The sequence below is a fragment of the Zingiber officinale genome, chromosome 4A (genome assembly GCF_018446385.1).
Source record: "Zingiber officinale cultivar Zhangliang chromosome 4A, Zo_v1.1, whole genome shotgun sequence".
Lineage (NCBI taxonomy): Eukaryota > Viridiplantae > Streptophyta > Magnoliopsida > Zingiberales > Zingiberaceae > Zingiber > Zingiber officinale.
In genome coordinates this window covers 15,427,397-15,568,271 of record NC_055992.1, presented here as the reverse complement: position 1 = coordinate 15,568,271, position 140,875 = coordinate 15,427,397, and the positions used below count along the sequence as shown (strand labels likewise).

Sequence of the window (140,875 nt, the reverse complement as noted above, 5' to 3'; positions counted from 1 at the left end):
CGATTATGTTGGTTCAATCGACCTTTAGAGTTTTGATGTTTATTTGACATATGTTTAATGGAGTCTAGTCAGGTCAAGATTGACCAAATGACTAGCAGGGGTGAGAAGTCTACCGAGTGACTAGGCATAATTGGAGATTACGCAAGTGAGAAGTCTTGGAGAAATAAACTCCAAGTAAGGGGAAATCCTAAGAGAGTGAATCTTAGGTGATGAGAAGTTTTAGAGGAGTGAAATCTAAGTAAGGGAAAATCCTAGAGGAGTGAACCCTATGTAATAAGAAGACTTAGAGGAGTGAACTTTAATCAAGAGAAAATCTTAAGGGAGTGAACCTTAGGTAATGAGAAGACTTAGAGGAGTGAACTCTAAGCAAAGGAAATAGGGGAGTGAACCCTAGGTAATGAGAAGTTTTAGAGGAGTAAACTCTCAGCAAAGGAAAATCCTAGGTAATGAAAAGTCTTAGAGGAGTGCACATTAAGCAAGGAAAAAACCTAGAAAAAAGAACCCTAAATAGTCAGAAGTCTTGGAAGAGTAAACTCTAAGCAAGTGTGACCAAAAGATTTTTGGTCGATCGTATGCGATCGACCAGATCAACGAATCTTAAATGCTGCTAACACTACTTTACTTTACTATTTTATATATATTGTGCTAACTCAATGTTACAGGAAAATCGTAGTCGATCAGGTTAATCATGCACTAAGCAGGATCAGAGAAACTTCATACGAGTCTGGAGGACTAGATGTTTGATAGGTAAGTTGTGGCAAGCTTTTGGAGTGGAGTTGTGAGATCGTATCCCAGTCAGAACAAATATTAGGTGTCGATCCAATTGAAGAAACCAACAGAGGTTTCTAAGTTGAGATCAAGACAGTCCTAGCTGTCATATTCATGCATCTATTTCATCTATTGTCTAACTTTGTTTGCAAGACTTTTATTATTATATATTGTCTGTGCTAACTTTATTTTACAGATAAACAAAGTTTAGAATTGACTGAAGGTTCAGTCAACCAATAGTTGGGATCAGTCGATTGATTCAACTAGCTTGACACATATCAGATTGAAGTCTAGAAAATATGGTATAAAGTGTTTTCAGTCGACGGATACTTGGAATCAGTTGATTGATCCGACCAATGTGGCAAAGATCATATTGAAGCTCAGCGAATATGGTATACACCTTGTCCCGTCAACAAATTAGTGGGATCAGTCGATCGATCTATAAAAGGTAATAATAGTCGATCATATCGAATCATGCAGAAAAGGTATACTTAGGGTTTCATTGACGGATAAACTTTATTAGTCGGCCGAACATCAAAAATCATGGGATAGAGTAGATTAGATTGGGAAAACAAGGAATGATGCGAAGATCAGTCGATGGATAGGATGTTCAGTCAACGAATAGATTCAGTTGACGGATCGTGTTTTCCGACTGAACAATGCCTATAAAAAAACCCCTCGGGGTTCAAGCCGATCATCACTTCTCTGTTTGAAAAGAAATTCTCTTTGTGCTCTGTCTCGTCTTTGCTACTATTGCTCATGCAAGCTTCAACTACTATAACGCTCCAACAACTTACGCTTCATCTAGTTCATTTATTATCAGTATATTATTATATTTGCATTTTCTATACATCTTGTACTTGTATAAATTTGCTTTTTCTCCGATAGTTTTTGGAGAGATGAACTATATTAGATTGCACATTGGAAATGATCAAGGATCATGAGTCTTGGTGTAATAGTCGCTGGATTAGGAACCAAGTAAAATCGAACTATCTTTTACATTATTTTTGTTGCTATTACTTTGATTCAGTTTTACGAGACAAAATAGAATTTTTAAACTAACGAGATTCCCCCCCCCCCCCCCCCCCTCTCTTGACTTCTACAATCCTACAGATTGATCAATTGATTAAACTTGCCAATCGATTGGGATTCAAAATGGGATAATCTCAACAGTTGGTTTGAAGTTAGTCACCGTTCAATGGATAGTTAGACAATTAGTAATCAATTGGGTTTTTTTGTCAATCTATTAGTGGTGACCAAATAGAAGAGAAATGTCCTGATTCTAAAGTGTTTAAAAAAGGGTTAGGACACAAGAAGACACTATTATTCCATTGTTCTATTACACACCCAAGATGAAGCTCTCATCTGCAACACTCTCTCAAGCGACTCAAAGGAGAATCTTGTTTCGTATGTAATCTCTTCTACTTCTTCTTTGTGCTTTGTTTTTCTTAGAGAGAGAGTTGTAAACCCTATCCTGTTATAAGAGGTTTCTCCACCTTTGGTATTGTTCCAAGAAGGAGAGTTTATAGTAAAAGCTGTGATTGCTGGTGTGAACCCTTGGATTAGTCACCTCAAGGAGGTGGATATTAAGTAAATCAAGATGTTAGCATTGTCGTGTGCTCTTGTCATGCCTCGAGGGTATACTTGTCAGCCAAATCGGACAATATCCCCTAGTAATAATATAGGAAATAATCGATATCGAACAACTTCAAAAAGACAACTCAAACACCAATACAATATAAAATCACAACTTATAACAACTAATGTATATATGTATGCATGTACTTGTAAATATACTAATTTACACAAGATAATAGTTATACCATTTTAATAAAACTTCATCAATTCGACGAGGAAAATAAAACATAAACAGTGGCAGCAGAATAGAAGAATAAAACAACTCGAACATAAATCCAAACTCAAATGAGACCGACAACCATGACCTCTAAGCAACATGACACATCCTCTACCTGCTAACCTAGAAATAGAGTAAAAATAAGGGGTAGTGTGTACAATAACTCATTGGGTATAATTAAGAAGATAGTACATGATACTATATATAAGAGGATCAAAGAATACAGTCTCAGGTAATAACACTTACTATAAAAGTAAGAGTACCGACATACAATCATCTACTAAACAAACCATAACCAACAACGAAATCCTTCACTGACATGCTCTATCAAGTATATCCAATAAATCAAAAGTATATACAGTATATCTAAAAATCACCTGCATAAACTTAGCACATAACAAGCATATAACAAACATATAACAAATATATAACAAACATATAACAAGTCTTGACTGCACACAACAACATGCTACCACGAATGGGTCTCGTGGGCAGTCAGGGTATCCATTATCTGTGGGCAACAATACGCATTACCACCATCTGGTCCAATGGCTAGATAGGACGAGGTAGCTATCTAGCTCCTCAACTACTGACTGCGAAAGACAATACACGCTACCACCAACTATTCAATAGGTAATCAGAACACATAAATTCATTGTCACTATCTAATAGGCACCATGTAGGCGAAAATACACATTACCACTACTTAGTCTAGTGGGCAGACAGGACATGTAGCTACCCGGCTATGGGCAGCGGATGACAATACATGCTACCACTATCTGATTTAGTGGACAATCAAGAGGTAAATGCATATATACAATAATAACCAAGTCAACTGAAATAACCACATCCAAAGGTAAAGCTCTACAAGTGTATCACAAACATAACGATACAAGTATAAATAGTAATAAGTGACATGGATAGCAACGAAACTGCATGGATATCAAATAGACTAAAATGTAAGGACAAACAATAAAGTATCAACTGAAGAAGTGAATAGAGTGGAGTCAACGTAAGCAATAACTGTTGTTTAATCAATAAACGATAATAATTAATCATGCACTAAGAAAGAACTAAAGAGGTTAAAGTAGAAACTACCCACCTCATTATAGAATATCTAACCATCTTCAAGTCAACGAGCATGCCTTAAGCTCAAATCCTTAATTAACCTCTTCGGTTTGCTAGAAAAGGTACGACGACACATGGTGCTCGGCTGCCTCATGTCGGTAGCAGGGAAGAAGTCCGCGGTTGTTAGAGCTCGGATACACCTCAAGTTAGCTATGGTGGCGGTGGCTGTATCCATTGAGGGAAGATCTCTCAATGTTTTCTACTGTAAATATAGTCATCAACAACATTATGAGGGAAAAATGACTCTCGTGAGGGTGACGTCTCGATCGAAAACAAAGTAGGCAGCGCTGGCGGTCAGGTAAGGAGACGGATGCGGCGCCTGCGTCGGTCGATCGTGTGGGCGGAGGAGTGGTGCCGGTGGTCAGCGCACAGGGAACAACGCTTCCCTCGCGCGTGTGGTGGAACACCGGCATGAGTGCGTGGGTGAAGGAGCGATGCAGAGGGGAGATGACGCCAACATCAACCGGTTATATGGGCAGGGGAGCAATGCGGAGGTCGGCGCGCATGCGACGTCGTTGAGCGCACAGCGGGCAGACGCAGTTGTTGCGCGTGTGGGGAGGAATGAAGACAACGACGGTAATTGAACTTAGGGTTTAATTAAAAAAAACTCAAGTTTAACTTCTATCAACTCCTAACTTAAATAAGTTATTCCCAAATAGGCTTTTCTCTTATCCATCTATTTTCATAAAATATAAAAGAATATTAAAAATCATAAAAATTCTAGTAAATTCTATAAATTCATATAAACATATTTCCTAATTAATTATTGGTTAAAATATATTTATTTTTCTTAAAATAATTTAATTATGTTAAATTTTAATTATTTAAAATTTTTATCTATATTTTTAGTATATTACAACTCTCCTTCAAATATCCACTTAAAAATCCAAAAGAACAAAAACTATATATATACACGCACATTATTCCGTTCGAATTCGATTGGGTTGCATCCTAGGTTGCACGAGGTTTTCAAAACGGTGCTGGCGTCTCAGCTGTGCCAGGCAGCTTGCATACCAGAGGCTGGCATTGGCCAAGCTAGACACAGACAATCATATATGGGTTGGGTTGGATCAAACCAGCCATAGCCCAACACAGAACTTGGACCCGGCTGCAGATACATGGTGCCATGGCCTGCTGTTTAAATCTGGGCATATGGGAAATTTTGTTAATCCAATATTCCGTACCTTAAAGACCCAATCTGAACGGTATTCATCTATCGGATAAATTCAATTCGAAAGTACAAGTGACTCCTACTCCAATAATCATAAGTTGACGTTCAACCCGTGAATGTTGAGGTAGTCTCCTAAACATCTTGTTGTTGTACCATGCCAAGTAGGTGATTCTGTGAATTTTAAATCTTTCACAGTAGATATTGATGAATGGAAAACAGAATGTTTTACCTAGTAGTAAAAGATAATTATATTTATCTCAATATTTATATAAATTATATGAAAGAAGATAAATCAAGAATCAATATATAACCGACCCTTAATAACTAAGGGTGAAATGGATTTTTATTCCAAGGCATCAGCTGGAATATGTACAGCTGTTGCCTGTTGGTATTTTATTTCATTGTAATATGTAATTGAACGATCACAGGAAGGGTCACTGGAATCGCTAGAATACGTAATTGAATAATCACACGATGGAAGTCATAGCCGTTGGTATTTTATTTCATATTTTTAATCTGATGTTGGTGCTTTATTTTCAGTAGAGTATATGGCTGATCATTGATGATAACTGATCTGCCAATAATTTTCTACCATACAGTGCCGTGAACACCCAAACTATCGTATATGCAATCAGTTTTATGAATCCTAACAAAATCGTATCTCCGTTAAGCAATATTTTATTAGACGAATGCCGTGGACGACGTTTCATTTTTTTTTATTTAGATATCAGACCTTCGACCGATAATCAAACTCTCGTTGCAAACGCCTCTGTCTTTTACCGCTGTATGCCGGGGGCTTTCTCAACAATATTAATGATGAACGCATTATTAAAAACATTATTCGATTTCCATGGCACGGCCTCTGAATATTTATTAAGAAACAGGGCGATCTAATACCACGCTTTTGCCTTGTTAGGACTCTGTCAAGATCAAGCATTTTATTATAAGAGCAAGAATACTAAATCTGCAACAGAGTCAGATTAATCTGAAATATAACGAAGGATGGCCATCACGGCGAACTACTAAAGATGTTGGAGACATTTTTGTAATCTTTCGTGTATATTAATCACTAATTTCTTCAAGTGTTGGCATTTTAATTTCCATCAATGGCGATGGAGGTTGCGGAGCAGTTCTCCGACGATAGCTTCTCCTACAGCTGGTCGATGACCATCGATTCGTCCGCCGTCGATCCCTCTGCCTCTCATGCCTCCCTCGACCGACGGGACGGCACGGGGGCCCTCATCGACGTGGACCCCTTCGACTTCGACGTCCTTCCTCTCGCCGGTGAACCGTGCGCTGCGCCGGCTCTGGTCCACGCTGATCAGATCATTGCCGACGGCCGGCTTCTCCCGCTTGTTCACCTGCCCAAGCGTAGTACCGTGGGATCATCTCCCTCAGAAACTCCTGTGCTACTGCGGTCGCCTTCGGTAGACTCGTCCGATTCCTTGGCCTCCCGGAGCAACCGGTCGCTCTCGTGCCGAAGCTATATGGAAATAGGACGGTCGTCGAATTCTTCGACTTTGGGTAGCAATCCATCTTCTTCAAGTTCAAGCTCGAGCTCATCGACGAGTGGAAGTGGTAGGTCCTCCAGGGAGAAGAAAGCGCTCAGGTACTTGTGCTTTCTGCAGCCTTTCTATAAGACGAGGAGATCAAGTGGCAAGACATGGAGCTCGTCCTGGTTGCCTAGGAAGAGCGGAGATGCCATCTCCGGGTCACACCGGAGCAACATGACGGCGGCTGATGTGGATACCGAGACGGCGATTCACGAAGCAGTCCTCCATTGCAAGAACTCTCTTGGCAAGTTGTAGAGCAAGGAAGAACAAGAAAGTACACGCACAAAGCTTCCATTCCTATTAATTATACATGAGAAATAATCTGCTTGCTCAATAATATTTATAACTATACCTGATCTTGTTTGAAGATAGTGCGCTAGATAGATGGTTGATGTTGATTGTGAGAAAATTATGATCGGAAATAGGAAGGCACGCCGAGTGATCCTACATGTCAAAAATAAATTCAGCAATTGAGTCAGAGAGGTTGTGTCCCCGACACAGGGATTATGACACTCAAATTAAATAGGTGGCCGAGAGAAAATACAACGAACAGTAGAAATAAATAATGGAATTCGAGTGTCTTACATTGAATAGTGTTGTATGGTGTAGCGTTGCACCCCTGATTTTGTAGATGGAGACTCCCTTATATAGTGTTACTTTTCTTTTCGTAAGAATCTTAATATACTACTAAAATATAACTGACCCTTCTAACATTATGACATTTTTATGTAAAGGGACCTACCATTTCTGTGATTTACAGAGTAGAAGCTTCCTTTATAAAAATAGCACAAAGAATATTCCTTTGTTTCTCTGATAATCGTTATGCAAGATGGTAAAAGAAAACATTAATCCATTGGGTGTTGGACCCCGTGGGTATTTTGATGTGATCAACCAAGTTAGTTAGGTCCTGCTTTGTTATTTGATCCCTGTGTCTAAGTGTGCAGGAACTTAGTGTTAGTCCCTTTGGAGGCCGGCAAGAGGGGAGGGGTGAATTGCCCTACAAAAATATAACACTCTTTCTCGGATTTTTAACTAGATAACAAAACTTGTAATTAAAATAGAAGAGACTAAATAAACAGAATCTAAAACAGACGCAAAGGGTTTACTTTGTTTGCAATCAGAGGATTGCTAATTCAAGGCAAAGATGACGCACTATCTGATTCTCCTCTGGGCGGAGTAGCCTCTTACAGCGTTGACAGTACAAAAGAATAGAAAGCACAGAGAAAGATGGATTACAAGTTGGTTGAATTAACTGTGCAGATCAGTGCTATATTTATAGCACTAGTCGGGGCGCCCTGGGGGATAAAACTTTATCCCCCAACGTTCAGATCGCGTTAGAATCGATCTGGTCAAAAACTTCATCCCGGGCGCCCGGAATGGTTCCGGGCGCCCCGAGACTTAAAGTCAACAGAAGTTGACTTTTTCGTCTCCGGTTCAGCTCATCTTGGTCCGGGTCTTGTTCGCTCCGACTCTGCTAGCTTGGGTGATCTCGGCCATCCGGAATAGGGCTCACCCGAACCCAAGTTCCGGCCTTCTCCTCGAGTAGCCTTCCTTCTCGGTTTCTCATCCCTCGAACGTCGCGCACGTTCTTCTTGTCCACCAGTGTACTCTTCTGCGGTCACCTCGTCCCTCGGACGAACCGAGCCCGTCGGCTCTCTCCTCGTGTCGTCCTTCTCGCTAGCCGCGTCTTCCGCTCGACTTCCTGTGTTCCTAAGCTCCTGCACACTTAGACACAAGGGTTAGACAAAGCAGGACCTAACTTAATTTGTTTGATCACATCAAAACACCTTGGGGTTCCAACACTTAGGAGCACAGGAAGTCGAGCGGAAGACGCAGCTAGCGAGAAGGACGAAACGGGAAGGGAGCCGACGAGCTCAGTGCGTCCGAAGGACGAGAGAGCTGCGTAAGAGTACACCGGTGGGCGAGAAGAACGTGTGCAACGTTCAAGAGACATAAAGTCAGGGCGGAAGACTACTCGAGGAGAAGGCCGGGAATTGGGTTCGGGTGAGCCCTATTCCGGTTGGCCGCAATCACCCAAGCGAGCAGAACCAGAGCAAGTCAACCGGAAAGTTGACTTGACAAGTGTTCGGTCGACCGAACGTCTTTATCGGTCGACCGAATCCCAATCATCAGAGACCAGCTGTTGGTGACACATCAGCAACCAGCCATTAGTGAAGCGTATGGTCGATCGAACCTTCTAATCGATTGACCGAACCGAAGATAAACCAGAGACCTGGTCGAGCGATTTGATCAGGCCAGATCAGGTGGAGACCGTTGGCTGATCGGTCGACCGAACGCAGGCTCGATCCAGAGAGGTTGCATCTGGACGGAAGGCTGGGTAGGTTCAGCAAGTTCGGTTGACCGAACCTAAGGATCAGTCGACCGATCCCTCTCGAGTCAAATCCTGATCCCGAAGATCAGGTGATTTGATAAGTTCTGGAACCCCTATATAAAGGGGTCTCAAACAGCTATTTGATAATCAACTCAGATTTTCATTTTCAAGCAACTTGTAAGAGCTCTTAGTGTAAAAGGCTTCTCAGCCTTCAGAGAAGGAGACGTTCCTAGTGCGCTTTCCAACTTACTTGGATTAACCACCGTCTTGGTTGTAACCAAGTAAAACACTGAGTCTATTTTTCTCTGTTTTTATTTTAGCTCTATTTAATTTTATAATTGTCACCTTTATTTTAAAGTTGAAAGATTTGAGAGGGGTATTTTTTTATTTGCATACAATTCACCCCCTCTTGCCGGTCCCGCTGCACCAACAAGTGGTATCAGAACTCAAAAGTCTCAGAAGGACTAACTGTCGACTGAAGCACAAAGATCAAAACAATGGCCGACGCGAACATTCATCCCCCAAAGTTCGACGGAGATTTTGCTATGTGAAAGTGATAAATGAAGGTATTTTTTAAAACAGACTTCGATATTCTTGTTACTATGAAATATGGTTTTGCAGCCCCAAAAGATAAAAAAGAGTACCAATGGACAAAGAAGGAGCAAGCAGATTTCGTCGCAAACGGAAAGGCGGAATTTCACCTACTCAGTGTTCTGCCGCCCCAGGAGGTAAGTTGAATCGGAAGCTACGACTCCGCGAAAGATCTCTGGGAAAAATTTCTGGAGCTTCATGAAGGTACCTCAGAAGCAAAATTGGCAAGATAGGACATCCTCCGAACTCAGATGACGAATCTCCGGATGAACAACGGCGAGAAGGTAGCGCAACTCCAAGCGAGAGTCAAAGATCTAATAACTCAACTGACCAACCTCAAAGAATCGGTAACAAATCAAGATTCAATCCGGTACGCGCTCAATGTCTTCCCAAGAACTCCAGAGTGGGCGTCCTCAGTAGATGCTTACTACATCTCTAAGGATTTTGAGGTAAGTAGTTTAGAAAACTTATTCTCTACATTCGAACTTCACGAATCTCGTATTGCAGAGCCTAAACAAATAGAGAAGTCAAGCCTCAACGTTGCCCTATAAGCAGAGATGGACGATCCCGATTCTGAAGCATCGATCGACGAAACCGAAGCGGCGCTATTGGTAAGAAAACTAAATAAATTTATTAAAACTAACAAATTCAGATCGCAGTCGAAAAAACATCAACACAACAAAAGGATGATCCTATGCTACAACTGCAACGAGGAAGGGCACATCAAGGATGATTGCCCCAAGTTGAAGAAAAGGCACAAAGAGAAGCCTCAGAAACTGACGTCCTCTACACACAAGAGTCTCAAGGCTACATGGAATGATACTTCATCCTCCGAGTCAGAAGTCGAAACCTTCTCAGGAGTAGCACTGATGGCCAACCAACTCTTTGAAGCTGACTCGGACTCAGAGATGAGCATAGATCAAGGGGGAGAATCAGAAGAGGAGAGCTACAATGAAGGGGGAGCATAACCAAGTGAGGTAAGTAAGGTACGTGATCTTACCCCTACTCAGTCATTTCGATTTATTAAAGCACTTACTAAAGATCTAGCAAAATTAGAAAAAGAAAATACTAAATTGAAATTAAAATTAGAAGAATCAGGCTTCTTAGAGTTATTTAACAACCTAAAAATAGAAAATGATAGTTTGAAATTACAAATTGAAAACATGAAAACTGCTGCAAGTTTTCCAAAAACAAATTGGTTTTCAAAAATTAAAACTTAAAATTGATGGAAAGCTAAATTGGTATATAAGAAAACATCAGGGACAACTTAGAAAAATTCCCAAGACTTATGTACCGCCCAAATATCTAGCTAACCCTGTAGCAAGGAACCTATACTGGGTTCCAAAATCTTTACTAGGTTAAAATTCTCTTTAAGTTAAGGCCTTCAGAAGAAAATTAAGCATTAAAATTTCTTTATGAGGCTTTGTCTAAAGAAGTGGTTGTTGCTCCAATAACCAAGAAGGCCTAGTGCCTCGTCACGACCTGGAAGCCAAAATATTGGAATAAAAATGTTTAATTAACTTTCTGATAAAGCATTAAAATTAAGATTAAATAATACTTTAGAAAGTTACTTTTAATTAAACATGTTTTAGACCCCGTTTTTGCTGTGATCAAAGGGGGAGAGATAGACATAAGTTAAGGGGGAGTTAGAAATATTCTTAAATTCTATTTTAAATTTTTGTAAAATGATATTCTGTTCAAAAATTAGTATTAGATCTGAGTTAAATCTTATGTTACAATTTATTTTAAATTAAAAATTTATGCTTAAAAAATTAGTTTAGTAATTTCTTCAAAATTACCTGTCTGTTTAACCCTATCTTGAACTTGGGTTGATGCACATCAAAAAGGGAGAGATTGTTGGACCCCGTGGGTATTTTGATGTGATCAACCAAGTTAGTTAGGTCCTGCTATGTTATTTAATCTCTGTGTCTAAGTGTGCAGGAACTTAGGAGCGCAGGAAGTCGAGCGTGTTGGTGCAATATTCCCTAGGTCAAGATTGACCTGGTTGACTGAGCTTAAATTGGGTCAAGCTCGAGTCTTGATGTTTGGGTTTCGATGTTTGACAATACATGGAGACAAGACATGGAGATTACAGGTGTAATTGTTCATGTGGTGAGATTGTGAAGGAGAGTCAAGTAGGTCAAGGTTGACTGGATACTTGACTAGAAAGTCCTGGTGAGTGAAGCCAGGCAGAAGGAAAAATCCTAGTGAGTGAAGCTAGGTGAAAGTCCCGGTGAGTGAAGCTAGGCAGCTGGAAAATCCTGGTGAGTGAAGCCAGGTGAAAGGACCTAGTGAGTGAAGCTAGGCAGTATGGAAAGTTCTGGTGAGTGAAGCCAGGCAAATGAGAAGTCCTAGTGAGTGAAGCTAGGCAGAAGGAAAGTACTGGTGAGTGAAGTCAGGCATAGGAAATCCAGATGGATCAAGTTTGATCAAACATCTGGTGTTGATAAGTCCAAGTGGGTCAAGGATGACCGGACACTTGACACGAGGAGAAAAGTCCAAGTAGGTCAAAGGGATTGACCGGACACTTGGTGAGGGAGACCTAGCAGGTCAAGGATGACCGGATGCTAGGCGTGATGTACCAACAGGTCATGGTTTACTGGATGTTGGTTTTAGGGACTCTTGGACTTGATTGGGCAAGTCCACATGGGCTGGATCGATCAACCGATCGATTGGCTCATGCCCAATCGATCGGTTGATCGATTGGGAGAGTGGCGATCGCACAGAACAGCTCTGGATCGATCGGCCGATCGATTCAGAGCCTCCAATCGATCGGTCGATCGATTGGGAGTCGCGATTCTACGCGATAAGCCCTGGATAGATCAGCCGATCGATCCAAATATTTCCTGAGAGCACAGAGGTGCTCTGGATCGATCCAAAGCCTCCCCAATCGATTGGGAGCAATCCGATCGATTGGGATTTGACCGTTGACGCGGATAAAGCCGTTGGCGAGCGTTTTTCTGCGTAGTTCTTCCTCTCTTCTCCACAGGCGATCACGACAGCTTCTCCACATCATTTTTCCATTCTCACCGCCAGTTCTTGAAAGATCTTGGAGAGACATCCAAGTCAAGAGACGTGTCTACAACAAGAAGAAGAAGCTAGAGTTAGGGTTTCATTATACAAATCTTGTAAGCTTTCCCTTGTATTTGTTTCTCTTTGTTTCTTGTTGTATTGAGAGTATTGTAGGGCTTCTCCGCCTTCGGTAGTTACCGAAAAGGAGTGTTTACATAGTGGAGGGTGTGTGAGTGTGTGGATCCTTGGATTAGTCACCTCTTCTTGAGGTGGATATCAAGTAAATCCCTAGTGTTAGCGCCTAGCTACATATTTGGTCCCAACAAGTGATATCATAGCGAGGCCGCTCTTCACCGGAATCATCACCGGAAGGGGCAACAAGGCTAGAGGGTGTAGAAGTTAGAGCAAATTCTAACAAGTCAAAGACTTCATTCAAGATGCTCAACTTCAAATGGAATTCCAAGATGGACTTGGATTCGATACAAGGGTGCCTCCACCGTTCACCATGACAAGCTTTGATTCTTGGAAATCAAGAATTGAGAATTTTCTTATGATGGAGATAGAGCAATGGTTTTCTCTCATGGAAGGATTTAAGGCTCTAAGAAATTCAAAGGGCAAAATTCTCAAGAGGAGCAAGTGGAGCCAAGACCAAATCCAAAGATGTGAGGCAAATGACAAAGTGACCAAGCTTTTGGTCAATTTATTGCCGAGCAACATCTTGGAGAAAATTGGAGATTTTGAAGATGCCAAAGAGCTATGGAGCAAATTGGCCAAGATTTATGAGATCCTCTCCACTATACCAATCCAAGAAACATCCAAAGAGGGCGACTCAATGGAGCAAGATCAAAAGGAAGAGGATTCCGAAGGTGAGAGATGCTCATCTTCCGAAGAAGAAGTCCAAGAAGCTTCATCTTCAAAGGAATTCAATGAAAAGGGCAAGGAGAGGGCATACTCCTTGTTCCATGTACAAGATGAGGATGAAGAAGCCTCCACCTCTAGGATTGAGGGGGAGTGTAGATCATTGACACCGGAGCAAAAAGAAGCCTCCACATCCTGGTCAAGAGAAGAAGAGGATGAAAAAGCTTCCACCTCCACAAGTCAAGCTAAATCAAATGGAGGATCAAGTGTCATCCCTACACATGAAGGTATAAATGTTTCAATTAAAAATAAAAATCATATTATATGTTTTGAGTGTAGGGAACATGGGCACTACAAGAGCAAGTGCCCCAAATTGGCCAAGAAGAAGGGTCAAGTGGCACTAAAGGGCAAGGTGAAGCCCAAGGAGACCGTCCCCGGAACAAAGAAGAGCAAGGAGCACATTGTGTGCTTCTCTTGCAATCAAAAGGGACATTATCAGAGTCAATGTCCTAAGGGGAAGAAAGCGGTTAAGGCTTAAGGAGGAAGCATGAGTCAAGGGGGAGCCTTCAAGGTAAAACGAAAGGTATCATTTGTTGAGCCTACTCCTTTAAATAATGGTAAAAAGCATGTTAATTCTAATTTTTATCATTTTAATGCTATTTACCACAAAAATAGGGAGCATAATAGTATTAAAGAAAAACATATGACTCTCCATGCTAAGAGTATCACATCTAGGGCTAAGAAGGTAGATAACCAACTAGGAAGTAATCCTAAGGATTTTAGGTATTTACCTAAGAAAAAGAAAATTCAAGGTTTTAGTGAAAAAACCAAGGTTGAGGGATTATGGAGAGAAAATCAAATCTTAAGGTCAAAACTTGATAAATTAGAAAAGACCCTAAAAAGGATGAAAAATATCCAAAAAAGGGCAAAATGAGCATAACCTAGGTTTAGGACAACAAAAGTCATCCAATGGTCATAGAGGTTTGGGATATAAACCAAAGGCTAAGAAGGATGTAATTTCTTACCATAAGGTTTCATATAGCTATGGAACCGAGTCTAGGTCAAATGGTCAAGCCAAAAATACTAGGAAGGTTATTCCTAAGAGTATTTTTGCAACAAAAGTGACTAAGACTTCTAAGAAGTCCAAGAACGTCACAAAAAAGGTCACAAGGGAAGAAATCCCTAGAGTTGACCTAGAAAATGTGACCAAGGCTTCTAAGAAGCCTAACAAGGTCACTAGGAAGATATCTAGGGAAGTTATCCCTAGTGAATACCTAGAGCATCCAAGGAGTACCAATAGGTTTTGGGTTCCTAGGAGCATTTTCTCTACCCCTTAGATGGGTTAGAGAGTGTCAACTCTAATTGAAAGGGTAGTTAACCCAATCATGATAAAGTTGGCACCCTAAGAGCATTTTCAAGGTTATTGTTAACCTTTGAAAATGATAAGGATTAAAGGCTTACTCTTGGAAAGAGTAAGATGTGCCAAAAAAATTTGAGTATATGGATATAATTTTAATTGGCACAAGAAATCAAGTCTAAAGAAATGTCAAGTTGGGATGTTGGCATTTTATTGGGAAGTTAAAGGCAAGTCTAAGCCTTATTTTAATTTGTTACTCTTTAAAAGAGTAATTTGTGTCAAACTTTGAGGAATATACTTAATTTAAATTGGCACAAAATTAGGAAAATCAAAAGAAATGTCAAAATTGAATTTTGACATTTTCTTGGAAAATAGTGAGCAATCTAGGGTTAAATTTTAATTTAGCTAAGGGTTAAGGATACTTAGATAGATAATCTAGGTATTTCTTTTATACTAATTTGTCATGCTTTATTTGCCCATCATATGCCATGACATCATATTTATTTTTGCATTCATGTCTTATTATGAAAAACACAAAAAATACCATGTCATATCATACATACATCTTGTAGTTATAAGAATCTTTCTTTTGAAAATTATTTCTTTTTTATGTATGTCATAACATATCATGTATTATTTTAATTCCTTGCAATTTAAGAACAAATGACATTTATTAACAAATAACATCCTTGGTGGATGTTCATAACCTCAAAATGCCTAGGTAGATATGCATGATCCCTATATTAGGGCAAAACTAAAGTTTACATCTCACTAAGAACTATAAGGTACCTTATATGTGTTTTAGTACACATTAGAAACAAGTGAGATGTTAGGATGATGAACAAAACTCAAGATGTTGATTTAGTGCATTTTTGTGAGTTTTAAGTTCATCAAAACACATAGTTATGTATTTTCCAATCATTGGGAAAGCTAATGTACAAGTCATGTGCATTGAGCCCAAAAAACATGGTTGGAAATTGATTTTGAAAATGATTTCAAAAATGTTTTGGAAAACCTTGGTGAATACTATCTTTTGATAGTACTCATCATTGAAAAGTTAGACACAAACTAGAAGAAAACACTAAAGTTTTTACAAGTTTTCTAGTTTGTGTCAATCTTGGAAAATATGAAGTATTTTCTTATAAAACTATTTTTTCCATAATAATATATGCCCTAAGGAATGTCTACATGAATTTTCATAATTTTTCAAATTTTGTAGAATTTTTGGGGAGTTTCTGAAATTGACTAAAATTGAATTTCAGCTTTTTCACAACTTCAATCGATCAACCGATCGATTGGAGTGCCTCAATCGATCGGGCGATCGATTAAGAAGGCATTTCTCGCGAGCAGAAGCTCGCTGGATCGATCAGCCGATCGATCAACGCAGTCTGAATCGATCAATGGATCGATTCAGCAGGGTTCAATCGATTGGGACCCAACTCTAATCGATTGGAGATGCTGATTTTGGCTGGGAAAGTCTGATTTCAACATTTTGAACCCCCTTTAGTCTAGGTAACCATTCCTAACCCCTCAAAACACATTTGTATACATTTAGGGGGAGTTTTCATGATGAAAACAAGGATGGATTGGTTAAGGAAGACTAAGTAGAGGTTTAGGTTGAGGTTTGGTTTTAATATTGAATTTTTGAACCTCAAAACTTCTAAATTTGGGTTTCCTAAAGGTTTAGGGATTCCAAGTCATTGTTGGTGTAATAACAGAAGTTACGTGCATGTCTTTAGGGGGAGTTACTCTTTAAGGACGTGAAAATTTATTTTTCATACACCTTGGAAGGTGGTTAACCTTCTTTAGCGAAAATGCTCAAGGTTGGGCATTTGAATGTAATGAAGAGTGGATATCTTTATTATTCAACTGATGTTTGCTCACGGATGAGCATGTGATGACAATGAAGGGTATGGGACCTTCATTTGAATCGTGTGTGAATATACCAAGTGGTATATGCTCTAAGTATGAGCGTTTAGAATAATAAAGGGTATGGGACCTTCGTTATTGTGTTGTGAACAACGAGTGAAGTTGTCAACAACGTTGGATAACTCTTCAGGGGGAGAGTTTTCTATGTGTACCAATAGGGGGAGAATGTGTGGTTAAGTTAGGCCTTTATTACCTAAGAGGGAGTTTACCTTCTAGAAAAGGAGGAGAATGAAGGAAACCATCATTCTTACATTGGCATGAAAAGAGTTGAGGCTATGGGATTAGCCTAACTTACAAGTGGTATTGTCAAACATCAAAAAGGGGGAGATTGTTGGTGCAATATTTCCTAGGTCAAGGTTGACCTAGTTGACTGAGCTTGAATTGGGTCAATCTCGAGTCTTAATGTTTGGGTTTCGATGTTTGACAATACATGGAGACAAGACATGGAGATTGTAGGTGCAATTGTTCATGTGGTGAGATTGTGAAGGAGAGTCAAGTAGGTCAAGGTTGACTGGATACTTGACTGGAAAGTCCTGGTGAGTGAAGCCAGGCAGAAGGAAAAATCCTAGTAAGTGAAGCTAGGTGAAAGTCCCGGTGAGTGAAGCCGGGCAGCTGGAAAATCCTGGTGAGTGAAGCCAGGTGAAAAGACCTAGTGAGTGAAGCTAGGCAGTATGGAAAGTCCTGGTGAGTGAAGCCAGGCAAATGAGAAGTCCTAGTGACTGAAGCTAGGCAAAAGGAAAGTCCTAGTGAGTGAAGTCAGGCACAGGAAATCCAGATGAATCAAGTTTAATCAGACATCTGGTGTTGATAAGTCCAAGTGGGTCAAGGATGATCGGACACTTGACACGAGGAGAAAAGTCCAAGTAGGTCAAAGGAATTGACCGGACACTTGGTGAGGGAGACCTAGCAGGTCAAGGATGACCGGATGCTAGGCGTGATGTACCAACAGGTCATGGTTGACGAGATGTTGGTTTTAGGGACTCTTGGACTTGATTGGGCAAGTCCACATGGGCTGGATCGATCAACCGATCGATTGTCTCATGCCCAATCGATCGGTTGATCGATTGGGAGAGTGGTGATCGCACAAAACAGCTCTCGATCGGCCGATCAATTCAGAGCCTCCAATCGATCGGTCGATCGATTGGGAGTCGCAATTCTGCGTGATAAACCCTGGATCGATCAACCGATCGATCCAAGCATTTCCCGAGAGCACAGAGGCGCTCTGGATCGATCGACCGATCGATCCAAAGCCTCCCCAATCGATTGGGAGCAATCCGATCGATTGGGATTCGACCGTTGGCGCGAATAAAGCCGTTGGCGAGCGTTTTTCTGCGTAGTTCTTCCTCTCTTCTCCACAGGCGATCACGACAGCTTCTCCACAGCATTTTTCCACTCTCACCGTCAGTTCTTGAAGGATCTTGGAGAGACATCCAAGTCAAGAGGTGTGTCTACAACAAGAAGAAGAAGCTAGGATTAGGGTTTTATTGTACAAATCTTGTAAGTTTTTCCATGTATTTGCTTCTCTTTATTTCTTGTTGTATTGAGAGTATTGTAGGGCTTCTCCGCCTTCGGTAGTTACCGAAAAGGAGTGTTTACATAGTGGAGGGTGTGTGAGTGTGTGGATCCTTGGATTAGTCACCTCTTCTTGAGGTGGATACCAAGTAAATCCCTAGTGTTAGGGTTGTGTTTGTGTTCTTTGTATTTTCCACTGCATTTCATCACAAGAAGCAAGCAACGACGAGCACGAGATCGCGTCGAGCTATTCACCACCCCCCCTCTAGCTACATATTTGGTCCCAACAGAGCGGAAGACGCAGCTAGCGAGAAGGACGACACGGGAAGGGAGCCGACGGGCTCGGTGCGTTCGAAGGACGAGAGAGCTGCGGAAGAGTACACCGGTGGGCGAGAAGAACGTGTGCAACGTTCGAGGGACGTAAAGCCGGGGTGGAAGACTGATCGAGGAAACGGCCTGGAATTGGGTTAGGGTGAGCCCTACTCCGGTTGGCCGCAATCACCCAAGTGAGCAGAACCAGAGCAAGTCAACCGGGAAGTTGACTTGACAAGTGTTCGGTCGATCGAACGTCTTTATCGGTCGACCGAACCCCAATCATCAGAGACCAGCTGTTGGTGACACGTCAGCAACCAGCCATTGGTGAAGCGTACGGTCGACCGAACCTTCTGATCGGTCGACCGAACCGAAGATAAACCAGAGACCTGGTCGAGCGATTTGATCGGGCCAGATTATGTGGAGACCGTTGGTTGATCGGTCGACCGAACGTAGGCTCGATCCAGAGAGGTTGCATCTGGACGGAAGGCTGGGCAGGTTCAGCAGGTTCGGTCGACTGATCCCTCTCGAGTCAAATCCTGATCCCGAAGATCAGGTGATTTGATAAGTTCTGGAACCCCTATATAAAGGGGCCTCGAACAACTATTCGATAATCAACTTGGATTTTCATTTCCAAGCAACTTGTAAGAGCTCTTAGTGTAAAAGGCTTCTCCGCCTTCGAGAAGGAGACGTTCCTAGTGCGCTTTCCAACTGCCTTGGATTAGCAACCGTCTTGGTTGTAACCAAGTAAAACACCGAGCCTGTTTTTCTCTGTTTTTATTTTAGCTCTATTTAATTTTATAATTGTTGCTTTTATTTTAAAGTTGAAAGCTTTGAGGAGGGTAGTTTTTTATTTGCAGGCAATTCACCCCCTTCTTGTCAGTCCCGCTGCACCAACATTGGGTTGATGGATCATTAATATGTTTTGCTAGTAAGTCAATTGAGTCCCCTTTATAGCTAAATCAGCTCTCGTTTGTAGATGCGGTCGGGTCAGATTGAGGAATGCTGTCACTCTCAAGGACTCGGCCTCCTCTCAATCTCGTCACTTGGCCAAAGAGTTCAGTCAAGCTATAGGCGTAGCAAGTCTGATCGACCATGTCACTCGGTAGAACTTTATGACTTGACTTTAAATGGCATCAATACAACCCGCGGTTCCATCGATCCTGAGATTTGGGATCCGATCAACTAGACTAAGTGACTGTGCTATCCCCAAATATTGACCCTTCTTTGACTTTGATTATTACATTATCTGATTTTCTTAAATTCGACTCGATTCTTGATTCTCAATTCTAAGGGTCTCATCTTATTCTCCGTATCAATATAAAAAATTATGAATAATACTCATCACATTGTAATATTAATATGTAATAATTAATTTATTAAATGATTTATAAATATTAATGTAATATTAGTCTCTAAATAATGACTAACCTTTTTCACATACGAATAGTTCAAATATAAAGTTACAGTCAATATGACGTTTGAAATCATTTAACTTTGATTAATTTTTTCTGAACTATATTTTTCTCCTTGGTTAATTTTTAAAATATGGTGGGATAATATTTGCGCGATATGTCTTATCATAAATCTAATTTTTTATGTTTATATCGTATTTGGAAATTAATTTTTATTTTATTCATAAATATATGACAATTTGATAATTTTCAATTCCTTACCGATCAAATTATTGATATATATTTATCAAATCATTATTCAAACAATGCTTTACCAAGTAAATAATAAACCTCAAATACTCATTATTATAATTATAATTATTATGATTATATATCATATTTAATATTTTTATTTATTATTTGAACTACTCTTATAAATAAACCCTTTTACTTATCGTAATAAAATCATCCAATACGATTATTCTCAATTTTCTTTTTTATCTATTGGTTCCCGAAGGTGGTAAAAAAAGGAATTCTTTGCAACCACAGATGAGCCGAAGGTAGATTTAATAGGGAATCATATTGACGATTAAAAATTTATATATATATATATATATATATATATATATATATATATATATAGTGACGCACAGAGGTGACGTTACCAGCTCAATTTCTTTGCAAAAAATATTCCATTTATTTTCTCTCCCCTTTGGCCTTCTTTTCAAAACATCACCGAGTAAAATTTTCTAATTTCTAAATTTCCCTCGCCACTCATTCTCTCGCGCCTTCCTTTTCCGTCGTCCATCGGACCTCGCACTCCTGTCGGGAAAGTAAAGCAAAGGCGCTGCAAGCTACTTGGCTTGCCGCTCTCTTTCTCTCTCTCGCTCTCGTCTCTTCCTTCACCAGCAACGCCACATTTGACAGCTACTGTTATGCTAACCACCTCTCTCCATTCTCAATCGTAAGGACGACGCCTTTAATTCCTTCCATTTTATATCCAATGGTAATTTATTTCATTTTAATTTGTTATTCCCCACCGTGATCCAAATATATATTAGAAGGATTAATGTTATAACATGCAAGGGCGACGCCTGCTACAAACGCCTGTAGGTTGCACCCACTTGGAAATGTAGTTGCTACACATTGTAGTAGCTACTTCGACAGTCAACTGCTACACCTTATAGCAGCTAACTGTCCATATAGTTGCTACAATGTGTAGCAGCCACTTGGTAAGTCGTTTTTGTAGCAGCTACATTTTCTAGTAGATATTACCCTTAAAAATATTTAAGTTGATGTATATCAACTTGGTAAAAAATTATTTGAAATTATTTTTACTGATGCAACGCATTTGCTTTGCTGCTAAACATTGCAACAGCTACTTCGCAGCTAACTTGGAATAGTGGTCATAGAAGGAAGGAATGATTTATGTTACGACGTCCAAGGCCGACGCCTGCTACAAACGCCTACAGCCACTTGGACATCGAATGTTGCTACAAGTTGTAGCAGCTATTTCAATAGTTAACTGCTACACCTTGTAGCAGCTAAGTGTCCATGTAGCTAATACAACGTGTAGCAACCACTTGGTAAGTTATTTTTTTAGTAGCTATATTTTCTAGCAGATATTACCCCTAAAAATATTTTTATAGTTGTATATCAACTTGGTAAAAAATTGTTTAAAATTATTTTTACTGCTGCAGCGCCTTTGCTTTATTGATACATGTTTTAGCAGCTACTTTAACAAATAACTGCTACACCTTGTAGCAGCCAACTGTCCATGTAGCTGCTATAACTTGTAGCAGCTAACTGTCCAAGTAAGCTGCTACAACGTTGTACTAGATCTTTCTTCGTCTACGCTCAACAAAATGTTACTCTGCATTTTCAACCATTAATAGATCATATCAATCTCAGTTTTTTATTTAGATAAATTAAATGAGGTTCTACACGTTGTATTAGTTAATGTATAAATATATAGTTAGAAATTGCTATACGTTGTAGCAGCTATTACAGCATGTTGAAGCAGCTACTACAGCACGTTGAAGCAGCTAGTTGTCAAAAGCTGCTACACATTGTAGTAGTTTCTCAAGAGTAGTTGCTACACTGTATAGCAGTTGCTACAGATTAGCTACTACACATTGTAGCAGCTACTCTAGAATAGCTGCTACAACGCCTAATAGCTACTGCTGATCTCCATATTTTAGCCATGTTTTTTCTGCAGAAATGTTAAGTAGTCAGCGATCTGAAAGCTCACATTCATGTTTTAAGAAGTATGTATCAAATAAGAAGTCATTGATGGATTTTATCACGCGCTTCAATAGGGCATTGTGACAACAAAGACACACTGAGTTAGTTGTCGACCATATTAATATGATCGAGCAATCAAAGATTAAGATAAACTGACCTATGGAAACTCAAATGGTTAAGGTGTACACAAAAAGGAAATGGTTGGATTTTCAAAGTGAAGTGAGTCTGAGTCATGGTTATTATGTGCAACAAGCATCTATAGGTGTTGATTTAGTGGGTTATGATGTCATGAATTTTCAACGTGGTTCATCCACAAAACTAAGGGTCCTCACGTATGATAAACACGCAGAGTACATATTTTGTAGTTGTAGAAAATTTGAGTTCAAGAGCATTCCATGTAGGCATATATTAACTTTTTCTATATCAACCAAGTGTTTCTGCTGCTTGATAAGTATATACTCAACAGATGGACAAGAAATTCCAAGGTTGGGGCAATCTATGCTTTTGGTGAGCAAACTTTCATTGGTAGTCCAGATGCAAAATTGATGGCAAGACACTCGAGGTTGTCCTATAAAGCTTCAGTAGTGATCGATGATGTATCTTTGACTGATGAGGGGACAAACTTCTTGGATGAATAATTCGATTATATATATAGTAAAATTCAAAAGATGAATATTAGCAGAAAATGTGACAATCAAAGTCAAAGGAAGAAAGTCATTGATGGGGCCCCCTCTATTGTTGATCCTTCTTTAGGAAGGGCAAAGGGTTGTGGGAAAAGATTGAAATCTTCAAAAGAGACGTCAACCTCAAAGTCTAGGCTATGTTGTGGATGCGGTCACCGAGGTATCTCACACGACAAGCACAACTGTCCATTATTACAGTAAGGGTATGCACCCATTAATTATGCATTTGTAGTATAATTTTATTCTTGAATCAATGATTTTTATCCATTAATAGTAAAGTTGATGACGAGTCGATTGCCAGATCAACTACTACAGAGAAAGATAATACCAACGATGACGAATCATATGAAGAAGATTTGGCATCTATAGCTGGTACTTTCAAAGTTTTATTTCACTTTAATACTGGACCTAGATAAATTTCAGCGTATAATTATCTTTTTTATTGTAGGTTCTAATAACTTGCCTTTTGAGTTATGAGGCTAGGTTTTCCAAACTCTCAGTGAGCGATTATTACGTATTACAGATGGTTTTCCTTCTACTCTAAATCTTACGTTGTTAGTCCATTAATAATCTGAGATGTATTACATAAAGCCTAACTTTTATTATAACAAATTAATTTTTTTCGATTGAACTTGCTTCCATCACCCTCCCTCTTTCTGTCAATTATTAATTGATGGGTCTGAGGGTCTCCATAAATTATATAATTTTAAATTATATAAGTGACCATTGAATTATTAATAGAGACTATGGCTTGTTAGTTGCATCGACAGTAGATTTCTACACTTTGTAGCATATCACGTCTCTGAAATAGCTGCTACAATATGTAGCAGCTAATCCGCACTAACTTCTATAGAGTGTAGCAGCTAATCTTCAGAAGCTGCTACACATTGTAGCAGTTACATTTGAGAAGCTGCTACAATTTGTAGCAGCTAATCCGCACTAACTACTACAGAGTGAAGCAGCTACTCTTGAGAAACTGCTACATGTTGGAGAAGCTCACTTTATTACTGGATTTTGATAAATTTTAGCTTATAATTATCTTTGTTGTTGCAGGTTCTAACAACATGACCGTTGAATTATGAAGCTAGGGTTACAATGTGTCAGTGAGCGGTTATTAGTTAATACAAATGAATTTGACAACCTTGTTGGTTATTATAGATCAGTTTAAAAAACTTCTGTCGTACTGTCGATATTATAATAGCCAAAAAGTGACATTTTGTATGTAGAGTGGTGTATGCATATGCTCCCTTGCCTATAATGAGAGATTAACTATTATAATAGAACATTTACAAACGTTTTCATTCCTTTTCTATTCTTAAGGCTTCCTCTTTTGATCGGTAAGATTTATTCAAATCATCACCTTTTTTCTAAAATAATGAGGATTGGTAGAATTTCTCATTCTACTTTGATTTCTATGCTATTATTCTATTAATAATCTGAGATGTCTTACATAACGTCTCCCTCTATGTTGTAGCAGCTACGGATAGATAGCTACTACAACATAAAGTCATATGTTGTAGCAGTTACCAACCCGTAACTACTACAACATCAACTTAATTATAATTAAATTTTATCGACCCCCATCAATTGCTACATGGGTGTAGTAGCTACCACACTCTAACTGCTATAACGTAGACCTCATATTCCTTATTGGTGAGTTTGATAATGACACATGAGTCCACTTTAATTTATCGCATCATCATATCACAACATACCTAAGAAATAAAATTCGAATAATACATTTATTGTCAATATGGCAGAGATTACATCGTAAGTGTAATATTGTTAATCAAATATTACATTTCCCTTACATCGTAAGTGTAATATTGAACACAATGATCACAGCGTTCTGAACCCCCATGACAGCTCACAATGGTGTTTGCATTAAAGATATTCCTTTACGAATATGAAAGCTTACACTAGACCGTGGAAGGCAACATGACCGCTTTCTAATTCCCACTTTCAGAGCAAAAAATACTTGAAGATATAAACTAGATGTCATGAAAGAAATGATGAAGGTGGTGTCGGGAAAATGCCACCAATCCATTTATAAGTTACTCATTTATCTTTAGATGTCATGAAATGAGCCTGACTACCGCTTATTATTTAATCTGGGAATAGTTATATTCACGCATCTATAGCTGACCTTTTGACCAAGCAGGTTTTTGCATGAGTCATGATTTATGATAGGTATGACAATGACAGCTATGAGTGGTCATTCTATGGACGTCATGGATCAATGAACCAGATGTGGTAGGTCACCATTAATTAATTGATGTGTCTCTATAAATTTATTATTTTTAAAATATATAACTGACCATTGAATTATTAATAGAGAGTAGGGCTTGTTAGTTGCATCACTAGTAACTGCTATAGCTTGTAGCGTCTCACATCTCTGGAGTAACTGCTACATGTTGTGGTAGTACACATATCTGGAGTAGTTGCTATAATGTGTAGCAGCTAATCCGTAATAACTTCTACACGTTGTGGTAGCACACGTCTCTAGAGTAGCTGTTACAATGTGTAGTAGCTAATCCGTAGTAACTGCCACACGTTGTGGCAGCTCACGTCTCTGGAGTAGTTGCTACTGTTGGACCCCGTGGTGTTTTGATGTAATCAACCAAGTTGGTTAGGTCCTGCTTTGTGTTTGATCCCTGTGTCTGAGTGTGCAGGAGCTTAGGAGCACAGGAAGTCGAGCGGAAGATGCAGCTAGCGAGAAGGACGGCACGGGAAGGGAGCTGACGGGCCCGGTGCGTCCGAAGGACGAGAGAGCTGTGGAAGAGTACTCCGGTGGGCGTGAAGAGCGTGCGCGGCATTCGAGGGACGTTAAACCAGGACAGAAGGCTGCTCGAGAAGGAGGCCGGGAATTGGGTTCGGGTGAGCCCTATTCCGGTTGGCCGGAATCACCCAAAAGAACGGAGCATCGGAAGCCCACGCAAAGGAGCTGGAAAAAGGAGCTGTGCTGGAAAAACCAGCTCAAGGCGCCTTCAACAGTCTTGAAGGCGCCTTCAAGGCTTGTTCAAGGCACCTTCAACAGTCAAAGTTGACCGTTTGCGCAGCAGATAAAGTTTTATCCGCTGACCGAGCTGGAGGCGCCTTGAACCCAGTTGGAGGCGCCTTGGACTCTCGGGATAAAATTTCCAGGACCTATATAAAGACCCCTGGAGCTAGGAAAGAAATAACAACTCAAGCAATCAACTGTGTACTTTTTCCTAGCAATAGTTCTAAGCTTCCAAAGTGTAAAAGGCTTCTCCGCCTTCAGCAAAGGAGATTTTTCTACTGTCCTGGATTAACAACCTCCTTGGTTGTAACTAGATTAAATCCTGTCTACTACTTAATTTCTATTTTCTTGCTTGTTTTAATTTTACTATTGCTTTTCTGAGTTGAAATCTGAGGAGGGTATAGTTATTTTTTTTACAGCAATTCACCCCCCTCTTGCCGGCCTCCGCTGCACCATCAATTGGTATCAGAGTCTGATCACCTCAGAAGGACTAACCGCTAACTGAAGCACTACGATCAAGATGATGGTCGGAGCGAACATCCATCCCCCGAAGTTCGACGGAGACTTCGCCACATGGAAGCACAAAATGGAGGTATTTTTTAAAACAGACTTTGATATTTTAATTACTATGAAATATGGTTTTGCATCTCCTAAAGACAAAGAAGAAAACACGTGGAGCAAGAAGGAGCAAGCTGATTTCGTCGCCAACGGAAAAGCTGAATTCCACCTCCTCAGCGTTCTGTCACCTCGGGAGGTAAGTCGGATCGGAAGCTACGACTTAGCGAAAGATTTCTGGGAGAAATTCTTGGAGCTTAACGAAGGTACCTTTGAAGCGAAGCTAGCGCGACGCGACATCCTCCGGACACAACTAACAAATCTCCGGATGAACAACGGCGAGAAGGTAGCGCAACTCCAAGCGAGAATCAAGGAGCTGATAACGCAACTAACGAACCTTGGAGAAGAAGTAACCAACCGGGATTCCATCCGATACGCGCTCAATGCCTTCTCGAGGACTTCAGAATGGGCGTCCTTAGTAGATGCTTACTACATCTCTAAGGACTTTGAGGTAAGTAGTTTAGAAAATTTATTTTCAACTTTCGAACCTCACGAGTCTCGACTTGCAGAAAAACCAGTAGAGAAGTTGAACCTCAACGTTGCCCTACGAGCTGAAAAGGACGATCCCGACTCCGAAGCGTCAATCGACGAAAACGAAGCTGCGTTAATGGTAAGACGTTTTAATAAGTTTTTAAAATCTAATAAGTTTAGATCACAGTCAAGTAAACATCATCAAAAAGGAAGGACAGTCCGGTGCTACAATTGCAACGAAGAAGGGCACATCAAGGATGATTGCCCAAAATTGAAGAGCAAACAGAAAGATAAGGAAAGAAGCAAGAAGCCAGCTCGACCCAAGCACAAAAACCTGAAGGCGACATGAGACGACTCTTCATCCTCCGAGTCAGAAGTCGAAGAATTTTCAGGATTAGCTCTACTAGCTAACCATCAGCTAGAAGAAACGTCTAGCTCAGAGATGAGCATCGATGAAGGGGGAGGAACATCAGAAGAAGAAAGCAGCAGTGAAGGGGGAGCGTCACCAGATCAGGTAAGTAAGGTACGTAATCTAACCCCGTCCCAGTCTTTTCGATTTATTAAATCGCTTTCTAAAGACTTATTCGAATTAGAAAAAGAAAATAAAGAATTAAAAATGAAATTAGCAAAAGCATGTCCACTTAAGATGTATGATAGTATAAAATCAGAAAATGATAAATTAAAATTAGAATTTGAAAAATTGAAATCTGATGCATGCTTAAATAAATTTCCTAAATCAAAATCAAGAACTTATGGAAAATTAAATTGGTACATTAAAAAACATCAGGGTCAACTTAGAAAAGTGCCCAAAAATTATGTACCCCCTAAATATCTGATTAATCCAGTAGGAAGGAACTTCTATTGGGTTCCAAAATCTGAGCTAAATTAATTTCTTTTAAGTTAAAAGCTTTAAAGAGGGAAAATTAAACATTTTCTTTATGGAAGCTTTGTCTAAGGAAATGGTTGTTGCTCTAATAACCAAGAAGGCCTAGTGCCTCGCCACGACCTAGAAGCTAAAATATTGAAAGAAAATGTTTAATTAACTTTATGAAAAAACATTAAAAACAAGAATTAAATAATGCTTTGAAAGCTTATCAAATATTTTTTTAAAAGAAACAAAAATTTCTTTTACTTAGAATTTTTTTTAACTCTAACTTAAAATTTTTTTTTGTTTGAATTTTTTTGGAGAAATTCTAGAAACTTCATTTGACTTAGAATTCTTTTGGAACATTCAAAAATTAAGATTAACTTAGATATTTTTTTTTAAATTCTAAAAATTCATTTTTTCTTAGAAATTTTTTTTTGCTTAGTATTCTCTTATTAGTACCCTATTTTTTTGTTGTCATCAAAGGGGGAGAGAGAGGTACAAGTTTAGGGGAGTTAAGTTTAGGGGGAGTTAGGAAAATTATAATTTTACCTATTTTTTTAAAAAATGTGTTGCAATTTTATTTATTACAAAAGTTATGCTTAACTGTTTAGTTTAGTAATTTTTTTTAAATTACTTTTTATGTTAATTTTTTCCCTAACTTGAACTTGGGTTGATGCATATCAAAAAGGGGGAGATTGTTAGACCCCGTGGTGTTTTGATGTGATCAACCAAGTTGGTTAGGTCCTGCTTTGTGTTTGATCCCTGTGTCTGAGTGTGCAAGAGCTTAGGAGCACAGGAAGTCGAGCGGAAGACGCAGCTAGCGAGAAGGACGGCACGGGAAGGGAGTCGACGGGCCCGGTGCGTCCGAAGGACGAGAGAGCTACGGAAGAGTACTTCGGTGGGCGTGAAGAGCGTGCGCGGCGTTCGAGGGACGTTAAGCCGGGACGGAAGGCTGCTCGAGGAGGAGGCCGGGAATTGGGTTCGGGTGAGCCCTATTCCGGTTGGCCAAAATCACCCAAAAGAACGGAGCATCGGAAACCCACGCAAAGGAGCTGGAAAAAGGAGCTGTGCTGGAAAATCTAGCTCAAGGCTTGTTCAAGGCGCCTTCAACAGTTAAAGTTGACCGTTTGCGCAGCGGATAAAGTTTTATCCACTGACCAAGCTGGAGGCACCTTGAACCCAGTTGGAAGCGCCTTGGACTCTCGGGATAAGATTTCCAGGACCTATATAAAGGCTCCTGGAGCTAGGAAAGAAATAACAACTCAAGCAATCAACTGTGTACTTTTTCCTAGCAATAGTTCTAAGCTTCCAAAGTGTAAAAGGCTTCTCCGCCTTCAGCAAAGGAGATTTTTCTACTGAGCTTTTTCTACTGCCCTGGATTAACAACCTCCTTGGTTGTAACCAGGTTAAATCATGTCTACTACTTAATTTCTATTTCCTTGCTTGTTTTAATTTTACTATTGCTTTTTTGAGTTGAAATTCGAGGAGGGTATAGTTATTTTTTTTACAGCAATTCACCCCCCTCTTGCCGGCCTCCGCTGCACCATCAGCTACAATGTGTAACAGCTAATCCATCATAACTGCTACATAGTGTAGCAGCTACTCTTGAGAAGCTACTACACGTTGTAGCAGCTGCTACACATTGTAGCAGCTTCTGATAACTAACTGTTACAAGGTGTTGCAGTAGCTGCTACAACGTGTAGCAGCTTCTAACTATTTATACATTAACTGATACAACGTGTAGAAGCTCATTTAATTGATCTAAATAAAAAACTGAGATTGATAGAGTAACATCTTGTTGAGCGTAAAAAGAAAGACTTAGAGACTATAGTTGAGTTTGATATACATGAATAGAATAATATTAATATTCTAAACAAAGATAATAACATAAGACAAACAAGATCTTAAGCCAAAAAGTTATTACAAACTCTAATGCTATAATCATTTGATTTATAGCATTCTCTAATGCTACATTAAATTGGGATAGTTATCATCTCACTTGGACAAATTCAATTTGATTCTTTTTCTCTCGTAGAAGAGCAGCATCGCTAGGGAGATCTTAGGATAAACTTCACAAAGAATGATATTTCACTCATTCATTTGATTTATAATATCCTCTTATGCTCCATTAACTTGGGGCAGTTGTCGTCGCAGCTGCACAAGTTCAGTTTGCTTCTTTTTCTCTCGGAAAATGGCAGCTTCCAACTCCTTCCTCGCCTAATTCCGTTGTTCTGTGAGAATCTTAATATAGTCACAAACAACATGATGTTCCATGGCTAGACCGAGATACCTGTTAGGATTATTTTAGAAAATTCATAAATTCAAGGAAAGAAATATATATATATATAATAGAAGAAGAATGGATAATACAAACCGAGAAACAGACGAGTTTACTAATAGAGATGGTCTTTCAAAGGAAGAAGACGTAGAGCTTGAATCCTCTTCGATAGGGGGTTCTTTAACACCACCCAGAGTGGATTTCGTCTTCCTACTAAAGCAAGACATGTTCCTTGAACAGCTACAATAAACCCAATGTATAAGAGAACGAAGGGCTAGGTTATGTGAAAGAGAGAGTTAGGTCGATAGACGATTTATAGGAAAATGAGTTCTAACATCATTAACTCTTGATAAAGACAAGTCAAACCAGAGTGTCTTTCCAATACCATAAAAATAGGTCATCATTACAGATAGTACAACTCATCAAAACCTGTGAAAAGATAAGATAGACAGTAAAGACAAGGATAACCAACCATCGGGCCTTGATTCCTTCCATGCATATAATGTATACTCTACCATTCCAGTAGCTGATACACTGTTGTAGTAGCTATCATTCCAAGTAGCTGCTACAGAGTTATAGCAGCTATCATTCCAAGTAGCTGCTATAACGTTGTAGCAACTAACCATTGAGTTAGCTGTTGCAGAGTTGTAGTAGCTATCATTCCAAGTAGCTACTATAACATTGTGCAGCTAACCGTTAAGTTAGTTGCTACAGAGTTGTAGCAGCTATCATTCCAAGTAGCTGCTACAGCATTGTAGCAGCTAGCTATGGAATTGATTACCAATTTATCACTCGAGACATCTAATAAAGATAATCACGGATACAACCTGTAGCAGCTAGTCAACAGAAGCTGCTACAATGTGTAGCAACTTCTCAAGACTAGCTGCTACACTATGTTGCAGTTAGTGCGACTTAGCTAATACAAATTGCAATAGCTACTCCAAAGATGTAAGCTAATATAATGTGTAGCAACTACTATCGATACAGCTAACAAGCCCTAATCTATATTAATAATTCAATGATCACTTATATAAATTGAAATTAATGAATTTATGGAGACACATAAATTAATTAATGATAACTTATTAAATCTGGTCCATTACTCTCTCATCGTCCATAGAATGACCACTCATAGCTGTCATATCCCATATGACTAGTCATAAATCATGACCCGTGACTACTAGTAAAATCCTGCTTTGTCAGAAGGGCAACTGTGGACTCGTGAATACACCTATTCCCAGATTGAATTGTATAGCGCCGCTGTGTTCCTATATAACAGAGGGTGGCTCCGTTCATGACATACCAATGGAAATGAGTAGCTTATTCATGGATTGCCGACATTTTCTCGGCATCACCTTCGTCATTTCTTTCATGGCATCCATTGTAAATCTTGAAGTGTATCTTGCTCCCAAATCAGGAATGACAAAGCAGTCTTGTTGCCTTCCACGGTCTAGTGTAAGCTTTCATATTCGTAAAGAAATTTCTTTAAAGCAACCACTAGTGTCTAGCCTCGATGAGTGTATATTGATGAGGTTAGGCCGCTCATGGAGTGGTTTAAATTCACCCAATATTCTATGTTGGCGACGAAGAGCCTCAGCAATGCCCTGAGGAATGCTCCTGGATTAGGGAGAGGATGATCACCTCGACGAACTTTTCCCAGCCATGACCAAAGGATGCGAGGGATATGGAAAATAATAGAAATTGTTTGGTGTTCACAATACTCTGTATGTTGATTAAGGGTGATCACCCATGTAGAAGACTATGGAAGTAACTCAGCCAATATGAAAATGACATTGTACAACTTATGAGAACAATGTGAGCGCTCATAGGGGTTCTAAACATTGTGTTTAATATTAAACTTATGATGTAATCAAAATATAAATTTATTGACAATATTTTGTCAAGAAAGGTATAAATATATTTTATAGCTGCTACACCTTGTTTTCTTACTCCTGAGTAGCTGCTACATGATATAGCAGCTACTGCCAACTAGCTGTTGTGATTATTCTATAGGTAGATGTTAAATATCGTGCTTGAATTTGTTCTCCAATATTTTTAATCACCTAATAAAATTATTTTTATATATATTATGCCTATTTTATTTCTTAAGTATGTTTTCATATTATGATGTGATAAATTAAAGAGGACTCATGAGTCTTGATCAAACTCACGAACAAAGAACATGAGGTCCACGTTGTAGCAGCTAGTGTGTGGTAGTCATAAACACCATTGTAGCAACTAAAAAAGTATTTCTAGATAACACATTAAATGCAACGGAAGGAGTCGGTGAAATTCAATTTTAATCAAGTTGATGTTATAGCAGTTGTTGGTTCGTAACTGCTACAACACAGACTTCATGTTGTAGCAGTTACCTATCAAGATCTAGTATAACAAAGACAATTATAAGCCGAACTTTATCAAGATCTAGTATTAAAGCAAGTTGCTACAATGTGTGACAGCTGCTCATAAGTAGCTGCTACACTGTGTAACAGTTAGTGCGGATTAGCTGCTACACATTGTAGCAGCAACTCTAGAGAAGTGAGGTGCTACAATCGTACAATGTGTATATGTGCTATTGTCGATGCAGTTAACAAGCCCCAATCCCTATTAATAATTCAATGGTCACTTATATAATTTGAAATTAATAGATTTTTGGAGACCCATCAATTCATTAATGGCAGAATTAGTGATCGAGGATGAAAGCAAGATCAATGGATTAATGAATTTGTTACTACACACAGAGAGACTTTATGTAATACTTTTCAGATGATTAATGGACTAACAGCGTAAGAATTGGAGTAGAAAGAAAATTATCGCTAGCTGAGAGTTTGGTAAACCTAACTTCATTACTCAAAGGTCATGTTGTTAGAACTTGCAAAAATAAAGATAATTATAGCAGCTATATTTATCAAGATCCAGTATTAAAGTGAAATAAAACTTTAAAAGTGCCAGCTATAGATGTCAAATCTTCTAATGGATATGTGTGAATGGAGAAAAGGTGGAGAGGAAAGAGGCTCCTCGGTTTGCTCAGTGCACTCGCCCGATCGATTTCTAGGCTTCCCCCCCCCCCCCCCCCCCCTACCGGATGCTTAGCCCGCCCGGTCACTTTGGTCGTCTGGCAAAAGCTCATTCAACCTCTCTGCTCGCCATATCGGATGAAAGCTAGCTCGTCCTCTTAGTTCGCTCAGCCATTGTAGTCTGTGTGCAGCACATAGTAGAAACTAGATAGCTGCTACAACGTTGTAGCAATTAACATTCCAAGTAGCTATTACAACGTTGTAGTAGCTAACCATCGAGTTAGCTGTTACAGCATTGTAGCAGCTAATATTCCAAATAATTGCTACAACGTTGTAGCAACAAACCTCAATGTTGTAGTAGCTAACCGTTGAGTTAGCTGTTATAATGTTGTAATAACTATCGTTCCAAGTAGCTGCTACAGAGTTGTAGCAGCTATCATTTTGAGTAGCTGCTACACCGTTGTAGCAGCTATCATTCCGAGTAACTGCTATAGCGTTGTAGCAGCTATCATTCCGAGTAGCTGCTATAATGTTGTAGCAGCTAGCTGTGGAATTAATTAACAGTTTACCACCCGAGATGTCTTATAAAGATATTCATAGATAAATGGTATATAATATGAATAGAGGAAAGGAAATTACAATTTAAAATGAAACGATTTACGTAAGAGTTGCTACAACGTTGTAGCAGCTTACTTGGACAGTTAGCTGCTACAAGTTGTAGCAGCTACATGGATAGTTAGCTGCTACAAGGTGTAGCAGTTATTTGTCGAAATAACTGCTACAACATGTATCAGCAAAGCAAAGGCGCTGCAGCAGTAAAAATAATTTTAAACAATTTTTTTACCTAGTTGATATACAACTACAAAAATATTTTTAAGGGTAATATCTGCTAGAAAATGTAGCTACTAAAAAATAACTTACCAAGTGACTGCTACACGTTGTAGTAGCTACATGGGTAGTTAGCTGCTACAAGGTGTAGAAGTTAACTGTCGAAGTAGCTGCTACAACTTGTAGCAGCATTCGATGTCCAAGTGGCTACAGGTGTTTGTAGCAAGCGTCGTAGCATAAATTTTTCTTTCCTTCTACGACCACGAGTCCAAGTTAGTTGCTATAAGTTGTAGTAGCTATATGGACAGTTAGCTGCAAAGTAGTTGCTGCAACGTTTAGCAGCAAAGCAAAGGCGCTGCATCAGCAAAAATAATTTCAAATAATTTTTTACCAAGTTGATATACATCAACTTAAATATTTTTAGGCGTAATATCTTCTAGAAAATGTAGCTTCTACAAAAATGACTTACCAAGTGACTGCTACACATTGTAGCAGCTACATGGACAATTAACTGCTACAAGGTGTAGCAGTTAACTGTCGAAGTAGTTGCTATAACATGTAGCAGCTACCTTTCCAAGTAGCTACATCCTGCAGGCGTTTGTAGCAAGCGTCATCCTTGCACATTATAGCATTAATCCTTCTAATATATGTTCAGATCACAGTGGGAAATAACAAATTAAAATGAAATGAATTACCATTGGGTATGAAATGGAAGGAATTAAAGACGTTGTCCTTACAATCGAGAATGGAGAGAAGTGGTAAACACAACAGCAGTTGTCAGACGTGGCGTTGTCGGTGAAGGAAGAAACAAGAGCAAGAGAGAGAGAGCGGCAAGATAGAGAGCGGCGAGCCAAGTAGCTTGCAGCGCCTTTGCTTTACTTCCCGGCAGGAACGTGAGGTCCGACGGACGACAGAGAAGGAAGGCGAGAGAGAGAGTGCGGCGATGGAAATTTAGAAATTGGGAAATTTCGCTCGGTGATGTTTTGAAAAGAATGTCGAAGGGGAGAGAGAATAAATGAAATATTTTTTTACAAAGAAGTCGAGCTGGCAACACCGCATCTGCACGTTTCTCATGTCGCGCACAAAGCGTCGCTTAGCATATATAATGAGAAAATGAAAATGCAAACAATCGATAAGATACACTGTCGGTCGTCAGAAATCGTTTACTAGCTAAAAGATTCTATTTAATTATATGTTAAAACTCATCAAGAAATAATCTATTGTTTGAATTTTCAAGTATTACAATCACATTGTTTGAGTAAATTAGGGGTGGATTCGGAACAGATTGAAGGAAGGGTATTATAAAAATTTTCAATCCGAATCTAATTTGAATATGAATTAAATTGAATCAAAAATTTATAAATCCGAATTCGAATAATCCGACTAACCCGATCGATAAAGGTTTAAATATTTAAATTCAAGAGTTGACCCGTCAACCCACAACTCGATCGTCATGGATTTAAATATTTAAATTGAAGAGTTGACCCGTCAACCCATAACCTGCCAACCCGAAAAATATTAGATCAATCCTAAATCCGCCAACTCAAAAAATATCGAGTCAATCATAAACCCTAAAACGCTAAACCCTAAAATCCTAATTAAATCAACCCGAATCAACCTCAACTCAACCCAAACTCGTAAAATTTTTCCAAGTCAGATTTCAGGTCTAATCCGATCTGATTCGAATTCTAAAACTCTCAATCCTAATCCAATATTATTCAGATCGAGTCTGATTAAGGTCATATTTATTTTTTACATCCCTACTACAAACATGTGGCAAAAAGTAAACTCATTCACACCAAATGTTATCATCGTCGGCCCCATAATAAAAAAAGGAAGTAAATCATGATAATCAAATAATCTTTTTAGATGAGAGAGATTTTATTCTTAAAAATTTATTGACTCTGTGTAGAAGCCTAGTGCAAACACGTGGCAAAAGGAGGCCTAGTGCAAACACGCATGAGGGATGAAAGGATTTACAAAGGATAATTAGCTGAATATATATAGCCATCAGTTATTTGTGAACATTATTTTTGTCACGCCCCAGGTAGTCCCTGCCAGAAGAAATTACGGCAGCATCTCTCCTGTAAGGTTACAATCTGAAACTTCCTACAACCATCCAGATACCTCGGCCAACACGGTCGAAACAATAACAATAACAATAAAAATAAGCAAACACCCACGCAGTTTAATACTAAAACTAAACTAATGTAACGATAACGAAAATCATCTCAAAAATCCTACTCAATTACAACCATAAAGCTCAAAACTTATATCCTACTCAACTACACCCATAAAACACAAATCACAACGACGCAAATAAAATCAACTCACCTCTTCTGCCGTCCAGGCAGGCATGTAGTAGAACATATCCAAATAAATATAAAAAGAAAACCCATCGACAAATAAAAACCATACAGTAATCCATAGAACAAAACTAGTACAAGTCTAAAACGTAGTCTATATAGCATCATAAGAAAAACCAAATGACCAAATAAATATCCTCGCGATCTGCAGGGGGACTAGCGATTGGAACTCTCTGGACAGCCTCAACCTGAAAATAGTAATAACAACGAGGTGAGTCAACTCCTCAGCGGGTAACTACTGACATGCATAGTAAGAAATAACTAATAGCAATAATTATGCGAATAGTTTCCTGATATAGGAATGATAAATGCAAACTGAAATAAACAGGAGAAAAACTGTACTAACCAGGACCTGATATACAGATAACAAGGTCATCAGATCGAGAGTATCATAAATCCTGTATGCATGTCAAACATATGCATCCACCAAATATGCAATAAATAAGTGCAGCAAACACAAGCAATAAATGCATCAATGTGTATGATGCCAATGACATGTCCTGGTCACCCCTACTGTCAGTCAGCCGTCTCACACACGATGGTGAGACCGAGTGGGTAGGGATATGACAACCGTGCACTCTGCCATCGCTGCTCCTGATGAGTGACCGAGTGGACGGGATGTTGTCGGAGTACACCTATCCTCCTTACCCCAAATCATAAGTGGGGGAGCACAATGCTCTCATCTCCCTGAGTCAGTCCAGAGGAGGGATCCCTGTCATACTACAACGCTGCGTCACACTGCCCATGAGTGGACCAACGGAGCCTTTGATAGAGCAAACTGCTGCAACACACCCTGCCTGATATAAACCACTAACCTACGAGTGGTTGTGTGTGCAGATCCATATAACTGGCGATATGCTCAACAATAATAGAGCCAACAATCGCACAGCATGCAATCATGCGAGATGATGCATGACACTAAGCCTGGAAATATCCTGATCCTATCCATCTCTACCAAAATGTATACCATAGGACAAATGGATCAAATCATCGGTCTAGGTACATAGATCAGATATGGTATAAAATATATCAGTGTCCTGAACATAATAAGGCATGGTATGTCATTACCTTAAGGTCATATATAATCAAAGAAACATGAATGCAACAACAGGAAATAAATACAGCATGCTCAGGTAATAGATAATGGCATACCGATGCAACAGTGAACATAAATATTACTATTTGTTAAAAATTACTAAGCATATCAATATGACATATTAAAATAGATAAGTCAAGGTACCCGCCTCCAATAAGAGGATCCAATCTGGTCCAAATCTGACGTCCAGATACTCGTCTCGCGTCAAAGTCCTGTGTCACCAATATATATACAATTTTATTTAGCTACAACTCAAATGAATAGCTAAATAAAAATCCTCAAGAACAATTTAGGGAAAAACCCTAAACCATAATCCTTAACCTACCTAAATTAAATCCAACAGATAATTAGGGTTAGTTACCTAATCCCCAATCATCCCATTAGATTAATAATCCAACCCTAAAATAAATCCAACAGTTGACTAGGGTTATTTATCTTAATCCTAATCATCCCATTAGATTAATCTAAACAAATAAATTTAAACACAATCTACTACTAAATGATCAAATTACACCATAATCTACCACAAAGATTCATTATCCACAACATGTAACTAAATCCCTACACCTTACCTCGACTCACAGCCGATAAGGTTGCTGGTTGGAGTGCTACCAGCAAGGAAACACTACTGGAATCTACCTCTCTGCCTTGATCACTTGCTGTCCACCAACCGGATACCCTAGTACACAGAACCTCACCTCCTGGAATTCTTCCCTTCTATTCGGTTCAAGGTGGAACCAAAAAATAGAGATCACTAATCCAAAACAACACGTAGCAATCATGCCCTAATAGCTCATTGATGGAAACAACCAGGGATGCTTACCGTGTGTGAAATGGAAGCTAGAACACAAGACAGTAGATCCAAGCCGGCGATAAAGAGGAAAGGTCTAGGCTAGGGCTAGGATCCCCTTCTAGATCGAAGATCTGCTCACACGAAGCAGTGATTTGAATGCAAGGCACCGGCGACGGACCTAGGGCACGGGAAGATTGGCTAAATCCGGCAGCGGTGGCTTGGTGTCGCACGAACGAGAGGGGCGGCGCTAGTAGATGTCGGGCGGTGCTCGAGTGCCGGCGAGGAGAAGACGTCGGTGGTGCGTGGCTCGGAATGGATGAGGAGGAAGAATGGGGAGAAAGGCTCAGTGAGGAAAGGAGAGGAGACGAAGATGTAAACCCTCGGCCACGGCTTTGTACGCGAGGAGAGGAGAAACCGTCGCGTGCGGTTTGGGGAGAAACGGTAAGGATCGGCGGGAGAGGAGAAGAAGGGAATTGCCGCAGGTAGGCGTCGGGTGAGGGCTCGGGCACGCGGGGGAAGGAAAAGAAAAAAGAAAAATAAAAGGAAAATAAAAAAGAAAAAATCAAGCATTTCCTCGCTTTAATGGGGGTAGCCTAAACAGGTTTTCCCCGGGCTCAATTTTTATCACCGTAACCGAAGTTATAGGGTCTCCGAAAAATCACAAAAAAATTCTTAAAAATTCCGAAAATTTCTTTTATGAGGATTCACCCATTTTCTGTATTTTACAATTTTTCTCCAAATCAATCAATTTGGATGGATTCCTAATTTTCCTTCAGCAACTACTGACAAAATTTATAGTTTACTGTCTAAAAAATAATTGTTACCAATAATGACAACATCAATACTGACAACTCAAATCTCAAGTATAGCTAAGCTTCTCGTTCAAAAATAAATAAAATAAAAGGATTCGTTTACGAAAACCGCCACAAAAAGACGAAAAGAAAAAAAAAATATCGCAAGTTTATTTGGCAAGCTTCCGCATGTAAAGTTATGGAATGACCAAGTATTACAAGGCCAACAATATCTATGGGCTTGTCTTAATTGCCATAAGTTACGTGGGCCTTTTATAAATGCTTCGTCTCCATATAAATAAATAAATAAATATATCAAACACGAAAGGAGGTTTCTTAATTTGCAGACACAGATAACAATGACGACGCACCTGTTAAGTCTTAAACGATTCGATTCTAGTGTTTTCACGGATACCGACGACGAATAATGCTAATGTCTCTCTTAAACTATTGTTTGATTCCAAATTTTTAGGTTTTCTTTGTTTCTTTGTATGTTTCTTTGCATCCTTTTTTAACCAATGTCTTTTATACTGGAACATAAAAAAAAAAGTTCAAAGTATATGTGACTGGCAGGGTGAATTGTGCAGGCGGAGTGAACATTTAGTCTTTTCTTTGTTAATAAATATAATGTATCATCTTCAATCAATCAGGCAATCATTCACCGGCAGATCAATTACTGAAACAGCTTAGCACTATCTACCTATTTGTTCCTTGTGAATTAATTTGTTGGCGTGTGTGCCCAAGCATGCACATTGAGATTAATCATCAGAAATTCGGAGAAGAGAAGGTGTTGATAAGGATGACAATTTCCTCCCATGGATTGTTTTCGTTGAATTATATATATATTTTTTATAGAATAATAATGTAGGGATAAATTAATTTTAATATTTTATTATTTTTCCTATAATATTTAATTTGTTAATTTTTATTTTAATCTTTTTTTCTTACAAATTTGATAAATACCAATAATAATATATAGGATATTTAAGTAGGAGAAGGATGATGAAAGTTAAATACTACGTTATGTGAATGAAAAATAATAAATGAGGAGGTAGGATTGTAAATAAATTAAACTTTCATGAACAAATTTAATGTACGGCTTAGTACGAGCTTACTTATGTTCGTTTAATATACATAAGATTAATTAAACAAACAAACTTGAACAACTCGTTAAACTAAATAAACATACTTAAACACAAATGTATTCAGTTTGTTAACGTTTGTAAACAATGTTTATGAACGATGTTCATAGACAACATTCATGAACAATGTTCACGAACTATATTCATTAATAAAACTCTTATCAATATCCTAAATAAATAATAAAATAAAATAAAATAAAATAAGCAAATAAATTTAAATTATCAAGCTCAATAATCAATCAACAACTAAAAATTCAAATAATCAAATAAATTTCAATTGAGAGCTCGATAACATCTAAGCAAACCAAGCTAAAACCAAGCTTGAATTGAGAGTTCGATGTCCCCAGGGCGTAGCACAGATGGGGAGTGCATGGTTCTGTGACTGAAAGGTCCAGGGGTCGATCCTCGGGGTGTCACTGCCTGGGGTTAACGTCTCCGCCATGCACTTTCCACCTGTGTACCTGCATTTACCTCCCTCCATATCCGTGGGACCGGCTCTAGGAGGGTCGCTGATGTGACGGTTCCACATTTTTTAAATTGAGAGTTAGATAATATCTAAACGAACTGAGCTCAAATCAAGTTTCAAACAAGCTCAAACTCGTAAAAAGTAAACTAAGCAAAGCTTAAATAATTATTTTAAAAGCTTGATTCATTTTAGACTGGGCTCGATTACCTTATCAAATAAACTTAAATACCCTAAATCTCAATTTAACTCAGCTCATTTGCAGCCAGTCCTATGAGACGATAGATGGAGCATATCAAGAGATCCTATCCATTATCATTCATTAAGAGTGTTAATCAGTTGGAACACTATTAAGCTAGGAATGTGACATCTTCCATAAAATAAAATAAAATAAAATAAAATAAGAATGAAAGTGTAACGGTAAAGTGCTTCCCAATTGAATCAATTTTAAATTAATTTTCTGCCGGAAAGATAATCCTGAAACATACTTTAGAAAACAAAAAAATATATATATATATATTATGCGGGTTTGAGATCCATCTAATTTAGCATGAATTCATATCTTATATTATTATTATTATTATTATTATTATTATTATTATTATTATTTTCTTTTTTCTCGTCCTCATGTTATATGTGTGCAGTCAAAGTGCTCAGTCGATTCCTTGGCACGGCTGGAGTTCACGGGACGGGGGGACAATCCATTGCCTCGACGGCCTTTTTTATCCGAGTTGTTTTCGCCTAAAATGCTAACACGGGGTCGGTCGACAGAGACGTTCAAACAAACGAGTGCGTGGTGTGTCGCTATCCTTTAATTTATTTTACTGCCGTAGCTCTGCTACTGCCGTTCATCCTGTCCCTTTCGGACGCAATGCAGTGCCTATCACGATGCCTACTCATCCAGTGCAAACAGATTCAATTGATTAGAATCTGGGCCTCTTAGAATAGACTTTTCTCTAATTTTTAAGGTTATTATTAAGAATGTCTAAATAATATCAGTCAAATAATTATATTCTTTTCCATCTATTTTTATATTTAATATTTTAAAAATATATTTCTATATTAATGATTAACTATATTTCGAAGATGACATTTATTAATTAAATTCTTCATTTTCTAGCTGGCCATTCTAACCATTCGTTTAGATTTACCGTTATTTTTAACCCCCTAAATCGGATCACGAATGGATGGACGAAGAGGCGAGCGATAAAATCCGTCGTCTTCTTTCACGATCGATCGGCATCCTTTTTGTTTACTCGAGTAGAGGCCGAAAGGGCCTGCGGTGGAAACATTTACCGCGGTCACAGGTAGACGGCATCGACATGTGCGGTGGATGAGGAATACGAGGCGATCGAGCGCGTATACTGATCCCTGCTCAGCTGATCGGCTTCGTGACACGATGACCATCCCGTGATCCTTCCTCTGATTGCGATTCTTCTTCTTTTCGCCGCCGCCGCCTAACAATTCCGGCAACCAGAAAGAAAAGGGAAGGGAGGGGAAGAGGTTAGGTCCTATGTTCAATTTGCTCACGGGACCAGTTCTTGTTCGCCTCTCTATTTCCTCTTTGGTGGACATAAATATCCACATTGCCGCTCTCAGCATCAGTTTCCTTGCTTGGAATTCTGCGTATCGGCCAAAGTTTGGAGCTTTATCCTTCTTTGCCCTCGTACTTCACTTTCTCCTCCATAATTGGAACCAGGTCTCTTTTCATTCAAAAGGATTCTAGATTTGTTTTTTTATCTTCTTCATTTATCTTTCAACAAAAATAGTATTAATAGTCTCCCTTTCTCTCAGTATTACTGTGCGTCTACTTGAATAATTCACACTTCTTCCTTGACCTGTTTGTCCTATAAAACCACCGCAAGGTGAAGTGACTTGTTGAGCATGATATTTTATATCACTCAGCTGCACTTGCTCCGTTGGCACTTGTTGAGGAGGAGTGTTTAACAAAAAGGAAGGAGTTGTGTAAGTTAGACTTGCTACTTAGTTACCTCGGTTTCTTTCTTTTCCAGTTCAATTCAATTGTCATGTGATTCTTATCTTCATCAATTTGATCCGCTTTGTTCATCAGATTGATTCAGAAGAAAAATTATGGGCTTGCTTTCTATCTTTGGTTTCTTTCTTTTGATGTCCTCGGTCTTCACCCACGGAAAGGAATGCACCAATATTCCTACACAATTATCTTCTCACACAATTCGTGCTCAGCTTGCAACGTCTACCAATGAAACATGGAAAGCAGAGATGCTCTCTTACTATCACTTAAATCCTACTGACGAGTCAGCATGGATGGATTTGCTACCAAGAAAGCTATTGAACAAGGATACCCCCATTGAGGAGTTTAACTGGCTGATGTTGTATCGGAGCATGAAAGGCTTTGGCAGGTTTCATGTGCATCAGAAAGGAGCAAATTTCCTTAGTGAAGTATCTCTCCATGACGTCCGCCTTGACCAGAATACCATGTTTGGACGAGCACAACTGACTAATCTGGAGTACTTGTTGCTTCTTGATGTTGATCGGCTAGTTTGGAGCTTCAGGAAGCAAGCTAATATGTCAACTCCTGGCCAACCTTATGGAGGATGGGAAGCTCCAAATGTAGAGCTTAGAGGGCATTTCGTGGGTACGTGTTTGGAGTTAATAAGTTCACCATTTTTTCCATTACTACTGTTGTGAATTTTGCTGTCTTGTTTTATTTATTGGTACTATGAACTTGTTTTCTCATTAACTTATTCCTTGCTGCTTGCAAAAAAAATCCATATATTACTTCTGGATCAACATTACCATACATTCTCTTCTCTTCAGATTGGAGCATATGAAGGAAAAACAGAGATTGTTATTTATGAAAAAACTACGACTTCTTGTCTTTTTTTCCTTGGTATTTCCTTATTTGCACATAGGGTATACTCTTAAATTTCCTCATGGAAATTCAACTTGTTTCTCTTCATTTGTCATAGGAATTATCACACTTTATCCCAAGTGCAAATGATATATGAATTCATCTTCATACAAAAGTTAGGAAAACATTTTGTTTTTATTCCACTTATTCTTTTCTTCTGTTCCTTTAATATTTTCATACATGGTCCTCAAAGTATATTTTGTTAATACCTCTATATCTGCTAAGTCTTTGTTATAATTTTACAATTTATTTCTAATTGTTTTTTTCACTAGATTAAGAAGTCAAGGTGAAAGATTAGCTTGGATTTGTCCCAATATATATCTTCTTTTCCCTTTCAAATTGAAGACAATTTGATCTTCTTATCTGCTTTTTCTAGTCTATATTTTTTTCTGAACTTTTTCCATGAAGATATTTCCGTTGATCTTTTGTTACAAGAAAAAGGTGGCTATGAAGAAGGAGCAATGTCTTGGTAGATTACTGTCACTTTGTGGAAAATTTAATAGTAAAAGAAAGTGGATGAAATTTTTTCTATATATTCATGTTTGGAGATGATTACAAATATATATACATAAGTACAATAATTAAAATCTATTCTAAATATAGAAAAGAAAAATTCTATCCTAAATGACTCTCTCAATCTCTAATAAATGAAATTGTTTTTATATAAATTTAGATCACTGAAGAAATAAAAAATAATAATAATAATAATAAATTATTATAATAAAATCTTTCCTTTAATACTCGCCTAAAGTTGGAGCGTGAATATAAAAAATTCTCAGCTTGCCAACAAGTTGATGAAATGTTGCTTCATCTAACGCTTTGGTGAATATGTCTCCAATCCAATTTGCTTATGATATGTTGACTGTTTTAATTTTTCCTTTGTTAATTCTTTCTCTAACAATATAACAATCAATTTAAATGTTTTGTTCTCTTATGAAAGACACGATTGATAATCATATATGTATGGCTGCCTGATTATCACAATAAAGTCACTGGTTGAGGATGATCAACATACAAATCTCGTAACACATGTGTCTGCCCAATTATCTAACAAGTGAATGAGGCCGATCTATATTTTACTTCGGCTGATGACCTTGACATAGTAGTTTGCTTCTTGCTTTTCCAAAAATGAGAGTCTTTCCAAGAAAAACACAATAGCCAATCACATATTGTAGTGTAGTAATATCGCTGGCCCATTTTGCATCACAAAATCCTATTGACTTTAAACCATTTATTTTCAAAAGGGAAAAGTAGACCTTGTCCAGGTGAACCCTTTAAGTATCTGAGTAAGCGATGAGTAGCATCAAGATGAGGTCGTCTAGTCTCTTGCATTAATTGACTTAGAGTGTTGATTGAAAATGAGATTCTCGGCCCTGTGATGGTGAAGTAAATTAATTTTCCTACTAGACATTGATAATGTGTTGGATCTTTGAGTAAGTCACCATCAAAAGAAGTGAGTTTCAATTTCAAAGATTGTTCCATGGGAAACTTAGCCGGTTTAGCACCAAGTAATCCTATTTCTTGAAGAATATCAAAGGTATACTTGCATTGATTGATAATAATTCCAAGAAAATAGTTTATTTATCAAAGATATTTTAGCTTGAAGCAACTAGAAAGGCTGTAGTAAAGTTGTTGTTTTGTGACTAAAATCACAGATTCGAATCCTAGAAATAACCTCTAAAGCAGGGTAAAGCTGTGTACAATAGATCCTTCCTCGGGACCCCGCATGGTGGGAGCTTCGTGCACCGGACTGCCTTTTTTTTTAAGCAGCTAGCAAGAAAACTTTTCAAGTTATCGATAGGCTTTTGATAATTTCCTGTAATAATAATATCATCAACATATAATAAGATGACCATAAAAGAATCTCCACACACTTTTATAAAAATTGAATAATCTGTAGAAAACCAAACTTGTTGATGGTGGAGAGAAGTTTATGAAACCATGACTGTGAAGCTTGTTTTAATTCATATATAGACTTGTGGAGTCGATACACAAGTGACTCCCTTATCGATGAAAACCGAGTGAAGGATGCATGTAGACTTCTTTTGTAAGGTCTCCATGTAAGAATGCATTTTGAACACCCATTTGATGAAGTCCCCAACCATGAATAGAAGCAATAGCAAGAATATATAAGAGATTGACAAGTTTTGCGACTAGAGTAAATGTTTCATCATAGTTGATCCTGTCCGACAGTTAATGAGATGGATGCTGGGGATGTGGCGCTCCTGTTGACCTCCGGTGGACTTCGCTCCGACCTACAACACAAGCAGCGTCAGTGCCGAGCCAGGGAAGGGGTCCCGACGATGACCCTCCAACGCTCAAGTCAATCTCTGGCGAAGGAAGAAGAAGAAGAAGCAAGAAGAAGAGCAACGAGAATTGTAGCGCAACAGTAAATATCGCATGTAATGCCTACCTCCGCCGATGCTTGGACCCCCTTTATATAGGGCTTTGGTAGTGCACGTGCACGCTTCCCAAGGCAAGCACACATCTCAAAACTTTCCCTGAAAAGACGTGTCAGTAAAGTGTCCATGACACAGTACCTTAACGGGCCGAGCATATCTCTGAAGTGACAGTGGAAGCTTTCGTCGTACGATCCTCTGTCTGACCATGCCGCCTGTCAGCAGCACTAGCTTCTAAAAGGATATCAAAAGATAGTCTGTTGTATCTGTTGTTTGACCGAGCGGGATAGCTGCTCGATTGGAATTCTACTATCCACATGTTGTCTACTGTCGGGCCGAGCGGGATAGCCGCTCGGACGGAAGTCCACTGTCCAAGTGTTGTCTGTTGTTGGGCCAAGCAGGAAAGCCGCTCGGCCGGAAGTCCACTGTCCGCGTGCTCTGTTGCTGGGCCGAGCGGGATAGTCGCTCGGCCGGAAGTCCACTATCCGCGTGCTCGGCTGATGTCGATTCTGTTATCAGGCCGAGCAGAGGAGCCGCTCGGCCGAAGTCGAACTCTGTCGATGCCATTCCTCGCTGTCTAGCCGAGCAGGGTAGCTGCTCGGCTCGGTTTCTGCACATCGTTCTCCCTTGAGCATTAGGTGTTTGAATGCTCCCCATGTCGAGGTCGACGATGGGTCGGGGCCCTTTCCCCGGTCGGATCATGATTCACCCAACCGGCCGATTCACTATGCACGTTGATCGTCTTGACTTTGACCTCCACTGTGGCAACAGGGTAGGACCCCTCATCATGACCGCATCAGTAGTCAATATCCTTTTGTTGTGTAAAACCTTTAGCAATTAGATGAGCTTTATATTGTTCAATAGCTCCATTAGAATTATACTTGATCTTGAACCCTCATTTACATCTAATATGGAGATGGTTAGAAGAAATGGGAATAAGAGACCAAGCTTGTTTGCTTCTAATGCATCAATCTCAACCATCATAGCTTCAATCCATTTAGGGTCCTTGCAAGTCTATATGTTACTCATATGTCTTTGATTTGACCAATTTAGAAATATTATGGACAAAAGTATAATGAGCATGAGAAAGGTTAGAATATGACACATACCTTGATGTGGGATGGTGAGTGCTTGATTTACCGGAAGAGACGCATTTGTAATATGGTTAATCTAGTAATCTCTAAGGTGAGTTGGTATGCAACTTTATCGGGCAAATATTCGGAGAATGGTCTTTAACTCTATTGGAGGATCAAACTGATAGTGAAGACTAATTGATCAATTAGTTGAGTCTAGATTTGAGAATTTGCAAAGCCAGATGAAGAGTCTAATGATGTATCTATATTAATGTCAATAGGTTTTGCTAAGTTAGGATACTAATTTCATCATCATTGGATATGGTTGAGTATGGAAAAAATAGAATATAACATCTCGAGAAGTGATCATTTTTCTTTCAATCAAATCATATAGAAGATATTTCCTTTTGACCCGATGAATACCCAAAGAAGATGCAACAATGCACTCGAACATCAAATTATCCCCCAAAATTTTAAGGGAATCATTACTTAGAATCTAATGACTCATGCTACATTTAAAAGATGACAATGTTTGTGTTCAACTACCCCATTTTGTCAAGGAGTAAAAATGCAAGATCGATGAAAGATGGTGCCATTATCATTGAAAAAATTTTGCAATGAAAGAAATTCATGTCCATTATAGACCGTATGGTTTTAATTGAGCAATCATATTGTGTGTTTACCCAAACAAAGAAATTTTTAATTATGGATTGAGTTTCATATTTGTGTTGCATAAGGTGAGTCTAAGTACAACGAGAATAATCATCAACAATGGTTAAGAAATAACGAGCACCAGAATAAGAATAAACTTTATGAAGTCCACGAATATCACAATGTATTAATTCAAAAGGTTTATGAGTATAAATATTGCTAGTGGAAAAAGGTAAAAGATCAGGTCGGTGCACGAATCTAATATCTGAATGTATTAATTCAAAAGGTTTATGAGTATAAATATTGCTAGTGGAAAAAGGTAAAAGGGAAACCTAGTACATGAAGCTCCCACCAATGCAAAGTTCTAGGGAAGGGTCAAACCACATTGAGCCTATTGTACGTAGTCTTATCTTGCATTGCAAGAGGTTGTTCCCGTAAACGAGTGTCACATGACAATAATTTTACCGTTGCTAGTGGAAAAAGTAAACAAGATTATCTTAATATCACAAACATTTTTTGAATCAAAATAAATTTTTGAGGTAGTTTTTACCATTGCTAATGGAAGGATGTCCGAAACGCTAATGTCAAAGGTTGGATATACAATGAATAACATTGGACACTTGGTTTTGGATTCCTAATGAGATAGTACAAACTATTACTTTATTTATCCAATAATCAATCGTCTTCTTCATAGTTAAATCTTGCACCACACAAAAATGGTAAAATATCACATTACCACCTAAGGCTTGTGTAAGTTTGCTAATGGAAAACAAATTCAATTTAAAATTCAAAATATGGAGCATATCATCAAGAATTAATTTTAGCCTGACCTCCGTTTGGTAGTTGTACAGTAGTATGTTTTGAGACAGGTAAATTTCAATAGGTGGATTTTTTTGTGATTGGTGGCACCGCTATTTAACATCCACGTGTTATTTGTAAAAATCGAATTTATGCCTACAGAGTTAAGAGATTTTGATTACCAGTTTCCATTTGAAGAAGAGACATGATCTGATCATACTCCTTTGTTGTTAATTGTTTGGGCTCTTCTGTTTTCACATTGAAAATAATTGAAGAATTCATGAGCTTCTTACCTGTGGTTTGACATCCTTTCCATGATATCTATGTCCATGAGGAAATTCATGAATAAAGAAGCAACTATCAATATTATGTCCATCCATTTCACAATGAGTGCATTTGAAGGACTTTTTGTTGGTTGATCTATTTGAGTTACCAATTGACTTCTTTGACATTTTTAACTCAATTGAATTGATAACATGAAGTCCATGGTATCTTGATTCACATCTACCTCAATCTATCTTTCGTGTTGTAAGACGAGGGCATGAACTTTTTCAGTGTTTGGTAAGGGATTCATCATGAGTATAGAATCACGGATCATAGAAAATGAATCATTAAATCCCATGAGGAATTGCATAACTCGTCTTCTTCTGTTTCAGCAAGTCCTTTGAGATCCCCACTAGTGCAAGTGATTGGGTCATGATAAGAAGCAAGTTTCTCCAAAGCACCTTCATCATACTGTTATAGATTGACATGGATTGATATCTTTGTTGAAGTTCTGCAATTGCATGTCAGATTTCAAAAATTCAAGTGTGTTCCCTTGCAATAACCTATCATATAGATTACTCCATACTTTGGCAGTAGATTTTGTATAGATAATACTACCCGCAATGTAGAATCAGCAGAATTAAAGATCCATAAAAGTACCATATGATTGCAACGCTCCCATATTGGAAACTTATCGTTGGTGGTTGATGGTGGCTCGATTGTCTTATTAATAAAGCCAATTTTGTTCTTGCCATGGCTACATTGTCCATAATTATTTCCGTTGAGTCATTTAGATATCAGCGCCAAATCAGGATGATTAGAATGATACAAGATTAGAGGATCTGATTCATTGCTCTTTAAACTTTCTTCTCCCATTGTTGCAGTAATGTGCAATTTTCAGGATCTTTCAATGTGTTGATACCATGAAAATTTTAATGGTAAAAGAAAGTGAATGAAATTATTTTTGTATATTCATCTTTGGAGATAATTACAATTAGGATATAGAGAAGGCGAGGGAAATAAAATTTTCTCGCTAACTTTACTTGATGAACAAACAACCTATTTATAGGTTAATACATGACTTAAAACAATTTAATCACTATCCCATTAACTCCTCAATTATAACCCATCCACTAATTACTAACTCCTCATCCACTAATCGATAACTCTATAATACAAACATTAACCCAACTTCTTATCCACTAATCACTAACTCCATAATACAAACATTAACATCTACTGGCCCTAAATCATGGAACTCACTAACTCCGTGACCAAGTTAACATCCACATTTATATATTAAATTTTATCAACAAGGAGGGGTGAGAAAGGATATTACTCGATCAAGTTAAATGCTAGTTATATTTACATATACATGGAGTCAACCAAGTATCTCTTGGAATTTCCTTCTTTTATTTTAATTCTTAATATTTGGATATTTTTTTTAATGTTCTTGTGACATATCCTAACTGTAGAACATTGCAGGTCATTACATGAGTGCATCAGCTCAGATGTGGGCTAGTACCCATAATCAGACTCTTTATCAGAGAATGTCATTAGTTGTTGATGCACTTTATGATTGCCAGAAAAAGATAGGCACAGGATATCTTTCTGCTTTTCCTTCTGAATTTTTTGACCGTTTTGAAGCTATCATGAGTGTTTGGGCTCCTTATTATACCATTCATAAGGTAATCTAATGAGTCTTTCTCACATGATTAATGCAAGAAAGTTTCTTCAAGAAGAATTGCATATTGGTTTGTCTTTCTTGTGTTTTGGACTTTTAGATGATATGTTGATTTAAATGCAGATCATGGCTGGTCTTCTAGACCAATACATATTAGCTGGTAATGTCAAAGCATTGCAGATGGTCGTGAGGATGGCTGATTACTTTGGGAACCGTGTCAAGAATGTTATCGTCAAGTATAGCATAGAAAGACATTGGGTTTCACTTAATGAAGAAACTGGTGGGATGAATGACGTCCTGTATAGACTCTACAGTGTTACGGTAACCTGTCATTTTAGCTGTTTATCTAGCTTCTAAATTGTTTGCAATAATGTTGGTTTATGGATATCTAATGTCTCTGAATATTTGGTGTCACTACTAAATCAAAATTTCTTATTTGGAATGAATGTAGAAAGATCCAAAGCATTTGGTATTAGCCCATCTATTTGACAAACCATGCTTTCTCGGTCTGCTTGCAGTGCAGGTAATCATTCTGCATCAAAGTCTTTCACCTTTTTCAATTAGATTGTGCATCTGCTTTTCTGATGATTGAATGTAACCCATTTAGGATGGAAAAAATAAAGTTCTATTGGGATATTTTGCACCCACCGTGGTGTCTTGTGACAAGAGATACATAACCTTCAAAATCTGTTTTTGTGGAGTGCAATTAGTGGTTTACTTTGTTGTTGTTAAGTCCATTGTTCTCTACAGGAAGTCTTCACCAGTCATCACCCTAGTAATTTGCAATGCCGTTCCTGAAATATTGCATTATTCTGTTTGCAGGCTGACAGCATTTCTGATTTTCATTCAAATACACATATTCCAATTGTAATAGGAGCACAAATGCGATATGAGATTACAGGTGATTCGCTTTACAAGGTAAATTTAGGTTTTTCAAGTCTAAACATGCAATTAACTAGTTGCTTAGATTATTAGAATGGTTATTTTTGTAATTTCTTGTCAACATTATCAACCTACTAGTTGGATCAGCGGTGCTCACTTTTCAACGGGCCTGGTCTGAAGGGACAGTATGTAGCTTTGTATATGTTTTATTGTTTATTGCTTCTGTCCCCTTTATATTGCTAATTGATGGGTTTAGGAGTATGAAATGGCATATCAACATAACTGTTGGACATGAGTTAGAAATCAAATTGCTCAAACATTAAAAAAAATAGAGATAAAGGTCTCTAGAGATAAATCAAGAACTATTAGTTAAGGTCCTGCTTCAACACCAACAACTAAGTAGTGAACTCATCAACAAAATAAGTCATCATTAGTTAAGGTCCTGCTTCAATTCTGAATGTTAACATTTGAATTGGTAGTTGGCTTTTTCTAATACAAATAGATCCAGAATTTAGGTTTTATATTCTCTACACAAAGATACATGATCATCAAGTTCTCCTAGGTTGCAAACTGGTTGCTGCCATATAAAACTCCTTTTCTCAATTACAATAGCGACTTCCTCTTTCAGGATATCAGTGCGTTCTTTATGGATATTGTGAATTCTTCCCACAGTTATGCAACAGGAGGAACTTCGGTCAGTGAATTCTGGTATTAAATTTAGCAACAAGTTCAGTTTCTGGCATAAGTTACAAAGCTTGTTTTTGTTTAACTCTGAATGGTGAATCTCATGATATTCTATGGATATTGATTGATGGATTGCTTTCATTTAAATATCTAGGTGTAACCCAAAGCGTCTTGCAGACAGGCTAGGCACAGAAAATGAAGAATCTTGCACTACTTATAACATGCTTAAGGTGAAGCAAACCTTTCTTTTCTTGGTGTCAAAGTTGTTCAGATTTCTGATTTTATAGTTCATAGTTCAATCACAAACACTGGGAGTTCTTTCTCAAATTTGGCGCTGAGAAAAGATATAGTTCTGAAAACATACATTTGGATGATTAATGCTCATTCTTCATAATATCATTTAACAAAATATTTTAGTTTTATCTTCTTTTCTTTGACTCGAGCTGTATGGAGTAAGCCTTATTATTTCCTTTTAGGTTCTCTTTAAGAGTTTATCGGGTGCATCTCTTACAGGTATCTCGCAACTTATTTCGATGGACAAAGGAGATGGCATATGCTGATTATTATGAGAGAGCACTGACGAATGGTGTGTTAAGTATTCAAAGAGGAACAGATCCAGGGGTGATGATTTACATGCTTCCTCAAGGCCCTGGAAAATCAAAGGCAATGAGTTATCATGGTTGGGGCACAAAGTTTGATTCATTTTGGTGTTGTTATGGAACTGGTAGTGAACATTCTATCTCAATCTATGCAGCATTTTTTATTCTTTTACTTTGCAACAACTGATTATCTTATTTTCAAAAGTTTACTGCAGGCAGACTACTCTTTGATTTAAAATTGTCTTGAAGATCATAAGATGATGACTTTTGATGTTTTTCTTTATGCAGGAATTGAATCATTTTCAAAACTTGGAGATTCTATTTATTTTGAGGGTAAAGGAACTATACCAAGCCTTTATATTATACAGTACATATCTAGTTCTTTTAGTTGGAGAGCTGCTGGAATTCAACTGAGCCAGAAGACAAAACGAGTATACTCCTTTGATCCTTATCTGCAGGTCTCAATTACAACCTTGGCTAACGAGGTACTGTGAGAGCAACCTTTTATCTGTTTCATGAATGATTTTAACTATTCAAAATTTTGATAATTGCAGAGTTCTCTCACATGGCACTCCCATTCTTGGCAGTTATCCATCATCTAAATTAGTTTGTAATATACCAACTAATTTGATGTATGTTAACGTTGAAAATTACTTAAGTAAATTGATAATATCAATATTGTCTAAATAGGACCCACTACTATCAGAAAAGAATGAAAATCCTCCTCTTCATGTTTGTGCTCGGAGTGCATCATAAAGCCATCCATCAATAATTGTTTTGTGTCACATATGCAGTCAAGTCTGACTTCAACGTTGAACTTGAGGATACCATCTTGGACATCCTTATCTGGTGCAAAAGTGCTTCTAAATGATGAAAATCTAAAGCTAACTCCTGGTATGATGCATTCCATTTATTTGTCAGACTTTCGTCAATATTTCTGTTTGGTTATGAATTTGTGCCAATCACCAACCATCTCTATGGCATTAAAGCCATCAGTCATGCTTCTATATGATGCAATTCGATTTATTGGTCTGGTTAGATGGTTAATGAATATTTTTCCAAGGCATTGTTATCACTCCTCTTTGCTCGTCTCCTTGCAGTTGTCACATTCTAAACATACATCTATGCCAACTTTTTGTTCTACCTATTGTAAGGTCCTAGAAAAATTAAGTATTTTTGGTGTTGAAGCTAATATTAGTGTATTTTCTCAGAAAAATTCCTGTCTGTCACAAGGAATTGGACTTCAAATGACAATTTGACCCTTGTGTTGCCTCTCATATTAAGGACGGAATCCATCAAAGGTCGGAAGTGTGTTAGATCATTTCCTTCAATAATTTCTTCTTTAATCCTTCCTTGCAACTTAATGCTAAAACCAGAATCAAAGCAATTGAATCCTTAAGTCATTTGATTTAACACTTGGTTTATAACCCTGGCAGATGACCGGCCCGAGTATGCTTCCCTGCAGGCAATTCTTTTTGGTCCATACCTTCTTGCAGGCCTGACAACCGGTGACTGGAACATAAAGACCGGAAATTCTAGCTCCATCTCGGATTGGATAACTGCGATTCCAGCTTCGTATAATTCACAACTTGTATCCCTTGTGCAGGAGTCCAACGGCAAGGCCTTCGTCTTCTCGAACTCCAATGGTTCCTTGACAATGGAGGAGTGGCCTGCTGAAGGAACCAACTCTGCCATACATGCAACATTCAGATCTCCAAAAGGCTGCGATGTCATACCCTGCAAGAAGACTGACCAGAGCTCGGTGATGCTAGAACCATTTGATCTTCCAGGGATGGTAGTGGTACATCAAGGCCCTAACAATGACCTTGCACTTTCAACAACAACTAGCCCAGAGAGTGTATTCAATATCGTCCAAGCATTGGATGGGAAACAAGATAGAGTGTCCTTGGAGTCCAGCAATCAGCAAGGGTGCTTTTTGTCTCCCAGAATCAGTAACACGGCCGGAAGCACAGTTCGGTTGGCATGTGTGTCTGATTCAGAGCCAGACAAGTTGTTCAGGCAGGCGGCAAGCTTCACTCCGATCACAGGGTTGAGGGAATACAATCCGATTAGCTTCATGGCAAAGGGAGTTAGGAGGAACTTCGTGTTGGAGCCTTTGCTGAGCCTGAAAGATGAGACGTATAGTGTCTATTTCGACATTGTAACTTGAGATTCAACCTCTGTTTTAGCTAAATAAAGCTTAGCAGAGCCGCACCAGCTCATGCAAATCTGTGTTATTTGTGCCTTAAAAGCCACTTCCTAACAGCTTATGTTTGGGTCCTGAGGTGACTGTGGACAATTGTTTCGCCAAAAAATATAAAATAAAAAGTTTTTTTTTTTTGTTGACGACAATTTGGTCACTGATGTAGGTGCCTGTTTGTTCGGGAATAAGTTTTATCTTCGTTGTTGGCGATAGTTTATTAGCTCATGTATGATCACCTGCGATGGCTTTTGATGTGGGATGCTTAATTGGATCAATGGTAGGAAAAACAAATCTACATGGATTGGCGTTAGTACATATATGGATGTTTGTTCTAATAAATCTTCGGATTAATTTTCAATAGGTGCAAAATGACTTGTTGAATGTTTGACATCTTTCCTACAAAGGATTATTGTGCTAGAGTCAAATACTCCCATGATTTATCTTTATTTTGTCATGAGATTGGAAATATTCCGTCATGATTAGTGCAGTCAAACTGATTCTCATACGAGCTCCTGACGATACTGAACTGTTTGGGATGAGCGATATCACTTTTAATTATTACTCCAATGGTAGGAAAACCGACTAACAATTCAAGTTCACTTGGGCTCGAGCTTAATGACATTATACACATGAATATAGTCAAACTTGAAATCGAATTCATTTGCCCCTTTCACCAGAACTATAGTTTATTGAACTCAATATACCACCAAATCCAATAGAAGGCTGCTACTTTTCGCCCTGGAAAGACGAGAACGAGTTCAATGACAACAAGAGATACAAGAGACTGAACCATGATGAATGAAAGGAAGATAATATTCAAAGCCAATATCTTGAACTAGCAAAATTGTAAAGATAATTGATCATGCACACAAAATATCATTAACTAGATCAGCATAAAATTATAATCAAAACTGTAAAGTGTTCTCACAATTCCGAATTCCCAAAACAAAAGCAATCATTTGAATTCCCAACAACTCTATAAGAATCAGAAAAAAGAAAGAGGCACTCTCTGACCATGGTGGGTACGAGGGTTAGGGCAACTTGGTATGACAATCAGGTATGAAGGCATTATAGTCACAAAAAGATAGTATGCTCTTATTTTCAATTCACATGAAGATAGTACTATCCAGATAGTGCAAACTTCAACATAAATTTATTGTTCTACCAAAAAGTAGAGATTGTATAAATCCAAGCAGGATTTTACACAGCAAAATTGATTACCATTATTTGACTAATAACACATTCCTTTTTTTCGCAATTGACATCCAGAAATTTGAATAACAATCCTGAATTACAGGGCCACCTCAGTTTCTTGCTATCTTCTTCACACTTTCTAGCTACTTGTTCTGACAAATTTGTGCATTTGATACCCTTATGCTTTCACAACTAGTCTAGTCTACCAGCAATCGACAACCCTTGACAACCCTAGTGTGATCTTTGACACCAAGAAAAAAAAAGGTGATTCTAAGTGTTAAAACCTTAAATAGAGTGCAAACCTTATTCACAACTTCGATGCTTGTGACACCACAATATTTTAAAACTCCTAATATGGGACTAATGATTCTCATTCACAATGAGTCATTTCCATCCACCTCTTCTTGTTTCCATTCAAATTTCCAACATAAGGCTCATGTTGATCTTATTCTACCTCCAAATTCTAGGTAATTCAAAAGAAAGAAACCTACCTAATACTCGACTTGAACTCTGAAAATTATACGCTTTTTCCAGATTTTGATTCCGCAGATAGTTTTTCCCCAGTTCTCAAGCTCGTAATCAAGAAGCTGTTCCTTTCCGGAATCAACCACCACTTGCGATTCTGCCACCCTACTACCAACTTGTGCAAAGCTCAAACTCAAATTTGGAGCATAAGACTTTTTTTTTTGCTCGTCTTCTTACTGCTGCATTGATCTGGCGAAGTTGGATCATTCAACCTCTTCAGCTCTCCTCTTCTTTGCTGTGCAATCAATCCTATGAAATATACTTGGTTAATCTATTCGAGAGAACTAACAAGAAGAAAATTGCAACTTTGGCAATTCTAGGGTGCTCCAAAAGTATAGAAAAAGAGGAAACTGAAAATATCTATCAATATCTTATCAGCTTACAAATTCACTTACATGAAACTCATGTGAAGTGACAAAGGAAATTCTGGAATCTATGTGTAAATAAATCCAATAGACATGAGGGACTAAGATAATATGATGTACCTCATATTTACATTTAGTAATTGATGCAAAGATGTGATAATGCTCACGCCAAGTGCCCCTCATCACCAACCCCCACAATGAGATGAAGGGAGGTAAATCAGGTATTAAACGACCTCCTAAGTGGAAGGGTCATCTGCCAATAACCGCTATTGGAACCCTTGCCCATTGATGTAAGTCTACCGTTTGGGTACCAAACTAATAAATCTAACCATACCACACCCACTAGGAGTCATTATTGTACAAACAAAAACATATCCAGCCATGTTTGAGCAAAAAATAAAACTATGAGGATCAACTGGTTCACTGCACATATCGAAATTAAAGGGCAGGTCACCCAACAAACAAACGACTGTATGAACAGATTAGTTTTATTCGGGGTTGTAGTTGGCTAACACAAAAATGTTAACTAGACGAGTTTTCATTTTGTATTGTCAAAGATACGCTAAGCTATTGGCATCAACCATCTTATACAGGAGATGGGCCTCAGGCAAACCTGTCATCCTTCAAGTACTGTCCATGGGTGCCTCGTTCCCAGTTGGTGGTGGTGACACTCCGAAAGCACTGCTGTCCGTCATTCTTAGTTCCACTTTCGCTTCTGCTCCAAAAACAAAATTACTTCCTGTGGTATCCGGGTTGGCTCGTTGGAAGATGGATGCGGTTGGCTGGTTAAATATTGGAGCTGGTGTTGTATTGGATGATGGGGAGATTGCAAAGCCAAAAGATGGAATTGATTCATATGCAAGGATGGGTTGCCCAGTCACAGCTTCACTGGATCCAAAGACTTTTCGTTCGTACTCCGACAACTGCTGATAGATGGCTGCAAGACACCATCCAAGTCAAACATGCAAACATCGAATCAAATTGAAAGTAACGTCTTTCACAAGAAAAACGTAACATAAAGCACTATCTTAAGAGTGACAGAAGGAAACAAATGAAGGAAAATGAGTTCGTGTTAAATTTTAAGCTTCTATAAGTGACATTCTTATCCCTATATGATGCAAAAATAGGAAAAGACAACCTGGAGACAATTCAATCACTGGGCGTCGTTCTTTAACCCACTGAGAACTTTGTATAAGTCTCCATCCTTTAGATTTCATCAAATAAGCTATCACAATTGCTGGAGACCTACCGAAACAATTTAACCATCTTTGGTGATTACATTTAACTATATTGAAAGTTCAATATCAACTTGAAAGTGATCTGACCTATTTTTTCCCAACATACAGTGGACAAGCACACGAGCTTTCCCTTTCTCGCATTGATCTAAAAGATGAGTGTTTATTAGTAAAATAAATAATTGATGAAGAAAACAAAGGCAGCAATTTAATCCATCATGATTTATGCAAAGAATGAAAAAGGTATTATCAAAGCTAGATGGAGATGAAAAATAACTTGCTTGTGTAAACCGCTTAGCCACATTGGATAATTCAAGCTAAAAACACCTAGAAAAAAAATATTTGCATATTTTTATTCATTAAGAATTTTGTGCTTCAGAACAAGATTGCAAACAACATTACAGCAAGATGAATATTCAAGACTGTTAAAGCCAATTTGAATACTTTTTCTATGAAAATATTCCGGGACCTAAGTTGCTAACAAAAATAACAATATCCCAGATACACAGCTCTGCAAAAATGGAGTCCCTAAATCATAAACTCCTATTTATTTGAGATACAGACTTCAAAATGCATCAATTAAAGTTGACTCAATCTTGGAGTAAAATCCTCAAGAGAAGAAAGACCTACACATGAATTGACAAGTAAGCAGAAAGACTTGCTATCAAAAGTTCTTTCAGATGTTGATAATCCAACATAACCTAGCTATGTTAATCTCAGGGCTTCTTGTGTTTGAACGAACAAAAAAATTGCTATACTAGAGGAACTTGAGCAGGAATGACATTAATTCAGGAAGTATCGCCTTTTTAAGTAAATAGTGAACAGGCAAAGAGTGAACATATATTCTATGACAACAGAATACTATTAATTTAAAAGCTTTAAATAGAAAAAAAGCAGATAAAAGTTAAATACCATATTAATGACTTTATGTGAAAATAGCATATTATTCAGGAAATGGATTTCAAGGAATGATCACCTATTAATGCATGCCCACCAGAAAAGGAGAGAAGTTTGTACTATCTTACCTATAAATTGAATTGCTTCATCAAATTGTATGACTGTATCATCTTTGAGGCAGTGGTAAGTAAAGGAATTCTTGTATAAATTCTGGCAAGCAGGAACAGTCTGCAAGGTCATGTCAAAAAATCAAAGGTAAAAGTCCTTGCTGGAAAAGAAAGATAACTCACTCCATATAAAGACAAAAAAAAAGCAGAGCTGGACTAGAAAGGAAATGATCCAAACAATGAGTATTTAATTTACACTATGGTCCATGTTGATATATGATGCAGTAAAGGGGCACACCCAATAAACAACTCAGGGCATAAAGCCTTGTTGAATAGAAGGGCATCATCATTGTCATCATCCATGTTTGACCTGATTATTTGAGGTCGGAGAGCTAACTATTTAGGGTCGGCGATATGAATTTTATGTCTCCTTTTCTTTGGTCTTCTATCCCTTATACCTTATGCCTTCCACACTTCAATAAATTCAATCTATAAAAATTATTTGTCATTTTTAAACATTCTCATTCCATTTCAATATAAGTATATTCTTATTTGTATCATCTATTGGAGTTGCACCTAATTAGAATATCAGAAATTTTTTTTTACAGCTCCAGACATTCATCTTAGCATTCTGATCCTACCCACATATAACTTTTTAAACATGTTTCCTAATCGTCTAACACTTCAATCATAAAGTAGAGTAGGTATAACCACACTTCTATAAAATTTGACTTTTAGCATAAAGAGGTGATGCAAGAGGATCTAAATTATTATTATTATTTTTGGTAATTTTCACCTTTTGGTATTTAAGGTATTTTTTATATTTTTGGTAATTTCTATCTTTTGTATTTTGGGCTTTTTAATTCGTTTAGAGATTTTAGGATTGTGAGTCTGTTAGGAAAAATTTTCATGTCTTTTAGAATTTCTTTCCTTTCTTGAGTCTTAAGATCTAGAATTTATATAAACACGTGTATAGTTGTTTGAGGCATAATCCTCTATTCTGAATAAAGTTTCTATTTTTGGTAAGACCTAGAGAACAGAGGTCTTCTCTTTGTTTTCGGTGTTCTCTTTTTTACCTTCTCTTCCAATCTCCCTTCTCGTTAGCCCGTAGGATAATCACTATCCTGCCTAGCGTCTGTTAGTATCAGAGTTGGCAGGTTCCAATTAAGGAAGTAGAGCGTCAAATCCCATGGAAGGATGTCGTAGTCGTGGTCAGTAGGTTCCAATGGAGGAAGCCGAACACCGTGAAAGACGGTTGAGGATTGAGGATTGAGGATTTACAAAAACAAGTCGCAAATTTAATCCAACGTATAGCGGCGGTGACGCAAAATCATGAAGATCGTGAGGAACGTGGTCAAGAGGATTGACATGGAGACCTCGAATTTTGAGTTGATCTACTCGAATTTTATAGTATGTCACAAACAGAGAATTGTTATTGATTGGATCAACAAAGTCGAGTGGTTCTTCTACTATAAGTAAGTACTGGATCAGATGAAGGTGAGGAGCACTTGTGGCGCTCATGAGACAAACAGGGCAAAACCAAGATCAAAGATTGGGAGAAGATGAAAAAGAAGATGAAAGGCCACTTCTTCCCTTTGGTTACACTCAAACTTCGTTGTAGGAACGATTAGGTTTCGCCATGGAAGACAATAGCTTCGACGGTCGAGATGACTTGGGCAGATTCAAAGATGACTTTGAGGAGGATTTTACCTAGAAGAAATTGAAGAGGAATCTCGACCTCAAATTATAGACAAGACCGAGGCAACTAATGATCCAGTATATGACGATTATGGTGTGGCCGAAGTACTTAATGATGATTCTTTATTCGTTCCGAATTCATGTTTTGTCCAGCAAAGTAATTCTGAACCTTTTTTCAAATTATATCAAGCAACTAATTGTAGACCATTTGAGGAAGACCTAGAAGGCAAGACCGAAGAGATTAGTGAGCCGGTGTACGACGACGATGAAGTTCATGACGATGAGAGAGACGACGACAAGATCAAAATATTTGGTGACCCAGTTTATGATGATGATGAAGTGGATGAAGTTGTCAATGAAGTTGGATCTCCCCTTGGCATTTTTCCCCTCCGAAACCCCGACGAGGAAGAAGAGTTGACTTCTGCTGCTTGTGGTCATCCTTTTTGCGGCACTTGTTGGAGAGGTTACATTAGCACATCAATAAGTGATGCCCTGGATGCTTAATGTTAAGGTGTTCTGATCCATCCTGGGATGCTGCTGTTGGCCAAGACATGATTGATCTCTTGGCAACCCATGAAGATAAAGAGAAGTATTCTCGGAATCTTCTAAGATCATACATGGAAGACAATAGAAAGACAATGGTGTCCTGCTCCTGGTTGTAAATTTACAGTTGAGTTTATAATTGGAAGTGGAAGCTTTGATGTTTGCTGCAATTGCTCATATCGCTTCTGTTGGAATTGCACTGAGGAAGTTCATCGACCAGTTGATTGTGGCACAACGCAAAGTGGATATTGAAAAACAGTGCTGAATCTGAGAATAAGAACGGGATATTGGCAAATTCAAAACCCTGCCCATGTGCAAGCAACTACATAGAATTTGCAGACAATGTCTTACCTCGTATAAGAGAAAATAACTACAACTCAGTTCAGTTAATGGCTATCATGGAACACTCATACTATAGCTCTTTCGGTTATCATGTTACCGACTTTTTTTTGTTGTAAGTAGTAGATCTGGGACACCTGAGGATCTTAAGTATCTTATAGACAATGCCTATGGATTAGGAATTTGAGTTTTGATGGATGTCATTCATAGCCATGCTAACAACAATGTTGCAGATGATCTTCCTCCTGGGCTACCATATGAAACTATTCTAAACTCAAGGATGAGTTCTTTTAACCCAGGGTGGCTAATGCATGAGGATCCGTAAATTTTTATTATTATTTTTTGATAATTTTCACCTTTTTGATATTTAAGATATTTTTGGTAATTTCTATCTTTGATATTTTTGGATTTTTAATTAGTTTAGAGATTTTACGATTGTAAGTCTGTTAAGAAAAAAAAATTTATCTATTAGAATTTCTTTCCTTTCTTTACAAGATAAAAATTGAAGTCCATAACTCCATATATAAACACGTGTATGGTTGTTTGAGACATAATTCTCTATTCTAAATAAAGCTTCTATTTTTGGTAAAACCTAGAGAATCAGTGGTTTTCTTTTTGTTTTCGGCGTTTTCTCTTCTTGCCTTCTGCTCCAATCTCCCTTCTCGTTAGCTCGCAGATAATTGCTATCCTGCTCGGTGTCAAGAGGACGCGATAACACATGACTCTAGAGGGATTTCCTTTCAAGCACTAATGCTTTATTCTATTAATTATATCTTTATCCATGTCCCCTTCCTATTGAAAAATAGAACTGAAATACCTAAACCTCTTAGAAGAATTCCATATTCATCCCTTCCTAACTACGACAATTAGTTTCTTGTTACTAGAACTACATTTCATATTTCATATATACAGTTTTCAATTGAACTCGCACTAAGTACATTGTCATTAATTAACATAATATGATTTGTAAATAATTTATCTTGAACATCATTAATTAGTTCATTTAATACTAATGTAAAAAAAAACTTAGAATTGACCCGCAACTGTAGAAAAATCCTTTGTTACACTCATAGTACTTGCAACACAAGTAAGAAAATTATCATATATATCTTTTCTCAAACCAATATAATTACTAGAAATTATTTTCTCCCAAATCCACCGCAATAATTCTGTACTGCACTATCATAAATATTTTCTAAATTTATAATATATATATATATATATATATGCAAATCCTTGTTTTCTCTCTTTCCATTAGTTGCCTTATAGCATCTATTGTTGATATTATGATTATAAAATTGATGATAAAAATGATTGTCTCGTCTCAATAACTCATTGCCAAAAGTTCCATAGTCTGATTTATCAACCAATACCCTTATAGTTGGAAGCAGATGGTATATTATAGTTAGAAACAGATTGTATATTACTTTTATTCTTGTAGATAGTAAAAATTTATCTACATTCTGAGCATCTTCTTAATTCTCAAACTTTTATTCACTAAATTTATTAACCAAATTATTATTTGATCTCCTAAACAATTCCAAACTTCAATTAGTATCATTCAAACCTATAGGTTTACCGACTTTCATTTCCTTTGAAGCTTTTTTATTCTCACCTAAAGAGCATGAAATTGAGAAATATAACAAAATGATACACAATGAAGCTATGAAGATGTCTGCAAAAATTGATTGAGATCCTACTTAGGAATGATGAGGCATTCATGGGATGTGATTGCAAGACTCAAATGTAGGATTGTGTGATGCTACAAGTTAACATTTTGAACACTAGGTTGGCCTTCATAAAATTATCATACGAAGGAACAGGAACTTCTAATATTAAATATTCCAACTTTGAATTATTCTATTCTCATTAAACATATTCATGTAGTATGTATATAAATAATACAACATAATGTGAAAGTTTTGTATTATTATTTCAAAAGTAGAAACTTTCACAAGGTGGAAGACAATGAGAAGGTTGCAAAGGATTCTCAAATAATTGATACTTTTCGTCGATGACATAGTATGAGAATGATGGTCTATTTTTAGTGAGTGCCAAACTTTGAAATCAACAGATGACTACCAGTATATCTCTATTATTCAACAAAGGCCATGAAAACAGTAGACTTATGTTCCTTTAGCTAAGTCAACTCCTTAGTCAACCCATTGATGTCGACTGATACATTGGTAAGTTGAAGGTCTCATTTTGTTGAGTTGACTCAACTATCAATCACAAGTAATTACAAATCTAATTGATTATGCTATTTGTAGGTCTTTCATCTGAGCCTAATCTCACCCACAATTTTCCAATATTACATGTACTCTCGAGCTTATTGCTGCATAAATGAAATCAGCCAAGTTGGAGAATACCTTCTCCATAACCTTTGTTTGAAGTCTTATTTGTCTTGCGAAGCCTTTTGTCAACTTTGACCTACCAAAACTTCGTCTTGACAAGCATCTCGTCATTCTTAATATGCTGGGGTTTTCTCTTGCTAGACGGTTACTCACCTTTTGATTTGTCAGGACTTTGTTTTGCTAAACATCCTATCACCCTTAATGTGAGACTTCCTCTTGCTAGACATATGATCATCCTTGATTTATTGGGACTTTCTCTTTCTATGTGACCCGCTCATCGGTAGACTTGCCACAAAACTTATCAAATACAAGTTCTAACTTAACCCTTTGTCTAACATCAAAACCGATTAAACTAACACAAACCTCGCCCTTAATTGTTTAACAACACAATGCCTATGGGCAAGATCTCAAAGCCAAGAACTAGAATACACTTAGAAAATATTAATTGATTGAATTTATTATTTTCAATGGATTTCCTCTAGTCATGTCTCTATCACATAGACTCTATGATGCATTAATATAGTCTGTCACATATACAAATCCTTAATACCATATCCGTAAAAAATAATATCCTCACAACAGTTATATTTTATTTTGGTATTTGTGCAAGCCTAAGGCACATAATTTCCTAGATCAAATGCCAATCTAAAGGTTTATGACTATAAGGAATTACAAGAAAAATGCAAGCCCATAGGTGTGTTGCAATGATAAAACACTTGAGGGAACAAATAAGAGGACTAAAGTTTGAATCCCACTAGAAACAAATATTCTAGAGGTCATAAATTGTGCTTCGAATTTATCCGGTAAGCAAAGCAGGGGAAGGTCGTCTACATCCAAGATGAGTCGGGCTAAGCCCAAACACCTAGATTATCAAAAGAATACAAGAAAAATGCAACTCAAGCAAATGCCCACAAGAAGAAGAAAAAAATTTATGATGTGCATTCATTCTAGATTCAAAAATAATTTCTATTATAATTTGTAATTTTTACGAGGGCAATATTGATTGGATATTATATCAATTAGGCATAAAAAAATGCATTCTTGCATCATGATGTACAAAGAAAATTTACATGTAAATAATTCCTAAATTCAGTAGTGTAAGGACACCCAAAAAGGTTAACTAGCATAATCAAAGTAAGATAATATAGATGGTATCACTATTACAAATAGTGATGAGAGAAAATCAAATAATTGAAGTCTCAATTCACATGTATTTGTTAGTGTCAGCCCTAAAAGTCAATCACGAGAGGATTGATATGAGATTTTTTATCATATTTTAATAACAGACAATATTTTGTGTGTATTATATTTACTTTATATCTATACAAATGTAAATAAATATAATAATGTCCTAGTGTGGTAAGTTCTATTCTATAGCATATCAATTATTTGAATTGATTGTGAGTAATAATAGATATGTGTAGATCACTACTCTCAAGCATTCCTGGTCAAGTATCAATATACAAGGACAATATGAATGCATTGAGACTAGCATGACTGAATCTCATAAGTTATGAATATAAGATATTAACTTAGCGCATGAGTATATACTAGAGAATATGTACCGCCATGAAAATATTTTATGGATTGTTATATGAGTGTCATAAACATTCTCACAGTGATATTAGTGTAAATAGTTCTTTGACCTGAAGTCACTACGGTTCTCTACATAAGGAGTTGTGTACTTTCGACAAACGTCCCCTATAACAAGGATGATTATAATGTCGTTTACTAGATATGCAATGACTTATGTGAAGAGATGTGAGTGACGTAGATGAAATTTGTTACTTCCATATAACAAAAGTGATGTTTGTGGATCCCTTGATTAAGTAGGACTACTAAAATGCATGGTCATGCTCAAATAAGTCAATATAAGAAACTGAGCTTATTTGGTTAAGTAAGTCTCCTTAGAGATAAAAAAATACATAGATTGATGAGAGGATGACACGATCTATGCCTCATAAATCAATCTAGATATCATAGACAAAAAGACTAAGTTATACAATAAAATAGCTTAGGTCGAATTTGTGACATTCTCGTTACTTGGGTAGCTATGATACCTTCCTAGATGTCACTCATTGCTATTTGTACCTTTAAAAAAAGATTTTAGAGTCACTATCAATGTTACGAGAACCTATTGGATCACACACTGAAAGCGCATCGATTTTGGAGTTTTATTTTAGTATGACTAAAATAAAGTGGGCCTAAGTTTTAAGTCTGAAATTTGTTTTGGATCTTAAACTTGTTGGATTAATGAGTTAATTTAATTAGGTTTTAAACATATTGGATTTATGGGTTAATCGAATATGGGTTTGAGTTTTTAAACAAGCCCAAACCAAATAAAGCCCTTGATTTTAAATGCACGTTTATATTTTCGTTTGCATTTTGGATATGCATGAAAAATAAAAATAAAAAGAATATGTCTTATTAGATGAGACTTGGAGGTTGAGTAGTTTTGAACACGGTCTTATATGATAAGATCATGTCAACACTAAGAGTTAGGGTTCAGTTTCAACTTTAAATAGTAGTTAGCACTACGGTGTGGGTTACGTGATTCTCCAATCGTGCTCGTGAAACAAACGGCGGTTGTGCTCGTGTGGATACCATAAAGGCGCAAACATATTGATCGCGCTCAAATTGACTTCACTCTCCAGATCCACAAAGGTTTTACGCATCAAGAGGTACACCAACGATGAATTCAAATTCGCATGGATCTCTGGTGGGTTCCTTTTCTACTGCATGTTTTATGTTTAATTTCACTTAGAACCCAACACTATTTCAGGTGAAATATCAGGGTGAGTAATAATACTTGGGTATTGAGGTGGTTAGATTCTATCCTAAAGTAAATATGTTGTTGATCTAGTCAATAAAAAAATCAAGATGAAAAAGGCTCAGCGGATTGAAATTGTCAGCTAGTTGTAGAAAAGTTATTTTTCTCTTTTTACATAATTGCCATGATGTTATCTTTAATATGAAAATGGTGAGTAGGCATATGGAGGATCGTCGTAAGAATAATACAATAGATTCCCATAAGATTTTTGAGATCTTAGAGAATTATCACGGATGAGATTTTTTTCTCTCAACAAGATAGTTTAAAGGTCGAATGTTATTTGGAAGATGATTGGGCATGGTCTTTAGATGATCATCGTTCTGTCAATGGCTAGTGTACCATTTTTGTGCAGTTCATTGGTTATTGACGAAGTAGAAGAAAGAAGTGAAGTTGCACCATAGTGATGAAGCAAAATACAGAATTATGACTCAAGATGTTTGTCATTACTATGATTAAAATGATTTCTTACTGAGATACAATTCTTTTCATACACACACTTATTTTGTGATGATATGCTAAGATATTGCTAAAATCTAGTTTTATATGACATAACTAAGCATATTGAGCTTGATTGCCACTTTATCAAGGAAAACTACAAAGTTGATTGTTAATGTTCTAATTAAAGGTCGAAGTAGTATGTATTATGTTTTACTTCTACTTTATCTTAGATGAGTTTAGAATATACTCTGGAACTATTTAAGGGTTAGTGTGCTTGCAATGTAAAAGATCCAGTCCACTATAACAACAAATGGAAACAGATAAATAAAAAAGAAGACTGGTTAACCCTATTTTTCTCCTTTCACCAATTTTTTTTAGCTACAAGCTGGATGATATTATGTAGGAAATAAACAGTTCATCATTCTTAGATCAAGTTCGCAACTAACAGAAATGTTTTTGTCATTAGACTATGCGAGTTAATGTTAAATGCAAGATTTAACTTCGTGAGAATTATTTTCTTCTGTTCCATCAATTTTCTCCATTTAGCATGGCTAGGGTGTAACCAGAAACAGGACCACCAGATTAACATCGAAGTCATCTCTGGATCATCAAAAAAAAAAAAAAGCTAACAGACAGAGAAATCGCGGGGGAAAGGAACTCACGTTGAGGATGTGGGTGATGCCTAGGGCTTTGAGGATCTCCCCACGAGAGGCGTTGTCGTAGCTACCAAGGTAGAGGAAATCCTTGAGTATCTCAGATGGGAAGGCGCTGCTCTGCTGTATGGTGCGCTCGTAGGCTGCGGGGACCCGGTGGCCGCAGATGTTACATACCTCCCCCTCCTCGTATTTGTGGTAATGCCCACAGACTTCGCAAGGGTTCTCCCTCTCCCTCTTCCTCATCAGACGGCGATCCGATTCCGATCAACTTCCAATAACAAGAAGAGTATCGTTTAGATCTCAGAAGAAAAGGGAGAAGAGAAAGGTGGCGATTGATCTAGGAGAAAGGGGATCGAGTTTGCTGGTGGTGAAGAGGGAGTGAGAAGGTTTCTGTTTCGTCTCCTCCTTTCTGCCTGCGGGTCGAGAAGATGACGACGGTATGCTAAATCCTTAATTATATTTTCCTTTTATTTATTACTTTTGTGATTTATTCTCTCTCGCGCCTGCGTGGAGTATTAATTTAGATAACTACTACAAACTTGTAAGATACTTATTTTATTTGATTTTGAACTGACTGGTGAATGGTGATGTAGTAAAGTCGAATTAGAATTTCTATTGTTCAAAATTATTTAATAAGAGTCAAGTACAGTTTAAAAAATTAATTGCTTTTAAGTTTTTTTTAAAAAACTTTATTTGTTTAATTATTAAAGAATGTGTTTCTCATCCCCTAAATTCACCTTTTTATGAATTTCATTAAGAATTACCAAATCATTCTTTTTTAAAAAAATAATAAGACTTCTTTTTAAAATATTTTTCTCAAATCTATCCTCTTATTCTGCCTAATAAAAATTTTTAAATTAATTATCTCATTCATTCGTCTAGAAAAATAATTGAATGGATTGCTAAGGTAATCATAAGTTAGAGAAATATTGTATTTATTAAAATGAGATCAGAATTAATTTCCAACAAACATATTTTTAAGGGGAAAACTCTTTCTACTCTCTAACCATTTAGTGGTCAAATTTTATAATTTACTTCTCTTAACATAATTTGAAAACGGACTGTGAGAGACGTTTGGTGTAAGTATAATCACCTTTTACTATAAGAAGTTAAAAAAATATTACCTTCACGGACATAATAAAGTTGATACTTGAATGGTAGATTATCATATAAAATAGAAATAGAATCCCCGAGAGAATAATCCCTTAAGGAATAAAATTTCTCATCATCTCATTATGCCACAATGTTAAAAATTTATAACAATAAATGAAAAATGAAGCAGGAAAAGAAATAAAAATTCTGAACACACATATTTAAGTGGAAACCCCTTGACAAGGAAAAAATCACGGGAAGAGAGCAGATATTTTTTTATATAACAATTTTGGTACAACTTTCAAAGAAAGGAAAAACAATGACTAAAGAAGGTAATGTCATTGTACCCTAAAAATACACTTTATAAGTAAAGTGTAAATATGGATTAAGAAATTAGATCAGTTTAATAGATTGTTAATCCATAATGTCGCACCACGAAACTTCCAAGCCAATCTAAAGTAGAATTCAGGTTACCAAACTCTAACAATCTCCATCTTGAAACAAATTCCAATCTTTGATGAGAGAACACAAACTCTTCACCTCTTCCACATAAAACCCCTTATGGGCAAAACTCAACAATGAAGACTATCCAAGTTCAAGCAATGCTCAAACTTGGCAAAAGGGAGTGACTTGGTCATCATATCAGCAGGATTATCATGCGTACTAACTTTACTCGCAACAATATTATCACAAGCAACCACATCACGCACAAAATGATACTACACATCAATGTGTTTCGCCCTCTCATGAAACATTTGATTCCTTATGAGAAAAATAGCACTCTGACTATCACAAAAAATTATAGTAGCCTATAAGTCTTCATTGAGTTCACCAAGTAGACCCTTCAACCAAATTGCTTCTTTATAAGCTTCTGTAATGACCATGTATTCAGCCTCTATAGTTGACAATGTAACAGTAGCCTACAACATAGCCTTATAGCTAATAGCACAACCACCAATATTGAAAATATAACCAATGAGAGATCTTCTCTTATCAAGGTCTTCAGCAAAATCAAAATCCACATAACTGACAACTCCATCTATAGAACCACACAAGTCTATGAAAATCCACTGGACTACTTTCCAGTGTTCCTTATCAAGGTTCGACATATATCTACTGATAACACTCACTGCATATGCTAAATCAGGGTGTGAACAAACCATGACATACATAAGGGAACCAACCACATTAGAATATGGAACTCATGATATATAATCAACATCAATATCTGACTATTATGACAAAGCAGATGAAAGTCCAAAATGAGCATAACGAAGCACATACAGGCTTGGCATTCTGCATATTAAACTTGTTGAGGACTTTGTCAAAGTATCCTTTCTGACTTAGCTACAATTTACATGCTAACCGATCTCTTACAATCTCCATTCCAAGTATCTTCTTTGTTGTATCCAAATCTTTATTTCAAATTCTCTGCTCAACTGAGCTTTCACCTTTCTGAAATCTCTCTGATCTTTAGTTGTAATTAATATATCATCGACGTATAAGAATAGATAAACAAACAATCCATTGTCGCTCACTCTAAAATATACACAACTATCATAGTTGTATCTCCTAAAGCCATGAGTGGTCATAAATGCATCAAGTCTCTTATACGACTGCCTCAATAATTGCTTCAAACCATAAAGTGACTTTTCCAACTAACAAACACAGTCCTCCTTACAAAACCTTCGAGTTGTTGCATATAAATATCTTCTTTAAGTTCTCCGTGCAAGAACTTCTTTTCTCTTATACACCCATTTACACTGAACAACCTTCTTACCCTTATGCAATTTCATTAGGTTCCATGTGTCATTCATGTGAAGTGATTTCATCTCCTCCTATATTGCTATCATCCATTTACTAGAGTTGTCGCAGCTAACCACCTCTGAGAATGTTACAGGTTCCTCATTGGAATCAATCTCTTCATCTACATTAAGGGCATAAGCAACTAAATCCGCCTCTGCATATTTTTGAGGAGGCCTAATATCTCTATGAGGCCTATCTTTCGCAATGGAATATTGTGGAGATGCTTGTGAGGAGCTACTAGCATCCACTAAGTATGAATTAGACTCTATAGTAGATGCTGGTGTAGATCCAATCTGAAGCTCCACCTATGTGCTCGACTTGTATTTATCTCTTTCAGAAGTGTGTCTGGAAGAGAGATTATTAAACATGCTAGTCTCATCAAAAACAACATTTCGACTGATGATGACTTTACTAGTCTCTCGACATCAAAGCTTATATCCCTTCACACCAGACTTAAAACCTATACAAATACACTTCATAGACCGGGGCTCCAACTTTCCATTATCAACATGAATATATGCAGAACATCAAAATATTCTCAAATCAAAATAACTAGCAAGAGTACCAGACCATACCTTTTGTGGAATTTTCTTATCAATAGCAATTAACAGAAAGTGATTGGCGAGATAACAAATGTACGTAGCAGTTTCGACCCAAAAATTCTTCGGTAAACCGTATTGAGGAGCATACATTGAACCTTCTCAATCAAAGTCCTATTCATCCTCTCTGTCACATTGTTTTGTTAAGGGTTACGCCAAACTATATTATGCCTCACAATTTCTTCCGTTCTACGTAAGGTATTGAAATCATCAGAACAAAACTCCAAACCATTATTTGTTCGAAGACACTTGACTTGTCTTCTAATATGCTTTTCGATAATAATTTTCCACTCCATGAAAGTAGAAAACACATCACTCTTCTACTTCAGAAAGAATGCTCACACTTTTCTAGAGAAATCATCAATAATAGTGAATATACACAACGCACCTCCCTTCAAAGACACCTTGTGTAAAATACTGTGACCAAATAATAATAAAATAATAAAGTTTTATGGACGAATAATATTAAGGGAATTTTTAAGAATTTATAGAAATTTTTTGAGAATTTTTCAGAGTTCGGATGATGTAGGTTAAGGGGACCGATTATTTGGCTATCAAGAAGTCTGTTTTGATGCCCCAATTTAATTGGGAATTGATTGAGGAAATTAACCTAGGTATATAATTAAAATCCTAGGTTTAATTTTTCTTATTTTTCTTTTCTTCTCCTCTGTCTGAACCCCTCTCCTTCTCGTGTGATTTGCGCCCGATGTCGCACCTCTTCTCCACGCGTCACCCCACACCAGACGCCAACTGCCCCTTCCTTCTCATCCCTTCTCCTTGATTTTCCATCGCCGAACCCGTGCTAACCTCCTTCTTCTTTCCTCTCGTTCTCTCTTTCACGGACGAATCGAAGACGACGGAACAGAGATTCTACCTTCGGCGATCGTCGGTGTCGCCTGAGGAGGAAGTCGTCAGAGCTCGACGGTGCCGAGAAAGTCCAAGCTGTATTCAGCCGAGGGGTCTTTGCTCCGGTGGTGCCTACGGTCGAACGACGACTCCTTGGTGGCTAGGGCACGGTGAGTAACAAGATTTTACGTCGTCTCCCAACCGATCAACCTCCTCTTTTCTTTCCTCGCACTACTCACAGTGCGATCCGCATCTTCACTGGCCAGATCAGACCAAGCCACGCCATCGGGAGGTGATCAAGAAAGGTAAGTCAGCGTCGATTCTTGCTCTCCTTCCCTCTGGTTGTTGGTGATTTGGGAGGTAGGTGTGTTGCCTTAGTTAATCCGGGTGATTGATTGGTTTTCCTTGTTGTGATCTTCTTTCGATTGCTATTTGGACTAGGTCGAAGCAGTGTCACCTACTAACCGGCGAGGCGTGGTCATCTTCACGAACCATCATCTCAAGCTAGTAGCTACTTCTGATCTAGAGTTGGTAAGGTTGTTGAATTAAGCTTGATTGATCTAAAGTAAAGGTCTAGGTACAGGGCTGATTTGGGGAATCAGTTTGGGTGGCTAGCAGCGTCATCCAACTCCGGCCACCAATTTCCAGCATCAAACTTCTCCGATCGCGGGTCAACATTAGCACGATCGAAGTTGGGTGAGTTTGTTTGGATTGGTTTGATTCATTATGTAGAAGATTGATCATTTAGGGATGAATTGGTTATTGGGTAATTGATCGATGGATTAGGGTTTCCTGGTTGAATAAGAATTTGGATTTTGTTAATTGGTGTACTTCGAATTAGTTAAAATTATATGCATGTCGTTACATAACTTTGATTCGAGACGAGCGTCTCGACGTAGGATTTCTGGATGCGATCTTCTTTTGAGACGGGTATTTCTTAACTTATCCTTTATGATATTGTTACTTTGATATGCATAGTAATTTATACCTAGTAGCAATGATCATGCTTAGATTTGCCTTTGGTATGTCACTATTTGATACCTATAACATGTTCTGTTAGTTGCCTGTTATGTATCCATGTTTATATCTCTTGATTATTGTCATGTGTACCTTAGTTCCTAGAGTAAGTGACATACTAGACTTCATTGAGTATAGGACTAGTTTTCTCGATTTTATTATTTGGCATGTGTACTTAGACCTGTGATACCTAGGTCATGGTATGATCTATTTTCCTATTTGCTACATATTATGTGGAGGTGATTATGGTTAGGATTTACATGCTTAGTGTCATGCACCGTCTTGCATGATTACATGTTGTGTGATTGTCAGCTCCATTATTGTTGAGCACATCACCAGTTATATAACATGCGCACACACAACCACTCATGAGTTAATGATATTTCAAGCAGGGTGTGTGTTGTAGTTTGCTCTGTCAGGGCTCCGCTGGTCCGCTCATGGGTAGCGATGACTACAGCGTGTAGCGGGCAGGGATCCCTCCTCGGGACTGACTCAAGGAGATGAGAGCATTGAGCTCCCTCACTCTGTTTGGGATAGGAGGATAGGTGTACTCCGATAGTATCCTGTCCACTCGGTCACTCAGGAGCAGTGATGACAGAGTGCACAATTGTCATAGCTCTACCCACTCGGTCTCACCATCGCGTGTGAGATGGCTGACTGCCGTCAGAGGTGGCACATGTCATTTTTGCATCATATGCATTGATTGCATTTTTGGTTTGTGATTGCTGCACTTTGTTTGCTGCATTTTGATGGTTGCATATTGATCATGTCCGAACGCTGAATCAATGGACGCTGGGCACGTGGCGCTTTCCGAACTGATGACGTGGATCTCCCACCGGCCGTAGGGAGCTCCGGCGAACCTGCAAGGAAGTCGGGCCGGGAAGGGGTTCCCGGCGACGACCCTCCGATGCTCAAGTCAGACAAGAGGAAACTATGAAGTGACTTCGAATATCCAAGAATGTGTGATTGCGTACCTCCGGCGAAGTGTGAGGACCGTTATATAGAGCTGTAAAGAGGCTTGTGCACACATACCGAGGTGAATACGTGTCCCCTTACCATACCTCAGTATGGGCTTGTTAGAGGAGCTTGCCTGACACCATACCGCTACAGTCCGAGCACCTCTCTGATGGGACGGCAGAACCTTCTGTTGTAAGGTTCAGCGTATGACTTGGTCGTGGGACATGCCTATTGTCAGAGGATGTTTCCCGATGTTCTTTTGTCCCTGCTGTTCCCGCGCCGAGCGTCCGACCGCTCGGCAGTCCCATCACTTCCGATCGTACGTAGGTACTGATCCGGTCAGGAGATTCTAGGTCGTGTGCTCAGATGAAACTGTTCACAGCATTACTGCTTTATGCCTCGGCCTAGCGGGCTACTCGCTTGGCCCGACGACCCTATTCACCATGAGCGTCGGAGACCCGACTCCCCGTCGGGTTGTCTTTGCTTCTGTTCTGACCCGTCCGGATGGTTGATCCGACCCTTGCCCCGATCGGCCGAACCTCATCTTGCCCTTAGGCTTTTGACCTCCACGTGGCGTTGCCTTCCCTCAAAGGGGATCCCCCGTCTTCACTGTCGGATCACTTGCCTCCCCTTCAAGTCTAGTCAAAGGAGGCGATTAGTCCGACTGACTGGACCATCAGTTGCGCCGAGCGGCATCCATACGCCACTATCCTCCACTCGGCCCCCACGGGGGCAGCTGCGGCGTTCAGTCAACGACCACATTCCTAGGATCTCTTCGGAATTTGTGCCAATCTTCGACATTAAGGGTAAACACGCGCTCTGTGCCTCGATAAGGCGCTTATTAAATGCTCTCCCATGGTGGAATGCCACGTGGCATTGCTGCCGTCATCGTACGGCGGCGGCGGCGCCGCAGGTGATGAGACCGAGGCGGTTTGAAATGGACGGCACGATGCATGCTCCGGTTCTCGCGACCTGAATCCGACGGTGGAGGCCGCTCGGGCTCCACCCTATAAAGGCTTCGCTTTCTTCCTTCGCCGCATTTCTGCTCTCGCGTGCTCCACAGATTCTCGCTCTCAACACTCCGGTGACCCTGTTCTTCTGTTTTCCGACAATCTCCGGCGTTCTTCCCTCGATCCTCATTCTCCTCTGTAAGGCTCTTCCTCTGCTCTATCTTTGGTTCTTGTGGTTCTTGTGTTTTCTTTCCCGAGTTTTGGTTCTCGGGGCACTGTTTCGTTTGTCATCTTCTTTCTTTTATCCTCTGCCTTTCGTCTTTTTTGGTTTCGGCCGCTCGGACAATGGCTAGCTCCTCCCAACCTCAAGACCAAGCCCTCGGCCCATGGTATACTACCATGGAGTCGCGCTTCGATCGGCGCGACGCCAATATTCTGATGGATACTTTTGACATCCCATCTAACTTCGAAATTATCTTACCTTCTCCCTCCGCTCGGCCACACAAACCGCCGCGTCGAGCTTTTTGTGTTTTCCGCGACCAGTTCACAGCCGGTCTGCGATTTCCCGTTCATCCCTTCATCGCTGAAGTTTGCAATTTTTTTGGAATTCCGCTCGGAAGCTTGGTCCCCAACACTTTTCGCCTTTTATGTGTCGTCGTCGTCTTGTTCAAAATCCACAGCATCCCCCTCCGACCGGAGGTTTTCTATTATTTTTATTACCCTAAACAGTCCGAACTGGGCACATATATGTTCCAGGCTCGACCCGGTTTAGTTTTCTTCAATAAACTACCCTCTTCCAATAAGCATTGGAAAGAATTCTACTTCTACCTTCGTATGCCCGAGCGGGCCCCCTTCCGAACCCAGTGGCAGGTCGGGCCACCAATCTCACCAGAGCTCAAAAGGTTCAAGACCCGACCGGACTATCTACATGCCGCCAACATGTTAGCCAGTCTGAAGTTTGACATCACCAAGTTCCTGCCTGAAGGGGGTGATGTACATATTCGGCCTGAGTCCGATCAGAACCTCCCTCCCGAGCGGCTTCGGTAAGAATCTTACTTGTACATTTGCCTTGATTGCTAACTGATTTTCTCCTTTTTCCTTTGCAGCGAACATTGTCATGGAGTCGGTGATGGCTGGAATTTTGAAGAGGAAGGCGGCGCGGCGGCGCTCGAGGCCGCGGCGGCCAAAGAGATGGAGACGCTTGGCATTCAGCCGGTCGGCTCTAACGAAGGAGAGAGCGAGACAAATGCTGGGGAGTCGGTCGCTCAGGCTTCTCTTCCGGAGCCGACGGTTGGCATAACTTCCAGCCGAGGGGCTTCCGTCCGGGAGGAAGGCTCCGCTCAAGAGGAAGGACGCCCTCTTCGACAGAAGAGGCACCGAGCGGAGACACCCCTTCGATCGGCCACTTCCGCCATCCAGCCGGCAGAGCGGACCACCGTCGATTCTCGCGGCAAGGCCCCAGCGGTGGAGGCGATCTCATCCGATCGGACCCCTTCGCAATTAGACGCGTCCGTGGACCCTCTCGAGGCCATTCCAGTTAGCACCCTTCCGCCCGCTCCCCGCCGAGTTGAACGCTCGGCCATTTTATCCCAGATGTCTGCACCGGCCTCCGATCCGTCTCCAGCTTCGGCCCAGACGACTCCCGGTCGGCACCGTACAATCCGGGTCTTGTTGCATCTCCCCACTGAAGAGCTGATGCCGGAGTCCGATCGGCCAACCGCGCCCGAGCACATGATCACGATGAAGGGGCCCCTAGCCGAGATGTGGGCCGACGCTCGGGCGCGCGTGGCGATGATTCCGCTCAGCAATCTGGCCAACAGCCACATGCAGCAGGCCACGGGGGTAAGTTTGTTTTCTTCAAGTCTTTTATACGCTTCTTTCGATCGGCTGTTAATGATCTTATTTATCGACAGAGATGGGTGGAGGAGATCGCCGTCTCCAACCGTTTGGCGATGGTGGACGAGGAGCTAAAAAGGTTAAGGAGCTCGGACGGCGCACCCTCTCAGGGTCCATCATACGCCGAGCTGCAGAGGGAGCTCAAAAAGACCCAAGCTTTGCTGGCGGAGGAGCAAAAGAAAACGGCCGACCAGGCGCATACTCTGTCCGAGCTCGATCGACAGGTCAAATCACTTGACCGAAAAATAAGCCTGACGACCGAGCGGAAGAAGACAGCTATCTCCGATCTGGAGAAGAAGAATATCGAGGCTCGGGGTTGGAGCAGCGAGTCAAAGAGTTGATGGAGCAGCTGGACGACGAGAAGGCAAGCCGCTCGGCCGCGGCAATTAAGCATAAGGACGAACTGAAAACTCTGCAGGAGTCCCTCGCAGCCTCCCAAGCGGCCTTTAAAGAATATCAAGAGGCTGAGCCTGGCCGAGTCGCAGCCTTGAGGCTGAATTACATCCGTTCGGAAGAGTTCTCGGAAAAAGTCTACGAACGGATGTACACTGCCTTCGATCTGGCTATGACTGCCACCCTCACTTATTTGAAATCCAAGGGTTATATGGCCGACTCTGTCATCATCCCGGCCCAAGACCAAGCGGCGCTTCTCGGCACCATCCCCCAGGACATTTATGATTTCCTTGAATAGGAAGTTTTTATGTAACTCGGTCGCTCGGCCAAACACTTATCCATTTTTGTAATTCGACCGCTCGGCCTTAATTTCTTTAATGCTATCCTTTTATTTTCTTTTTCTTTTTCTTTTGCTAGTCAATACGAGTGTTATCCGCTCGGCTCGCCAACTACCGTTGTTCATGTTCCTTTGCTTCTCCTCGGTATTTTGCGTAGCTAGTCCGCTCGGCGGAATATATCCTGTTTCGCAAACGGGATTTTCGCCAGATGTTCCCGAAGTACTTTAGGGTAGTTGGCTGATCGGCCAAACGACTTAATAGTCTGCCCTCAGCTCGACGGTCTTCTGGCCGGAGGGTTTATAGTCGCCGGTGCGACTCTCGAATTTTAACGTCGGAGCTCGACGGTCTTCCGGCCGGAGGGTTTATAGTCGCCGGTGTGACTCTCGATTTTTAACGTTGGAGCTCGACGGTCTTCCGCTCGGAGAGTTTATAGTCGCCGGTGCGACTCTCGATATTTAACGTCGGAGCTCGACGGCCTTCCGGTCGGAGCTCGACGGCCTTCCGGTCGGAGGGTTTATAGTCGCCGATGCGACTCTCGATTTTTAACGTCGGAGCTAGACGGTCTTCCAGCCGGAGGGTTTATAGTCGCCGGCGCGACTCTCGATATTTAACGTCGGAGCTCGACGGTCTTCCGCTCGGAGGGTTTATAGTCGCCGGCACAACTCGATTTTTAACGTCGGAGCTCGATGGTCTTCCGACCAGAGGGTTTATAGTCGTCGGCGCGACTCTCGATTTTTAACGTCGGAGCTCGACGATCTTCCGTTCGGAGGGTTTATAGTCACCGACGCGACTCTCGATATTTAACATCGGAGCTCGACGGTCTTCCGCTCGGAGGGTTTTTAGTCGCCGGCGCGACTCTCGATATTTAACGTCGGAGCTCGACGGTCTTCCGCTTGGAGGGTTTATAGTCGCCGGTGCGAATCGATTTTTAACGTCGGAGCTCGACGGTCTTCCGGTCGGAGGGTTTATAGTCGCCGGCGCGACTCTCGATTTTTAACGTCGGAGTTCGACGGTCTTCCGCCGAGGGTTTATAGTCCTCCGACTCTCGATTTTAATGTCGAGCTCGGCGGTCTTCCGCCGGAGGGTTTATAGTCGACATTGGCCAAACGACTTAGAGTCGACCTCTTCATTGTCTTATGGCGCCTCTCTCGATTTTAACATCGAGCTCGACGGGCTTCCGCCGGAGGGTTTATAGTCGCCACCGACTCGATTTTTAACGCCTGAGCTCGACGGTCTTCCCACGGAGGGTTTATACGGCGACTCGATTTTAACGCCTGAGCTCGGCGGTCTTCCGCCGGAGGGTTTATAGTCGTCGGCTCGACTCTCGAGTTTTAACGCCTGAGCTCCACGATCTTCCGCCGAGGGTTTAAAGTCCGACTCTCGATTTTAACGTCGAGCTCGGCGGTCTTCCTAGAGGGTTTATAGTCGCCACGACTCGATTTTAACGCCTGAGCTTGACGGTCTTCAGCTCGGAGGGTTTATAGTCGCCGACTCGACTTTTAATGTCGGAGCTCGACGGTCTTCCGCCGGAGGGTTTATAGTCGCCGACTCGATTTTAACGCCTGAGCTCGACGATTTTCCCACGGAGGGTTTATAGTCGCGCGCAACTCTCGATTTTAACGCCGAGTCGGCGGTCTTCCGCCGAGGGTTTATAGTCCCGACTCTTGATTTTAACGCCTGAGCTCGACGGCCTTCCGCCGGAGGGTTTATAGTCGGCCCGACTCGATATTTAACGCCTGAGCTCGGCGGTTTTCCCACGGAGGTTTATAATCGCCGCGCGACTCTCGATTTTAACGTCGGAGCTCGACGGTCTTCGCCTGAGGGTTTATAGTCACCGACGTGACTCGATTTTTAACGTCGGAGCTCGACGGTCTTCCGGCCGGAGGGTTTATAGTCGCCGGCGCGACTCTCGATTTTTAACGTCGGAGCTCGACGGTCTTCCGCTCGGAGGGTTTATAGTCGCCGGCGTGACTCGATTTTTAACGTCGGAGCTCGACGGTCTTCCGGTCGGAGGGTTTATAGTCGCCGGCGCGACTCTCGATTTTTAACGTCGGAGCTCGACGGTCTTCCGCTCGGATTCAGGTGCGTTCCCACAGACGGCGCCAATTTGATCCTGTTCGAACGCTGAATCAATGGACGCTGGGCACGTGGCGCTCTCCGAACTGATGACGTGGATCTCCGACCGGCCGTAGGGAGCTCCGGCGAACCTGCAAGGAAGTCGGGTTGGGAAGGGGTTCCCGGCGACGACCCTCCGATGCTCAAGTCAGGCAAGAGGAAACTATGAAGTGACTTCGAATATCCAAGAATGTGTGATTGCGTACCTCCGGCGAAGTGTGAGGACCCTTATATAGAGCTGTGAAGAGGCTTGTGCACACATACCGAGGTGAATACGTTTCCCCTTACCATACCTCAGTATGGGCTTGTCAGAGGAGCTTGCCTGACACCATACCGCTACAGTCCGAGCACCTCTCTGATGAGACGACAGAACCTTCTGTCATAAGGTTCAGCGTATGACTTGGTCGTGGGACATGCCTGTTGTTAGAGGATGTTTCCCGATGTTCTTTTGTCCCTTCTGTTCCTGCGCCGAGCGTCCGGCCGCTCGACAGTCCCATCACGTCCGATCGGACGTAGGTACTGATCCGGTCAGGAGATTCCAGGTCGTGTGCTCGGATGAAACTGTTCACAGCATTACTGCTTTATGCCTCGGCCGAGCGGGCTACTCGCTTGGCCCGGCGACCTTGTTCACCATGAGCGTCGGAGACCCGACTCCCCGTCGGGTTGTCTTTGCTTCTGTTCTGACCCGTCCGGAAGGTTGATCTGACCCTTGCCCGATCGGCCGAACCTCATCTTGCCCTTAGGCTTTTGACCTCCACGTGGCGCTGACTTCCCTCAAAGGGGGTCCCCCATCTTTACTGTCGGATCACATATGATTGACATACATACATGAGACATTATATATCTAGTATGACGACCCTTACATCTGGATAGGAGGTCCTGGTGAGTACAGTTCTTCTTCTGTTATCTTTTCAATTTGTATTTCTTATTATTGATTAGAAGATTGCACTCCATGATTATTTCTATTAGTTATATCTTACTAGGCATGTCAGCCTGATATCAGCGGAGTTTTTGAACTCACTCCGTTGAGCTATTTCTTTTTCAGGTAGTAGGTAGATTTGTGGAGTCGCTTGGAGTATCCTGTCTATCGGTTCCTACGTCACATCCGAAGACCTGTTTCTGGTTTTCATTTGGACTTTAATTAGTCTATGTTTTGGTTTACTTAGCATGTAGAATTTCGATTTTGGTTCTGGAGTGTTGTGATGTGGTGTTTTGTATTGTTCATTGTGTTGTGTAAGTCTAGCCGGCTAGCAGTCATTCGTTTGGTTTGTAATGGTTTTCTGTTGTATTTTCTGCTGTGTTCTTCTTTTAGTACAGCCGAGTGGGCTATTAGATATATATATATATAACTGCGTAGTAGTATTTTTGTCGTTACAACCGAGTGGGCTGAATATAAATTGTGTGGTTGTATATATATTCCAACCGAGTATGGCTGATATATATCTGTGGATGTAGAAATGATTTAGATTGACATTGGTACATGGGAGATGTTGTCGGATTTTCCTCTAGCTGGGACTCCTCGGGGTTAGGGATGGCAATGGGGCGGGGCGGGGGCGGGTTTGCCATTCCCATCCCCGCCCCGTTTTCATTTTTTCGGGTTCGGGGATTCCCCATCCCCGCCCCATTCCCAAATTTAGTATTTGAACCGAATTAGAGAACAACTTTGGTCACGACAAGTTATGAAACATGGGCTGAGCTTTCAGGTTCCTCGTGCATCAGCGAAATTGAATGAGAAGAGTACAAAATGATCTGAGTTGTTAGACCAAGTTTTTCCACTTAATTATTTGTTCCTTTTAAAGTAATTATACAATATGATTTATGAAAGTATTCCTAAACTGAAGAACATATATCATCATCATTCATCACCAACAATTAATATTAATATCAATATTAATAATATTATTAATAATAATATTTTCAAAATTTTTAATATTAATATTAACACTATTATAAATACTTTTTAAAAAAATCATATTATTATTTATTAATATTAATAATAATATATTCGGGGCGGGTTCGGGGATGAGGATAGTATTCCCATACCCGCCCCAAACCCGCCCCATCCCCGAAAAATCGGGGATCCCCATCCCCATTTCGGGTTTTCCTCGCGGGGCCCCAAACCCGCGGGGAAAATTGCCATCCCTACTCGGGGTGTGACACCTTGAACAGTTCCCAAAGATCAGAGTGAATGTAGTATAGTGTCCCCTTCATGTTGTGGATGTCTGCCGAAAGCTTGACTCTTTTTTACTTGTCAAAAACACAATGCTCACATAATTTCAATATCTTAATTAATACTTTGCCCACCAAGAAATCCTCTCTTACTCAATTCAATCATATCGTTCTCACTCATGTGATCCAAATGCATATGCCAAAGCCTCATGATGTCATTATCAGATAATGAAGGACTAGCAACAACAGTATCACCCATAATTATAGAATCTTGCAAAACATACAAATCGAAAGTTTTTATATATCCCTTCATTACTATAAGAGAACCTTTGTTGACCTTTAGAACTCCACCTTCACCAATATACTTGTACCCTTTTAAGTCAAGAGTACTTAGAGAGATCAGATTTCTCTTCATATCAGGGACATACCTCACATCACCTAGTGTCTGAACAATTTCATCAAACATCTTAATTTTGACTATTCCAATATCTATAATTTTACAAGATGTGTCATTATCCATCAAGACAACACCTCTAAAATCAATTTTATATGTTGAAAATTAGTATCAATTGGGACACATATGAAATGTATGACCAGAATCAAGAATCCACTCGTCACTCTGTTTATAATCACCATTAGACACAACTAAGAGTTCCCTAATCCCATCACTATGATCTTCAACAACATCAGCTTCACTAGATTTTTCTGGTTATTTTCCCTTTTGACTATCGCCAACCTTATTGTTCTTATTTTGTAGCTTGTAACACTCTGCCATAATATGACCTTTTTCTTACAATATCAACATGTCTTATCCTTATTATTTCTGAATTTTGACATGCCTTTGTTATTACTGTTAGAATTTCTTTCTTACAGTCTCCCTCGTATAACAAGACCCTCACCTTGGGCCTCAAATTCACCGACGAGCTTATCCATCTTCTTCTTAGAGAATAAAGCATCATAAACTCATCCAGAGTTAGAGACTCGCAACTGTGTAAAATAGAATCTCTGAAAACAGCATACGAGGTAGGCAGCGAACACAATAATATCAAACCTAAATCCTCTTCATCATACCTGACTTCCATGGATTCCAAATTAAAGATAATTCCTTTAAAAATAGTCAAATGATCTTCTAAAGATGTACCTTCGGCCATACAATGAGAATATAAACGTTACTTTAAGTGCAGTTTGCTAGTTAGACTTTTCATCAGATACAACTGCTCCAATCTCAATCACAACACAGCGGATTTTTCTTTCAAACAATCTTGGAAAATTTGATTTGACAGATACAGATGAATCTGAGATAAGACTTTTTGATCCTTGCGCTACTTTTCCTTAGTACTCCATGAAGATAGCATCTTTTCAAACCCTAACAAAACATCATCCAAATCCATCTATGTCAAAACAACCCACATCTTAACTTGTTGCAATGAAAATTTAGTGTTTCAATTCAATAGCGGAATATTGTATTTCATGGTCTCCATAACTCCGAAAACAATACTAATTTATTAGAAATTTATGACAATAAACTAAAAATGAAGTAAAAAAGAAATAAAAATTCTAAACACACCTAAATTTATGTGGAAAATCCTGGACAAGGAAAACTCACAAGAAAAGAATTGAGAATATTTTTTTATCGAACAATTTTAGTATAACTTTTAAAGAAAGAGAGAAACAACCAACATCTTGTCACAATGAAAATTAGTCTCAATTGGAGCACATATGAAACGTACAACCAGAATCAAGAATCCACTCGTCGCTTTGTTTAGAATCACCATCAGACACAACTAAGAGTTCCCTAATCCCATCACTATGATCTTTAGCAACATCAGCTTCACTAGATTTTTCTGATTGTTTTCGTCTTATTGTTCTTATTCTGTAGCTTGTAACACTTTGTCATAATATGACCTTTTTCTTACAATATTGACACGCCTTATCCTTATTACTCTTTGGATTTTGACATGCCTTTGTTATTACCGTTAGAATTTCTTTCTTGCAGTCTCCATCGTATAACAAGACCCTCACCTTTGGCCTCAGATTCACCGACGAGCTTATCCATCTTCTCCTTAGAGAATAAAACATCATAAACTTCATCCAGAGTTAGAGAGTCACGATTGTATAAAATAGTATCTTTGAAAACAACATACGAGGTAGGTAGCGAACACAATAGTATCAAACCTAAATCCTCTTCATTATACTTGATTTCCATGGATTCCAAATTAAAGATAATTCCTTTAAAAATAGTCAAATGTTCTTCTAAAGATGTACCTTCAGCCATACGATGAGAATATAGACGCTACTTTAAGTGCAGTTTGCTAGTTAGACTTTTCGTCAAACACAATTGTTCCAATCTCAACCACAACACAATAAATTTTTCTTTCAAACAATCTTGGTGAATTTGATTTGACACATGCAGATGAATTTGAGATAAGACTTTTTGATTCTTGCGCTATTTTTCCTCAGTACTCCATGAAGATAACATCTTTTCAAACCCTAACAAAGCATCATCCAAATCCATCTGTGCCAAAATAGTCCACATCTTAACTTGTCACAATGAAAATTTAGTGTTTCGATTCAATAGCGGAATATCGTATTTCATGGTCGCCATAACTCTGAAAACAATATTAATTTATTAGAAATTTATGACACTAAACGAAAAATGAAGTAAAAAAGAAATAAAAATTCTAAATACGCCTAAATTTATGTGGAAAATCCTTGACAGAGAAAAATCACAAGAAAATAATTGAGAATATTTTTTTATCGAACAATTTTAATATAACTTTTAAAGAAAGAGATAAACAACCAACATCTTAACTTGCCACAATAAAAATTTAGTGTTTCGATTCAATAACGGAATATCGTACTTCATAGTCATCATAACTCCGAAACCAAGCCTAGGCTCTTATAACAAGTTATTAGAAATTTATGACAATAAAAAAAATAAAATACAAAAAGAAACAAAAATTCTAAACACACGTAGATTTACATGAAAAATCCTTGACACGGAGAAATCACAAGAGAACCAAGAGTATTTTTTTTATAGAAGAATTTTAGTACAACTTTGAAAGCAAGCGAGAAACAGCCAGATGAACTGTGCCCGCATCTTCCTTGCATTTTTTTTTTCTCGAGAGCATAAACTATACCATCCATGAGTTCGTTGGAAATTCCGATTCCACGAGAGAATCCATGGGCTAATTAACTGACTCTTTGCCCCTTTTCCCTTGAGCGATGATAAAGGACAAGCGAGCAAAAAGGAATGAATTTGATTTATGTTTATTTGTTTATTTATTTTGATAATTCAGTTATCCAGAATACACCCTCAAGGGGTGTGATTCATGAAACGCAAGCGACTGCGCGCCAATTAACTAACGTCCCAAATGGTCAATCCGCTGCAAGAGTTGGAAGTCGGTCTACTTCAAACTAGGAGCTCGATACCGCACAAGTGATAGCCCGAGGGAATATACAAATAATTTTCTCCAACGTTGACCATTTTATCGTCGGCCATGGCTCACAACCGCAAGCTCACGAGGTCAAATCTTCTGGTCCAGAATTTTCTGGATCAGAAGAGACAAATGAAATCCTCTGTCTCGAAAATATCGTGTTCCAGTGCCGATCAGACGAACTAAATCACATCTCAAGGATGCAGTATACATCATGAAAATGCCATAGCCGTCCGATCGACACTGGGACACGACATTTTATCGTCGGCCATGACTCACAACCGCAAGCTCACGAGATCAGATCCTCTGATCCAAAATCTTCTGGATCAGATGAGGCCCTGCATGTTCATTGGTGGGATGAATTGGATCCTACTTATTTAACAGATGGGGTACAGTATATCCATTTAATGAACATGCAAAAATCCAAGATTAATCCAAAGATCCTGGACAAAAAAATCCCTGCCCCAAGCTCACGGCCTATTATGAGCCCGTTGACCACTTATGACTGCCTCAAATTTGTCACCCACCTGTGAACTCACCGCTTATTTTACGTTTCTATTTTTTATTCGTAAAAATGAGAAAGCACGGACTCGAAAAAAAAAAACGTCCAAATCGAAGAGGAAAAAATAGGGAAAAAATTTTAAAAAAAGTTCTGAAAATTAACTTGTGATCGTAGTTGGGCCATGATTTAATGGGCTTTAATCGCGTCAAACGTTAGGTTAAAATCCGAGGTCTCAGAAGCAAATCAGAGAGAGAGAGAGAGAGAGACTAGAAGAGAGTGCAAGAATAGATGGCATCAGCGGCGGATATCATCTTCAAAGGGTTGACGGGGGCGCTGGCAGCGACGACGCTCTACTTGACAGCTACCTTCTCCGTCAACCTCTATCGGGGCATCTCTTGGCACAATGCTCAATCCGTCAGTTCCCTCATCTTCTTCTTTATTTTACTCTTGCTTTCTTCATTCGATCAATAGCGGTTTGAATTTGGTGCAGTTGTTAGCGATTCCCTAAGCTTTAGGAGTTTGTTTAGGATAATTTTTATTGATTATGAAATGAATTAGATTGGCTAGAGTTTTGGTCTTCGGTGGAGAATGGCATTTATGTTAGGGTTTACATCACTCTGATGAGTCGCAAAAATCCATCTTTAATGTCTTTAGCTTAACATTCTAGGTCTAAATAATTGACGATAAATCAGCAATGAATTATAACTGTACTCAAAGCTTCCTCATCAAATCATATTGGTATAATTAGATTACATCCAGATACTGAATTTCTTGCTTTGAGTATTTTTTTGGTCACTAGCAGAAATAATTGAGTTCCAGGTGTTAGAATAAATCTGATATAGCTCTTATGCCAGTTAGGGACTCGATAATTTTTTGTATATTAGGAACATAACAACCACGGACTTGTAGAAGATAAATACATAGAACAAGAAGATAAAATCACAAAAGAAGAAGAAACAACATCAAACAAGATACATGGATTTTGTATGTGCACAACTGCACAAAGAGATTTTGTTTGGCTCCCTATTACCACATATTACACGACCAATATTTTCATGCTGAAACTGCTACTCACTATGTGATGGTTTGCCTCTTATGTTATATGCTAAAGTGCTTAGAGCATGTAGTTTCATTTTTATTAGGTTCCTATGATATCAGTTGACAAGCCTGGAAGGCTGGAATAGTAAGTCTGGGTTAAGTGTTGGTTATCCTAGAAAGATCGTACCGGTTCCACTGTACAAAAATTTTGTACAAGTGTCGAACTTTTCCTAAATAACCTATTGTGTTCTTTAGAAGTTAAATTAGGAATCGCAGACGGAACTTAACATCATTGATTCCAAATTTAACTTATCTGTTCTTAATGGTTTAGATTTGAATCACAAGCGGAACTTAACACTATTGATTCAAATCCACCTATATTATAAATCCCATTAAATATTAATTTCCAAAATTGGCTTCCAGGTTACACATGGCGAGGCACAAGGCCTTCTTGGATATGGGAGTAACCACCACTTCCTAGACAAAGCCTTTTAAGGAAAGCTAATATTTAATTTCCTTATATAACTCTAGGTTTAACCCAAAATAAAAATCGAATCACAAATTAGAAAAATAAAGAAAAACACAAACACAAATTACTAATTCGAAAAATTAGATCTAATGCCTCTTGTGTTTGGAATTCTAACAAAGAAAAATAACTAGCATGATACGAAAGAAAATTACTAGTTATACCTTTTCTTTGCAAGCTAATGACCTCAAGATCTTCTGCCGTATTCCTCGTCTTGCCTTGGACGTCGTGTGGGCGACGATCCTCCAAGATGAACACCATCCAAAAGAGTTTCTCCTCCTTCAAGTATTCGACCACCACCACCAAAGAGAAAAGAGAGCAAAGAGAGAAGAGAAGGAGAGAGGGTCGGTCAGTTGAGGATCACCAAGCTAGAGAATAAGAATTGTATCTCATGAGGCCTCCTCACCCCTTCTTTTATATTACTTGCCCAAGGCAAATAAGGGAAGAATTTTTACAAAAATTAAAATCTTCCTCTTGTTTTTCCTTTTTTCTTTTTTCTTTTTTCTTTTTTCTTTTTTCTTTTTCTTTTTCTTTCCTCTTGATTGAATCAATCACCAAATCAATGATTGACTTGATTTAATCTTGGTCGGCCCCTTGCTTGGGCACCAAGCAAGGGTGGCCGGTCACTTATAGGAAGGAATAATAATTTTTTTTTATAAAATTTTACAAGAAGAAATCCTCTTATAAAATTTTACAAGCTCTCTTTCCTAAAGTGGATGTTAAAAAGGAAAGTTTTAAAAAATTAAAACCATGTTTTAAAATTTAAAACTTCTCTTCAAAAATTTCCTTTTTTAACATGAATAGAAAATTGTAATTTTTAAAACTTCTTTTCCTTTTTTTTCTAAAACCATGAGGATGATTAAAAAAAGAAAATTTTTAAAACTTTTAAAACTCTCTATTAAACCATGTGACCTAATTCAAATAAGGAAAGTTTTTAAAATTAAAATCTCTTTTAAAACTTATAGTTTTCTACAAAGAGAAGATTTTAAAAATTCAAAGCACCCCTCCTATTTGAATTTATTATGGCCGACCTCTACTTGCTTGGTCACCAAGCAAGAGGGTCGGCCCTCTTAAGGAGATGGTGGCCGACCATTGCTTGGTCACCAAGCAATGAGCCGACCTCCTTTCTTGGACACCAAGAAAGACTTTTATTTGGATGGACTTGAGACTTTAATGAGGCTACGATAGGGACCTAGACGAGAAATTGGTTTTGGCCTTCCGATGAGCTTGAGTATCTCGTGTTCGCCCCGAACATACAACTCAAGTTCATCAACAATAACTCATTCCACTAGAGAGTTATTGTTGCATTACCGCACCAATCCCAAATTACATTTATGGGCTCTTCTTATCATGAGTGTGTTAGGCTCCCTGTGTTTAAGATAACGAATGTCCACTAATTAAGTAAGTTACTGACAACTCACTTAATTAATATCTAAGTCCAAAAGTAGTACCACTCAACCTCATTGTCATGTCGGACTAAGTCCACCTACAAGGTTTAACATGTCAATCCTTATAAGCTCCTCTTGGGAACATTCTCAACCTAGATAACTAGGACACAGTTTCCTTCTATAATCAACAACACACATTATAAGTAATATCATTTCCCAATTTATCGGGCATATTGATTTATCAAACTAAATCTCACCCTTTGATAAGTTAAAGAAATAGATACTAAATATATATGCTTGTTATTATATTAGGATTAAGAGCACACACTTCCATAATAATTAAGGTCTAGTTCTTTTATGAAGTCAATATAAAAAGAACTTACCTAAAATGGTCCTACTCAATACACTTAGAGTGTACTAACGTAATTTATTAGTCAAGATAAACTAATACTTAATTACATTACGACTATACCAATGGTTTGTTCCTTTCCATCTTAGTCGTGAGCAACTGTTTATAATTTATAAAGAGCTGATAACATACACCATGTTATGTACCTTATAAATTAATTGAACAACTATATGCAATAAATAAATATAGACATTTGATCAATATGATTCTTTTATTTCAAAAATAAATGTTTACAAAAGCTAGGCTTTTAGTATACACTCCAACATTAAGAACATCATGATGGGTTGGTAAACATATGGTTTGCAGAACAGCACCTCCAAGTCAATAGCATTTGGTTAAGGTGAAAGGTTTGGAAGTGTTATCAACTTCCTCTAGAACTTCTGCAGAGAACTCTTTGGGTTGAGTCAAGGGTGTATCCCTTGCACCCTTAGTAAGTGCATGTTGGCCCTTTACACCAATATCTTCATTGGGAGATGACCCCTGATAACTTGCACAGTGTATTCATCTGGTTTCAGATCTTCACTAGAAAAATTAGTTTTACTAGAATAATTAGCAAAAAAAATTCTTGCAATGCCGATGCTAGCGAGTAAAATAACTTATTATTTTGACTTTTCTTCCTGTTGTTTTAGTTAATATTTAAAATGTGCTAGTGAAATAACTTGTTATTTTTATATTTCTTTAATTGATTTAATTAGTATTTAAAATGTGTTCCATGCAACTCAGACTTGGAGCTGTTTAAATCATCATGCATTATCTCAAGCAAGGGGCTTTATTCCCATATGACTATATAAGCAAATGAAGGGAGGTCTACTTGGTCTTCTAAATAGATGTTTGTCATGAATTGCTTAAAAAATTTAGAGAATTGACCAATTAACTTGTTAAATCCAAATACTCACCCAAAGTACTTAATCCTAACTTAAAGAATAACTCATATAAGCTTATAAGTCTGCTTTATTAGACTGCAACTCATCATGTGAAACTAAATCGAAGTGTTACAATTTTTTAGGTTAAGGATTGGCATCCACCTATAGGTTAGAATCATCATAATGTTGGTGCAGGTCCAATGGTGGCTACACATTCACAAAGACTGCTCTTTCCAACAGCAAACCATACCTGAGATTGGATTCCCTCGCATAGCAATTTTGGCTTTAATAAGAGAACTAACCCATTAACTTGGTGGACCCAACCACCAACTCAAATGAGCAAATATAAGTTAATATGAGCCTGCTCATCCAAGCTTTTAAAACTCCTTTGTTAGAGCATCCACAATAAGATCGAATATTTCTCTCAAATATTTATGGTCCCCACATCCACTTCATCAATCAAATATCCCACTCCTTAAATATCCCAAAAATCCCACAATCAAATATCCCACAAACTAAATTTTTATGGGACCCGCCTATTAAATACCCTACTATCAAATATTCCAAATTCCACCATTAAATATATTGTTTTAATTTGTTTTTGTTAACAAAACAAAGAGAGAGAAATCACCAGGCATAATATGCCTGGTGATTTCAAATCTCCTCCATAATATCCCCTTCCAATGGGGGATATTTGACATTGGGGATATTTGGAGAAATATCCCCTCCAAATACCCCCTATTGTGGATGCTCTTAGATTGTAAGCTATTGTATTACATTAAATTGAGGTTTCATAATTTAGTCTATCCAAACATTTATAAAGGCGTAACTTAGGTGCATTATGCTCTGCATTCGTGTAATAATTTTCACAATACTAAGAAAACAGTTCATCCATCGACTTATTCTAACTAAATAATTAAACTATTAGCTTGACTCTGGAATCAATCTTCAAAAATGGTGTGTTATTCTTTCATGCCATTCTATTAACTCATTGCTTTAGTCTTTTTTAGCTAAGAGGATATAACATGGCTAAGATACAAATATTCAAATGAATGTGTTAGTTCTTAAAAAATATAAATAAATTATATTACATGTGAATGGTTCGTAAACCAGAATAAATCATTAAAAATACAATATATTCAAAATTCACGTAAAGATTTCATACTAATGCAAGAAATTTGAAAGATTTGAATTTTATTAGTAATAGTCTTGAATACTTCTAGTAATTTAGCCATCATCATTGTGCACTGTGTTAATAATACTATGCATGAAAGTTACCAGTATCTGATTGAACTCATACATAAGTCTTATAATTTGCAGAAGTTGGAGAAAGAAAAATATGAAGAATGAAGTAGACAGGAAGACTACCTGCGATTCTATTCAGAATATTTGTTAGTGGGATAATAGGCTATATATCCTATTCCTATATTATTTTGTTCTAGTTGGTGGTCTTGATGCTTAAACATCAGGTTTTGACAAGGTATCTTAAAGTTGTTCCAAGACAGATATCAGAAAGAGATTGTTTTCTGTAAGGACTGCGCGTGTAACCTTGTTTTCTCTGTTATAAGAATCCTCTTCCCCTTTTTCTTATTAGTTCACTCCATGTGCCATGTATTCATCTTTGACGACGACAATCAAATCGTATATGTATCAACAAATTAATCTATGGAGATAAATGTTTAAAGGGAAGATTGCATTTGAGCTATTATTCTGGTTCAAGATTTGCAACGGAATTCGAAGTGCTAGGTGACAGATTCTTGAATTTTTAATGTTATATTGAAAAGAAAATAGAGTTATCCATCATTTCACGACTCCTCCTTCACGCCTCGCATGCCACATGTCACTAGAAACAAAAGTTTTATGTTTGGAATAGGTCGGCCAAATTGGGCCGCGGCTATTGACAAACTTTTAATCGAAACTTCCTTCGGCAATTTATTAAAGAGGCTCCTAAAGTTCCCAAATACCTAAAAGGCGCCTCCTACTTTCAACATTATTAAAGGGCACACCTTGTTTCTTCTAAATTATTAAATTATATAAATAAAATTTAAAATTTATTATAAATATAAATAATTTTAAATATATTTTTTTAAAACTTATTTCTTCTACAATTCTAAATTACGAAGGTATTAATCTTTTTAAAATTAGTTGATAATATTAATTTATTTGATTTAATTGAATTAGAAGTTTTAAAATTGAAATTGAACGAATTATTCGAAATAATTGATATTAAAAATAAATAAATTTTTAAAATAAATCAACTAAACTTTTAAATTTTATTAATTTAGTTTAACTAAATAAATTTTTAAAATAATTGAACTAAACTTTTACATTTTATTAATTTAGTTTAACTAAATTTTTACTCGCTTAGATGGAATAATATTAATTTAATATAAATTTAGATTGGAAAATTTTTAATAAAATAATTAATTTTTATTGTATTATTTTCTTTTTCCTTTTCCTTTTTTGTAATTGGATATTAAAAAATAGAAAAAAAATACTTTTAATAGATTAATTTTTTAAAAAAATTTATCCGAACCAAAAAAATTATTATTTTTTAAATTATGACTCGAGTGTTTTGAAAAAAAGGTAATGGGTTAATTTTTGATAGAAGTGGTATAATGGAAAATAAGTGTGCTTCGGAGGAATGTTGAAAGTAGGGTGCATTTTCTGGGCATTCAGAAACTTTAGGTGTGTTCTGTGATAAATTGCCGAACTTTCTTTGATATGCATTATTGTATGATCCAATTTATATACTATGTTACAGCTAAAAGAATAATTTAAAGTCACTATTCCAATCTCAACTACGAGATACTACAAGGTATTTTTCTCCCGTCGATAAAAAAAATTTAAAACGTTAGCGGTTGGACGAAGAGTCGCTTGCATTTCTAAATTTAATTACTTGGTGGTCGTTCCAGAGCTAGTTGGATCAAAAGCCAAGATACTTGAATTATGAAAATAATAATAATAACTTAAAGTATTTTTAATGATCAAATTAATTAATTTCTATAACATTCAAACCATTTTGTGAAAATGTAGGACGATCTAAAATTAACTAAATTAAATGCACATTTATAATTTACTAACAAATCAAAATCTAATGGGTTTACTAATTAAAATCAAAAACTAAAGTTCATTTTTCTTCTTCTCTTTTTGTTTTAAAAAAAAATGAATATATTAAATTCAAAGAAATCAAACTGTTTCACCATAAATTATACTTTGATTAATATAGAGATTCGATTTGCACATTCACTAATATCAAGGGCCTATCTGATTAATTGCTGGAAGACTTTTATTTCTACGCACCAAATTACCGTCACTCGACTGCCTGGTGAGTTTAGTCTTAAGCAAAATTATCGCACGGCACTGCTCTGTCTGATTTGTGAGAATTGAGGATAGAATCTAGGAAAAATCATGTATGTGATAGCTTAGTTTCGATTTTTTAATTTACTTAATTTCAATGGTGTGGAACAGTCGTCGGTGCACCGAGTGCCGACGAAGGATATATATAATGACTATTGGCATGGAAGGAGGAGAAGAGTTGTCAATGGAGCTGGGGAACGCCCATGGCATCCCTCATGTCCTCATGGTGTCCTTCGCCGGGCAAGGTCACCTCAACCCGCTGCTCCGCCTCGCCAAGCGCATCGCCGCCAAGGGTCTCCTCGTCACTCTCTGTTCCACCCACGACATCCGCCACCGCATGGTCAATTCCGATTCCGGCGCGGCCGCCTCCGACCTTGGGGCACCCAAGCCTGTGGGCCGCGGCTTCATCCGCTTCGAGTTTTTCTCCGACGGGCTTCCCGTCGACGACGTCCGCCGCAAGGACCTCGACGTGCTCATGCCCGCGGTGCGCGTGACCGGCCAGCGGGCCGTCGCGGACATCATTCGCCGTCACGCCGAGGCCGGCCGCCCTGTCTCGTGCGTCATCAACAACCCGTTCGTGCCGTGGGCGCTCGACGTGGCGGCGGAGATGGGGATACCCGGAGGGGTGCTCTGGGTCCAATCCGCCGCCGTGTTCGCCACTTACTACTACTACCACCACGGGCTGGGGAAGTTCCCCACCGAGGAGAACCCCGACGTGGCGGCGGTGCGCCTCCCCGGGCTCCCGCTGCTGAAGCAGGAGGAGCTGCCCACTTTCCTGCTGCCGACGTCGGAGTACAAGCCGCTGCGGGAGGTAATCTTGGAGCAGTTTAGGAACATCAACAAGGCGGCGTGGGTGTTCGCGAACACATTCCACGAGCTGGAGCGCGAGGCCATAGAGGCGATTTCCGACCGTATTCCGATCATCCCGGTCGGGCCGCTGGTGGAGCCTCCAGAGGAGAAATCTTCGCCGGCCGGTATCCGAGGCGACCTATTCAAGGCGGAGGACTGCATGGAGTGGCTCGACGCGCAGGAACCGCACTCGGTGGTGTACGTCTCCGTGGGCAGCATCTTGGTGCTGAGCAAAGAAGAGATGGAGGAGATGGCGTGGGGGCTCTGCGACTCCCACCGCCCCTTTCTGTGGGTGGTGCGCGGCGACATGCGCAGCCTCCTCCCGGAAGGCTTCTTGGACGCCGTCGGCGATCGTGGCCAGGTATATATATATATATATATATATATATATATATATATATATATATATATATATATATATAAAATAAATATATAATTAAATAAATATAATTAATGGAAGCAGTCCATGAAATAGGTGATTGAGTGGAGCCCGCAGGAGGAGGTGCTGGCACATCCGGCGGTGGCATGCTTCGTGACGCACTGCGGGTGGAACTCGACGCTGGAGGCCTTGACCGCCGGCGTGCCGATGATAACTTACCCTCAGTTCGGGGACCAAGTTCCGGACTCCAAGTTCCTGGTGGAGGTATTCGGCGTCGGGGTGCGGCTAGCAGCACCGGCGACAAGGGAGCAGATGAAGCGGTGCGTCGAGGCGGTGTCGACGAAGCAGCGAGGGGAGGAGATCAGGAAGAGGGCGGCGGAGTGGAAGAAGGCGGCGACGGCGGCAGTGGCGGAGGACGGGTCGTCAGACCGCCACATCCAGGCCTTTGTCGACGAGATCACCAACAAGAGATCACTAGCGAATGAAATTACTACAGTAGTTTAATGTTTAAAAATTTTACACATAAATTATAATTAATAAAATATCTTTAAACCCCTCCATTAATCTGGTTCCGCGTAAAATTTCTAAATCCGCTCCTAAACCTGCAAAACTTAATTCTTGTAAAATAAAGAAAAGCTTATAAATTTAACTTTTTAAAAAAAGGACAAGGAAAAATAAATTTGTTATACATTTTGGAGTTAATTTTCAACATATATAAAATAATTTATTCAGTGTCTAATCTCTCCCATATAAAGAGTTATAGTAATAGGGCAAATGGTTCTATAATTTATCCTTTCTAGAGAGTATGAGGCCGTGTTAGATGATGATTTTATTTTACCTCTCATTTCTGGAACTCTGCCACGATCGCATGACTTTTGACCTTTAGCTCCCATCATGCGTGTTCAGTTGCATTTTAAGAAGATAGGCCTGAGAAACTAACGATCCAGCTGACTTGCAAGCTAGTGAAGTTAATTTGTGGTTGTGGAAATTAAGTATACGAAAGAAGAAGAAAACCTTGAGTTAACACCTGTGAAATTAGGACAAATTAAATGAGGTCATTGAATACACAATACACACAAGGATCTAGAGGATTGTGGAATAGTTTTTTGTCTCTAGTAAATTATTTCGAATCGAATTCAAGGAAGGCAAAGCTAAGCAAATTTGATGTTTTTTCTTTTTTAAAATTTAAGCTACTTCTTTCTGAAATCTTCTTCGAGTTTGACTTTAGCGTGAAATAGATGAAAATTATACGTTAACACAATCAGACTAAAGAGAGAGTCGTAATTAAAGATCAGCAAGGAGCTAACCATCACATTTGTAGCATATATCACGTGTTCTAGTGAAACCGTAATAATACAAATCAAGGGACTAGTACATCAATTTAGCTTGATAAATTTATTCTAGTCAAATATATCCATATCAACCGGGTTAAATTATAAATCTATTAATGTTATTTAATAATAATATTAATAATAATAATAATAATTTAATTTAAAATATCAAGGACCGACTTCACAGGCGATAATAACTCGTAGCAGTAGGCGACAAAAAAGAGATATTTTAGTGATTAAACACGTGATATAATATATATGATTTATTTGGTCCGTGAAAATTCAAAAAGATTACTTTACAGAAGCAACAACAAAGAGCTTGCACACACACGGCAACGCACGTAGTTTTCCATATCATGAATCTTAAATATCACATATTACTGAGTATTTTTCTTCGGTGGAACGGAAATTTAAAGACTTTTGATTGTTGAATAAGAAATTGTTCACACTTTTAGATTTGCTTAGTAGTTAGTCAGCGGATCGTACCGTTCCCCTCTACTGTATAAGACTCAAACATCTAAATTATATATATAAAAAAAATGAGAGATGGATCTTGCCCTAAAATTATGATGTGATGATAAGCAGTGCCGGCTCATGCTTATTTGAGATTCTAGACAGGAAAAAAAAAATAATTTTTAACATTATTTAAAAAAAATCTTATATTTTTTCATTCCAGATCAAAAATAGTAGTTTGATTTTTTTAAAACAAATTAAAATATTAATTTTAAATTTTTTTATAAAATTTAATTTTCTTACTTTTTGATATGTAAAATAAATAAAAAAAATATAGGTACAAAATGACAAAACTCAATATAATCCTTAGAAAATAAAGATCGTAATGAGATCAAACAAGTCATTATCATTTATCAAGAACTAATTGAGAACTTTTTTAGACACACAACAAAAGAAAAAAGAAACAAACCATATTTTTCATCACCTAAATCAGAATAGTTGTAAATGATAGAATGGAGACAAAGAAAAAATCGGACAATTTATGAGTATAAATACATCTAAATAAAAGTTAAACTTAATGTCTATCAAGGAAAAGGGTAGAGGTATCTAACTCGTTATTACTAAAAAATAATAAAATCTTCCATTTCGATTGGACATAATATGGATGAATGCATCATCATTTGAATTTAATAGCAAGGAGCATAGTAGCACTAACTGGATCAGTATTAGGTGTGGTTTCTCTTCTCTAATATAATCTCAATGACCAAGAGAAGGACAGAGGGGGGATTGGAAAAAGGGAAGAGTGGAACTCGAAAAAAACTAGTATTTTAATTTTTGCATTATATAAATAAGATAAAAAATTTCGAATTCATGTTCTTGACCAAAAGAGAAAGCATTACCAATGAATATGAAACATGACAAGAGTAGGCTAGGATTGAGAGATATGGAAGAGGAATAGATTAGATTTTATAAAATGATATACATAATTAAAAATAAATTTAATTTGTTATAAAAAAATCCCTTTGACTCTATCCATTAGAACGAAGATCTTTGCGAAATTAGAAGCTTTGATCATATATTGAGATCATATAAATATTTAATCATGTTGGCTCTATTTGTTTCCATTCTTTTAAAAAAATACATAGAAATATATTTAATATATTAAAAATAATGGCCCCATTTTTAGAAAATGAGATTGTGCAATCTTTTATCATACGGGTCATATTCTTTTTCATTTTATTTAAAAAACACATAAAAATATATTTAATGCATTAAAAATACTAGGCCCCAATAAAATTGGGGCCCTAGGCATATGCAATTAGTCGTCTATGATGATAGGAGATGACATGGAGTCTCTGTACAACGTGTAATAACTGTAATAGAACTAATTATGCTAATACAGTAATTTATAATTGCACCAATAAATGACGAGCATGCAATAAACGTTAATAACAGTAAGGGTTAAGAAATTATGTATCTCCGGTCGAAGCGTCGGACGTGCCAACTGTCTTTAGAGAATTGATTGCCGCCCACGGTGCAGAGGCTCTCCGGCAAAATCCTCCCAAGATCCGACAACCGCTCGCGTCGCTCGTAGGTGCACTCCAAAACGAGCGCCGCACTCGGACTTAACCTCAGATCGCGAACCAAGCCTCAGAACTCAGAAAGAAGAAGAAGAAGAAGGAAAGCAAGGGAGTAGGAATACTATGCTTTCTGGAGTGAATTGAGAAGAAAGGAAGTGAGGAAGTGTATTTATACACTTGAAGCAGTGCAGAGGAGGGACGCACACTTTGCTTCTGCTACCTCTTCTCCCGCGCGGATGTGTTGTTTCGCATCCTCACGCGACGCGGACAGAACCGAAGCGCTGCTTCGCTTCCTCACGCGGACCAAAACCGAAGTCTGAATCAGAACCGGAAACCAAACTGGTTTGGTTCAGACCAGACCGGGCCGCCCGTGAGCGCAAGGCCCACGGGCTGGGGATTTGCACCCCCCCCTGCGCGCGTTAATCGCGCACGTGACGCCCGATTTATGGATTTCCGGCTCGAACCCCCCAAATCCACTCGATTTGGGCTTGGCCCGCGCATGCGTGTAGGTCCTCTTATTATTGCTAAGCAAGGATGGAAGGGCTTCCTATATAAGCCCTTCCAAGCTTCTCCACTTAGCAATGTGGGACTAAAAATGCTCCAAAAAAAAATGCTTTGAATTTTTTAAAACAAAATTCAATAATCCCCCACAAATTCAAATCATTTTAGTCAAAAACAAAGATATGTTCTGAGGCTTGGTTGCAATGAGCTTTCAGTGAAAATACCTTCCGGTTTGAATTTTCACCTAAGTACACCAATCTTATTCACATAGGTTTGAAGAGAACAGAGTCTTGATCTTAAACCTTTTATATGTGAAGATCAATTGGTAACAACTCATCACTGACGACGGTTGAATCCTTCTGGATTGGTGCATTACGGCCATGCCACCGAATCTTGTTTCATAAGTGCTAAGGAGAGTTGCCTAGACCCCCCACACTGCGGCCTCACAGTTACACTTACATAGGTGAGTTCTCCAAGGATGTACTGCAAGCATCCTGTCATTAAGACCTTGAACTCATTAAGAGCTCCTAAGGTCATCCTTACTAGCAGTCAAGCATCTATCCAGGGAAGAGACTATGAGATTACATCTCAATTAATTTGATGCTTACGTTTCACCCTTATAGCTTGTTTGTACCACATCGAACCTACTTTTTGGGATCTCCAATCAGATAGGTTGGGTTGCCGCTATAGATGAAGCCAGGATAGGCCTCAGTCCCATTCCCTTACTGGATCTCTTGATTTTCTCAGAATCAAGTCCTTTTGTGAGTGGATCAGCAATATTATCTTTTGAACTTACGAAGTCCAATGACACCACTCCAAGAGACACTAGCTCACGAATAGACTTCAATCTTATTCGTACATGTCTCTTCTGCTTCTGGTTATACTTGGAGCTTCTAATCTGAGCTATTGTTGTTTGATTATCACAGTGTACTGAAATAGAAGGTATTGGCTTTACCATCAAGGGAATTTCTGAAAGAAGACCCTTAAGCCAATCAGCTTCAGCTACTGTGGTATCTAAAGCACACAATTCTGCCTCAGATGTAGAACGAGATATAATCGTCTGTTTAACAGACCTCCAAGCAACTGCACCGCCTCCAAGTGTAAAGACATAACCAGTAATGCCTTTACACTCAGCAGTGTCTGCTATCCAACTAGCATCACTATATCCCTCCAGGACTGCAGGGAATCTCCCATACCACAAGCCCAAGGATATAGTTCCTTTTAGGTATCTGAGTACTCTGTCTAATGCATCCCAATGCGTTCTGTCCGGATAGCTGGTAAACCTGCTCAATTTCGTTATAGCAAAAGAAATATCAGGTCTAGAACAATTAGCTAAATATATTAGACTACCTATTATTTGTGAGTATCTTAATTGAGACACTACCACACCACTATTATTCTTGTGGAGAGTTTTTGAAGGGTCATATGGTGTGACAACAGATTTAACTTGACTATAACCATATTTCTCTAATACTCTCTCAACATAGAGTGACTGAGAAATTGTTATTCCATCAGTTGAACGAGTCAACTTCAGCCCTAAAATCATATCAGCACAACCCATATCCTTCATATCAAACTTACCACTTAAGAGGGCCTTAGTCTCATTAATAATTGAAAGATTAGTTCCAAATAGTAGAATATCATCTACATATAAACATAGGATAATACAATTATCACCTTTCATTTTAGCATATACACATTTATCAGAGTCATTTACTTCAAAGCCAAACGATAGCATAGCTCTATCAAATTTTTCGTACCACTACTTTGGGGCTTGCTTCAAACCATAAAGAGATTTGACTAACCTACAAACTTTATTCTCATTTCCAGAGACTACATATCCCTCAGGCTGATCCATATATATCTCTTCTTCTAGATCTCCATTTAGGAATGCCGTTTTGACATCCATTTGATGGACCTCAAGATGATATATGGATGCTAATGCGATTAACACTCGGATTGTAGTAATTCTAGTAACAGGAGAATAAGTATCAAAATAGTCAATCCCTTCTTTTTGTTTGAATCCCTTAGCAACTAGGCGGTCTTTGAATTTATCTACTGACCCATCAGGCTTTAGTTTTCTCTTAAACACCCATTTACATCCTATAGTGGTACACCCAGGAGGTAAATCTACCAACTCCCAAGTGGCATTAGAGATAATAGAGTCCATTTCACTTTTAATGGCCTCTTTCCAGTGCTTAGCTTCAGGAGAAGCCATAGCATCTCTATATGTCACAGGGTCACCTTCTATATTATAGGTGATAAAGTCCTGGCCTAAATCCGTAGACACACGTTGCCTCTTGCTCCTTCTCGGTTCTGTATACTCACTAGATTCATCTAGTCTAGAGTGACTTGAGGAAGGTGTACCCACTACGGATAATGGGACCTCTACGGAAGAAGGCTCATTTCTAATAGAAATACTAGATTGAGGTGTTCTCGTCTTTATAGGAAATATATCCTCAAAAACTGTAGCATCGCGAAGTTCTACAATAGTATTTGCATCTATTCCAGGAATTTCTGATTTAATAATCAGGAACCTATATGCAATACTATTTTGAGCATAACCTAAGAAAATACCATTTACGGTCTTTGGACCAAGTTTTTTCCTTCTGTGTTCAGGTACTAGTACCTTTGCCAGGCACCCCCACACTTTAAGGTATTTCAAACTTGTCCTTCGACCTTTCCAAAGCTCATATGGGGTTTTATCCCTTGACTTCATTGGGACTCTATTTAGCACATGACATGCAGTGTATAGAGCCCCCCCACATAAAGTTGGGTAACCCAGAACTGCCTAACATAGAATTAATCATATCTTCAAGGGTTCGATTTTTTCGTTCTGCTATACCGTTGGATTGAGGACTATATGGAGCAGTTACCTCATGGATTATACCTGTATCTTGACAAAATTTTTGAAACAGGTTCGAGGTAAATTCTCCACCCCTATCAGACCTTAACCTCTTAATAGTTTTATCGATTTGATTCTTAGCTTCAGATTTAAAAATCATAAATTTATCTAAAGCTTCATCCTTGGTTTTTAGCAAATAAACATAACAATAACGAGAGTGGTCATCAATGAAGGTAATGAAATACCTTTTATGGTCTCTCGTTATTACACCGTTAAACTCACAACAGTCAGTATGAATCAATTCTAAAATATCAGAATTTCTATCAACTGATTTGAAGGGTTTACGGGGTTGTTTATATTGCACACAAATTTCACATTTTTTCTTATCATTTATAGCATGCTTAGGGATCATGTCAAGATTCATCATCCTTTTTACGGTATTAAAATTGACATGTCCTAATCTGTCATGCCACATATCATAAGACTCAATGTTATATGAACAATCAATATTAGAAGTTTTATTTAAAGTAGCATTTTCTACATTGAGTTTAAATAAACCTTCATTAAGGTAACATTTTCCAATAAAGGTTCCTAAATGTAATATTACAACTTTATTACATTTGAAGTTCAACTCATAACCAGCACGAACTAACTTTGATCCGCTAATCAAATTCCAACGGACCGCTGGAACATGATGCACCTCATGCAGTGACAGGACTTTTCCAGAGGTGAACCTCAGGTCAACTTGTCCTATCCCAAACACCCTGGCTGCAGAATGATTCCCCATGGTCACGGAAGTGCCTTCAATTACCTATCGCTGGTGTCGTCACTAGCAGTCACGACATTTACTTATGCCTTGGTGTTGGACGTATTGCTTTGGTTCTTGTCCTTTCGCTTAGGGCAGAATTTGGCATAATGTCCAACCTGTCCACATGCCCAACAAGGCTTAGGCTTAGTTCCAGTTTTCTTTTGAACCTTTGGGTTGGGTTTCATCTTGTTCTTCATTTTCTGATTTTTGAATTTTTTTTTGTCAGATGAGACTACTACATTCGCCTTTGGAATAAAATCCATAGGCATTCTTGTATCATCATTTTTATGTTGCTTCCGATGTTCTTCTTCGATATTTAAGGCAATCATCAAATCTTCGAGAGAGATTTTACCTCTCCGATATTTAAGAGTCATGCCAAAATCTTCCCAACTCGGAGGCAATTTTTCGATGATTGACAAGACCTGAAATTTTTCAGGTAATGGCATATCTCCTTCAGCAAGACCATGAATTTGGACTTGGAATTCATGTGTCTGCTCTATCACAGATTTGCCTTCAACCATTTTGAAGTTTAGGAATTTTGCCACAGTGTACTTTTCTAAACCAGAATCTTCAGAGTTGTATTTTTTATCCAAAGATTTCCACAGCTCTTTAGCTGAAGCGGTTGAACAGTACACATCAAATAGTGCGTCTGAGAGGGCAGATAGGATTCTCCCATGACAGAGATAATCCCTTTGCTTAAACCTCTCTAAGGTAGCACTACGGGCAGGTTCCTCTTCATTTGGTGAAGGGGGGTCTGTTTCTATAACGGAGAATAGCCCTAGTGTAGTAAGCCAAAATTTCATTCGTTGTTGCCAACTTCTGAAGTTTTGCCCGAAAAATCTTTCGGGTCGGGCGCTAGCCTCATCGGACCCCTTCATCATGTTTATTGATGCTACAATCAATTCTCTAAAATTGTAATAACTGTAATAGAACTAATTATGCTAATACAGTAATCTATAATTGCACCAATAAATGACGAGCATACAATAAACGTTAATAACAGTAAGGGTTAAGAAATTGTGTATCTCCGGTCGAAGCGTCGGACGTGCCAACTGTCTTTAGAGAATTGATTGCCGCCCACGGTGCAGAGGCTCTCCGGCAAAATCCTCCCAAGATCCGACAACCGCTCGCGTCGCTCGTAGGTGCACTCCAAAACGAGCGCCGCACTCGGACTCAACCTCAGATCGCGAACCAAGCCTCAGAACTCAGAAAGAAGAAGAAGAAGAAGGAAAGCAAGGGAGTAGGAATGCTATGCTTTCTGGAGTGAATTGAGAAGGAAGTGAGGAAGTGTATTTATACACTTGAAGCGGTGCATAGGAGGGACACACACTTTGCTTCTGCTACCTCTTCTCCCGCGCGGATGCGTTGTTTCGCATCCTCACGCGACGCGGACAGAACCGAAGCGTTCGCTTCCTCACGCGACGCGGGCCCCCCGTGAGCGCAAGGCCCACGGGCTGGGGATTTGCACCCCCCCTGCGCGCGTTAATCGCGCACGTGACGCCCGATTTATGGATTTCCGGCTCGAACCCCCCAAATCCACTCGATTTGGGCTTGGCCCGCGCATGCGTGTAGGTCCTCTTATTATTGCTAAGCAAGGATGGAAGGACTTCCTATATAAGCCCTTCCAAGCTTCTCCACTTAGCAATATGGGACTAAAAATACTCCAAAAAAAATGCTTTGAATTTTTTAAAACAAAATTCAACACAACGAAGGTTCAAATTTCATCTATGGCATATTACATCTGAGAAATTTGAAAAATTTTATGACGTTAAGTCGTATGTTAGAATCCATCTATGATTTCTAATTTATGTTGATGGTGAACTCGAATCTATGATTTCTGATTTATGTTGATGGTGAACTCGAATCTATGAATTGTCAGACAACACATAGATAATAAAAGGCCATGGAGGGTTTGGTCATGCTAAAGCCTTAGCTGACCTATAGGAGAAGAGAATGACCTTTTTTTAATAATTCAAGTATTCAAATACATCCAATTAATTCTGGAGATGAATACTCTTTTCTCCTCAATTGTCCATCAGGTAAATATGAAAGTGTGAGTGACTCATTGCCCAGTAACCAATGTCCTAAAATTAATTTTATCCCATTAGGAAAAAAAATGTTTGGATTCAAATCATGGATGATGATGCCCTCCGTGGATTTTGGATCGAGTGCATGGAACTACTTGATAGAAGTTGTAAAACCTTAAGCCGCAAGGATTCTAGAAACCGAATAAAAATTCAAAGAGGAAATATAAGAACAAGAGCATGGATCTTATTTCAATGAAAGCATGACATAATAATATGAAGGATAAACAAATAGTAATAAGAAACCTGATTGAAGAGTCATCCTTATTTTTAACATCGTCTAAGCAATCGAGAAATTCCTAAGAAAGAAGAAGTAGCAGAAGCAAAATGGTGGGGATTAGGGTTGACAACACCGAATCCTCTTCATCAATGGGGAATGAAGAGATGTTTTAAAGATATTCGAAACCCTTGGGGACCAATACCTTATATAAGAAATCTGATATGTTATCAACCCATAGATGATAACGAATCGGACTAAAGAGTTCTATCAGCCTATAGATGATAACAGATCGAGCTAAAGGGTTTTACACATTAAATTCATATTTAATAACCTGAAACTGAATAATCTTAAATTAGATCACTTAAACAGGTTTGATTCCCATTCATATGCACAACTTATAAATAAGCTCACATAACAGGGATTATATTCAATAATTTTTCACTTGGATTACTTGTGAGTTGTATATGAAATACATGTAAAACTTTAGTTGATATTGTTAGGATCGTCGTACTCGGCTAGAGAGGGGGGGTGTGAATAGCCGACCCCAAATTGCTCGTTTCTTCCTACGATTAGGGTTAGCGCAGCGGAAATAACTAAATAGAAACGCAAAAAGGAAAGATCAAACCTCAAACTCGAACTCGACGATGTAACGAGGTTCGGAGATGAAACTCCTACTCCTCGGCGTGTCCGTAAGGTGGACGAAAGCTATCAATCCGTCGGTGGATGAGTCCCCCGAAAATCGGCTAATAAGAACTCCTTCTGGGTGGAGAAACCTCACCACAAACTCTTGCAACAGCAAGATCAGAGTACAAGTACAAGAAGCACAGCAAGATACAAATATAAAGATGAATGTAACAACTCTTGCTTGCCTTCTCGTCGTCGACTGAAATTTGTAGATGAAGCACCAACTTCACAGAATTACAGCAGCAGCTGAAACCAGTCGAAGAAGTCGAGGAAGCTCATGCGAAGCTTCGGAAGCGAGCTTAACAAAGCTCTAGAACAGCAGAAGCAATAACTTGCAGAAGCAAGAAGAAGATCAAGAAGAAGCAGAAGCTTCGGAGAAAAAAGAAGAACATAACTGTAGCAGCCCTCGATCTCCTTTTATAACCTCTGATATCCTGAGCCAACCTGCGAACTTGTAAGCAAAAAGGCCAGAACACAGAAGCCCGAAATAACCTAGCCGTTGAGTCACAACGGCTAGTCCTGGACCGATCAGGCTCCACCCTGATCGGTCCAGGGTTCTTCTGATCGGTCATGGAGACCGATCAGGCTCTATGCTGATCGGTCCCCAGACCGATCAGAATGCTTTCACAGAGAGTTGCCCAACTCTCTGTGAGTACCCTGATCGGTCCCCGGACCGATCAGTAAGCTCACAGAGGCACACTGATCGCTTTCTGATCGGACTCCAGACCGATCAGGAAACCACAGTATCAGTGGATCGGTCACCAGACCGATCCAGGTCTTGGTTTTTGCCCAAACCAAGTCCAAACCAATATCCGGTCAACCTTGACCTTTTGGTACATCATGCTTAGCATCCGGTCACTCCCTTGACCTGCTAAGACTCCCCACCAAGTGTCCGGTCAATCCCTTTGACCCACTCGGACTTTTCTCTTCGTGTCAAGTATCCGGTCACTCCCTTGACCTACTTGACATTCTCAACACCAGATGTCCGATCACCCTTGATCCATCTAGATTTTCCCTTGCCCGGCTTCACTCACCAGGACTTTCACCTAGCTTCACTCACTAGGGTTTTCACCTGGCTTCACTCACCAGGATTTCCAATCTGCCTGGCTTCAGAGAACGAGCTACCGAGCCCTCTTTGACCACAGTTCGGAGAACGAGCTACCGAGCCCTCTCCGACTTCCATCCGGTCCAGAGAACGAGCTCCCGAGCCCTTTCTGACCACAGTCCGGAGAACGAGCTACCGAGCCCTCTCCGACTTCCCATGTGCCAAGCTTCCATACTTGGACTTCTCCGTGCCAAGTCTCCATACTTGGACTTTTCCCGTGCCAAGCTCCCTGCTTGGACTTTTCACCATGCCAAACTCCCTGCTCGGACCTTTCACCATGCCAAACTCCCTGCTTGGGCTTTTCCCATGCCAAGCTCCCTGCTTGGACTTTTCCCGTGCCAAGCTCCCTGCTTGGACTTTTCCGAGTCAGGTCAACTCACCTCGGGTCAACCAGGTCAACCTTGACCACGGGTTGCACCCACAATCTCCCAAGCTTGTATCCTTGTAAAACATCAAGATACAACTTTTCTGTTCACGTCAAACATTGTCAAACATAACTCGTCAAACATCAAAACACAACTCGAGTCAAGTCAACTCGAGTATGGTCAACCAGGTCAACCTTGACCTAAGGTTGCACCAACAATCTCCCCCTTTTTGATGTTTGACAAAACTCATAATCAAATTAGGTTAACCCGATAACCTAACTTAGGTTTTCCAATGTTCTTCCCTGAACATTCTCTAGACATTCTCCATTCTCCTTAAACTCCAATGAGACATTCTTCCCCTTTTTGACACACATCAAAAAGAGTGAATCAAGGTCAAGAGTTTCTTCCTAATGAAAGTCTCATACCTTTCATTGAAACCCTTAATTTCCCCCTTGACACTAGAGTCAACAATTAACTTAGTGATAATCTCATATCACTTAAGTCTTTTAGGAGTAAAAACTCCCCCTAAAAGTCAACTCTCCCTTGACTAATAGGTAAAACACCCCCTAAAGGTCAACTCCCCCTTGACCATTGCACCAACAATGTCTTGGAGAGTTTCAACCCTTTAGAAATCGAAAACACCAACTTCATTGCTGAAATTTTAGAAATTTCAGACAGCACAGTCGAAACTGGCATGCCCTGATCGGTCACCAGACCGATCAGGTCTTCCCTGGATCGGTCACAGTGACCGATCCACAACTGCCTGGACCGATCAGACTCCCTTCTGATCGGTCCACAACCTCTGATATCAGTTTCTGAATTTCCTTCCGAAATTCAGAAACCCCTACAAAATTCCAGAAAATTCCAGAAATTATAAAACTTTGAGGATACATTCCTCATAACATATACTATCAAGGAAAAATAGTTTTATATGAAAATAACTTCCATTTTTCAATCTTGATACAAAGTTCAAAAGTCTTTGAAATAACTCAAAGTTAACTCATCTTTGTATCACTTTGCTCAATGATGAGAGCTATCACTAGAAAAGCTTCATCAAGGTTTTTCAAATCAATTTTGAAATGATTTTAAACCCTTCAATTTAGGATCATAATCTTAGGGCTAAATGTACATGACTTGTACAAAGGCTTTCCCTATGATCCCCAATTTCGAATTAGGCTCTTCTAGGTACAAGAACTATGCACCTTGATCCTAACTCATCATCCTAATATCTCACACACATATAAGGTGTATCAAACACATCCAAGTCAATTTTGATGTGAGATATGTGTTTAGGTCATCTTAGGCTAAGTTCTCATGCATTTTCTAAACAACAATTTGATCTCCATATCAAATTGTGTTTTTGTCCTTAAATCAAATTAATTGATTTTAAATGCAAAAGATGATGACATGGCATATAATGATATCATAAGTAAAAACATGTGCCAATGTCATGATGTCATGTCATAAAGTATGAAACTTAAATAGAGCATGACATTTAACTAACCTAAGCATTATCATGACATTTCAAATAATAATAAATTAAATATGATGTCATGACATGACATATGGCAAACAATATATGGCAAATAACATGTAAAGGTATAGAAGATACCTAATTCTAGCCTTAGTTGTCATTGATAGTTTTGATCATTTTGCCATAGGTTCTATATTCCTAAGAGTAATAGACCTAAAATCATATACCAAGGATGTTTAGATCACTATGTGCCAATTAGATGGACTCTAGAAAACTCCTCAAATGTGGTTGGCACATCCTAATCACCTTAGGAATAACTTTCCATTTCATTTTCAAGGCTTGATTACACCTTGAAAATTCCTAAAGTGCCACCTTTTGCCATGATTAGGTTAACTACCTATTCAAGTAAGGTTGGCACACCCTAATTCATCTAGCGTAATGGAATCACGCTCCTAGGAACCCAATACCTATTTGAGCTCATTGGGTGTTAAGATCGATGGTCGCGGCTAGAGAGGGGGGGGTGTGAATAGCCGACCCCAAATCATTCGTTTCTTTCTACAAATCAGGTTAGCGCAGCGGAAATAAACAATAGAAACGACAATGGAGAATAGCAAACCTCAAACTCGTCGATGTAACTAGGTTCGGAGATAAACTCCTACTCCTCGGCGTGTCCGTAAGGTGGACGAGCCCTATCAATCCATCGGTGGATGAGTCCCCGGAGAACCGGCTAATAAATACTCCTTGTGGGTGGAGAAACCTCGCCACAATCTCTTTGCAACAGCAATAAGGAGTACAACAGTAGAGAAAGCAAACAAGAACAATCGAAATGTAAAACCCTTTGCTTGCCTTCTCGTTGCCGACTGGAATCCTGATGAAGCAGCAACTTCTCGGATCCAAGCTCAGCTAGAAAACCAGCAGGAAGCTCACCCGAAGCTTCGGCAGCGAGAGCTCAGCAGGAAGAAGAAGAAGGGAGAGCAGAAGCAGTGCTGTAGAAGCCCTTGATCTCCTTTTATAACCTGCGAAGAAGACACAGAAGAAACTAGCCGTTGCTACGCAACGGCTAGGATGTGGACCGATCAGGCTTCATCCTGATCGGTCCACAAGGGTCCTGATCGGTCACAAGACCGATCAGGCCCTTCCCTGATCGGTCATGGAGATCGATCAGGTCTTTCCCTGACCGGTCCCATGACCGATCAGGATCTTTCCCTCCCGAAGGTGATCTCCTTCTGATCGTCTCCTGATCGGTCTGTAGACCGATCAGGAACTTCACCGTATGCTACTGATCGATCACTGATCGGTCTACTGAACGATCAGATAAGCAACAGAATACTTCTGTTTGGTTACTGATCGGTCACCAGACCGATCAGATAACCCAGCGTATCACTGGATCGGTTATCAGACCGATCCAGGTTTAGAGCTCCCAGCCCTAAACCCTACTTGGTCTTGGTCCGGTCCAGAGAACGAGCTACCGAGCCCTCTCCGACCACAGTCCGGAGAACGAGCTACCGAGCCCTCTCTGACTTCGTCCGGTCTAGAGAACGAGCTACCGAGCCCTCTCTGACCACAGTCCGGAGAACGAGCTACCGAGCCCTCTCCGACTTTCCGTGCCAAGTCTCCATCTTGGTCTTCTCCGTGCCAAGTCTCCATACTTGGACTTTTCCCGTGCCAAGCTCCCTGCTTGGACTTTTCACCAGATGTCTAGTCAACCTTGACCCATTTGGATTTCCCTTGCCTGGCTTCACTCACCAGGACTTCTAAACTGCCTAGCTTCACTCACTAGGTCTTTTACCTAGCTTTACTCACCAGGGTTTCCTGGCTTCACTCACCAGGACTTTCTCCAACTGCCTGGCTTCACTCACCAGGACTTTCACTTTCACCTAGCTTCACTCACTAGGATTTTCACCTGGCTTCACTCACCAGGATTTCCCGACTGCCTGGCTTCACTCACCAGGACTTTCCGAACTGCCTGGCTTCACTCACCAGGACTTCCAAACTACCTAGCTTCACTCACCAGGACTTTCCGAACTGTCTGGCTTCACTCACCAGGACTTCCCGAACTGCCTAACATCCCAGTTAGGACTTCCCAGTCAAGTATCCGGTCAACCTTGACCTACTTAACTCTTCTTCATCCAACCTGATCAGACCCTGATCAGTATCTCTCCGCATGGACAACTGCACCTGCATTGTCAATGTCTACATGTCTTTCTATATTGTCAAACATCGAAACCATGACCAAGGTTTACGCTTGGTCAACTAGGTCAACCTTGACCTACTGGAAATTGCACCAACAATCTCCCCCTTTTTGATGTTTGACAATACCTTTAAGTTAGGCTAATCCAATAGCCTCAACTTTCTTCATGCCACTAGGTAATGAAACATAAGTTACAACCTTACATTCTCCTTCTAAGAAGACAACCTCTTTCTCAGATAATGAAGGCCTAACTTAAACCCTTCATTCTCCCTCTATTGGCACACATCAACAAACTCTCCCCCTGAAGAGTAAGTTATTGTTGTTCACAACTTCACTCGTCGTGATCAACAAACTCTCTCACTAACTCCAATGTTCTTCCTTGAACATTCTCTAGACATTCTTCCCCTTTTTGACACACATCAAAAGGAGTGAATCAAGGTCAAGAGTTTCTCCCTAATGAAAGTCCCATACCTTTCATTGAAACCCTTAATTTCCCCCTTGATACTAAATTCAACAATCAACTTAGTGATAATCCCATATCACTCATCCTCAAAAATTTCGACGAGTAAAAACTCCCCCTAAAAGTCAACTCCTCCTTGACTAATAGGTAAAATTCCCCCTAAAGGTCAACTCCCCCTTGACCATTGCACCAACAATGTCTTGGAGAGTTTCAACCCTTTAAAACATCAACTCCATAGCTGCAATTTCAGACAACCAGTCGAAATTCAGCAATTTGGCACGCCCTGATCGGTCACCAGACCGATCCAGGCACTCTGGACCGATCAGAAACCCTTCTGATCGGTCCACAAACCTGATAAAGGTATGATAAGTTCTGATTTCTCTCCACGAAATTCAGAAACCTCTAGAAAATTACAGAAAATTCCAAAAATTGTGAAATTTTGAGGATACATTCCTCATAACATATACTATCAAGGAAAAATAGTTTTCTATGAAAATAACTTCCATTTTTCAATCTTGATACAAAGTTCACAAGTCTTTGAAATAGCTCAAAGTTAACTCATCTTTGTATCACTTTGCTCAATGATGAATGTTATCACTAAAAAAGCTTCATCAAGGTTTTTCAAATCAATTTTGAAATGATTTTAAACCATTTAATTTAGGACCACAATCTTTGGGATAAATGTACATGACTTGTACATAAGCTTTCCCTATGATCCCCAATTTTGAATTAGGCTCATCTAGGTATAAGAACTATGCACCTTGTTCCTAACTCATCATCCTAATATCTCACACACATCTAAGGTGTATCAAACACATCCAAGTCAATTTTGATGTGAGATATGAGTTTAGGTTATCTTAGGCTAAGGTCTCATGCATTTTCTAAACATCAATTTGATCTCCATATCAAATTGTGTTTTTAACCTTAAATCAATTTCATTGATTATAAATGCAAGAGAAGATGACATGACATAAAATGATATCATACATAATAACATGTGCCAGTGTCATGATGTCATGGCATAAAGTATGAAACTTAAATAAAGCATGACATTTAAACAACCTAAGCATTATCATGACATTTTAAATGATCATAAAATAAATGTGATGTCATGACATGGTATATGACAAACAATATATGGCAAATAACATGTAAAGGTATAGGAAATACCTAATTCTAGCCTTAGTTGTCATTTTTGACAGTTTTGATCATTTTGCCATAGGTTCTATATTCCTAAGAGTAATAGACCTAAAATCATATACCAAAGATTTTTAGATCACTATGTGCCAATTGACTCTAGAGAACTCCTCAAATGTGATTGGCACATCCTAATTAGGGGTGGCAATTTTTGACCCGACACGAAAACACGACCCGAACCGAACACGAAAAAATCAAGTTAGGGTTGGGTAGTTTCGGGTTCGGGTCGAAATCGGGTCAACCCATTTGACCCAATTAATAAATAGGTCGGGTTCGGGTCAACCTGAAATGACCCGATTATAACCCGCGAACCCGTTTATAAATAATTATAAATTTAAACTAAAATTACAAATTTAAAAAAGTTAAAAACCCTAAACATAGAGATATGTTATGCTATTGATTGCAATGTTGCTATGACTTATCATTTATGATATGAATTTTCAAATTGTATAGATAAATGTTATTTTTAATTTTTAATTAAATATATAAATTTTATTTAATGAATTCAGGTCATATTCGGGTCAAACGGGTCAAACAGGTTAAACGGGTCAAACGGGTCGAACGAGTTAAACGAGTTAAACGGGTTAAAAAGGTCAAGCGGGTTAAACGGGTCAAACGGGTCGGGTTCGGGTCGGGTTCGGGTCAAGTGCAAATAAACAGATCAGGTTCAGGTTGAATATTTTGACCCGAAATAATAATCAGGTCGGGTTCAGGTTGTCATTTGCCAACCCGCCAACCTGCCAACCCGAACCTGTCAACCCGAACCCGAACCGAATTGCCACCCCTAATCCTAATCACCTTAGGAATAGCTTTCCATTTCATTTTCAAGGCTTGATTACACCTTGAAAATTCCTAAAGTGCCACCTTTTGCCATGATTAGGTTAACTACCTATTCAAGTAAGGTTGGCACACCCTAACTCATCTAGTGTGATGAAAACACGCTACTAGGAATCCAATACCTATTGGAGCTCATTGGGTTCACTAAGTATTCACTAGGGATGACTTCCCTAGCAACCCTTCTAATGACCCTCCTAGGCTTTAAAGCCTTGGTCATTTGGGACTCATCAAGATCAACTCTAGGGGTGACCCCCCTTGTGACCTTGGTGATGGTCTTTCTAGCCCTAGGTCTTGTTCCATAATCGAATGGAACATTGTGATAAGTGGGCTTGACCATTGGGACTTAGGTTTGTGACCCAAACCTTTCTTGTCCTTGGACATTGATTTTTGACCCTTAAACCCTAGAGATGACTTCTCCAAGTTCTTAAGAGCCTTTTCCAAAGTATCAAGTCTTGACCTCAAGACTTGATTCTCCTTCTCTAATATCTCAATTTTTAATTTTTCATTTTTCTTTGAGGTATTCCTAGGCATGTGTCTAGTTGATTTGGGATTTCTACCTAGGTTCTCCCTAACCTTAGATGAGTTAATTCTAGGGTTGGCTTTCCTAGTGTTATCCTTATCTAGGCTCACATGTTTGACACCTAAGCATGTGTATAGATTTCTAATGTTATCATGCTTACCATTATTAACAATAGCAATAAGGCTACTAGCATGTGTCCTATTATTATTGCAATAATGTGCCTTAGAGATTACCTTAGGGTTTGCCTTAGCTCCCCCTATCGATGTGCTCGTCTTCTTGTCCTTGTGAGGTTACCTCCCCCTCGGACATTGGCTCCGATAATGTCCCCTTCGCTTGCATTGGAAGCACACCACGCGCTCCTTGCCCTTGCATATCGGGACTCCGGCTTCCTTGACTTTTGGTGCCGGTGGAGTCTTCCTAATCCTCCTTGGACACTTACTCTTGTAATGTCCATACTCCCTACACTCAAAGCACATTATGTGTAATTTATTTGAAATTGAAATGCTTGAGTTACCTAGGGTTGAGGATGGATGAAGACTTTCTTCTTCATCCCTTCCGGAGGTAGAAGCTTCTTCCTCTTGCTCCATTCTTGAAGAAGAACTCTCCTCCTCTTCTTCCTTAGATGTTGAGTAGCCCTCAACTTCTAATTCCTCTCCTCCGTGATGTGAGCTACTTGGCTCACTTGACTCCTCTTCATGACTTGAAATGGAGCTTCCCTCATGGAGCTTGGCCAAGTTGTTCCACAACTCCTTGGCATTGTTATATCCACCTACCTTACACAAAATGTCATTAGGTAATGAAAATTCAAGAGTTTTCGTTACCTCATCGTTGATTGTGGATTGGTGGATTTGCTCCTTCGTCCACTTTTTCTTCTCTAGGGTTTTTCCGTCTTTATCCACCGGATGGGTAAACCCTACTTGCACACAACTGCAATGAACTAGGTTAGTCATAAGAAAGTACTTCATCCTTACCTTCCAAAACGCGAAGTCGTCGCGATCGTAGAAAGGTGGAATTGTGACGTCTTCTCCAAATAACTCCATTCTCTAGCTTGTGCTCCCTTGGGTGTTAATCCGTCGAAGAGCAACCTTGCTCTGATACCACTTGTTAGGATCGATGGTCGCGGCTAGAGAGGGGGGGTGTGAATAGCCGACCCCAAATCGTTCGTTTCTTTCTACAAATCAGGTTAGCGCAGCGGAAATAAACAATAGAAACGACAACAGAGAATAGCAAACCTCAAACTCGTCGATGTAACGAGGTTCGGAGATAAACTCCTACTCCTCGGCGTGTCCGTAAGGTGGACGAGCCCTATCAATCCGTCGGTGGATGAGTTCCCGGAGAACCGGCTAATAAATACTCCTTGTGGGTGGAGAAACCTCGCCACAATCTCTTTGCAACAGCAATAAGGAGTACAACAGTAGAGAAAGCAAACAAGAACAATCGAAATGTAAAACCCTTTGCTTGCCTTCTCGTTGCCGACTGGAATCCTGATGAAGCAGCAACTTCTCGGATCCAAGCTCAGCTAGAAAACCAGCAGGAAGCTCACCCGAAGCTTCGGCAGCGAGAGCTCAGCAGAACTCAGCAGGAAGAAGAAGAAGGGAGAGCAGAAGCAGTGCTGTAGAAGCCCTTGATCTCCTTTTATAACCTGCGAAGAAGACACAGAAGAAACTAGCCGTTGCTACGCAACGGCTAGGATGTGGACCGATCAGGCTTCATCCTGATCGGTCCACAAGGGTCCTGATCGGTCACAAGACCGATCAGGCCCTTCCCTGATCGGTCATGGAGACCGATCAGGTCCTTCCCTGATCGGTCCCATGACCGATCAGGACCTTTCCCTCCCGAAGGTGATCTCCTTCTGATCGTCTCCTGATCGGTCTGCAGACCGATCAGGAACTTCACCGTATGCTACTGATCGATCACTGATCGGTCTACTGAACGATCAGATAAGCAACAGAATACTTCTGTTTGGTTACTGATCGGTCACCAGACCGATCAGATAACCCAGCGTATCACTGGATCGGTTACCAGACCGATCCAGGTTTAGAGCTCCCAGCCCTAAACCCTACTTGGTCCTGAGAACGAGCTACCGAGCCCTCTCCGACTTCGTCCGGTCCAGAGAACGAGCTACCGAGCCCTCTCTGACTTCGTCCGGTCCAGAGAACGAGCTACCGAGCCCTCTCTGACTTCGTCCGGTCCAGAGAACGAGCTACCGAGCCCTCTCTAACCACAGTCCGGAGAATGAGCTACCGAGCCCTCTCCGACTTTCCGTGACAAGTCTCCATCTTGGTCTTCTCCGTGCCAAGTCTCCATACTTGGACTTTTCCCGTGCCAAGCTCCCTGCTTGGACTTTTCACCAGATGTCTGGTCAACCTTGACCCATTTGGATTTCCCTTGCCTGGCTTCACTCACCAGGACTTCTAAACTGCCTAGCTTCACTCACTAGGTCTTTTACCTGGCTTTACTCACCAGGGTTTCCTGGCTTCACTCACCAGGACTTTCACTTTCACCTAGCTTCACTCACTAGGATTTTCACTTGGCTTCACTCTCCAGGATTTCCCGACTGCCTGGCTTCACTCACCAGGACTTTCTGAACTGCCTGGCTTCACTCACCAGGACTTCCAAACTACCTGGCTTCACTCACCAGGACTTTCCGAACTGCCTGGCTTCACTCACCAGGACTTCCCGAACTACCTAACATCCCAGTTAGGACTTCCCAGTCAAGTATCCGGTCAACCTTGACCTACATGACTCTTCTTCATCCAACCTGATCAGACCCTGATCAGTATCTCTCCGCATGGACAACTGCACCTGCATTGTCCATGTCTACATGTCTTTCTGTATTGTCAAACATCGAAACCATGACCAAGGTTTACGCTTGGTCAACTAGGTCAACCTTGACCTACTGGAAATTGCACCAACAATTGGGTTCACTAAATATTCACTAGGGATGACTTCCCTAGCAACCCTCCTAATGACCCTCCTAGGCTTTAAAACCTTAGTCATTTGGGACTCATCAAGATCAACCCTAGAGGCGACTCCCCTTGTGACCTTGGTGATGGTCTTCCTAGCCCTAGATTTTGTTCCATAATCGAATGGAACATTGTGATAAGTGGGCTTGACCACTTGGGACTTAGGTTTGTGACCCAACCCTTTCATGTCCTTGGACTTGGGTTTTTGACCCTTAGACCCTAGAGTTGACTTCTCTAAATTTTTAAGGGTCTTTTCTAACATGTCAAGTCTTGACCTCAAGACTTGATTTTCCTTCTTTAATACCTCAAGACTTGATTTGTCATTTTTCTTTGAGGCATTCCTAGGCATGTGTCTAGTTGATTTGGGATTCCTACCTAGGTTTTCCTTAGCCTTAGATGGGTTAATTCTAGGGTTGGCTTTCCTAGTGTTATCCTTATCTAGGCTCACATGTTTGGCACCTAAGCATGTGTATCGATTTCTAATGTTATCATGCTTACCATTATTAACAATAGCAATAAGGCTACTAGCATGTGTCTTATTATTATTGCAATAATGTGCCTTAGAGATTACCTTAGGGTTTGCCTTAGCTCCCCCTATCGATGTGCTCGTCTTCTTGTCCTTGTGAGGTTGCCTCCCCCTCGGACATTGGCTCCGATAATGTCCCCTTGGCTTGCATTGGAAGCACACCACGTGCTCCTTGCTCTTGCGTATCGGGACTCCGACTTCCTTGATCTTTGGCGCCGATGGAGTCTTCCTAACCCTCTTTGGACATTTACTCTTGTAATGTCCAAGTTCCCTACACTCAAAGCATAATATATGCAATTTACTAGAACTTAAATTGCTTGAGTTACCTAGGGTTGAGGTGGGATGTAAGCTCTCTCTTTCATCCCTTCCGGAGGTAGAAGCTTCTTCTTCTTGCTCCGATCTTGAAGAAGAACTCTCCTCCTTTTCTTCCTTAGATGTTGAGTGGCCCTCAACTTCTAATTCCATGCCTCCATGAAGTGAGCTACTTAGCTCACTTGACTCCTCTTCATGACTTGAAGTGGAGCTTCCCTCATGGAACTTGACCAAGTTGTTCCACAACTCCTTGGCATTGTTATATCCACCTACCTTACACAAAATATCATTAGGTAATGAAAATTCAAGAATTTTCGTTACCGCATCGTTGATTGTGGATTGGTGGATTTGCTCCTTCGTCCACTTTTTCTTCTCTAGGGTTTCTCCGTCTTTATCCACCAGATGAGTAAACCCTACCTGCACACAACTCCAATGAACTAGGTTAGTCATAAGAAAGTACTTCATTCTTACCTTCCAAAACACGAAGTCGTCGTGATCGTAGAAGGGTGGAATCGTGACGTCTTCTCCAAGTTGATCCATTCTCAAGCTTGTGCTCCCCCGGGTGTTAATCCGACGAAGAGCAACCTTGCTCTGATACCACTTGTTAGGATCGTCGTACTCGGCTAGAGAGGGGGGGTGTGAATAGCCGACCCCAAATTGCTCGTTTCTTCCTACGATTAGGGTTAGCGCAGCGGAAATAACTAAATAGAAACGCAAAAAGGAAAGATCAAACCTCAAACTCGAACTCGACGATGTAACGAGGTTCGGAGATGAAACTCCTACTCCTCGGCGTGTCCGTAAGGTGGACGAAGCCTATCAATCCGTCGGTGGATGAGTCCCCAGAAAACCGGCTAATAAGAACTCCTTCTGGGTGGAGAAACCTCACCACAAACTCTTGCAACAGCAAGATCAGAGTACAAGTACAAGAAGCACAGCAAGATAAAAATATAAAGATGAATGTAACAACTCTTGCTTGCCTTCTCGTCATCGACTGAAATCTGTAGATGAAGCACCAACTTCACAGAATCACAGCAGCAGCTGAAACCAGTCGAGGAAGCTCACGCGAAGCTTCGGAAGCGAGCTTAACAAAGCTCTAGAACAGCAGAAGCAATAACTTGCAGAAGCAAGAAGAAGATCAAGAAGAAGCAGAAGCTTCGGAGAAAAAAGAAGAACATAACTGTAGCAACCCTCGATCTCCTTTTATAACCTCTGATATCCTGAGCCAACCTGCGAACCTGCAAGCAAAAAGGCCAGAACACAGAAGCCCGAAATAACCTAGCCGTTGAGTCACAACGGCTAGTCCTGGACCGATCAGGCTCCACCCTGATCGGTCCAGGGTTCTTCTGATCGGTCATGGAGACCGATTAGGCTCTATGATGATCGGTCCCCAGACCGATCAGAATGCTTTCACAGAGAGTTGCCCAACACTCTGTACGTACCCTGATCGGTCCCGGGGACCGATCAATAAGCTCACAGAGGCACACTGATCGCTTTCTGATCAGTCTCCAGACCGATCAGGAAACCACAGTATCAGTGGATCGGTCACCAGACCGATCCAGGTCTTGGTTTTTGCCCAAACCAAGTCCAAACCAATATCCGATCAACCTTGATCTCTTGGTACATCATGCTTAGCATCCGGTCACTCCCTTGACCTGCTAAGACTCCCCACCAAGTGTCCGGTCAATCCCTTTGACCCACTCGGACTTTTCTCTTCGTGTCAAGTATCCGGTCACTCCCTTGACCTACTTGACCTTCTCAACACCAGATGTATGATCACCCTTGATCCATCTGGATTTTCCCTTGTCCGGCTTCACTCACCAGGACTTTCACCTAGCTTCACTCACTAGGGTTTTCACCTGGCTCCACTCACCAGGATTTCCAATCTGCCTGGCTTCAGAGAATGAGCTACCGAGCCCTCTCTGACCACAGTTCGGAGAACGAGCTACCGAGCCCTCTCCGACTTCCATCCGGTCCAGAGAACGAGCTCCCGAGCCCTTTCTGACCACAGTCCGGAGAACGAGCTACCGAGCCCTCTCCGACTTCCCATGTGCCAAGCTTCCATACTTGGACTTCTCCGTGCCAAGTCTCCATACTTGGACTTTTCCCGTGCCAAGCTCCCTGCTTGGACTTTTCACCATGCCAAACTCCCTGCTTGGACTTTTCACCATGCCAAACTCCCTGCTTGGACTTTTCCCATGCCAAGCTCCCTGCTTGGACTTTTCCCGTGCCAAGCTCCCTGCTTGGACTTTTCCGAGTCAGGTCAACTCACCTCAGGTCAACCAGGTCAACCTTGACCACGGGTTGCACCCACAATCTCCCAAGCTTGTATCCTTGTAAAACATCAAGATATAACTTTTCTGTTCACGTCAAACATTGTCAAACATAACTCGTCAAACATCAAAACACAACTCGAGTCAAGTCAACTCGAGTCTGGTCAACCAGGTCAACCTTGACCTAAGGTTGCACCAACAGATATCAAATATTATAGGAACAAAATACCCCTTTAAATAATCTGGTTCATTACAAAAGAGAGAGATGAATCTTGTGGGGTCGAGTTGTTCACCTCCAAGATTAATTGGGCTGAAAACATAGCATCTAGATTATCAAAAAGAGAGAGAGAGATGGATCTTGCCCTCGAGGTTATGGTGCGATGGCAAGAAGTGAGACAAACTCTCTAGACAACGAGGGTTTAAATATCACCCATAACACATTATACCTAAGGAATTTGAGTCATCTACTAGGACCCATCTATACTTTCCGATTTATCTTGATGGTATCCGAATCCACAAATTGCCAAACAACAAGTAGATAATAAAAGGCCATGGAGGGTTTGGTCACACTAAAGCCTTAGTCGACCTATGGGAGAAGAGAATGACTATTTTTTAAAAATAATTTAAGTATTCATATCTAACTAATGGAATGGATAATTATCAGTTCTGTTGACTCATACACGAATATTAAAAATGACTATTAAATCCATTTATTCATGCACGAATACCTAAAGCGATCTTCTAATTCTTGTTGATTCACACAAGAATATCAAGAAAAAGGAAAACTTATTGTTCCAAGGAGGAGATAGCGGTTAAAAATAGCATTAATCAAAACTTTTTTTTAAACTAAACATGACACTTATATAAACTTTAACCCTAAGGGTGTGTTTGGTTGGGGGTTATCCTTGATAAACTTGGTTATCCTTGATAACCTTGGTTATCCTTGATAACCTTGGTTATCCTTGATAACCTTGGTTATCCATTCAAGGTTATCAACAAAAACCCTGTTTGGTTTAGGTAATCGATGATTTTCGAGTAATGTTCCATACCCGACATGTTAGCAAAAGGAGCATGCAATCTGGAGTCGAAAAACCTCAGAAAACTTAGTTCGGATCCTCTGTCCCCATTTTTCTCTGTCTCCGTGTCCCATTGTCGATCGGATGGATTAGATTAAATCTCAAGATATCATGACATCTTTAAAATATGTGCAATATCCTCGTGATGTGTAAAGCATCCTTGAGATTTAATCTGATCCGTCTGATCGACAATGAGACATGGGGACAGAGAGAAATAGAGACAGAAGATTTGAACTACAGAAAACTGAGGGTGCGTTTGGTACGCGCGTTTTTCATTTTCATTTTCTGAAAAAACGCGCATTTTTTGAAAAATGGTGTTTGGTTTGCGTTTTTCGTGCCTGTTTTCTAAAAAAATAGATAGCGTTTTCTAGAAAAACAGAGAATGACAAAAAGTCATTTTCTGTTTTCTAGAAAACACGCGTTTTTCAGAAAATGAAAAGCGCGCGTACCAAATGCATCCTGAGGTTTTTCATGATTTCGGGGTTAACAAAATTTTTTTACCCAAAATATCCTCGAATAAAAGAAAAATATGTAAAAAAGGAAAATGTAAAGAAAAAATAAAAAAATATAATAAAAAACTTTTTAAAAATTTAAAAAATGTAAAAAAACATTAATTTTTTTAAATAGAAAAAATATTTTAAAAAATAAAAAAAGGAAAAATTTTAAAAAACATAAAAAATAATAAAAAATGAAAAAAATTTGAAAATATATATATAAATAAAAAACATAAAAAAAACATAAAAAATAAAAAACATAAAAAAATAGAAAAAAAACGTAAAAAAATAATAAATAATAAAAAAACATAAAATTTAAAAAAAAAACTTTTAAACATACACATAAAATAAAGAAAAATGTGAAAAAATATAAAAAAACATAGAGTTTAAATAATAATAATAATAATAATAATAATAATAATAATAATAATATATGGTTGGTTTTATAACTAAGGGTAATATAGTAAAATATTAAACTAGGTTATTCATTAAAACCTTCAAACAAATAAATTTTTGTTGCATTACCTAGGTTGAACCAAACAACATTTGGTTGTGTTTTATTTCCCATAACCTTGGTTATGTGATTACTTGGTAATCACATAACCAAGGTTATACATGATAACTTGAACCAAACGCACCCTAAATATGCAAAGAGGAGGGATCTCCTGGACCCCTCGTCCCGGTCCACTCCGCAATTGGCACATTGGATTGCGGTTGGAATCCAACTGCAATTGGCTGCTATCTCTCCTGGATTCACATTCCCACCCAAGTTATAGTTTGGGTCGGGGCCAGCGACCGGAGCCCACCGGTGGTACACTACAAGAAAATTGATATTTAGCGACGAAATATTTCGTCGCTAACATATTAATGTTCGTCGCTAACAAATATTTGCGATGATAACTTTTCGTCGCTAGAATCGTCATTATAAGCTTGTCGTAAACAATTATTAGCGACGTTTTTTTGAAATGTTTCGTCGCCAATAAATTAACGGCATGATTAAATCGTCGCTAAATCATTTTAATCGATGATAAATTTTTTGCGACGAATTCAAATTGTTCATTGCTAAGAAATTTATTTGCAACGAATCCAAATTGTTCGTCGCAAACAAGTTAGCTACGATTTCGCTTATTTTGTAGTTAACGCCATCTTAATTCGTCGCTAACCCATTTCATTTCGCCGCAAATGCCTATGATAAGTATTGATATGTTTAAGTTATTAGCGACGAATTTGAACCGTTTCGTTGCTAACAAGTTAACTACGATTTTTCTAATTCCATCGCTAACAAGTTGATTCGTCGCTAAACCCATTTCATTTCGCCGCAAATGTCTATGATAAGGTTCGATATGTCCAAGTTGTTAACGACGATTTTGAACAATATTTCATCGCTAATAATAATGTTAGCGACAAATTTCGAAGAATTCGTAGCTAACCTTCATTTTTTTTAAAAAAAATGTTTTCAACATACTCTGTATACACATTTACAAACTCATACAATTATCACAACTCTAATAACAATATTCACAATAACCATAACTCTAATAACAATATTCACAAACTTATACAAATACTAACTCTAACAACAAATTCACAAATAAACTCACAAACAACTCATACTTCATCAAAGTATAAGTTCACAACTCTAGCAACATTCACAAATAAGAGATGCAAGTACTCAACATCAATGTCTAACATCAACACAACAAATAAAGTACACAAGTAACGTAACAAATAAAGTACAAATAAGTAACAAGTTCAAAACATCAAGTTCACATCCAGAATTCCACAACATCATAGTCTACAAGAAATAAACTTCGTAATATCATGTTCATATCCAAAAATTCATAACATCAAAGTCTAAGAATAAGGAGGAGGAGGTGGAACCGAAGATGAATCATGAATCAAGGAATTTAATGCTCCATGTGCCAATTGGTTAAGAATTTGTTCAAACATATCTTGTCTTGATTTCATTGATGCTAACTCATCTTAGGTGTTTGCTAATTGAACTTTGGTGTTTGCTAACTCTTCTTGAGTGGATTTAAGTTTTTCACGTAATGCGGTGTTAGTTGATCTAGTTGAGGAGGTGGCATCCGAAGAAGTGGACCTAACTTGCTTTGGCCCACTTCCAAGTCCTCTAATGTATCTCGAACGAGTACCGAGGACCTGATACAAATTTCAACATATTTTAAGATAGCACATGACTATTAAATAATTAGTAATTATGAAATCCTATAAGAGAGTAGTAGTAATAATTAATAATATATTAGTAGTAATTCAGCATGTCATATCTGATGTTTCCAGTGCGCTAGCTACAAATCTATACTTATTATCTTCTACTGTATATACTTTTCATTTAGGGTACTTATAGTTGCCCCCTCTGCCTACTTGTAATCTTAAAGTAAAGCAATTCAACATTGAGTGATGCCCACGGGTGAAAACCTTTACCTCTTCAATTCATAACAACATTTTGAATTAACCCACTTAAATAGGCCTTAACATCTAAAGATATGACTAAAAGAAAAGATCATATAATATGTTTTGGATGCAAGGAAAAGAGATATTATAAAAGTCAGTGTACATTTGCAAAGAAAGAAAAGATAACACATAAGATGAAAAAGAAGGCAATACACATAACCAATACATTATTAAGCACCCAAGAAAAAAAAATCAAAGAGAAAAGCACAAACAAGGGGAGATACAAATGTCCACAAGAAGATAATAAAAATAAATTTATATATGATTTATAGTTTCAATTAGAAAAATCCCATAGGTTGATGGGACACTTAGAACGACAACTTAGTATAATTAAAAATAGAATTAACCTACCAAACATGCACGAGTTTAAAAACAAAAAGTATTTGAAAAAAGGTATATGATTTTGAAAATGTTAGTATGGTAGGAAAGCATAAGAATGAGTATCGCAAATCTGATCACAAACTGTATATGTAATTTTGACTATATTGATGGCCTCTTCTGGATTTTGTGTATGAATACACTCATCACGTAGTTTCACCTATCATCCTAGAAAAAATAAACATGTTAAAAGTATCATAAAAAAATAATTATACACAGTTAAGAATAAGTTCACTAAATAAGGGCATAACATACTGATCCTGTCCGAGCGCTGAGTCGACGGACGCTAGGGACGTGGCACGCTCCGCTGTCTCCGATTGGTGATGTAGCTCTCCGACGAACCTGCAAAGAAGCCGAGCCGGGAGGGTTTTCCCGGCGACGGCCCTCCGACGCTCAAGTCAGGCAACGAGAGAGGCAGCGTAATGAGGCTACAATAGAGATGTGTGCATACCTTCGTTGACGTCTGGGGGTCTTTATATAGGACCCCGGGGAAGCGCGGGCACGCTTCCCGATGCGTGCATGTTTCCCCAAACATACCTTAACAAGGCTGTGTCAGAAAAGTACCTCTGTCGTCATTTCGCAATCGTCCGAGCATATCCCGGATGTGACGGTGGAATCTTCTACCGTATGATTCTGTGTACGGCTCGACCGCCAATTCTGCTGCTTGTCGGCGGCAGGTGTCTCGAGGATGATGTTATCCCATCTCCTTTGTCCTCTTGCCTTCCCTGTCTGTTCCAGGGCTGAGCGGATCGGCCGCTCGGTAGGCCTATCACTTCTGCATCGGCCATATGCTCGGATGAGACTGCCCCTGCCTGCGTTGCCTCGTGCTCCGGCCGAACGGACGGCCTGCTCGACCCTTGAACCCTTTTTACCTTGAGCATCGGAAACCCGACCCCTAGTCAGGTTGTCTGTCATTCGGTTCGGGGGATTCACGTCCGGTCGGCATGCGAGGCCCGGTCGGTAGGCCTGCTTCGTCCGGTCGGCCGGTCTCTGGGTTGAATCTCTTGACCTTTGACCTCCACGTGCTGTTGACCCTCCGCCAACGAGGATCCCCCGTCTTTATCACCGGATCACATGCCTCCCCTTCAAGTCTAGTCGAAGGAGGCGTTAAGTCCGACTGACTGGACTGCTGGTCGGCTTGAATGACATCGCCCTGCCACTCTGGAATGTTCCTCAAGCGGCCGCTCGGCCCATTCCGAGCGCTGGCTTTGCTGCCGCGTCAACGGTCCTCGCTGACGCCTTCGGATCTCTTCGGGATTCATGCAAATCTTCTCCATTAAGACCAAGCACGCGCACTGCGTGCCGTAATGGTGCTCATTAAATGCGCCCTTATGACATGATGTCACGTGGCGCCTTTGCTGGCGTCATCGTACGGCTCGGCGGTGTGTCCGATGGGACATCGGCGGTTTGAAATGAACGGCCCGATGGGAGCCTCAGTTCCTGTGACCTGCATCGGACGGTCGAGGCCGATCGGGCCCGACCTTATAAAGCCGTCACCTCCTTCCTCCGCCGTATTTCTGCCTTCGTATTCCTCCGCCTCTCTTCGGTGCTTTGGTGTTCTGGCGACCCCGCTTCTCCGTTTTTCAACGATTCTCCGCCGCCTTCCTTCGATCCCCAGCTTCTTCGTAAGGTTCCTCCTCTTCTCCTCTCTATTTTCCTCGTCTTCTTTGTCGAGTTCCCGTCTTCTGGTCATTATTTCTCCCATCTTCTCCCTGCCTTGTGTCATTTTCTATTCTCTTGGCTTTTGCTTTTTGCCCGATCGGATAATGGCCAGTTCATCCCGACCCGTAGAACCCACTTTAGGTCCCTGGTATACTACCATGGAATCTCGCTTCGATCGGCGTGACGCCGAAGCCTTGCTTGACGGTTTTGACATTCCATCTGACTTTGAACTTATTCTACCCTCTCCAATCACTCGGCCTCACAAACCGCCGAGAGGAACCGTTTGTTTTTTTCGCGACCAATTCACAGCCGGTCTGAGATTTCCTCTTCATCCCTTCTTCGCCGACGTTTGCAACTTCTTTGGTCTTCCGCTCGCCCAATTAGTTCCCAATACTTTTCAACTTTTGTGTGGACTGATGGTACTGTTCAAGATACACCGCATCCCTCTCCGACCGGAGATTTTTTACTATTTTTATTATCCCAAGCAGTCCGAGCTGGGCACCTATCTATTCCAGGCTCGACCCGACCTTGTCTTTTTTGATAAACTTCCCTCCTCCAATAAACACTGGAAGGAGTATTACTTTTATCTTTGTTTCCCCGAGCGGGCTCCCTTCCAAACCAAGTGGCAGGTCGGACCGCCTACTTCTCCCGAGCTGAAAAGATTTAAGACCCGACCGGACTATCTCGAGGCCGCGAACCTGCTGGCCGGTCTGAAGCTCGATATCAACAAGCTTCTGCCCGAAGGCGTGCTGTACATATTCGGCCTGAGTCCGAGTCGCACTCCACTTTCGAGTAGCTTCGGTAAGAATTTCACTTGCACATGTACTTTGAGTGCTAACTGATTTTCTTCTTTTTCCTTTGCAGCAAATATCGTCATGGAGTCCGGGATGCAAGGGATTTTGAAGAGGAAAGCCGAGGTGCTCGAGGCGGCCGCCGCCAAAGAGATGGAGCGACTGTGCATCACTCCGGTCGGCTCTCACGAGGGTGAGAGCGACACACATGCAGAAGAGTCAGCCGCTCAGGCCTCCCCCATGGAGGGGACGGGAGGTAATACTTCAAACAGGGAGCTAGCCGGGCAAGAGGAGGGCTCCGGTCAGGAAGACGAGCAGCCACTCAGACAAAAGAGGCGTCGGACGGATACACCGTTGCTGTCGGCTACTTCTGCTGTTCGCGTATCCGAGCGGGCGGGGTCCGATTCTCGTGGGAAAACTCCAATGGTGGAGGCGTTATCCTCCGATCGGACTCCGTCTCAACTAAACCTGCCCGCAAACCCTATTGAGGCTGTGCCGGTCAGCGCTCTTCCACCTGCCCCCCCCCCGGCCGGGTCCAGCGCTCGGCTATTTTGTCCAAGTTCTCCGCTCCGGCCTCTGCTCCCTCCGCATCTGCTCACACGTCTATGGGCCAGAGCCGCATCGTCAGGGCCACCCTCCATCTGCCCACAGAGGAGCTGTTGTCCCAGTCTAATCGGTCGACCGCGTCTGAGCATATGATCACCATGAAGGGGCCCCTCACCGAGATGTGGGCCGATGCTCGGGCCCGTGTCGCGATGATTCCGCTCAGCAATCTGGCCAACAGCCATATGCAGCAGGCCACTGGGGTAAGTGTGTTTTCTTCCGAAGTCCTTTACGCCCTCTTTCCGATCGGCTATCAATATTCCTGCTTATATCAGAGATGGGTGGAGGAGATTGCTGTCTCTAATCGGCTAGTCATGGTGGACGAAGAGCTGAAGAGGCTAAAGAGCTCGGGTGGCCCGTCCTCCCAGGGCCCCTCCTATGCCGAGCTGCAGAAAGAGCTCAAGAAGACCCAAGATTTGTTGAAGGCTGAGCAAAAGAAAACGGCTGACCAGGCTCATACTTTGGCCAAACTCGAACGACAGGTCAAGACACTTGACCGAAAAATAAGCCTAGCCACCGATCGGAAGAAAACGACCATCGCCGATCTGGAGAAGAAGAATGTTAAGGCTCAGGGTCTGGAGCAACGAGTCAAGGAGTTGATGGAGCAGCTGGACGGCGAGAAGGCGAGCCGCTCGGGGGACGCGCTCAAACATAAGGACGAACTGAAAACCTTGCAGGAGTCCCTTGAGGCTTCCCAAGCTACCTTCAAGGAATATCAAGAGGCTGAGCCAGGCCGGGTCGCCGCCTTGAAGCAACAACACATTCGCTCGAACGAATTTTCTGAGAAGGTCTGCGAGCGGATGTATACTGCCTTCGAGCTGGCCATTTCTGCCACAACGGACTATCTGAAGTCCAAGGGTCAACTTCCTGACTCCACAATCATCCCGGCCGAAGACTACGTGGCGCTTCTTTCTTCCATCCCGAAGAATGTTTGTGATTTTCTTGAGTAGTGTTTTTTGTAATCCTTCCGATCGGATCGCGAATTACTACCGTTCGCGTCTCCCCTTTCTTTCTTCATCATTGATTGTTTCTTGTCCTGCCTTGCTTTTCTAAGGAATTTTTTACGAAGTATATTCTACATAACCAAGCCACTCGCCTGAACACCCCCCACTTCTTTAAATGGGATTCCCGATAGATGTTCACGGAGTACCTTTGGTCATTTCTTCGATCGGCATATCGAGTCATAGGTCAACCTCTTTATTGTCTTTTTCCGACCGGAGGGTTTATAGTCGCCGGTTCGACTCTAAGGTTTAACGTCGCTGCTCGACGGTCTTCAAGCCGAGGGGTTTATAGTCACCGGTCCGACTCTAGAGTTTAACGTCGCCGCTCGATGGTCTTCAAGTCGGGGGGTTTATAGTCGCCGATCCAACTTTAGAGTTTAACGTCGCCGCTCGACGGTCTTCAAGCCGAGGGGTTTATAGTCGTCGGTCCGAATCAAGAGTTTAACGTCGCCGCTCGACGGTCTTCAAGCCGGGGGATTTATAGTCGCCAGTCCGACTCTAGAGTTTAACGTCACCGCTCGACGGTCTTCAAGCCGGGGGGTTTATAATCGCCGGTCTGACTCTAGAGTTTAACGTCGCCGCTCGACGGTCTTCAAGCCGGGGGGTTTATAGTCGCCGGTTCGACTCTAGAGTTTAACGTCGCCGCTCGACGGTCTTCAAGCCATGGGGTTTATAGTCGCCAGTCCGACTCTAGAGTTTAACGTTGCCGCTCGACGGTTTTCAAGCCGGGGAGTTTATAGTCGCTTATCCGACTCTAGAGTTTAACGTCGCCGCTCGACAGTCTTCAAGTCGGGGGGTTTATAGTCGCCGATCCGACTCTAGAGTTTAACATCGCCGCTCGACGGTCTTCAAGCCAGGGGGTTTATAGTCGCCAGTCCGACTCTAGAGTTTAACGTCGCCGCTCGACGGTCTTCAATACTGAGCTTATAGCTCAGATAATATATCCCGGCCGAACGACACGGGGTCTTCGCCATCGAGCATTTGGCTCGGTAATATACTCCCGGCCGAACGGCGCGGGGTCTTCGCCATCGAGCACTTGGCTCGGATAATATACTCCCGGCCGAACGGCGTGGGGTCTTCGCCATCGGGCACTTGGCTCGGATAATATACTCCCGGCCGAACGGCGCGGGGTCTTCGCCATCGAGCATTTTGCTCGGATAATATACTCCCGGTCGAACGACGCGGGGTCTTCGCCATCGAACACTTGGCTCGGATAATATACTCCCGGCCGAACGACGCGGGGTCTTCGCCATCGGGCACTTGGCTCGGATAATATGCTCCCGGCCGAACGGCGCGGGGTCTTCGCCATCGAGCACTTGGCTCGGATAATATACTTCCGGCCGAATGGTGCGGGGTCTTCGCCATCGAGCACTTGGCTCGGATAATATACTCCCGGTCGAACGGTACGGGATCTTTGCCACGGCATCATGCTGCTACCCGCTTGGTACGCCAAAATCATGTCTTTGCTTTGTTCTTATAGCTTTCATTCTTGCAACCAAACGATACATCCGAAAGGAATATTCAAAATATATTACATCAGCGCACCTTTCATCCAGCCCGATAGGGCTGGAGGTGGTTTGCGCTCCATGGCCTCTCTAGCCTTCGTCCATCCTGATCCTCCAAGTAGTAGACTCCTGATCGGAGCTTCTCGACGACTTTGAATGATCCTGCCCAGGGAGCCTCCAGCTTGCCTACGTCCCCGACCGGCTTCACTTTCTTCCAGACCAAATCGCCCACCTGGAATGCTTGAGGGATCACGCGACGGTTGTAGTTCTGCTTCATTCTCTGCCTGTAGGCCATCAGCCGGACAAACGCTTTGGCTCGCTCCTCGTCGATCAAGTCCAATTCTAGCTGCCTCCACCCGGCATTATCTTCGTCGTAGTTCTGGATTTGGACGGACTCTACGCCGACTTCGACTGGGACGACCGCCTCGCCTCCATACACCAGGTGGAACGGTGTTACTCCTGTTCCCTCCTTAGGGGTCGTGCGGATTGCCCATAGGACCCCCGACAGCTCATCCACCCAGCTTCCTCCCATGTGGTCGAGCCGAGCCCGAAGAATTCGGAGTATCTCCTGGTTGGCTACTTCGGCTTGACCATTGCTTTGGGATACGCCACGGATGTGAAGTGTTGCTCAATGCCATATCCATTGCACCATTCCTCGAGCTGCTTTCCGACGAACTGTCATCCGTTGTCCGAGACGAGTCGGCGCAGGATGCCGAACCGACATATGATATTTTGCCAGATGAATTTCTTGACCATGTGCTCGGTTATCTTGGCCAATGGCTCCGCCTCCACCCACTTGGAGAAGCAATCTACTGCCACCAATAGAAACTTTCTCTGTCCGGTCGCCATAGGGAAGGGTCCTACGATGTCCATGCCCCACTGGTCGAAAGGGCAAGACACTGTGGACGCTTTCATCTCCTCCGACGGCTTATGCGAGAAATTATGGTACTTCTGACAGGAAAGACACATTGCGACGGTCCGAGCGACGTCCTCATGTAGCGTTGGCCAGAAGTATCCGGCCAGCAGGATCTTCCTAGCCAAAGATCGGTCGCCCGGATGGCCTCCGCAAGATCCTTGGTGCACTTCCTGGAGAATATACTCGGCGTCTTCTGAACTGACACACTTCAGCAGAGGTCGGGAGAACGCCTTTTTATAAAGTTGATCTCCGATAAGCGTGAACCGGCCGACTCTCCTCCTTAGTAGCTGGGTTTCCTCCCGATCGGACGGCGTGGCACCCGAGCGCAGAAACTCCGTGATGGTTGTTCTCCAATCACTCGGGAAGGTGAGGCCATCCATCCGGTCCACATGCGCTACCAGAGATATGTTGGTTGCTACTCGGAAAGCCTAATGGTTCCACTATACAAAAATTTTGTACAAAGGTCTGAACCTTTTCCTAGCTACCATGTGTTCTTTTAAATTAAACTTGGATCGCCTGCGGAACTTAACACGTTTGATCCAAAATTTAATCTATTTGTTCTTTTAGGTTTAGACTTGGATCTCCTGCGGAACTTAACACGTTTGATCCAAATCACCTAGGTTATTAATTCCATTAAATATTAATTTTCAAAATTGGCTTCCAGGACTGCATGGCGAGGCACATGGCCTTCTTGGACATGGGAACAACCACCACCGCCTAGACAAAGCCTTTTAAGGAAAGCTAATATTTAATTTCCTTAAATAACTTTAGGTCAACCGAAAAGAACAATCAAATCACAAGGAAAAGAAAAACAAAAGAACACAACATCGAAAACAAATTCGAAATACTAGAATCGCATGCCTCTTGTATTTGATATTTTTACATGGAAATAAAACTAACATGATGCGGAAAACTATATTAGTTATACCTTCCTTTGTGAACTTTTAATGACCTCTTGATCTTCTACCGTATTCCTCTTCTAACCTCGGACGTTGTGTGGGCAACGATCTTCCGAGATGAGAACCACCAAGCACCTTCTTCTTCCTTGCAAGTTTCGGCCATCAAAACTTCTCCTAGGATGAAGAGATTCGGCCACCACCACCATGCTCCAAGGGATGCTAGAAACAAAGCTTTCTTTCTCTTCTTCTTCTTCTCTAAACTTGATCCGGCCACCATATGAATCTCCACAAGAAGGATGAGGTTCGGCCATCAAAGAGAAGAGAGGAGGAGAGGATGGCCGGCCACACCAAGGAAGAAAAAGAGGGAGAAAAATAGAATAGAGTTCTTGTCATGAAGGCACCTCTACCCCCTCTTTTATAATCCTTGGTCTTGGCAAATAAGGAAATTTTAATAAAAACTTCCTTAATTCCTTTGCCATGAAAAATAAATTTAATTGATATAAAATCAATTTCTCTTTTATTAATCAACATGGCCGACCACAATAATCTAAGCAAAGGAAATTTAATTCAATCAAGATTTAAAACCTTCCTAATTTGTTTCTGGAAATTTAAAAAATAAAATTTCTCTAATAATTTTTATCTCTTCATGATTGGTTTATAAAAAGGAAATTTAATAAATTAAAATCTTTCTTTTAAACATGTGGATAAAAAGAAAGTTATCTCTAAAAAATTAAAATCTCTTTTAATCTACAAATAAGGAAAGATATCAAATATTTTCTTAATCTTTTGTAGAAACTTATAAAAGAGAATATTTAATTTTTAAACTCTCTTTTAAATCATGAACATGGTTTAAAAGGAAAGTTTTCTTAAAATTTAAAATCCACCTTTTAATCAACAAAAAGGAAAGATTTCAAATTTTACAAATAAGGAAAGTTTTACCAAAAATTAAAACCATTCTTTTAATCTACAAATAAGGAAAGAGATTAATCTCTTCTCTTAATCTTTTGTAGAAAGTTATAAAAGGAAATTTTTAATTTTTAAACTCTCTTTTAAAAACATCCACATAAGAAATAATTTTAATAAAAATCCCTTTTAATATTCTAGTGGCCGGCCACCTAAGCTTGGGACCCAAGCTTTGGCCGGCCACCAATCTTGGCTCATCCATTTGGTCTTGGCCGGCCCTAGCTTGGGTTCCAAGCTAGCTTGGCCGGCCCCATTGAATGGGTAAGAAGGTGAGTATGTGGTGGACATAAATTTCTCTATACAAGAGGCTACGATAGGGACCGAGAGGAGGAATTTGTTTTGGTCTCCCGATAAAATTAAGCATCCCGTGTTCGCCCCGAACACACAACTTAATTTTATCAATAATAATTCATTCCACTAGAGAACTATTATTGAACTACCGCACCAATCCCAAATTACATTTTGGGCTCCTTCTTATTATGAGTGTGTTAGTCTCCCTGTGTTTAAGATAACAAATGTCTACTAATTAAGTAAGTTACTGACAACTCACTTAATTAATATCTAGCTCCAAGAGTAGTACCACTCAACTTCATCGTCATGTCGGACTAAGTCCACCTGCAGGGTTTAACATGACAATCCTTATGAGCTCCTCTTGGGGACATTTTCAACCTAGATTACTAGGACACAGTTTCTTTCTATAATCAACAACACACACTATAAGTGATATCATTTCCCAACTTATCGAGCTTATTGATTTATTGAACTAAATCTCACCCATTGATAAATTAAAGAAATAAATATCAAATATATGTGCTTATTATTATATTAGGATTAAGAGCACACACTTCCATAATAACTGAGGTCTTTGTTCTTTTATAAAGTCAGTATAAAAAGAAACGACCTCAAATGGTCCTATTCAATACACTCTAAGTGTACTAGTGTAATTATATAGTTAAGATAAACTAATACCTAATTACACTACGACCTTCCAATGGTTTGTTCCTTTCCATCTTGGTCGTGAGCTACTGTTTATAATTTATAAGGTACTGATAACATGATCCTCTGTGTGTGACACCACACACAATATTATCTACAATATAAATTAATTGAACAACTACATTTATCATAAATGTTGACATTTGACCAATGTGACTCTTATTTATAGATAAATGTTTATACCAAAAGCTAGACTTTTAGTATACATCCTAACAATCTCCCACTTATACTAAAAGACTAAGCTGCCATATCTGCTGCCATACATCTGATTCTCAACCCTTCAACATGCCCATCAAAAGCTCTTGCCTTAAGGGCCTTAGTGAAAAGATCTTCTAGGTTATCACTTGATGCAATCTAGGTAACAACAACTTCTCCTCGTTTATACGATTTCTCGTATTAGGTGGTACTTGCGCTCTATTGTGTTTACTTGCCTTATAAACTTATGGTTTCTTCGAGTTTGCTACTGCACCACTATTATTGTAATAATCTTTGGACAAACCAGAAATCATATCTAAGTCTATCTTGAGGTTATTAAATCATTCAGCTTTTATGACTACCTCTGAGGCTTGCCATATACTCAGCTTCTATGGTGGAGTCCAGAAAAACACCTATGCTTATCACTCTTCCATAGTTATGACTTTACCTCTTAGGGTGCATTTGGTTCAAGTTATCATGTATAACCTTGGTTATGTGATTACCAAGTAATCACATAACCAAGGTTATGGGGAATAAAACATAACCAAATGTTGTTTGGTTCAACCTAGGTAATGCAACAAAAACTTGTTTGTTTGAAGATTTAATGAATACCTTAGTTTAAAATATTACCGTATTACCCTCAGTTACAAAATCAACTATATATATTATTATTATTATTTATTTATTTAATGTTTTTTTACTTTTCTTTTTCTTGTATATTTTTTTACTTTTTTATGTGTTTTTTTTTATTTTTTAATGTTTTTATATTTTTTAATATTATTTATATTTTTTTAATTCTAATTTTTATTTATTTATTTTATTTTTTTAATTTTTTAATTTTTAAAAAATTTAAATTATTATTATTTTTTTATTTTTAAAATTTTAAAAAAATTTAAATTTTTTAAAAATATTTTTAAAAATTTTTAAATATTTTTAAAAATTTTTAAATATTTTTAAATTTTTTTAAAATCTTTAAATTTTTAAAATTTTTAAAATTTTTAAATTTTTAAAATTTTTACATTTTTAAAATTTTAAAATTTTTACATTTTTAAAATTTTTAAATTTTAAATTTTTTATTTTTAAAATTTGTATTTTTTTAAAAAAAATATTTTTTAAAAATTATTTATTTTTAAAATTTTTAAAAAATTTTAAACATTTTTTAATTTTTATTTTACATTTTTTTTACATTTTTTCTCTTTTTTCCATGTTTTTTCTTATCGGAGGGTATTTTTGGTAAAAAATATTCGTTAACCCCGGAATCAAGAAAAACCTTAGTTTTCTGAGGTTTTCCGATTTCGGGCTGCATGACCCTTTTGCTGACGTGTCGGGCATGGAACATTACTCGGGAATTATCGAATAGTTAAACCAAACAAGGTTTTTGTTGATAACCTTGGATGGATTGTTGGGACCGAAAAGTAGCTAGAGGGGGAGGGGGGGTGAATAGCTCTTCGCGTGCTCGTCGTTGGCGTTGCTCGTTTCTTTGATGGTATGCAGCGGAAATATAAGAAACAAAAGCATACAACGCTAACAAGGTTGGTTTACTTGGTATCCACCTCACAAGAGGTGACTAGTCCAAGGATCCACACCTACACACACACCCTCCACTAATAAAACTCTCCTTTATGGTAACTACCAAGGGCGGAGAAGCCCTACAAGACTCAATACAAGAAGAAAGGGAAAGGTAATGAAATACAAGCTTACAAGCTTACAATGAGAGCAAAAACCCTAACCCTAGTTTCTTCTTCTTGCTTTGATTGCCTCTTGACTTGGAAGAACCTCCAAGAGCCTTCAAGAACTGGCGATCTTGAGCTTGAGAAGAGCTGTGGAGAAGCTGGTGAAGATCTGAAATGAATCGGTGAAGAGATGCCGCAGCCATCGCACGCCTGCAGCTCAAATACGACGCAACGGTCGGATCCCGATCGATTCGAAAACTCCCAATCGATCGGGGAGGCTTTGGATCGATCCAAAGTGCCTCTGTGCTATGGAGAAAATGCCTGGATCGATCCACGGATCGATCTAGCGCTTATCGTGCGAACCAGCAGCGTCTCAATCGATCCACTGATCGATTGGGACCTCTGGATCGATCCACTGATCGATCCAGAGGCTCTCTGTTCGCTGGGAAAGGCCTGGATCGATCCACTGATCGATCCAGCTCCTGGATTGATCCACTGATCGATCCAGCTCCTGGATCGATCCACTGATCGATCCAGCTCTTGGTTTTTGCCCAAAACCAAGTCCTAAGCCTCTCAAACCAACATCCGGTCAACCTTGACCTATTGGTACATCATGCCTAGCATCTAGTCACTCCTTTGACCTGCTAGGACTTCCCACCAAGTGTCCGGTCAATCCCTTTGACCCACTTGGACTTTTCTCCAGATGTCCGGTCACCCTTGACCTATCTGGACTTTTCTCTTCGTGCCTGACTTCACTCACCTGGACTTCCATTCTGCCTAGCTTCACTCACTGGATTTCCCTGCCTGGCTTCACTCACCAGGACTTCCATTCTGCCTAGCTTCACTCACTAGGACTTTCACCTGGCTTCACTCACCAGGATTTCCTTCTGCCTAGCTTCACTCACTAGGACTTTCACCTGGCTTCACTCACTAGGACTTTCACCTGGCTTCACTCACCAGGATTTCCTTTCTGCCTAGCTTCACTCACTAGGACTTCCCAATTGCCTAGCTTCACTCACTAGGTCTTTCACCTAGCTTCACTCACCAGGATTTCCTTTTGCCTAGCTTCACTCAGTAGGTCTTTCCTTCTGCCTAACATTCCAGTTAGGACTTCCCAGTCAAGTATCCGGTCATCCTTGACCTACTTGACTCTTCTTCAATCAACCTTGCATTGTCAAACATCGAAACCCAAACCAAGACTCAAGCTTGGTCAACCAGGTCAACCTTGACCTGAGGGATGTTGCACCAACAATCTCCCTTTTTTTGACAATACCAACACTATCACTTACAATACCACATGTAAGTTAGGCTAATCCCATAGCCTAAACCTTCTTCATGCCACTAGGTAATGAATACATAAGTTAAGCCCTTCATTCTCCCCCTAAGAGGGCAAACTCCCTCTAGGTGATAAAAGCCTAACTTACTCCCTTTCATTCTCCCCCTATTGGCACACATCAAACCATGCCCCATTTTTGGGCACACATCAACAAATTCACTTGTTGAAAACTCTCCCCCTGAAGAGTTGCTCATCGTTGTTCACAACTTCACTCGTTGTGATCAACACGATAATGAAGGTCCCATACCCTTCATTATCCTTAACCCTACATTCTCCCCCAATGTAGGCAAATGCTCATCCTTGAGCATTATCCACTTGAAACCACTTGAACAATGAGGATATCCACTCCCCATTAAGGTTCAAACGCTCAACCTTGAGCATGTTCTTAATGGAAGGTTAACCACCTTCCAAGGTTCATGAAAAAATAATTTTCATGTCTTTAAAGAGTCCCTCCCCCTAAAGACATGGTGGTAACTTCTGTCATTGCACCAACAATGACTTGGAATCCCCAAAACTTTAGGAAATCCTAATTTTAGAAGTTTTGAGGTTCAAATATTCAAAATTTGAAACAAACCTCAACCTAAACTTCAACTTAGCCTTCCTTAACCAATCCATCCTTGTTTGCCACACGAAAACACCCTTTTTATGTATACAAATATATTTTCAGGGGTTTGGAATGGTTACCTAGACTAAAATAGGTTCAAAATACTGAAAGTAAGCTTTCCCAGCCAAAATCAGCATCTTCAATCGATTGGAGTTGGGTTCCAATCGATTGAACCCTTCTGAATCGATCCACTGATCGATTCAGTCTTCTTGGATCGATCAGCTGATCGATCCAGCGAGCTTTTGCTCGCGAGAAATGCCTTCTCAATCGATCAGCTGATCGATTGAGACACTCCAATCGATCCACTGATCGATTGAAGACCTGAAATTGCTGAAATTCAATTTCAGCCAATTTTAGAAACCCCTAGAAAATTCTACAAAATTCCAAAAATTGTAAAAATTTGTGTAGACATTATTTAGGGTATAATTTATCATGGAAAAATAGTTTTATATGAAAATACATCATATTTTCAAAGATTGACACAAACTTGAGAACTTGCAAAAACTTTAGTGTTTTCTTCAAGTTTGTGTCTAACTATTCAATGGTGATTACTATCAAAAGATAGCCTTCACCAAGGTTTTCCAAAATTATTTTAAAAACATTTTCAAAACCAATATCCCACCATGTTCCTTGGGCTTAATGCACATGACTTGTACATTAGCTTTCCCAATGATGGGAAAACACATAACTATGTGTTTTGATGAACTTAAAACTCAAAGAAATGCACTAAATCAACATGTTGAGTTTTGTTCATCATCCTAACATCTCACTTGTATCTATTGTGGACAAAACACATACAAGTCATCTTATAGGTCTTTGTGAGATGTAAAATTTGATTTTACCCTATTCTAGGGATCATGCATATCTATCTAGGCATTTTAGAGATATTAGACATCCACCTAGGATGTCACTTGTTAAAAAGTGTTGTTAAATGTCATTTGTCCTTAATTACAAGGAATTAAACTTAATGCATGATTATGTTATGGCATACATCAAAAGGAAATAATTTTCAAAAGAAAATATCCTATAACTACATGATGTATGAATGTCATGACATGGTATTTTTGGATTTTTCATAATAAAACATGAATGCAAAAATAGACATGATGTCATGGCATATCATGGGTAAACAATCATGGCAAGGTTTAGCATAAATAAAATATACCTAGATTTCCTTTTTAAGTATCCTTAACCACTTAGCTAACTCAAAATATACCACTTGTTTTAACTTAAAACGTTAAACCTAGATTGCCCTAAATGCTTCAAAGAAATGCCAAAACCTAAATTGACATTTCTATTTTTCTTGATTTGTTTATGCCACTTAAAAATTAAGCATATCCTCAAATGTTTGCATATTCCATTTTTCCTCAAGAGTAATCACATAAATCAAGGTCCGGATTGCCTTAAATTTCTAAGAGAATACCAAAATCCCAACTTGGTATTTCTCTAGGTTTTCCCAATTTATGCCATTTTAAGATAAAATCAATTTTTCCACCATTAGGCACATTTTACTCTTTCAAGGAGTAAATAATAATTCCATTTCATTTTCAAAGGTTAACAAAAACTTTGAAAATACTCCTTGAGTGTCAATTTCCTCAAAGTTGGGTTAACTACCCTTCTTCTTAGAGTTGACACTCTTTAACCCATCTATGGGGTAGAGAAGATGCTCCTAGGAACCCAAAACCTATTGGTGCTCCTTGGATGCTCTAGGTATTCACTAGGGATAACTTCCCTAGATACCTTCCTAGTGACCTTGTTTGGCTCCTTAGAAGCCTTGGTCACTTTTTCTAGATCAACCCTAGGGATTGCTTCCCTTGTGACCTTGTTAGTGACTTTCTTAGACTTCTTAGAAGTCTTAGTCACATTTATTGCAAAAATACTCTTAGGAATAACCTTCTTAGTATTTTTGACTTGACCACTAGACCTAGGGTTGGTTCCATAACTATATGGAACCCTATGGTAAGACGGCACATCCTTCTTAGCCTTGGGTTTGTATCCCAAACCTCTATGGCTATTAGATGACCTTTGTGCTCCTAGACCTAAGCTATGCTCATTTTGCCCTTTTAGGATATTTTCCATCCTTTTTAGGGTCTTTTCCATTTTATCAAGTCTTGACCTCAAGACTTGATTTTCTATCATTAAATCCTTAGATTTTGATTTTTCATTACACCCATGAGCATTTTTATTTCTAGACTTATAACTATGGTCCTTAGTGTGATTGCCTAGATTTTTATCTATCTTCCTAATCCTAGGTGTGGTAGTCTTAGCATGTAGGGCCACATGTTTTTCCTTAATGCCCTCATGCTTTCGATTCTTATGGTAAATTGCATTAAAATGATAAAAATTAGAACTATCATGCTTTTTACCATAACGTAAAAGGGTAGGCTCAATAAATGTTACCTTCTTCTTTACCTTGAAGGCTCCCCCTTGACTAGTGCCTCCTTGAGCCTTGATCATCTTCTTCCCCTTGGGGCATTGACTTCGGTAATGCCCTTTTTGTTGACACAAGAAGCACACAATGTGCTCCTTGCTCTTCTTTGTCCCGGGGGTGGTCTCCTTGGGTTTCTCCTTGCCCTTTTGTGTCACTTGACCCTTCTTCTTGGCCAAGTTGGGACACTTGCTCTTGTAGTGCCCACTTTCCCTACACTCAAAACATATTATATGATTTTTATTTTTAATTGAAACATTTATACTTTCTTGTGTAGGAATGGCACTTGCTCCTCCATTTGATATTTCTTGAATTTTGGAGGTGGCACCATCTTCTTTTCTTCACTTGACCCGGATGTGGAGGCCTCTTCTTGCTCCGGGTTCATTGATCTACACTCCCCCTCAATCCTAGAGGTGGAGGCTTCATCATCTTGTAGATGGAACAAGGAGTATGCTCCCTCCTTGTTCTCTTCATTACACTCCCTTGAAGATGAAGCTTCTTCTTGGACTTCTTCTTTGGAGGTTGAGCATCTCTCAACCTCGGAGTCCTCCTCTTGGTCTTGCTCCAAAGAGTCACCCTCTCTGGATTCTTCTTGCTCTTGTATAGTGGAGGGGATCTCTTCATGAAGCTTGGCCAATTTACTCCATAATTCCTTTGCATCTTCAAATTCTCCAATTTTGCAAAGGATGGTGCTTGGCAATAAATTGATCAAAAGCTTGGTCACTTTGTCATTGGCCTCGCACCTTTGGACTTGCTCATGGCTCCACTTGCTCCTCTTGAGAACTTTGCCCTTTGAGTTTGTTGGAGTCTTGAAGCCTTCCATAAGAGCAAACCATTGCTCTATCTCCATCATAAGAAAATTTTCGATTCTTGATTTCCAAGAATCGAAGCTCGTGGAAGTGTATGGTGGAGCCACCCTCGTGTCGAATCCGAGCCCATCTTGGAATTCCATTGTAGAAGTTGAGCTTTTGAATTTCTTTGACTTTGACAATTTTGCTTCAACTTCTTCACCCTCTAGCTCTTCTTGTTATGCTTAACCCTTTCGGCGATGATTCCGGTGAAGAGCAGCCTCGCTCTGATACCACTTGTTGGGACCGAAAAGTAGCTAGAGGGGGGGTGAATAGCTCTTCGCGTGCTCGTCGTTGGCGTTGCTCGTTTCTTTGATGGTATGCAGCGGAAATATAAGAAACAAAAGCATACAACGCTAACAAGGTTGGTTTACTTGGTATCCACCTCACAAGAGGTGACTAGTCCAAGGATCCACACCTACACACACACCCTCCACTAATAAAACTCTCCTTTATGGTAACTACCAAGGGCGGAGAAGCCCTACAAGACTCAATACAAGAAGAAAGGGAAAGGTAATGAAATACAAGCTTACAAGCTTATAATGAGAGCAAAAACCCTAACCCTAGTTTCTTCTTCTTGCTTTGATCCGCCTCTTGACTTGGAAGAACCTCCAAGAGCCTTCAAGAACTGGCGATCT

General features: G+C 39.7%; 4 protein-coding genes and 2 long non-coding RNA genes across 9 annotated transcripts; 5 read left to right on the top strand and 1 right to left on the bottom strand.

The window, feature by feature from the left end:
* The first annotated feature begins 6,028 nt into the window (after positions 1–6,028).
* LOC121972262 (uncharacterized protein DDB_G0271670-like) lies at positions 6,029–6,730 on the top strand. The gene has a single exon (XM_042523951.1). The coding sequence runs from the start codon at positions 6,029–6,031 to the stop codon at positions 6,728–6,730; it is 702 nt and encodes a 233-aa protein (XP_042379885.1).
* Positions 6,731–41,630: 34,900 nt separating this feature from the next.
* LOC121969622 lies at positions 41,631–54,701 on the top strand. 3 transcript variants are annotated; one of them, XM_042519818.1, is made up of 14 exons: positions 41,632–42,127; positions 42,223–42,393; positions 42,510–43,045; positions 49,992–50,194; positions 50,314–50,511; positions 50,642–50,713; positions 51,013–51,108; positions 51,701–51,780; positions 51,911–51,986; positions 52,270–52,480; positions 52,644–52,840; positions 53,150–53,249; positions 53,567–53,656; positions 53,792–54,701. In XM_042519818.1, exons 3-14 carry the CDS (start codon positions 42,520–42,522, stop codon positions 54,523–54,525), a joined length of 2,583 nt encoding a protein of 860 aa, XP_042375752.1. In that variant the 5' UTR covers positions 41,632–42,127; positions 42,223–42,393; positions 42,510–42,519; the 3' UTR covers positions 54,526–54,701. The 3 variants fall into 3 exon arrangements, with proteins under 3 accessions (XP_042375753.1, XP_042375752.1, XP_042375751.1); XM_042519817.1 differs by having other exon boundaries at positions 42,500–43,045; XM_042519819.1 differs by lacking the exon at positions 42,223–42,393 and having other exon boundaries at positions 41,631–42,127; positions 42,500–43,045.
* A 386-nt stretch (positions 54,702–55,087) lies between these two features.
* LOC121969621 (protein-tyrosine-phosphatase IBR5-like) lies at positions 55,088–68,197 on the bottom strand. Of its 2 annotated transcripts, none has more exons than XM_042519815.1 (6): positions 67,746–68,197; positions 58,903–59,002; positions 57,968–58,025; positions 57,781–57,887; positions 57,256–57,579; positions 55,088–55,296 (listed from the first exon to the last, which is right to left on the bottom strand). In XM_042519815.1, exons 1-5 carry the CDS (start codon positions 67,980–67,982, stop codon positions 57,266–57,268), a joined length of 816 nt encoding a protein of 271 aa, XP_042375749.1. In that variant the 5' UTR covers positions 67,983–68,197; the 3' UTR covers positions 55,088–55,296; positions 57,256–57,265. The 2 variants fall into 2 exon arrangements, with proteins under 2 accessions (XP_042375749.1, XP_042375750.1); XM_042519816.1 differs by lacking the exon at positions 55,088–55,296 and adding an exon at positions 56,510–56,526.
* Positions 68,198–71,890: 3,693 nt separating this feature from the next.
* Positions 71,891–72,904, top strand: LOC121969620. Its single transcript, XR_006108585.1, has 3 exons — positions 71,891–72,252; positions 72,349–72,442; positions 72,524–72,904. It is a non-coding gene; the product is annotated as an uncharacterized LOC121969620 (long non-coding RNA).
* A 12,781-nt stretch (positions 72,905–85,685) lies between these two features.
* On the top strand, positions 85,686–91,678 carry LOC121969619. The gene is made up of 2 exons (XR_006108584.1): positions 85,686–86,270; positions 91,401–91,678. It is a non-coding gene; the product is annotated as an uncharacterized LOC121969619 (long non-coding RNA).
* A 1,907-nt stretch (positions 91,679–93,585) lies between these two features.
* LOC121973162 (gallate 1-beta-glucosyltransferase-like) lies at positions 93,586–95,226 on the top strand. Its single transcript, XM_042524742.1, has 2 exons — positions 93,586–94,650; positions 94,765–95,226. Exons 1-2 carry the CDS (start codon positions 93,589–93,591, stop codon positions 95,170–95,172), a joined length of 1,470 nt encoding a protein of 489 aa, XP_042380676.1. The 5' UTR covers positions 93,586–93,588; the 3' UTR covers positions 95,173–95,226.
* The last annotated feature ends 45,649 nt before the right edge of the window (positions 95,227–140,875 follow it).

Coding starts and splice junctions, on each gene's coding strand:
- LOC121969621 (XM_042519815.1), bottom strand. CDS start 67,982: ATGAGGAAGAGGGAGAGGGAGAACCCTTGCGAAGTCTGTGGGCATTAC. Junction 58,026..58,902: donor TGAAGCAATTCAATTTATAG/GTAAGATAGTAC, acceptor CTCATCTTTTAG/ATCAATGCGAGAAAGGGAAA. Junction 57,888..57,967: donor TGTATGTTGGGAAAAAATAG/GTCAGATCACTT, acceptor TTGTTTCGGTAG/GTCTCCAGCAATTGTGATAG.
- LOC121969622 (XM_042519819.1), top strand. CDS start 42,520: ATGGGCTTGCTTTCTATCTTTGGTTTCTTTCTTTTGATGTCCTCGGTC. Junction 51,109..51,700: donor CAGGTGATTCGCTTTACAAG/GTAAATTTAGGT, acceptor TTCCTCTTTCAG/GATATCAGTGCGTTCTTTAT. Junction 51,781..51,910: donor ACTTCGGTCAGTGAATTCTG/GTATTAAATTTA, acceptor TTAAATATCTAG/GTGTAACCCAAAGCGTCTTG.
- LOC121973162 (XM_042524742.1), top strand. CDS start 93,589: ATGACTATTGGCATGGAAGGAGGAGAAGAGTTGTCAATGGAGCTGGGG. Junction 94,651..94,764: donor CCGTCGGCGATCGTGGCCAG/GTATATATATAT, acceptor TCCATGAAATAG/GTGATTGAGTGGAGCCCGCA.
- LOC121972262 (XM_042523951.1), top strand. CDS start 6,029: ATGGCGATGGAGGTTGCGGAGCAGTTCTCCGACGATAGCTTCTCCTAC.